At 47.6% G+C, this 141,109-nt stretch overlaps 7 protein-coding genes and 1 long non-coding RNA gene across 14 annotated transcripts in view; 5 read left to right on the top strand and 3 right to left on the bottom strand.

Annotated features, from left to right (window-relative positions):
• Positions 1-547, top strand: part of SOWAHA (sosondowah ankyrin repeat domain family member A) — a 3,425-nt gene extending 2,878 nt beyond the window's left edge. Inside the window, 1 exon segment of the mRNA XM_075441812.1 lies at positions 1-547. This exon segment is cut by the window's left edge and continues 1,910 nt beyond it. The gene's annotated coding sequence lies outside the window, so the exon portion shown is untranslated.
• Positions 548-10,492: 9,945 nt separating this feature from the next.
• Positions 10,493-49,141, bottom strand: SHROOM1 (shroom family member 1). 4 transcript variants are annotated; one of them, XM_075441700.1, is made up of 8 exons: positions 33,288-33,438; positions 33,071-33,197; positions 19,312-22,200; positions 18,058-18,128; positions 14,994-15,575; positions 14,457-14,607; positions 12,960-13,232; positions 10,493-11,259 (listed from the first exon to the last, which is right to left on the bottom strand). In XM_075441700.1, exons 3-8 carry the CDS (start codon positions 22,093-22,095, stop codon positions 11,005-11,007), a joined length of 4,116 nt encoding a protein of 1,371 aa, XP_075297815.1. In that variant the 5' UTR covers positions 22,096-22,200; positions 33,071-33,197; positions 33,288-33,438; the 3' UTR covers positions 10,493-11,004. The 4 variants fall into 4 exon arrangements, with proteins under 4 accessions (XP_075297815.1, XP_075297818.1, XP_075297817.1 ...); XM_075441703.1 differs by lacking the exons at positions 33,071-33,197; positions 33,288-33,438 and adding an exon at positions 49,079-49,141; XM_075441702.1 differs by lacking the exons at positions 33,071-33,197; positions 33,288-33,438 and adding an exon at positions 48,461-48,528.
• A 7,334-nt stretch (positions 49,142-56,475) lies between these two features.
• Positions 56,476-59,782, top strand: GDF9 (growth differentiation factor 9). Its single transcript, XM_009932426.2, has 2 exons — positions 56,476-56,905; positions 58,836-59,782. The coding sequence occupies exons 1-2, from the start codon at positions 56,476-56,478 to the stop codon at positions 59,780-59,782; spliced, it is 1,377 nt and encodes a 458-aa protein (XP_009930728.2).
• A 3,046-nt stretch (positions 59,783-62,828) lies between these two features.
• On the top strand, positions 62,829-63,412 carry UQCRQ (ubiquinol-cytochrome c reductase complex III subunit VII). Its single transcript, XM_075441655.1, has 2 exons — positions 62,829-63,043; positions 63,188-63,412. The coding sequence occupies exons 1-2, from the start codon at positions 62,890-62,892 to the stop codon at positions 63,280-63,282; spliced, it is 249 nt and encodes an 82-aa protein (XP_075297770.1). The 5' UTR covers positions 62,829-62,889; the 3' UTR covers positions 63,283-63,412.
• Positions 63,413-67,429: 4,017 nt separating this feature from the next.
• On the top strand, positions 67,430-69,662 carry LEAP2 (liver enriched antimicrobial peptide 2). Of its 2 annotated transcripts, none has more exons than XM_075441856.1 (3): positions 67,430-67,832; positions 68,259-68,398; positions 69,093-69,305. In XM_075441856.1, exons 1-3 carry the CDS (start codon positions 67,776-67,778, stop codon positions 69,223-69,225), a joined length of 330 nt encoding a protein of 109 aa, XP_075297971.1. In that variant the 5' UTR covers positions 67,430-67,775; the 3' UTR covers positions 69,226-69,305. The 2 variants fall into 2 exon arrangements, with proteins under 2 accessions (XP_075297971.1, XP_009930730.2); XM_009932428.2 differs by lacking the exon at positions 69,093-69,305 and adding an exon at positions 69,314-69,662 and having other exon boundaries at positions 67,538-67,832.
• A 322-nt stretch (positions 69,663-69,984) lies between these two features.
• Positions 69,985-123,841, bottom strand: AFF4 (ALF transcription elongation factor 4). 3 transcript variants are annotated; one of them, XM_075441855.1, is made up of 22 exons: positions 123,476-123,841; positions 104,102-104,228; positions 101,922-102,713; positions 100,546-100,590; positions 99,488-99,574; positions 94,719-94,755; positions 93,262-93,310; positions 91,909-91,929; positions 91,301-91,355; positions 90,325-90,362; positions 89,798-89,960; positions 88,345-89,262; positions 86,036-86,124; positions 84,171-84,408; positions 81,935-82,032; positions 80,221-80,284; positions 79,935-80,071; positions 79,450-79,521; positions 78,570-78,663; positions 77,353-77,396; positions 76,067-76,290; positions 69,985-75,533 (listed from the first exon to the last, which is right to left on the bottom strand). In XM_075441855.1, exons 2-22 carry the CDS (start codon positions 104,222-104,224, stop codon positions 75,415-75,417), a joined length of 3,507 nt encoding a protein of 1,168 aa, XP_075297970.1. In that variant the 5' UTR covers positions 104,225-104,228; positions 123,476-123,841; the 3' UTR covers positions 69,985-75,414. The 3 variants fall into 3 exon arrangements, with proteins under 3 accessions (XP_075297970.1, XP_075297968.1, XP_075297969.1); XM_075441853.1 differs by having other exon boundaries at positions 123,699-123,841; XM_075441854.1 differs by having other exon boundaries at positions 76,067-76,287; positions 123,699-123,841.
• Positions 80,066-83,496, top strand: LOC142363979 (uncharacterized). Its single transcript, XR_012766070.1, has 2 exons — positions 80,066-80,197; positions 81,316-83,496. It is a non-coding gene; the product is annotated as an uncharacterized LOC142363979 (long non-coding RNA).
• A 3,075-nt stretch (positions 123,842-126,916) lies between the features above and the next one.
• Positions 126,917-139,367, bottom strand: ZCCHC10 (zinc finger CCHC-type containing 10). Its single transcript, XM_075441558.1, has 4 exons — positions 138,954-139,367; positions 135,719-135,880; positions 132,261-132,302; positions 126,917-128,765 (listed from the first exon to the last, which is right to left on the bottom strand). The coding sequence occupies exons 1-4, from the start codon at positions 138,992-138,994 to the stop codon at positions 128,498-128,500; spliced, it is 513 nt and encodes a 170-aa protein (XP_075297673.1). The 5' UTR covers positions 138,995-139,367; the 3' UTR covers positions 126,917-128,497.
• Positions 139,368-141,109: the final 1,742 nt, after the last annotated feature.

The following is a 141,109-nucleotide window of genomic DNA, read 5'->3' as shown; positions in this document are numbered from 1 at the left end:
TACTGAAACTTGTTTGCATGCCTTGCCTTTCTTTCCAAGTCAGTGACTTCAGGAATGGGGTTTTTTTCAGCCTGGAATTCAGCCTGGTTCTTCTAATTGGCTGTAATTGGCTTCTCCCAGACGCTGGGCAGGGACTCTGCAGGTGGAGGCCCTGCCCTGGCTGACTTGACACCGCTCTCCCCAGGGTCCCTGGAGCTGGTGACATTCGCTGCGAGCGTAACCAGCGATGGCAGAGGGCTCTGCTCCACCTGCTCGCGGAAGAGACTGGATTATTGCACCGGTCTGCTTCCGTACTGAACTAATTAAGTTGTTAAGCAAATGTTAATGATCAAGCACCTTATGGCTTCTATATCTGGAGCAGGGTTAAAAAAAAAAAAAATCCTATTTGCTCCATAGCTGTTGGTGTGACCATTGACCGGCGTGGTCGTTTGAAACCATGATTTGTGCTGCACTCTTGTCAGCTTGCAGGGTTCCAGGCAAAAAATGACTGTCGCTCTGTTTTAAAAAGTTTATTGACATTAAACACTTCCTTTCTGTATTTCCTGAAACTGCAGAAGCACGTGTGTGTGTCTGTGTTACGTCCTGAGGCACTGGCAGGACCGGTGAAAGCGTTCTGTTTCTGTGTCAATGGAAACACTCTCCAGTCTGACTGGGCCTTATTGGGAACGTTTGTCAATTAGTTGTGGATATACACTTGATATCTGTTCGGATCACACAGCTGAATTTTTAGTGCTAATTGAGTAAACCCTGCTTGAGTCAGAGGCAGAGTTCCAGGATGGAGTGTTTTCTGTTAAAAAAAACACCCCACAACCAACCTGTGAGGGGTGGTTATGACTTGGCCGTAAGGAAGGGAGGGAGAACGTTTCGTTGCTCCTTGTATTTTGTGTCAAAGGGAAGGCAAGAAGTCACGGCTGAGATGAGGCTTCATTGCAACACGTATCCTCAGGGAAACTGCGCTCCTCCTTCCTCGGGGGCATCGCAGCGATGGGCTCCTGGGATGCAGAAAAGCTCAGCGGCACCAGGCGAGCCCTGGCCGTGCTCCCCGGGGAGGTGCTCGGTGGGAAGGCTGCGACGCGCAGGTGGGGAGCTCGGAGGCCGGGTGCCGTGGGTGGGGTGGGCCAGGCTCTGCCAACAAGTTTGCGCAGTGACTCAGCTGGTTCCTCCGCCTCGCTGAGCAGATTGAGGAAGAGATAGTATTGAGGCAGGCTGTGATTAGTGTACCCAGCGCCCTGCGACTTCCCGTGCAAACGAGTACTGAGAGGCACCGAGACTGCATGGCTGTAATCTTCCAAAAACGTATCCTGCCTTTAGCTGGCAGTAAAACCAGTCCGGGGGCCTTCCTGGGTTTTGGTTTCCAGCGTTGCCCCTCACGCCGTGGAAGGGAGGCTGTGGGACAATCAGGGGAGCGTTTTCCTGGCAGAGCCCAAGGCTGGGACGGTTTTAGGAACCCCCCGCTTGACGGAGTCCCCTTCATTTCACTGCGTCAAGCCCAGAGCTGGCCGAACGCGGCAGGATTTTCATGCAGACACGTGAGCCAGGGCTGTGGCTCCCGGCAGAGCCCGCGCAGCAGCGTGCGCCCCGGGCCCGGCACGCAGCCTTTTGACCCTCTGGCCCAGCCCAGAGCCGGGAGCTGCCTCCCGCGCCGTCAGCACTGATTGCAGGAGAGGATAAACCAAAAATCCCGAGCCCGCTGGGCTCTGTGCCTGCCGGGTGGAGACGGCTTGTGCGGTGGGGGAAGGCCGGCCGCGGGGCACGGCTGGAGGGGGAAGGTGCGGGGCAGGAGCGGGACTCGGCGGCTCGGGGTTGAATTTTGCCTTGGTTCCAGCCTGCCTGCTTGCCACGTCTCGGTTTTCCTGCTGTCAAATGGAGACACTCACCTCGGTCACTTCTTTAAGGCACACAGTTGTTAGTGATGTTTCAGTGGTGCCCAGTGACAGGACAAGGGGCAATGGGCACAAACTGAGGCACAGGAAGTTCCGTCTGAACATGAGGAAGAACTTCTTCCCTCTGAGGGTGACGGAGCCCTGGAACAGGCTGCCCAGGGAGGCTGTGGAGTCTCCTTCTCTGGAGATATTCAAGACCCGCCTGGACGCGGTCCTGTGCCGCCTGCTCTGGGTGACCCTGCTTCGGCAGGGGGGTTGGGCTGGGTGACCCACAGAGGGCCCTGCCAACCCCTACTATTCTGTGATTCTGTGATTTTATGTTCCAAAATGAAATCCAGATCATTTTTTTTCAGCCCTGTAGGCAGCACCAGCGGCGTCATCCACAACCTGCGAACGCTGCGCATTCATGGAGCGCCTGCGCAAAGAACACTGGCTCGGCTTTGAGTTCAGCAGCATCAGAGATCAGCAAAGCTGATGTTTGCCTGACCCTGGCGCAGCCCGGCTTTCTAAAGATAACTCGGTTCGCCCATTCCTCGGCACGCTCCGTTCTGAGGAATATCAGCTCAAAACCTCGCACCGAAGAGGTTTGCCGACGAGCTTCGCGCCGCGGTTCCGCACAGAGCGACAGACTCTGTCCTCCCGGCCGCGCGGTCAGGCTCAGGCAGAGTTCTGCTGTCTCCCTGCTGCACAGAAACTCCTCTCCGACGGGAAACACCGCTCCCGCGTCGCATCGCAGAGGAGTCTTTACGAGATTTCGGCCGGCGGAGGGGTCACCCAGCACGTCCAGCTGCGGCTGAAGGCAGAGGAGGCCTTCGAGCCGGTCCCGAACTCCCCGCTGCTCGTCCCGGCTTCCCGCTCTGCGCCCTTCACTGTGCCCTACATTCCTTGGACGCATTTGCCTCCTGATTTGCATATTAATCTGAGTAAAATGGCCACAAGGCAGTTTTTGCTCTTCCCAGTGATCCGTGCTAATGTGGGACCCCCCCCCAGATTCAGAGGGTGCCAGCAGGGACGCGGCCAGCACGCAGCACGGGCACCAACAGCCTGGTGGTTGCTTGGCAGGGGGAGAGCAGGGACAGGGCAGGACACACAGATCAAAAGCTCTGCATCGTAATGAGGGACATCCATTTTCTGTTCCAGTTCCAAGGTTGGTTTCACTAATTTGTACGACAAAGCAAACCGTTAAGCACATCTAGCCCTTACACTGGGCTCAGCTTCTGTCGCTGACCACAAGCAGGGTCTTCACGTTTGCCTACAGCCAGGGCAAGGCCACGTAACACCCGGGGGCTATTTTTTATCCCTGGAAAGGAAGAGCTATGGGCAAAGTGATGCTTCCCCCTTCCGACCACCCATCTCATCTTCCCCCTCCGGCCGTTGAAGCTAAAGAAGCCCACAGCCGGCGGGCAGAGCCACGTCGTGACGATGGGTGCAGCAGCTGAGCCGCAGCGGCCGCGCGTGCAGCCCTGGACCCGCCGACGGCCGGGCTTTCAGCGACGGCGGCTGCTCACCCGCCGGGCCTTGGGGGGGAACTGCCACAACACGCTTTCAGCTCAGCACGTTCAGGTTTGGGGCTTTTTTTCATTATTACTGTGGTGAAAAAAAACTCTGGTCTCAAAACAATCATCTGCCTCTGAGCCCTGGCAAAACAGATCCGTACTGTCAATATTAGCACAGCTGTAGTCGTCTTCCCTTTCTGTGAAGAAAAAACTACAGCCGTGCACAACAAAAGCAGATGCTGGCAGTGTTCAGCTTTCCCTTCCGAGGCAGGGCTGCTACTCTGTGGTTGCCCCAGGTAGAGCGTTACTCTTTTTGTTTTCATCTGGGAGCACAAGCTTCCAGCCAAAGCCAAACCACCATTTCCTGGCAGGAATTCCTTTCATCCCGTTTCCTTCCTCCGCCTCCGTCCCCATCACCTGGAGACTCTCCAGACGAGGTGAGAGACCCCAGCCGAGAAGCGCAGCAGGCACTGAGCTCGCTGCTGACGCCAACCAGATAATCTTCATTTTCACCAGAATAAAACACAATGCCCAAAGGCACAAGCCCTGGACACAGGGTCGCGGTGCCAGGGTGCCAGGCCCTCACTCCCCACCATGCCTACAGGCACCGCGGCTGCCCTCACCCACTGCCGAAAGCCCCCCAACGCCGGGTGCTCCGGGGAGCTTCTGCACCCCGGCTGCCAGAAACGCTACACCAGCAGGCTGTGCTGCCAACCAGTGAGACCTGGACAGGCTGGAGAGCTGGGCAGAGAGGAACCTGATGAGGTTCAACAAGGGCAAGGGCAGGGTCCTGCCCCTGGGGAGGAACAACCCCAGGCACCAGTACAGGCTGGGGCTGACCTGCTGGAGAGCAGCTCTGCGGAGAGGGACTGGGAGTGCTGGGGGACAACAAGGTGACCATGAGCCAGCAGCGTGCCCTGGCTGCCAAGAAGGCCACTGGGATCCTAGGGTGCATGAGGAGGAGTGTGGGCAGCAGGGCAAGGGAGGTTCTCCTCCCCATCTGCTCTGCCCTGGTGAGGCCCCGTCTGCAGTGCTGTGTCCAGTTCTGGGCTCCCCAGTTCAAGAAAGATGAGGAGCTACTGGAGAGAGTCCAGTGGAGGGCTACGAGGATGAGGAGGGGACTGGAGCATCTCTCCTACGAGGAGAGGCTGAGGGAGCTGGGCTTGTTCAGCCTGGAGAAGAGAAGGCTGAGAGGGGACCTTAGAAATGCCTACAAATATCTGCAGGGTGGGGGTCAGGAGGATGGGGCCAGACTCTGTTCAGTGGTGCCCAGCGACAGGACAAGGGGCAACGGGCACAAACTGAAGCAGAGGAAGCTCCAGCTGAAGATGAGGAAGAACTTCTTCCCTCTGAGGGTGCCGGAGCCCTGGCCCAGGCTGCCCAGGGAGGCTGTGGAGTCTCCTTCTCTGGAGATATTCCAGCCCCGCCTGGACGCGGTGCTGTGCAGCCTGCTCTGGGTGACCCTGCTTGGGCAGGAGGGTTGGACTGGGTGACCCACAGAGGGCCCTGCCAACCCTGAACATTCTGTGATTCTGTGAGACCTCAGCCCACGAGCTTTCGCCCCACCAACGGTGTTTGTAAAGAGCGCGCAGATGCAGAGGGGAACAGGTGGAAAACACCCCCCAGGGCACAGAAGTACCGAGGCGCTGAGGCTCCCGTGGGGCTCAGACGGGGCGTGGGGGGTAGCGTCCCTCGTGCCGTCGCTCTCTGTAACGGGCAGCGCTGCCGGCCAGGCTGTACCCTGCGAGCAGCAGACGGTCTCAGCACGGCCACACCAGTAAGGTTCACCAACACGGTCACGCCGACACGCTGCAGTGGTTCCAACAGACTTTCTCACCACCGTTTTTTGTCGTATTTTCTTCCACCACTCCCTGTGGTAGTTTCTCCCTCTGCGGCAAAGCATGGCAGCTCCGCTCCAGGCTCGGGGCAGCTCCAGGCTGGACCAGCTCGCTCCTCTCCAAGCAGCCGTCTGTCCACGCAGCCCTGTGCTCTGTTGGAGATTTCTGCCCACCAGCGAGAACCCCGTGGAGCTCTTCTCCACCTACCAGCAGCTCGTGCTTCCCGCGGGGACATCGGGTGACACTGACCTCACGCTCAGGAGGGAGCAGCCGGACCCCAGGAAGGGGTGCTGGAGCCACCAGCCATCCCCTCAGGAGCTGGCGCAGGGATCTCGGGAGGGACGGGTCCACCAGTGGCTCCTTCCTGAGGCAGCTGGGGATGGTCTTGTTCTGCCATCACGGGCTGAGGGCCGTTAGAAAGACACCTGCCTGTTTATGCACATTTTTAGAAGTGTCTCTTCTTCTCTAAACCACAACTATCAGATCAGCCCGTATTTTCTCTCTCGGGCTTCCTCTATGAGATGACTCAGCTCCAAGGCTCATGTGACATTTAAGAGTCTCTCTGATAACCTTTAATGCTTCTCTTCGTTCAGTAGTGAAATTCATGTGCTGCTTCTTGAGCGCGTTTTGTGAAACCCAGAGGCTGCGTGATTCCTACAGCCTGATTATTCTTTAATGTGTACGTGGGCTCCCTTCAGGCAGAGAAGATTAGCTTTGCAATGCTGCTCTCAGTTTATTTTTAAAATTTTTTTCAGATGGTTGCCATGAATTCCCAGAGCAGAGAGAACATCCTTCTACTTATTAAATGGAGCTCTCACAAATAGATCTTTTGCAGAGTACATTTACATTAACCCTGCACCCCTCCATTTCTTAATTAGCTCCACATGCAAAAGTCCCACAGCAAGTGCAGAAAGTCCCACGCCCCAGTGAAGAAAATGAGGCCTGTGTTTAAAAAAAAATAAATCTAAATCCTTCAATTTAGTGCCCGAGAGGCTGAAACAGCAGCTCCCGATCCAGCAGTGACTCCCACACGCTGCAGTGGGTGTTAAATCCAATTCTCAACGAGCTGCTCCTTCTGAAATCCCTGCAGCTGCTGCCAAGACGCTGTCGGACGGGCACCGGGCGCCGTCTGCTTCCAGGGACCGCTCGCTCTGCCCGACACCTGTAACACTTGCTCACCCCTCTGGCTCTAGCCAAGAAAAGGTATTTTTTTATCCTGAAATCAGGCCCGCCTGCTTTTGCTTACCACAGCATAAGCTACTGCAGTTTCTTCCCCCACGCTGCTTGCCCATGGATGGCCAAACCGGTTACGGAGATCGATCCCGGAATCCCAGCAGCCTCCCGCAGCCGGCACCCCACGGGGGAGAGCCCGGCTCCCGCATTTTGCCCGCTTCACCTTCTTCCTTCTCCTCCACACTGGTATTTTGCTTTGTCCTGGCTGCAGCTGCAATTAATTCAGACAGACGCCTGGCCGCAGGTCTCCGATGGCGGTTCTCGTGGTGGGGGGGTCCGGTTACCTCCTACCTGGGATGCCAAGACAGACTCAGGCTCGCAGGCTGCAACAGGAGCCTCCCAAGCGTCCCTGCTCCCGCTGCCTGCGGCTGGGCAGCAGCGGGGGTCTCGCGCCTGCTCTCCCAGAGGCTGCTCCTCCGTTCCTTACATTCCCCCGACTTTCTGTCTGCCCGAGAAGCGGCTCGGCAGGTCTTGGCACTGGTGAACTGCCAAGGCCCGGCACCCCTGGAAGCCACCTGCTCCCCCAGGCTCTGCTGGGAAGATCAGGGCGTCGAGGCTTCCCTGGTCCAACACGCGCTGGGCAGAGGCAACTCGGTGTCGCTGCTGGAGGACTCACAAACGGAAGGCTAGCGAGGTCTGATACCAGCAGTAGTAACGTACAAGCATCGCACAGGGTCTCAGTCCCACAGCCCTTACATCTGCAGGATTTGCTTCCCTAAGGACTCCCCACCAGTTGCTGCCACTTACGGCTCAGGTCTTAAATTTGTCTCCTGCCTGTACAGGGTCAGAAAAACCTGTCCGGAGCCGCGTGGGGTCACAGTGCTGTAAGCAGAAGGTGCTCTGCGTGCCTGGCCGTCCTGGCTTCCGCGCTCCAAGAGGGAGGAAAGGCAGGCAGAAGCCACGGGGAGCTGCGTGAGCTCAGCAGCAGCGGTGCCGGCCGAGCGACGGCAGACGCACGCAGGTCCTTGGGGTTTTGTTCTCACTGTTGCTGCAGAAACCCGCGGGAGGAGGCACCGTGGCTGGAGAAGGGAGAGCCGGGACGGCAGCAGGAAATCGGTTCACAGAGCTCTTCGGGCTGGAAGATGAAGTCTGCTCATGTTACTCCCCAGGATAAAGTTCAGGGAATTTCAGCTAAACTGCATGACTTGAAGTTGGCAAAAAGCTGCCACGTAAGCACTCGTTATTGGTATGGGGATGTAATTAGTGCTTCAAATACCAAATCTGCAGAAAAAGGCACATGCTCCCTTTTTTTTTCCCCAAACAGGATTCAAAAGCAGGTGCTTAAACCATTTCTTGACTTCAGTCTGTACTTCTGAAGACTACAGCTGCCCAGAGAGGAGAGGGACGCTTACCATACATAGAACTGGTGAGCTGCAGGATGATTCGAGGTCTCACCCGCTGGGACAGCGTCCTGCAAGCCCCACAGACCAGCTCAGCTTGCAAGCTCTGCTTTGTAGAAAGAATTTTAGGCAAATAACGTGAACTGATGTGAAGAGATCACCCAGAGGATGTGGACCTCTCTCCCAGCAGCGAAGTGAGTGGTCAGTGCTCTGCTGGAAGGAGCTCCCGGCCAGCACAGGCCACCCCAGTGCCACGCCACGCTGCCAAGGTGAGATGCGAGCCCACCTTGGAGAACAGAGCAGCTCTTCCTCCTGCAGGCAACGGCTGCCATTTTGAGCAACCAGACTCTTGCACCAGTCTCAGAGGTACCCAGGGCTGCTCCTTGCCGCTCATCTGTCATCACATTAAATCATTATCTGCATTCCCACATCAGATTGTGATTTTAAAAGTCCCTATCTTAGTACGCAGGTGTGCCAGGCATGCTGCACGTGACTTCGGTCCAGTGTGAACTACCACCGTGACCTTGGGCTTGGCCCCTGGTAATCAACCAGTAACAAATCCTCAGCACCAAAATCGAGACTACCTGACGGTCCCAACCTGCTGGTGCTTTGGGAAGGGGGTTTGCTTGCCAGCAAAGAGGTTTTGATGTGAGCACTATATCCGTTTTTCACTTTGCCTGAAATTCACAGTTCTACTAAAGCAACAAGGAACACAGATATGTGGCTTTTTGGAAAACAGAGTAAAAGTTATTTCTACTTGATGCTCTTTGAAGCGCGCCTGCGAATGCCAGTGTGGCAGGAGCAGCGATCATGCTCCCCATGACACACGAGACCAAAAAGATAAGAGAAACTAGAACAGGGCAGACCCATTCTGTCCCTTAGAGGCAAGCACTAGCTTCAATTATCCAACATTTCTTTGCAACCAGGTGGATCTTCCTCAGCTAGGAATAACAACAGAGTGCACATTTATGTCAGGCTTCTCGCAGAGTGCAAACAGCTCATTTAACGGAGCTCGTGTTTCTTCAATTCTCCATTGATTCCGTTAGCAACACTTCTGTTATTTTTTAACACAGTTTTCAAAAGGCAGCCTTCGGATTTACACATTAAAAGCCTGTATTTATGGCCTTTTGAGGACCACTGAGCAGATGTGCTCACAGGTTTTACGGTGTCTGGCCACTTTCCCCCACGGTTCAGGCCATAACCACAGCACACACGGCAGCGTGGTCACCGCACTCCTGGAGTTACCTGTGTTTTCAGCATTAAGCACAACCTATTTTGTTCAGATCACTGGAACAAAACAGTAGTATTCATGGAACTCCTCTTTGCTGTACACCACCCACTTGCACACTTTCTTTCAAATATATTCACTGGTAGTTGGTACACATCATAAAACTGACTGCTGACGCCAGGGCTTGGCAGCCTCACGCAGGGTACGTCGCACTGTGTTGTTTCTCTTGAAACGTGAGCAGGGCCATGGAGACGAGTCCTGCCTCAGTGTGCAAACCCGGGACAGAACAACGCTGCTTTGTTGGAGCCTGGGCAGCACCTGATGATGCATTCGTTTGTTCCAAGGACAAATACAGAGCAGCTGACAAGCTTGAAGTCTGGCAAGCTATTTGTGCTTTGCTGCACTGCCGTGCAACTCCTAAACCACTCCTCGACTTGCCTGTGGGCCAGTGCAGCGCGCTGTACCCTCGCTGGTGCCCTCTCAGCAGGCAGGAGCCTTGGCTAGTTATCCTTAGCAGACACAGAATGCAGACAGTGGTCTCCTTTTCGTACGCTGTCATTTCTCTATCAGCTTATTCATGTCGCCCTGTGGCTCAGTTCAGATGCAGAATGCGATCGGAGGTAAAACAAACCCGAACACCATCGCTTCGCACCCAGGCCGATGCCCCGTCCGGGGCGGCTGCGTGCTCACCGAAAGCTCGGGCAGTCCCACAGGAGGAGACGCCTCGGGAACAGGACAGTTTCTCTCCGCGGTGATGGTACTCACGGCAGTCAGGACACACACTTCTAGTAAAACATTTCCTTGTACAGTCTACCCTCACGGAACAACGAGCATCGATTTTGCCTGTGGAAGAAACCTGAGTTCGATTAGTAGCTGCCTTATTCATGGTCTAGGTATGTAGCTCAGATGGAATATTCCTCTCACCGAATACTTAACCAAAACACACTCGGATTTTAAATACAGCAACATCACTGGTTTGACTCAACACACATTAGTTCAAAAGATTTTTGCTGAGGGATTTATACAAAGCCTCATTGAAACCAGATCATTTCCCCCACTCATCCCCCGTACCTCACTCTGCAGCAGAGCTTTCCCCCACGTTCAGCACTTCTTCTGCAGGCTGACAATTGAAAGCTACCTGAAAACCAACCCCTGGAGGTGCTGCCTGAGAAACAACACTGATCAAAGCAAGACTTTGCAAATGACTGCGCAGGAAGAAGTTCAGAGTTTATCACCCCCAACAGTGCTCGTTTAAGCTGGCTTCATCGCCAGTCGGCTCTTTTTGATGCCAATGAGCACCTCCCCTTTTTCTGCCCCCGTAAACCCCGCTACTGAACAGCCTACCAGGATTACGCAGAGCCAGGGAAGACCCATGGATGGCAACTGCCAAGAAAGGAAATAATTATTTTGTTCCACTCCACTCCATTCGTGTATTTTTGCTGTGTCGTACATATAAACAGTCGAAACGGGTGCAGCAGTTTTACTGAAATGGTCCACAACACTTCCTATGGCTTTGTGCAATCTCCGATTCAAATTTGAACACCCACATCATTTTTCACCTCAAACATTCAGCCCACCCACAAGAGGAAAATATTTGTACCGTTCTTTTATTGAGATTATGTCAATCTGGAAACAGATGGACAGACAACAAGAAGGGGAAATACATGCCAAGTTAATAGGAGCAACACATCCTATCCGTCATCTCCAAAACGCAGCTTGCTCCTACCGTCAGCTGCGGTCAGTTGGCCCGTCCGACGGGGAAGGCACGGCCAGCGTCTGCCCGGAGCATCCCAGAGCATTTCAGCACTTGTCAACACCGTGGCACTAACAGGACTGCAAGAATTGTTGGACTAGATGACCCAGAGAGGTCCCTTCCAACCCCTACCATTCTGTGATGCGGTGAATTCACCACACCGAGCGCGTGGGGATTTCCAGGGAGACGTTGCAAATTACGACGTGTAGAAGCGGGTGGTCTGTCGGCGGGCGTTAGAGGGGGATGCTTTTCTCAAGATTTTCTAATTGTTCTTCAAAAAATTTAATCTGCTCTTCGATGTCCTTCTGTTCAATCAGCAAGGAGGTCTTGACCTGAACAAAGCGCCGGTAGTCCTGCAGCTGCTGATCACTCAGGTATTTGGCGAGGATGCCAGAGACCACTCTTTCCCTACGATCTAGATTCTCTTTCAGGTCTTTTGCATCTTCCCGCTGTCTAGACAAGAGCTTGTGCCGTTCGTTCAGCGATTGCTAATAGGATGAAAAAACAAAGCAGCACACTATGAAAACTCATCATTCCTGGCAGACTGCAGATCTTCATTTGGAAGCCACAGTCGGTTTAGTTTAATTACTTCCCCTTGTGGGCTTTGTGTTCCACATGAGTTTTTTCTCGATTGAATTACTCATTCTTGTGGCTTGTAAGGTAAAGACACCCAGTAAACCCCATCAAGGCTCACTTCTTCCATGTTGCCCTCAGGAAAAAAATCAATATACTTAACATTCTGGCTAATTTTAGAGTATCCTGTATCCATCTTCATTCAATTAGAAGCTCTTTAAGGCACACATCTTTGTATTTTGAGAGTTGCGTGTGGCCAGAGTGCCAACGTCTTATTAAAAAGACAGTGTGACCTCTATTAAAAGGTGCATGCGTAAAGTAACTTCGATGCAGATGGTAACTGTTCATCAAAGGCTTCTTTTTAACAAACCCACGAGAATCAAGCTTTGCCTGTTCTACAGGATTTTACTACCTTTCACGTTGTAGCTAATCCTCTTCCAGCTGTGAAGATTTTCACTGCTGGAAAATGTCCAGTTTCAGGACCGCGTCCATAAATAGACTACAGAGCAATGGTCACCATCGACACCCTCAGAACGGAGTCAAAGATCGAGCCTGCTGGCTTTGCTAACATCGGGGCAATTGCAGCGACTGGGAGATGGTTGTAAAAATGCTGGCACGTAGCCAAGTCTTTACTGAGCACGTTATTCAAATTCTTGAATAAATTATTTTCATATATTTACTACAAAGAGTATAAACATAACACCAGAGAAACAGCAGCCCCGCCGCCAACCACAAAGTCTGTTGGCCAAAGTCAACGTGAAATACTGCTCAGAACTAACAGGACGGACGTTTCGGAGGGGGCAGATCCGATTCTCCGCATCACGCTGCGTGGCAGGACTCTCTCAGGGCCCTCCTGCATGTGCACTGACAAACCCTGAGAGCTAGGGGTCGGCAGCAGCAGAGCTCCAGGAAATCCCAGCTGTGTTAACCCTGTGCTTTTCCGATTTCCAAACAAGAGAGAACAGCAGGTATTGTATTGACAAAAACAGGTCTAAAAGCAATAAGGACAGCAGGAAAGCATCATTCCTGCGATAAATTTGCCTTGTCTTCTCTAGCAAAAAAGCGTATTTCAGACTTGAAAAGATTTCCTGGTGACATGAGACAATACCTAATTTTCCAGCAAAACTGGCTAGTTGAGTTAAACTGCAGGGAATTTTATCTCAAGTTGTGACCACCTCTTCTTCCTGCTCTCTTACAGTTGAGACAAGCCCATCATGGGAAATACAATTTCAAAGGCACTAATTACCACATTGAAATTAGCAGTGGGGAAAAAAAAAACCCAAAGCCCTCTGAAGCATGGGTCTGGAGCTACGCCGCTGGGTGCAGCCCGAGGTCCTCAAGCCACCGCTCTGGCTCGGCACCTCGCTGCAGAGCTCCCTCAGCACTTCTGTTCTCCAGCTCCGAACCCGTGGTCCACACGCGAAGCCCACCCTGCTTCGGCCGTGGAGACACAGCCCGTCGCGTGGCACTGAGCAGTGCCCAAGCAATGGCTGGTGGGCATCCACGTATAATTTACAACTTCTGCTTAAAGCTGTCGGACAAATGAGGCAAACGCAGCCCCACCTGGAAAGGTGGGAGCAAACCAAATGAAACACCCTGCTCGCTTGTCGCTCACCTTCTCCTCGGCATCTGTATTGCCATCGATCCTCCTCATGGCGTTCTGGACTCGGGCAAGGCGGCTGGACAGGCAGAGCAGCAGGCTCACAACCTTCTCCAGGTCACCGATGAACATCATGTAGCGCTCAAACTCATTGGGCTTGCAGAGGTCCCGCACCATGGTCTCCAGCTCCTGGCCTCGCTCGGCGCAGTCTCTGGCTTCGGAGAGGACGAGCTCCCTGTCCTCACACAGCGTCTGCAGCTTTGACCGGAGGCTGCAGATGAGTTCCAGCTGCAAAGCGGAAAAAAATAATAGAAAGCTGTTACTGCCAAAGAGAATCTACATAATTTCTAGCAAATGGATTTTCCTCACATGGTCTTTGCCAGCTTTTGGACTTTCAAAGTAATTTTAAGCTCTGGGAAAGAAAAAAAGAAAAAAACCAAAGAATTATTTTCCAAGATGTACTTAATTCTCGAACTCTGAAAAGCAAATTACCAGTAACAGCCTTAACTGGTGATATAATCCCTAGCTCAGAGAGCTTCCAATCAGTCAGAAGTGAATGACGTTAAAGATTACAACATGATTACAGAGGGTTACGCTCTGAGACATGAGCACAAAGTCACAGCTCTATTACCAAGCTTTACAAGAGCTGACCGGAATCTCATTTATAACATGCACAGGAAAAGTCAGTTCCACGGGCGATTGAAGCAAGCTACAGAGCCTGGGTAGCAAAGCAAGCGGGGGAGGCTCTTTGATACGGAAATGTTGATATGGAAAAAGGCCCCGAGACCGGAGCGGGAGAGGAACCCTATCAATGTTTTTGGAAATCAGCCAATGCCACCGTGAAGGGGAGCAGCAGTCAGCCAGAGGGTACTGGAAAACATCACCACCTGCCCAGCCATCTGCGGGCAGAGTGTCAGTACCTGGGATGGAGCATGGCCAGGTTTCTACAGGAGAAAAAAAAAAAAAAATTATCTAATTCTTCAAAACTACACCTTGCCCTTCCAAGCTGCCATATTTCTTCTATCGTAGTCCACCAGTGTCCAAGCTACCTCTATTCCCTGCACCTACGGAAATTAATACGGCACCGCAGTGTGCAGAAACTGCTGCCAGTCCTCTCAGAGTAAAAAATATTTCTTATTACAGATTTTGAGACCAGGTTTGAGTGCTGAATTGTGAGTCAGCTGCTGCGCAGGAGCTGGCCTTGCCAGGCAATGTGTGACCAGCGCTGCGTGCTGGCTCCGGGCACAGCCCAGCCCCGACGACCCGCTGAAGGCAACCGAGTGGGAGGAGAGCGCCGAACCAAACCAGGCAGGATTTAAAGGCCACCATTTATCACCAACATGCCAATTTGCCAGGACTTTACCTACTGGAAAAAATGGGTTCAAAGTTATCTGTGAAACATTATTGCTGGGATAAAGTAATGAATGAAAAAATCCACAGTAATATGTGTGACATTAATAACGTCTTTGTCGCGTGCAGAAACGGCGGTTCCTCCGACGGTCATTTACCTACTTTCTTAGCCGTGATGTCATCTAGGTCGTTTGTGCTGTCTCTGCTGCTGTTTGGGACTCGGTTTCCCTTGGAGGTAGGCTCTTTGCTGCTTTGCTTGGCACTGTGTTCAGATTCAGGACATTCTTCTGCGGCATCTTTACTACTTTCCCTGCTATAGGAACAGAAAATCAATACCCATGGCAAACACTTAAGAGTTTTGTTCTCAAACATTGTGTTCAGAGTTTTATCCATCTTGACTTCAGAACTACTCTCTTCTCACAGCAATATTTTTTCTAATTCTTTGAAAGATACAGAGAAAAAGCTTTGCAGCCCAGGTCTGTCACAGTCCCTTTTAAGAAGGTATCATTGAACTACATTTCTTCTGTCACATACCCCTAGCCTCAGGTATTTCTTGATATGTAAATCAGACATCTAAAATATTTTGCTCATGAAACAAAAATAAAACAATATGCTCAAGTCATCTTACTACTAGTATATACATGATATTCATATACAAAAATAGCTTAAAATACAAGATAATTCATTTTGTCTACTTACTCATTCTCCTGCGCATGCCGTACGTCTCCCTTTTTTCTGTGGGATTTCTCCAGCATGGAAATGTCAACAGGAAAAAGACCCTCCATCAGGTCTAGAGCAGTTTTTCTAACAGGATGAGGCATGAGAATACCAACCAGAGAATTGTCTTTGGCAATGATCTCCATAGCAAGTTCTTCGTACCGCTGGTCTTCAGGAGACCGCAGTCTCCTTTCGGGCAGACCCGTCTCTCTCTCGGGGAGAACGTCATCTTGGCTGCTGTGCACGGACGCGGCCTTCGCAGCGACGCCGTGGGCTGTCTCTTGGTCTCCCGGGGGAGGCTGCGCTACCGTGGTGCAGCAGCACGTTGCCGGCTCCGGAGGAGATGCAGGCTGCTGCTCTGGACCCTTTACTAAAGCGTTGCCATTCAGAGACTCAGTTCTGCGTTCCTCCTCCGCCTGAGCATCTTCCTTGCTTCCACTTCTTGGGATAGGAACAGAGGTTTCAGGAGTCAGCTTCCTAGTATCCCAACAACACGCACGTCCAGTTACGTCATGGTCTTTATATTCATGATCCTCGCATCCATCTTTCTCAGGATCACGGAAACTATAAGAAAGAAGACACTTCCTTTTACTTCAGACACTTCCTCTACAACAGATATTTTTGCAGACCGGTTAAGCAGCCACAGCTAATTGTCATTATCTTTCCAGCTTCCTCTTTTTAATAAAGGTTTTTAAATTCAGATGTCAGAATACCTATTAATTTTGCCTGGGGAAAAAAAGGGAGTACGTAAAATGTCTACCTGCACTAGTCCACATTGTTTGCATCCCCATTAAATTTCTCATTTTCTGATTATGACCAACATGCATGTTTGCTGAAGTAAGCCTGCGGTACAAAGTGCCCCACAACGTCACACCGATGCTGTCTGACAAGCGGATGAAGAGCACGCAGCCGCCCCACCAGCCCTGGGGAGCCAACGGGAGGTGCTCGCAGGGACGGGGGCTTGTTGAGACCCTTCTTGGGCCACATCTGGGCCCCACCTGGCAGGAACAGGAGGATGATTTAGACCTTGTGTTTTCCTCCACCAGTCCTCTTGCAACACAAGATGAAGAGACTTCATGCCTAACAGCAGAGACCGCAGCACCCCCGTGAAGGGATGCGCACAGAGGAGTTTCTAGATCTAAGAAAACACCAGCAGATTTTGTTGTGCTACAAAAAGCTTCCGCAGGCTTGGACTACTGTGCCTAACCCCACGAGCCCCCCACCATCCCCAGCCGCTGCGTGTCTGGGCAGCTTTCCTGCTGCAGATGTGGGGCTCTGGTGAGCATGGGTGGTTTGCAGCCGAGCTGCGTTCGCCCGGCTCAAGCAGCCACCGGTGGGACACAAAGATTTTCATGGGGCCAGACCGAGCCGTGCTGCGGCTCAGCAATGAGTCCTGCTATTCCTGAAATTCCATCTTCTCCCACAGTTTCCCTTCTTCCAGGTCTGCAGACACTCTACGCATCAGCTTTAACACAGCCTTTTTAGCTTTTCACCAAAAAAATGAAGTCAGCTTGGCAAAGGAAAATGTAATCATAGTTCATACTAGATAATGACCAACAATGTCACTTAGAGATATCTTATTATGCACACATTTTCACTGTAATTAAAAAAAAAAAAAAAAACAACCAAAAAACCCCTCATTTGATCCTGACTTGAACCACTTGGTTCTGGCGATTTAGCGATGCCTTTCGTGCTGGGAAAGGCTTTCCATCGAAAAGGTGCTAAAAATACCCCCTGCAACACACCACAGCATGGCAATGCGACGCTGCACTGCGACACCGAAATTCATGTGACGATGACGCAGTATTGTGATCATGGACTGACATGATGTGTTTGTGGAGGGACAGAGAGAAGCAAGAGACACAGGGACACCCAAGAAAATCACTGCAAACACTGCCGGGCCTTATTCTTACTCCCAGGCCTCATTGCAGTGGCAGGGGGTAGGAGCAGCTTGTAGGCTAAACAAACTGCAGCAGCTATCACAGAAAATGGATAATATCAGTGTAAACTACCTCAAAATTATATTGTGTAATTGAATGAAGGCAAAATATGCATAATAATGTTCTCAAGCTTTTTTCCACTAAGTACAGACACGCTCGGTGCGGGTGATGATCATGGCTTGCTCTTCCTGCTGGTCCCAGCTGGAACATTTATTTGAGTAATTAACACTGCAAACGTGCCCGGTCCAGTCTGGATTTCCTACCACAGCACAACAGCACTTTCTTGTGGGGGAAAACACAGGGAAAAAACGAGACACTGCTGTAACAGAATGAAACGTGTACTTAGAGCTATTTCCCAAGATGATCATCTAAATTAATTACTAATGAAACCAATCCTGGATTTCTCATCTTTTCATTACTTTGTAGATATTATAGAGATACAGAGATAGATATTATTGTGATCAAACATGTGTCTGATGGTACTGTTCTATCCAGAAGTTCCAATGACATTCATGCTGACCTGCCAAGACTCTTAGCTAAATTAAGAAATTCCAGAAAAACTTCAAAATATTACTAAAAATACAATCTTCAATTTATCTAAGATAATCAAGCCTCCAGAAACCCTTTGGATCCTTCTGAATGACTGAAACAGTGGAGGTTCTATTACTACACAAGTGTTGGCGTCACTGCCTTCTTGAGACAGAGTTCAGATCTTTTCCTCCCCTGATGCTCCCCAAACAAGAAAAACAAATACAGAGAGTTAACATACAACTTTCTAGTTAGCTATGTGTAAAAGGCACGGTATTTTTTTTCCTTCAAAAACCCCACCAAACGCTGCTCTTGCCCCGCTCTGTGAGCACACATGGATTTCACATCCGAGCTGTTGCAGATGCCGTTTTTGCAGGAGCTCAGACGAGGGAGCTGCGATCTCAGCGATCCGAAGGAGAGCGGCTGCTACAGGGACACGCTGCTCCACACAGCAGAAATTATTTTAAAGACTGTCTCAAAATGAAACCAGCAGCTTAGCGGATGCATACTGGACAAGGAAGGATACCAAGAGAAAGGGGGTTGGAGCTCGCACACCTCGGAGACAGGCTCTGCCTTACCTGGGGGTGCCGAGACAGCTCTCGCAACGCCGAGATGGTGCCACCGCACCACTGGCACAGCTGGACACGTCCTGGAAAAGAAAACAGCACACTGGAACAACCCGCATGCTCAGACTGGGCAGCTGTTTAATTTTGCTCCCGTGTTTGCTAACCCCAGACACAGAAGCTAACGGCAAATCTCTGAGTAGGTACGCCAGGTTTTTATCTTTGAGCATGTCTACTTCCTTTTGCTAATGAAATTGCTGTTATGCTCTTCCGAGGCAGCATCCATCTCTTTTCCCTACAAAACCAAAGAACAGCTAGCAACAAAACACGTACTCCACTCTCACAACGATTCAGGGAGTGGGCACCATTTGTGGAAGTCTGTCAGCCTCTTCAGCTGGGTAATTTTAGGAGTGTATTAGATTATTTGTTTTCTGACCCTTTTATCTTCTTTGTTCTCCTTGACAACAATGACAGCTAAAATTCAGGAGCCAAAAAAAGTTGGTTATTTATAAAAACCTCTCTGTAATCACCTTTTCTGGGATAGTGCTCTCATGAAGTTGCCGTAGTTAACAGCAGCGGCTGCTGAAACACAAGCAGCGCCATCCTGCCCACGGCGCCCGTTTCTGCAAACGCGTCCCCCAAGCGCAGACCCCCGCAGACCCCTCTGCGGCTCTGGAAGGGCTCCCGATGTGCCCAGCGCTGCCCAGCCCTCGAGCAGAGCCTACAGCCCTGGCAAAGCGTGTCCCTCGGAGCAGACCCTCCTCTTCCTCCCTGCCTCTACCTCTGCACTCACTGAGCGGTAACAAATGACTCTGCCCAGCCCGAACACACGTCTGGATCAGTGATTACGAAGTTTCCATTCTCTTGCAATTCTCTTGCAGCTTTTCACATTAAAGAACACCTTGTTTGTCTGCAATACTTTCTTACAAAACACTTTAGAGAACAATGAATTCTCACCATTAACCAGAAATAAGTAACATGTTAAAATTGGTAGCACCTCTCTCGGGATCCCCCCGAACTATTTCTCCTGCATACTTCAAAGCAGAGCATGCATTTTGCTTTCAAACAGCTACACAGCATTTCCTATAGATTAAGGAAATGTGTCTTTTCCCCCCCTTCTATCATCTCCCTACTACACACTGAAAAAATACAGTCTTAATTCCTCATTCATAATGTTCAGCAGTTTTTCCTGTGAACAGTCGCACAGTTGTCTAAAACAGGCAGACCGTTGGACTCAAACAGTAATTACTATCTTAATATTTTTCTCACCTGTGTGGAGGGAGGAGCTCTCCCCGACGCAGGATCGCCCGCCTGCGGGAGGCTTTCAGCTGACGCACCCTCGCCGGCGCAGCTCCCGTCGGCTTCGCTGGGAGATGGCTCGGGCTCTGAGGTCGCCGTAGCGGCAGCGGCAGAGCTGGGATCGCACCTCCCGGTCATGTTCAGCGGGGGAACAAAAGCCAAAGGAGGAAAAACATCTGGCGATCTTTCTTTAGAGAAAACTTGGCAGAAAACCTCATTGTTTTGCGTCTTCCTGCTCCCGTTTGGATTGGAAGCCTTGCCAGGAGGCCATTTGGGATGCGACAGCCTCTTCTGCAGGGGCGGCTTATGCAGCGGGAGGTGTTGAGAACTGCCCAGTCTTTGATTAATCTTTCGTTCCATGTATTCGAGAAGTGCAGTGTGCTGGATTTGTTTCAGCTCTGTCCTGGAGATACTTGAACTGGAAAGAGCCCTCCCTCTGTTTTCCAGAGTCTTTCTCCTAGCTGCCACTGTATCTTGCTCAGTGATTTCATCCCTGCCTTGACTCCACGGTACTTCCTTCTCTGTCAGCCGATCGAGTTTCTCAGGTTCAGAATAACACAGCTTCTTTTGCTCCTTCGTCACCCTTTTCCTTCCCCCTATGCGACCTGTTTGCGGCCTCTTAATTTCTTCATCTCTACCAAAACTTTCCAAGGATTCTAGATGAGAAGGGGAACACGGAACAGGTTTGGCATCCTCGCTTGCACTGGACAATGAGAAAGACCTAAGGTGTTCAATTGACGGCCTCTTAGAGGGTTTCTGCCTCAGTCTAACAGGCAAACTCATCTGTAAGTCTTTTCTTTTAAAGGAGGTTTCTCTCAGAACCTTCTTCTGAGCCACTTTAAGTTTCTCTCTATAGTCATTCTTGAAACTCTCATCCGTGGATGAAGCAGGACTCCCAAGAATGAGATCTTCAGTCTCGAGCAGGAGATCATCAGCACTGTGCCGATCGTGGTGGTTGGTCCCTTGAAGCTGACCACTTTCCCTTTCTATCTCTAAACACCGCGCTGAGGCAGAGCAGCTGCTTGCTGGAAATTCCTTTGGCGAGCTCCTTGAGCCCTCCTGACACTGGGTGAGCTTGCTGTGGTGGAGGATATTGGTGTTTTTTCCCCCAGAAAGATAGTAAAGCATGGGAGTCGTCTGCCTGGTTATTTGTTCACCAGCAGGATCACCTGGAAGCTGTCTTAAGAGCTGTTTGTGAAATTCAGGTTGATATTTCTGATGAGGAACGGGAGGTTCATCTTGTTCTAGATGCATGCTAAGCTCAGGACTGCTGTTCTTAGCCTGGTTTTCTTTCTTGACTTCATGTGAAAACTGAGATGTGGAATCTTCCTTTGGTCTGCAGAAAGACATTTGGCGAGTATTCCCACAGCACTGCCCATTTCCCTGATCCGACTCCTCACAGCAAGGGCGCTCCGATTCTACAGTATCGTAGCTGCAGGACAGCGATGAGCTCTGCATTTTGGCTGGCTGATTCCGGAGTGGTTCCCTAACATCACTCCCAATTTCTCCTTCAGAGTCATAGCACTGATTTTCATCTGTACAACTGTTCAGCTTCCTGGAAGCATTTTTAATTAGAAGAGCATCATCCGTGTATTTTGAGTCGCAGCCGTCCTCAAACACGTCTCGATCCACATCTGACTGCAGCTCGGCACGGAGCGGGCACTGAGCACAGGGCAAGGATCCTCTTCGTTGGCTGGGTTCTGGCACCGCGCTTTGCAGATCCGCTTCCCTGGAAGCTGGCTTACGCACGCTGCAGGGACACTGTTTGTCTTCTTGTGGATCATTAACTGCGCTAGGGTTGGTATGCACTGGGCGACAGGGCTTGGAGTTCATCTCTTTAGAAATTTTATAAGCATGAACTGAATTGCCAGCAGAAAGCATTTTAGGGACATTAGCCACAGGGTCAGTCTTTAAATATTCTTGAAAAATGAATGAAGAAGGTCTGCTGAAAATGTGTGGATTGCTTCGCTTTATAGGTTGTTGGGATGGGCTCCACTCTCCATTTTCCTCCATTTTTAATCCCTGAATTTTTGACATAGATACCTCATTTGTAGAGTCAGAAGAAAGGCCCTTGTTTTCCAGAGTCTTTCTCCTAGCAGCCACTATATCTTGCTCAGGAATTTCATCCCCATGTTGACTCCATGGCACATCCCTGTCTGCTAGGCGATTGTCCTGCACGCAGGGAGCTGGCTGCAGACTACACTCACTGTGACTCCCAGAGTGACGTCTCCCTCTTGAGTTTTCAAGGTGTCTAGTGACTTTATAGCTATCGAGTCGCATGGGAGGAGAAGGTGGAGATGCAGCCAGAGGCAGCGGTTCCTGATTTAAAGTCCCTCGGGTAGGACAGTTTCCACAGCATTCAGCGAGACTGGTACTGGGAGAGTTATTATGGATGCTCAGGTCTGGTGCCTTGTATGGATGTGAGCATCTGAGGTCAGAGTTTGCCGCACTGCGATTATAAATACCTCTTACATATTCTGAGTCCATGTACGGTACCTGCTCTGGAGACAAACGGCAGTTTTCACCATAGCACGAGGGGGTAGGATACTCCGGAACACTTGATCCCCCTGAGAAAGAGCTGTAAGCAGAGTCTACTCTTCCAGGGAGGTGCAAGACACGATCTACACTGCCAATCGACTTCACTGGTGAAAGACAACTACCATTTTCAGGAGAGTTCACGGGCTCTACCAGCTCTCCAATTCCACCACCTTGCCTGTGAGTCCATCTTTCTGTCTTGTTCCCAGATGAAGCCATGTTGTAGCATCTCCAGAAATCAAAGTCTGATTAAATGTCCAAAACCGACTTGCTAGAAAAGCACATTTTTCTCTGCAGTCACATTCCAATAACATCTAGAGGATCCTAAAAAGAAAGAGAAACACGTGAAAAGGACTCAGTGACAGGATTCTGACTGCAGCTGGGGAGATCAGGCTGTGAGCATCGCACACTCGCTCAAAGTGAGAACTTGAACATAGCATTTAGAGTAGCCAGAAGTAAATTTCTGGCTTCAGTAATTATCAAGATCTTGGAATAATGATTTCCTCCATCACAAACAGAGCAACTAAGTCTTTAATAGCAAGAGTTCTCTAGATCTTCATTAAATCCAAAAGACTATACATACAATGAGAATATGCCCTCTCATTATGACTGCAAAATATGAGGGGCCAGAATCAAAACTAGTTTCTGAATCTACCTAGAAATCAATCTGAGAGGTTGAAAATCCCAGCTCAGGTGCTGCCTAATCGTGGAGGTGCTTAAATACACCATACCCCGGGCTGGCTGAAGTTTCAAAGGGGCTTAGAGTTGTGCTTCCAAAAATGCTCATAACCATGGCTCAGGGCTTCACTCTTATCTGGATGGATCTGAACAGCATGGGGCTTTGCAACTGCATGACTGCAATGCCATCACACAAAGCGTGCCCCAAACCCCACCAGTGCTTCCACATTTCCTTTCAGAAGGTCTCACACAGGAATACGAACACATGGACAGTTCGTTGGACACGTCAGTGCCCCATGAGTAACGGTACCGAACAAGCAGTGCACAGATTAACTCAGAAGAATTACAAAATAGGAAGAAATCATTCTTGTAATCAGTCTTATCAGCCTTCCCCCCCTCCTTAAAGGCTTCCGTTGTCTCTCAGAGAAGCGAGAACCAAATGAACCTTGATGAACATGATGAAAATGGTTTGTCGTTTAAGCAAGCTTCCGTGCCATTTCCATCCATGCTCAAAATATGCATCTTGGAAAATCTTTCCCAGAGGCTCACAGAAAGTGCCCTGATGAGAGATTGACAGAGTATCTCAGCGAGAGATTCTGCTGTCGGTAACAAATCAGGTTTTCAAAGACAGCCAGGTATTTTTACGGCTGATGCTGGGAACAAGCCTGCAAACATACCACGTGTACTAGAAAAAGCACCGGCTTAGAGTTAATGTACAACAAATACACCATTTTTACAGAGTCTAGAAAACAGCCTGTGTTTGTTAGCAGCACTTGACATTTACTCTCCGACTGTTACACATGATGCGTGCAGGTGTAGTTTAACCAACGAGGTCTCTGCAAGCAGCCCGCTGACGAGGCCAGCAGCAGACACGCAGGAGGTGGTCACGCTCTACCAGTATGACCCCCCCACCTGCCTCTGCCAGCTCCAAACCCCGCAGACACACACACAGGCAACACAAACCCTTAATAAAAGACTGAACCTGACAAGCCAGACAGGTACTAGCTAGCGACCTTGTTTAGTAATTCTCATTTAAATCAGTTCTAAAGACTCATTAGTTATTAAAAGAAAGCAAACGAACAGTCTTGAAGACCTTTGGTGCCAAGCTGCTCCATGTGACACACCTTCTCAGGAGATGCAAACTGTTTCAAAGCCTACCAGAATATTACATGCCTGTTTTCTTCAAAAAGACTGATCTCACCAGACCTTAATCTGCCATTCTCCATACCATACTCCTGCAGTGGGGCCTCATAGTGCTGGCAGAAAGAGAGGTTTCAGGGGTGATGTTGCTGTTTAATCAAAAAACTTCACATTCCTGCCCTGTTTCAAAGACAGTCCTGGTATCATTCATCTTGGGCCAAAGGAAGAGAGGGATAGGAGCCAAAATACACAAGTTAATCTATAAAGGGAGCTCAAGACTGGTGGGGCACAGTAAATAAATTAACCAGTTTCTGAGAAATGAAAACAGTGTAACACCCCACAGTGGGAATTTATGTTGGGCTTCTTTTGAAATTTCAGTACGAAACCAACTCAAGCACACCCAGAGAAGTTCCCTCACTCCTTAGAGATGATCTAAAATGCAGCTGTGAAATTTAATTGCCTATTCCTGAATAACAGGGTCACATAGGAAACACGAAGTGTCAATGGCTGATGACGACATTGCCCATCCTTCTCACCACGGTGTATGCAAGAATTTAAAGAACTAAACCCCTTCTATATCTAGTGAAAGGAAAACCTTGCATCTCCTGAAGCCACAGAGAAAGCAAAGCAGCTGAGAGAATGACTGCGCTGACACTAAATGCAGAATCAGACTGCATCACAGTCGCTATCACGCCGCTGTTATGTTCTCTAAACGAACAGACCACACCGGGAACCCTGGACCACGGCAGTGACTGCTGGGTCTCGCTGAGCTGTGCAGGCTTGGTGGCCTCTGGAGGTGCTGGGAGGTGCACAGGGTCAAACCCCATGGGAGCCACATTCCACGAGAGAACCAGAAGGCAGATTCCTCTGTCATTCTTATCGCCGTTCTTTTAATCAAAATGGTGTTCCAGTGGAACTTCTCCAAGCAGCTCTATTACTCGACAGTTACTATTAATAGAGCGAGTCAAGTCTTTGTCTGGGATGTGCTGGCGCTGTTCCACTGAAGTTAATGGAGCCACCTTGATTTACAACCAGAATTTGGCTCTAACTTTTCACAGCTATGCACAGAATTTAAATAACAGTTGTGCTTTGGTTCCTGTGTATCCATGAAAGTACTCCCTCGGTTTCCTGTACCGTTGTTTCCCAAGATCTCTTCCCCCCCCACTCTCCCCCCCATTCTTTCAAGCTACCTGTTCATGTTTTACGGTGAAGCCAGCAACATAGTGAAGAATTTTTGTCTCAAGTTTTTATGATGATACCAGAAATAATAGGAACTGTAATTTCAATATTTTAGGAGACCGATGTCAGAACATCTGACTTGGAAACAGCAGCAGCAAACACCGAGTCCCTGTTTGCAGCAGGCGCAGGAGGACATTGCAGCTCGTAGGACGTTCCCTCCTCCGTCTGCTCCTCCTGTGCAGTCTCTCCCATGGCCCCTCTGAAGCTGCCTGCAGCCTTTCCTCCTGCTCCATGGAGAAGTGCCAGACAAGCAAGAGGGCTTTTCCCCACCCTCACTGGGTGCCCTCTGGCCCCACTCTTGCGTTTTGAATATCGTTTTGCTCAAGACCAGGTTTGCAGTTTCACATGCTTGAAGTGACAGAACACCACTAAGAACTGAAGTAATACACTTTAGAACAGTACCACACTCTTCTCCAGAAATCTCTGCTAAAATTTAAATCATATACCAAGATACATTTTAGGGAAAACCTATCATATTTCTTCTGGGGAAGATGTTTCCCAAACCCTGGAAGCAGAATCCTTGCTCTCAATGTGCTTAATGAACTATGCAAAAACTGCCTTCTGTTTTGCAGGGAGGAGAAAACCATGAAGGTACTAACAGCTCAACCAACGTGAACAATGACGTTGTTGTTCTCCTCAGCTGGTAGACGGTAACGCACCTTCACCGACTACACTGCCTCGGGGTCTTAGAAATGCCCTGGCAAGGCTGTCACACAACGTGCACATTCCAGGCAGGCTCGCAATATTTTCATTGTAAACCTCTGAAAGCAAAAAGAAAAATGTTAAATTATAGTGTATCAGAACCAAGAACACTGGAAAGTGAAGGGAAGTGTATTAACAGCGTGTCACTCCATGCCCGAGGAAGGAATAAAGCCACTAGCAACCTGTTAAGATCCAAAGTTTTGTTGTTTGTTTGCTTTTTCAGGAAAAAGGCTAATGTGACTTTCATCCACTGTTTTATTATATTTACTCCAGCACGACCTAGGAAACCCTACGCAGAGCACAGCCCTCTATGCAAAGCAGTTTGCAAATACAAAGCACACGCTCTTTGCTTCACAGGTCTGACAAACCAGAGAGCTGAGGTGAACAAAAGCGTGGCAGATAAACAGGGTCACGGCAGGGAACGGGACTTGTCTGAAGCTTCCCAGCAGGCTGATGCCGGGGAAGAACAAAACCCAGATGACACAGGACGCTGTGTACACGAAGCTGGGCTGTCTCTGGGCTAAGATAATGATGTCTTCCGTCTCAAAAAATGATTTGTTCCAAGTTTCCACCATAATAATAACAGGGGAAAAAAACCCAGTAGTGGCAAGGCAGTGCCCGGAAAGGCGCGTTGTTACTGCCCGTGCTGTCGACGCTCTCAGCTCAGGTACCAGAGCTTGCATTACAACCCCTTGTTCACCAAACACTGACCCAACCCAGTTCCCGAGCGCTCAGCACAGCTTCAAGTCCTGCTGATGTCTCCAGCCCCTCACCGACTGCTGCTAAAATACCAGTCCCCACCTCACCCTCTTGGTTCCAGGGCACGGTGGTTTGTATTGCACAACCTTGAATTCCTTGCAACCAACGTAGTAGGTCAAAGCCTCACGTCTCTGGCAAATTAACTCTGTGCAGAGAAAAATCAGCGACTCCAGACCGCAGGCAGTTGAGTTACCCGTTTTTAAGGACAAGCTTTCTTCTACTTACAGCTGGTTCTTGTTTGACCTCATTTAGATTGTATTAGGTGCTGCTAATTAATCCATAACTCACATGCAGTGATACAATGCTCGCACAAACAAAGTGTCACCCATCTGAAACACAGGTATTTTCTTCACCAAGTCTCTGATTTATCCTCAACAATCAGAGAAAAACAGCCCCCGGCACTGAACACAGCCACGCAGCACAGTTGCATACTCGAGCAGTTCCCTTCAAGTTTACCAACACAATCTTTCCATCAGAGAAACAAGAGTGAGCATTTTCCTTAATAAATCACAACCGGAGTTCAAACCTTCTTTTGAGACTGGGCTATTAATGCTTATGGGTGAGCAACTGTCACTTTGGAAATCCAAGCAGGATTTCTCCTCCTAAACACTCGGGAGACGAAGGCAACATCCTGTTAATGGGTTGGGATGCGCAAAACTTCATAGGTCTATCTCTCTAAAACTGCCCTTTTTAAACAAATGGCTCCGTGGAAATCAAGGGGGAAAGCACAGCCACTGATCTGTACCAAGCTACAATATGCAACTGCTCTCCAAGCAACGAGAACGACAGGCGTATGAAACACAAAGCAAACCGCAACCAACCTACCAACATCATGTCACATACATGTTTGTGAACGACCTGTTTCTTATCAAAGGGTAAACACCTGGTGTAAATATTAGCTGAAATTCTTCAGATTCCAATCAGTTGCACAGTCTGCAGCACCTGACCCATCTGCTTCACCGACCACAAGATCCAACTGCTACCAAAACACCATCTGGGAGACTCCTGCTTTAGCAGGCAACCTTACCGGCTGTCCCAGGGCAGCCTGGAGGGTCTGGAACCCCCTGGGAAGGCGAGTGCAGAGTCTCTGGTATCACCCCCGCCTCGGCAGGTCATCGGTGGCTGATCTCACACACATTCCCAGATCTCCATCCAGGCCTTCCTGGACAGACGTCGACGTGCATGGACAGCATGGATGCATTCCCAGTGCCTGTATCTCTGAGACATGACATGTCTGGAAATAGGAGCTGCTCCTTTGACCAGACTGTGAAATATTCAGAAATTCCAGACAAATGTCTGAACTCTCCAAATTCCACCACTTTCACATGAGTGTTGAAAGGGTGAGAGAAATGGAAGGATATGATATCCAGGAAAGTGTGGCCGTCTGACCTTCTTTGTGCCCAGCATCTATGAAAGTCACTGTTTCTCTCATAGCTGCTGCTTTTTTTTTTTCCCCCAAATAGATACCTTCCCTTTGATATTATTTTTTCTAGCCTATAATCGACAATTTTATCCCCTAGGACTTTCAGCTTCAGGTTTCAAACAGGAGGGCAAACACATCAGGTGACGTCCCCTTTGATGACTGGAAAATACACACTCTGCTAATCTGTATTTTTCTTGCAAATATTTCCGAAGACTCTAAAAAATGGGTTTCTCATTTAACGCAATTTCCAGAACTATTCTGCAGGTAGCTAACGGCTGCCAAGGCTATCATATATCAAAACCCAAGGACAAGCTTTCAAGTTCAGTTTACACAGGCCCAGTGGGAAACTCGCCCTGCTACCGGGAGCCAGGGAAAGTCAAAGTGTCAGACATTCTCAAAACAGAGCCTAAATGGGATTTAGATGAGGTTTCTGCCTTGTGTGCACAGGAATAAATTTCACCATAGTTTGAGGAATGTAAACATTTCCAGTAAAAACCACAGCTACAGACTTACGGCTTTCTGGAGCTATGAAAGTGTCTCGAGTAATTTAGAAGAGGATGAAAATAATAACAATGCATCTCAATATCACCTTTTTTGGAGGGGTGGGAGGGTGGAGTGGGGTGTGGGGGGAGAGAAATCTTCCCAAACCTCCTTACTTGGCTATGCCTAGCTCTCTAGAGGAGGAGATTCCTGCTGACTGGCGTGGGAGCTTGGCTTGAGCCATGATGCCGGAACTGGTCCAGCCTACACCTTCCCTGGAGTCACTTCCCATGCAGCGATGACACCTCGCTGCTGCACGAGAACGTTTGGCATTTCAACAACATGCATACTTGGCTGATGAAAAGCGGTGGCCCAAATAACATGTTTTTGGACCCAAGAACCATGGTCCGATCTCTGGCCAAGGATTTAATGAGGAAGATCAGGTTTGGCAACTCTTCAGGGCCCTGTGAGAGACCTTTTCTGAGCACCCAACAGAGTCTGACCTTTTAATTAGAGCAGTCACCCGCCACATACTTCTCCATTGTCCTTGAATTCCGTGACTTTCCTTATTCAACCTCAAAAATTTCTCTTGGCTTCCATCATCATTACTCCCTAATCTGCTAAACACCAAACACTCATTCTTGTTTCTGCTTCTGAAAGCTCTTCTCAAAAAAGCGCTTTTGCCCGGAATCACAGCTCCATCCCAAACGTATGCATCGTTTCCATTTCGTCCCTTCTTACTTCATCACAATTTTCCTTCTTTCCTTTTTTTTTTTTTATAAATCTTATCAAGTTCATATGAGACCATAAATCTATCAGACTCAAAAATATTCAAGACCATTAAAGAATTACACTCTAAAGAACTCAAAATTTCAGAAAGAGAAAAAAACCTAAGGATACTGTTGATTTTTAGACATATGCCTTTAGAATTAGTACGTTATCCAGTATCCTAGAGAACACAGAAGAAAATTCAAAGCAAAAAGCCTTCATTAGTCTGCTTCCTCTCCAGAAGTTTAGGAAGAAGGCTGCTTTTCAAGGGCAGAAAACTACCTTCCGCCCCCGCCTGGACTCAGTACAAATAGAGAGGCAAGAACTCTCACAGGGACTGAGGACTGCTTTCTCCCCAACGGAAAAGCCATCGTATTTTAACAGATAGCAAGGAAAAAGAGATTAGATTTGCAGGAACAGGGGAAGCTGCAACATGAGCATGTGCTCACAAATCCGTGGTCAGAGCAGTCTCAGAAGACGTTTTCTCATATCTACCTTGTTGACTGCTTGCCAGTCCCAAACCAAATGTATTCACAGTGTCATAGGGATCAGAATTTGCCTTTCCCGGGCTTTATTAGAGCTCTCTGGGAGAGCTAACTCTCACTCAAACTTACGAGTGAGAGCTGGCTGCCTGGGAAATGCCATAAAGTCATCTTATCTTTTGAAGAACAGTGGGTTTCTGGCAGCTCTACATGCTCTCTTCTGTTATAATATAAAACTATTCCCAGAAGCTTAATGGATGGCTCTGTCATTACAGTCCAAGAGGCCCAGACAGAAACAGACCGCCGATTCCAGTTTCCCTCTGCTGTAATTATGTTTTCCACAGACAAAACTGCCATGAGAACAGACACTGCTGCCGCAGCTCCAGCTTTAGACCAGATCGATCCGAGGCACTGCGCTGGGTAAGGGGCAGTGTCCAGCTACCACCTAATCAAGTGGGATTACAGATACTGCTTATGTATATAAATATACACATATGTGTGTGTATATATTTAAATTATGGCCTTTAGATATAATAAAGATGGATTAAACTATTCATTCTCTGCTCCTTAAATGTAATGGGAAGCTTTCTGCTGAACTTGGCGAGCTGTGAACTTCATGAACGACACAGACCACTCGCACTCCCTTCGCTACATTCCCCAAGTCATTCCCATCTAAGGATCACCCACACGTAAAACCCCGGGCAGAGAATCCCACCAGCTCTTCCCAGAGCGGAGGAATGGCACGGCGAAGCTGGCTCGCCCCAATTCTCCCAGACAACAGAAGCGCACAGTAATCAGCTTGTGCTAATTGGAAAACTTCCTAACCCTGAACACAGGTGAGGAGGAGACCGAGCATGTGGAAAAACCAGGCAGAGAAAGCAAGCAGAGCTGTGGCAAAGGAGCTTCATCTAACGAAGCCACCTCCTTGTGCCTCACAGACTTTATCTTGCAAACCTTAGCCATATACTGACACTACCAGCAGGACTATTTGCCTTACCATAAAATCATTTTACAGTCCTACACCGGGAACAGAACCCAGCACTCTTGCCTCCTAAGCACTTCTCCTAACTACAAACTATTTTTTTAAAATGACTTGCTGCCCTCCATAAAGCTTGTAACTTTTCCATTCTTTCATCACATTGCCAGTCTAAATTGTAATTAGCAAACAATAGTAGCACCTACACTTTCTTATATACAAATTAAGGATTATTAATGCATTTTAATTAATTCCATATTTTAAAAGCCGTTAGCTCTTTAACTCTCTTATTTTGACACAAGAAACAGAAACTATTCCCTTCCAGAGGATGTCTGTTTTCAGTCTAATTCATCCAGATGTTCAACATAATTGTGCCTGCCTTTGGGCCGAGGGAGACAGTAATGTAATATCCAGTTACTACAGAACATTCCACTGGAATAAGAGAAAACCACCAAATATCTACAAGACATTAATATATTGGGCTGGTCCATTCCTTTGGCAAGCATCGCATTCCAATATTTTCCCATATCTTTCATTTGGGCAGAATTCATAAGCGCTTAATCTCACTAAACATTATTATCACTGGTTTCCGTAACAAACAATAAGAAGCCGTATTAGTAGTTAAACTCATCTGGAAATATCTATTAGTTATATCAGTACAGGTTTAACGGTTGCTTGGAATCACGGACAGAAATTCAACACCTGGTCTGCAAACGGTATTCAGATATCCTGCAAACCTGACAGGCGACGTCAGAAGAAAAAGACTGGGAAAGCACAAATTTACTTAATTCTGGGAAAAGGCAGCACCTAGAGTAGTAACTAGAGAGACTTTCATGAAGCAGCTAACTCCAGGACGGTTATTCCACCTCTGACAACAGGCGAGTAATTCAGCGGCGAGAAGTGGAAGTGTCATTTAGAGGATCGCCCGGTCAGCACAGCAAGGCGTGCGCTTTTTCAGACAGGGCTTTCTACATCTAATCTGCTCCACAGAAACTTCCCCTTCAGGTTCCCAAATCGGTCATCTACAACCTGCACTGCACCATCAGCATCGCCACGCCAGCACTGCCTAGGCTGGAGGATCGTGGAGTGCATTTGCACCGAGGTGTTTGCTGTGTAAAAACGTCTATCTCCAGACCTCTTACCTCTTCTGTTTAAAGTGGACCTAGATTTTATTTATTCTGAAAAAAAATACATAATCTGCATGCCCAAGGGTAGAGCAGAGCTCCTGTGTCTGTATCGGCCGGCCGGCCATGCCAGAGGTGCCACACTGTCCATGTCCACAACAGGTGTGAGACTGGCCCCTTACGTGTTAGAACACACCAATAATTTTGGCATTTTAAAACTAAATTTTCTGGTATAAACTCAGTTCTGCCCTTGTTCACTTATTTGGCTACATTCACACATTTCCCTATGAAAAATGTCATCTTTGACACGCAGAGATACAGAGGATAAGCCCTGAAGTTCGGGCAGCCTTGTGTAATCACATGTACCTAGGGCCGCGTTCAACCCTAAGTTAAACATTTCAAAATGTGGTTTTAATGTTTTCCAAGACAGATCCTGCTCCTTCATCCGTTTTCCTGCTGACTGTTACAGAACGGTGCCTCTGGATGGGAGCAGATGGACTTTGGCAGCAGACGCTCTGGAAGGAACCTGAGAGTCGAGTTCATCCTTGGTGGGGAGAAAGGATCAGCAGAAAACACACCACTGCGACGCTTCGTCTTCCAACACCACAATTCCTTCTGCTGCCACCTCCACCAGCTCACGCCTGCGCCTGGGCGCCCGCTTGCCATCCACAGTAATGGTTTTAAACCAAAAAGACGATAGAGTTAGACTGGATAGAAGGAAGAAATTCTTTATGATGAGGGTGGCGGAACCCTGGCACAGGTTGCCCAGAGAAGTGGTCGATGCCGCATCCCTGGAAACATTCCAGGTCAGGTTAGATGGGGCTCTGAGCAACCTGGTCTGGTTGAAGATGTCCCTGCTCACTGCAGGGGGTTGGACTAGATGGCCTCTGAAGGTTCCTTCCAGCGTTCTGTGATTTCATGATCCTCCCCACGTGCGACCAGCAGCTCTGCCGGCCCTGCTCCGCAGAGGCGAGGGCTGAGTGCACCCTCCGCAGACACCTTCCAAACCGCCTGTGATCTGCTGCCACAATGCCCACAAGCACCCACGGGCATGGCCGGGGGCATCTGGAGACCCTCAAACCATTTAACATCATATAAACTCTGCCTTAAACCCGGTGAGGTCCGAGGACCCTCAAAGGTCCGCGCTCCGGATTTCACTGAACCTCCCCAAACACGCGCATTTATCCAGAGGTTAATGAGCAGTTACTTCGACCACGGATCAGCAGAATCACTGCTCCTACCAGATTCACAGCAAACAAGATAGGAGCAACACAGCATCACCACAGTGTTATTTTCATTCTTTGCTTGCATAAAGCACATACACAGATAGGCATCACAGCAACTGCTGAATTACAGAGACAATATATACCAGGTACAGCCACCTAAAATACACACACGCACACCGAGTGTTTGGTTTAGTTACCTCTAGAGATCTGAAGGCACATTCACAGTAAGCGTAGCTAGCTCAGATTTTCTGCCTCCAGTTTTCTCTTTACAAAACAGGAGCTAGTGCTTGGGGTCCACATCCCAGCTATGTCTGCAGAAAAGCTCTGAAAGTCAGCGGAGAAGAAATCGTAAACATCAGAACGTGTTTTCAATGCAACTCGTTCTGCGTGGAGGCGATTTCCCCAAGCTCTCACCTGGCCCCGCCACGCGACCGGGATGCCTCGGAGGCAGCGGGCAGCTGCACGCACATCAAAGCTGCACAAGCGACTCTCAGACACAAACCCTCTGCCTCAGCGGTGGAAACTGCCCCTTGGTTCCTCACATTCCGCCGTGCGCAGCGTTACAGTGGCGGTGGAAAAGGAAGAAAAGCAAACAGCGGGCTCGGCTATTTCATTATCTCACCAGTCAATTATTAACGACGGTGCTTTTGCTGCCCAGTCGCTGGGCAGCAGCCACGACTCCCGCGTGGGCACAACTGAAAAATTCCATGAAGATGCTGCCGAGGCCGCAGCGGAGGGAGCAGGGGAGGCCCTCGGCCCCCGAACCCAGCGCTCCCCTCCTGCGCATCCTACCGGGACAGCACCTCCAGCAGAGCACCCGTCCCTCCGCCCCACCTCGACACTTGCTGTCCCCAGCCCAGGGTCACAGCGCTCTGGCCAAAAGCCCCTGCTCTGTGCAGCCGAGCAGCAATCCTAGACAAAAGCAAATTAAATCCAACTGAAAGTAGTTAGGTTTAATCCAACAAAGCAGTTGGATTTGATTTTCTTAAAAAATTACGTACTGCTTTCAGAGGGGGAGAGAAAAAGGGTTGTACAATAAAAGTCAATGCAGTTCAAGGAAACACTGAAGCTATGTTTTATATGCTGCAGGTTTTAAAAAAAATAAAACTATTTTGTTCACAAACCAGCACAGAAGGCACACAGAATGAGGCTTTCATCTATTTTGTGCAACTCTGAATCAACTCTAGCCTCTGCAATAAACTCCTTCCTGCCTCCAAATATACACGATGGAGCCTGATACTACATTTTATAACATCCTCATCTGGTAAGATGAATTCCCACTAGTTTCCAGCTGGGCTTAAAAAATAAGCCGATTTTATGCCACTATTTTTTCCCCTCAAACTAGGCTGCCAGCTGGATAATTCCACGCAGGCAACAGCTCTCCAATTTGTTCTTATGTATCATCTCTCAAGGGAAAGCTGGCGATTCCTTCCACGTTTCCTACAAAAACAAGCCGCTCGCTTGTGGCCACGTTCTGTTTTCACCCGGTGCAAGGAGCAGACTACTCTTGGTGGGATGCAGACTCAGCCCTTGACCTTGCCTGGCTCCACCACCCTCTCCAGCCTGGCAGTGCCGAAGCCACCGCAGAGAGTTCAGCATCCGTCCCTGGTTTGCTGCCCAGCAGAAGCGGACAGGGATCGTTTTGTTGGGAAAATCTCAATTCCATATCTCCTGTGTGTGAGGAGCCCCTGGAATACAGCTCACTGATGAGTCCTTTAACCCTTGTTTGAGGTTTTTCTGCAAGCAACCATCCAGGCTCCTCTTCAAAATCCTCTAGACAAACAGGCCACCTCTAAGCCAAATTCTTTTTCCCCACCAGCACGTAATGTGCTCAGTAAGGCTCAGCGTACAGAGAAAGGCTCCCAGGAAGTTACTCAGTAACTAACTCGGTGTTTAGTCATTGCATTAAATGCTGTTTTCACAAAGCAGTGACTTGGTATCTGATCAAGCGTTCTGCAACGGGAGGCGAGGGGACCGCTTCCAATGGTCCGAGAAATGAGAAGGAAAAAGAAAAAATCTTGCACTGCGTGATGCCAGCTTGGAAGGACAAAGACAAACCTGAGCAACTCCTCCTGCCAGGCCACGGGCAGAGCTCTCGTCCGGGGACGGAGCTGGCGGCGCGGGCCGTGCCTCCTCTGCGCAGGAGGTTCTGTGCCTCTCTTGTCACCAAGTTCCGTGCAGTCTGGACGACTGGTGTGTTGAAGCGTGGCAGACAGAAATCTGACCTTAGTCCTGCATGAATAATAAGGTTCAAACACACCACAGGGAAAAAGAAAAAAAGCCACAGAAAGCCAAGGCGGTCGTTCCCCCACCCCACGCCTCCGAGGGCTAACGCAGGAACTCCTGCCTCTCCCGGGCACAGCCGAACCCAGCAGCGAGGCTGTCCACTGCGGAGCGCTCGGTTCGGCTCCGGGATCTGCCACAGATCTCTGTCACCTTTGGCCCTTATTTAGAATGCGATTTTTTAAGACATTTGAACACATCAAAACTGAAGTAGTGTCCGGACACAGCACAGCGCCCCACTTCTGCCTCCTGACCGCTCTGGACAAGAGCTGTGCAGACACCCAAGTTCCAGGGCCCGTAAATGAAGCGCCTCTCGTATGTAAACGAGGGATAAACAACGCTCCTCTTGCCCCGCTGCTGTGAGGATAAATCCACTAAAAACCGCGAGACTCTCAGAAACAGACACGACTTGCCTCTCAGCCTGAGGGTGCTGAAAGCTTCTGGGGGCTGGAAAGTGTCAGCAGCAGCTCGGAGAAATGACTCCCAAGTTTGCAAAGCCTCAGAAGACAGCGCTGTCAGCACAGCATCCCGCAGCCTGGAGCTCTGAACCAGCGGCAGTTCTACCGGTAGCTTACTACACACAGTGCTATGTCCACAATAATAGCATTCACTAATTATAAAATTATTTCAAAATATAAATCACTTGCCTCCATATGCTCCTCTTAAGTTATAAACCAGTTGCCTTGGAAAGAAGTTATTAAATCTTATGGTCTGCAGCTGTAATGATTTGTATCTCACAGTTGCAAATTGCTCCGAGGTGGATTCAGCTGCATTACCACCGAGGAGGGCTGTGCGGCCACGCTCGCCTGCAGAAACCACAAGCACACGAGACAGGGCTAGAGCTCCCTTAGGGCCCCAACTGCCACAGTAAATCCATGTCTTACAAGTATTCACAATTAAACCTTGCCCCCACCACTGCACAAAGTGCTGCAGATCTGGGCTGGACAACTGCTCTCCACTCTGCCCTCAGACTCCGCCATGGAGCAGGAGAGCTGCTCGGGAGGGACAGCAAGGGGAACGCTCCCGAGGGATGGGGCTTAACCACAGCCCTGCCCCGACTTCAAGGCGATCATATGTTTAATGATGAATAATGATTGCATGAGACGTGATTGAGGGATCCCAGAAGAGAGAATTTACAGCTGCCCCTGGCAGTTAAAAACACTCCAATACACTAGAATCAGGGAATACGACAGAACCAAGGCAGAAACCTTACTCTGGTGTCAGACACAGGCACACTGGGCAGTCATTCATCACCATTAGGAAGCAATCAATGTATTCTCAGGAGATCTACACGCCATGAAATAGCATCCCTAGGTTTGTTATCTATAAACTTACCTGGTAACAATAATAAACAGGGCCAAGAATAAAAACAATCCAAGGATTTTGGAAAAACAACAGAGTTGAGGTTCATTTTATCTGTCCCTGGGTTCCTAAATGTTTACAGTCCATTTACATTGTTTTCAAACTTCTCTTCACAACCAGAAATACCAATATACATGGTAGATTTCTTAATTGAAAGCTAAGGCTTTCAGGGAATCTTTGCATTTTTGCAGCCAATGCTTTCAGAGATGCATAAAAGCTCGTAATATTCATGATGAAGATGTCAGTGGTTGCCATCAGTATGCCCTTCAGTTCTGAGTGTCGCCACGGTCGCTACACGAAACTGCTTGGAAGTAGAAAAGCAATAATTAGAATTGTGGGCCAAAACTTGCCTCTTAACGCTGCTTTATGGGTCTTCTGCTTAACCTGCACATCGCTAGGATGTGTTCCACACTTGTGTGCGGCTCCGGAAGGCAAGGACCTACCACGCTGGATGAAACACAGAGAACACCAGCGATCAACAGCAACCAAGGGAGATGCCTGCTCGCCGTTCACCGGCATCTCGCGTCCTGCCACTGCACTTCCAGTAACAGCTGTACAGTACCAACGTCACGAAAACATCTACAGACTGTAGGGATATCAGATAAACACAACATTAAAATAATTTCTCATGCCTAGGACGGTCGTGTTTCAGGCAGCCCCAAATACACTGAATTGGTCACTGGTTGCCAAGAGAAGCCCCTTCAAGCAGCAAGATAAAATAAAAATAAAAACCACAGCTACCTGGTGCTACCTCGGCCGTCTCACACAGGTAAAGAGCCATGGGCAGGGCTGACCACAGCCCCCCACACCCCACAGCACTGCTCCCCGCACATCTGCCTTCCCAGCCTTTTTTACTGCGTGTTGGCAAGTGAAAGCACCACAAACAGTAAATGCTACCCATAAACCCCTCCCAGCGCCCCGTGGGCTACTGCCTTTCAGTGTTATTCTCATTACTTGGCATCAGCTGGGGTGCAGATGGCTGCTCGGAGTCTTTGGCTTCAAAAACTAGGTCATTGGGGGCGCAGATATAAAGTGAAAATAAAAATCCTGGGTTTTAGCCACCAAACTCATCCACGTAACAGCAGCCTAACAGATAAAACAATATCCCTGAGAGATCTCCTCAGTCCCAGACTTCACAGACGCGGCTGCCCTACCTAGTAACCAAACTAGTTAGCAGGGCAGAGGACTCACACAGTGTTATTGCAGACACACATCCATTACTTTTTCACTAGAATCCAATAATTCCTACAGGAATTAACCCTTCTGCATGACAAGACAGCAAACATAATCAGTATTTTTTAGCATTTCCTATTATTAATTGTTTGGTAATAGTTTATAGAAGAAAGGTAACACAAAGCCCCTACCATTGCTCTAAATCATACAGATGTATGGCAGATCAAAGACAGGTCCCCGCGTTCCTTCAGTCCCCGACACGACACAAAACATCCTACAGCCAAGGCAACTCACCAGCGCTTCCTCTGCCCGTGCCCCTTTCGAGGCTGGCGTGCCAAGGCACAGCAGTAACAGCAGCTGCAGGGAGCAGGGTTTTCTGCTGCGGTGCGGAGCAGAAACAGGCAGCGGTGCGCTGGGGAAAGCCCAGCTGATGAGAATTACCTGAAACGGGTATTGCTGCCAAATAGCACAGCCACGCCTTTACTCACCTAAATCTTCAGCGGGAGCTTGGAACCAGTAAGGTTACAGGATTTCTCACTGGTACAATATATACTGGTAGATCATTAGGTGAGAACAACTGAGTCATATCTGGAAGCCTCATTAGAAAAGTAAAACAGTATTTAGCCAAACAAGGTTTCCAGCTGAAGCCATGCTGTAAGCACATTTAAATGCTATACCACCAGCGTCAGAGCTCTTTGAACCCACCAAAAAATCTTTAGAGAATACCATCTCACACAACACTGGGACATTTTCATGTCTGAATCGAGGGGCTGTACCAGCCTGGATAAGTGGTTTTAATTTTACTGTTTAATAGAGTTTCTCAAGCCAGCTGAACTTCTTTTTGTGTGGCTCACAGATTCCCAGTGACCCCTGGGCCCCAGAGTGAAATGGGCTCAAACCATTTAAATGGAAAAACAGCTGAGCCAATGCTGCTGCTGACGGGGGAGAGATTGCCTTCCCCCCTTCTCCTCCCATTCCTTTCTTCCCTGTCCCCGACACTGGCCTGTCCCCACCTCACTGCAGCTCTAGTGCTTGCTGCACTCTTTGTTGGTTGATTCAGTTTGCTAATCTGGCAGAAGCCGTTTAGGGTTTGTACTTCGTTTTCTTCTGCTGGTTTATTGAGCTGAAGAGGAACTGGGCAAACCTTGAGCCAGTGCCAGGGGAGGGGAAAGGAGCACGCTACTGGGCAGGACGGAGCCATCCCAGCAGCTCAGGCTGTGACACAGAAACTCATCCCCCGTCCCCTCACAGCGCTAGTGCTGTGCCGAGCTTCCCTCGGTATAAAAAGGAGTCTGGGAGCAAAATACAAAAAGCACTGGGGCCTGTCCTGCCACTCTGTGGTCCCCGGAGCTAAGCACAGAGGGGTGACCTCGGCCGTGCAGTACCTGAGACACAAATGTGTATCCAGAACTCTGCCAGGAGAGACTTACCGCAAATCCGCTCTAAGCCTGACACTGATTCCACTCAAACCAAAGGGAAAACTCTTTCTTTCTACTGATTAAATGAAAGGGCATTCAAAAAACAGGGCGTTCTGTTTCAGCAATGTGTCACTCGTCAGAAGTCGTAGGCTTTCTTTTTCCACAGATAACTATAAAACTAGAATTTAAATGACACTTGTCACTACACTTTAAAAAATCGTTCAGGAATCACACTTGTAGCTAAGTATTAAAGAGCAGTGCAGGATGCGAATACACAGCTCCCAAGGAAATGGTGATCTCGTTGTTTATCTTTCAAGCGTTGTAAAGTGTGAGAGAAGTAAGAGGAGAGGGACATTATGGCTCCCCTGGGACACGGGTCTGGCCGAGAGCAGAACCGCCAGCTGCTGCCTGCCACCGTCACCAGGCGTGTGCTCCGCTCCTCCCGCACTTAGACAAATAAATAAATAACGAGGGCTTCTGGTGGTATGTCGATCCAGTTACACGGCAAGGCAGCGGCAGGCTCTCTGCTTTCTCTCACAGCTCTCAAATACAACGGTGCCTTTGTTACGGGGAGGCTAAATAAATAACGTCGCCATCAGATGCCATAAAGCAAAGGAGCATTACGCGATGACGTTCCAGATACGGAGTGGGCCAGCTCTGCCACGCTCCCAGATACACCGACACACAGCGATGGAAGGCACGGGCCCTGCCAGCAGCTTGCTCCAGCAGTGTGCGGTGTTTTGAAGGGAAAAATGACACAGGGTCCGCAGCGATACCGAACACGAAGGTCTGGGCATTACGCACAGTTCCGAGTAATGACTGATGATGGGTATTTCTTTCTCGTACGCTTTTGTTTACTGCAGTGGAGCTTATAAATGGATAAAACCAGGAGGATCTGAACTCATGTCTCTTCAATGTAGCTTTTGAAAATCCCAGTCTGTCTCACAACGCAACCTGAGCGCACATATTTTCACAAGTAAAGGCAGTATTCTTCTAATAATCAAACACTAAAAAGAGTGTCAGAGGTCTCCAAGCAAACCTGGCTCATTAATCACAGAACTTCACATTCGGTACGCTTTCATTTGGCCAGCAGTCTGGAAACGCCAGTTCATCATCTAAATTCTGGAGTCTCCCTGAACTTCAGAAGGCATTGGGATGACAGGATAATATATAAAGCCATTTTACATGCAAGATTAATATTTTAGGAAGCATACATTTTCTTTTCTAGGAAGCTTTTCTGCTAATAAGGACCTTACTCTGCAAGCTATGCACAATGGAAATCGCACAACAGCTTTAGTGAGAGTTTGCACCACGGAACAAGCTCAGGAACAAGTCTGCAGATGGTTTTCATGTGAAGTTGTAAGAAGCTATTAACAGAAACCAGGAAGCACAGAAGGTGTCTGTTGTGGAAATTCCCGTAAGTGGATACACAAGATGCTACAACTGATCTCTGCTTTTTTTAACCTGATTTTATGCATTAAAAGAAGCAATTTTCCTAGGTACACAACATGGAATTCTGTTAGTCTCATCTAATGACTGACAGCTGGCTAATACACCCTACTGACTTGGAAAGGGTTTCCTTTTTATTTAATATGAGCAAATCCTTCTTGTTTTACTGGTCTGTTTTACATAATTAGGGCAAAATTACTTGCAATATATACATAAATATATATCAAGGTGCTTTGAACTCAACACTTCTCAGCTGTAGAGCTGGCAGAAGCTACTCCATGGACAGATTTGGGCTGTACGGTGATTTAGCCACATTCAGTACAGTTACATTGCAGTAAGGTAATGGCAAAAGTGGAAAGAGAACAAGTCTTCGCCTCTCCAGTTCCCTGCTCTGTTGACTAGACCAGATTTCCTGCGTTAGATAATGACACACAGGCAAGCTTGGGGGTGCATTTTCAGAGGTCAGATCAGGTTGCAGTCTCTGATCCTTAAGCCCAAGAGCCCCAAGAATACACGTGCAAGCTCATATTCCACTAGTACGCTAGCAGAGGATCTACTGACCCTCCTGAAACGCCATCCTGGACACCTCTGAAATATCACAGAAGCAATTCTAAAAACCACGCCACTTACCATGGGCCTTACTACGGATTTAAGCGTCTCCTCCACATTAGTGCATGAGGTCTGCCATGGGGAAAAGGAGAGCAGCTGGTGCGAAAGGAAGGGCAAAGCAGGACTGGCACGTCCCAGAGTTGCTCTCACCCGTGTAATTCTAAGCTTGGTTATGGTTCTGCATCTGTCTGATGCGTGGGGCTCCTCAGCCCTCGCTGGAAAACGCCACATGGCAGAAGCAGTAGCTGAGCTTCCTGAGGAACGTGTGCTGCTTATGGAGAAAGTCAGATTCCCCAGTTAAACACCTTACTTCAGTCAAAGGTTTGCAGGGAATTCATATGAGATTGGGACTGGGAACTCAAAATTTCACATCGGTAGAAGCATTAGAGACGTGAAGCTTGCCAGCTAAGATCTGCCAGGAACAGCTTTCTGGCATTGTCCCATCACAGATATTTTCAGTTTGACAGCTGAATCGGTTAAGTAAGAATTGCTTCAGTTCATATCAAAATCACTTTTTCAGCTTGTCTATAAAAAACTTTAAAGTACAAGCTTTTGTTTTGTGCCAAAACCAGCGTTCTAATGCTACCTGAAATTAAACAAGGTATTCAGGACATGCAAAACCATCAAAGAACCACCAAGCTGTGGATATGGTCAGCAGCATAACTGGACAGCCTGTAACCCGGCAAGGGCTGCAAAACGCACCCAAAAGCAGGACACTTTCTTGTGTGGTTAACACCTGCTGAGGCCTGCTAGCAGCGCTGGAGGTAGCTAAAGCAGCAGACACACTCTTACCCCTACAATCTCACAATTAAAGCATCTTAGAGCTTCTTCTACAAATGGCCTTCAGCAGCTGGGATGGGCGAAGGAATAAAAGGAGGGAGGCAGGGACAGGTGCAAAGCCCACACTTGCCGCAAGCAGAAAGACCACGCTACGCTGGGATTAGACAAAAATACAAATGGTATGAGCTCCTTGGATCTTAGCTGGAAGGACCCTTGGATGCATAAATCCCTCAGCAATGCAGAATCTGTGCGTACGGCCGTCATGAGGCATCAGCACAGATGACCTCCTTCCAGCCTCGACGAACCAAACATTCCTGACGCAAGCCACGCCGCTTCTGCTCGAGATTCATGGTCAGCATTCGAGGGAGCAGCGAGTTTCAGCTCTCCGAGATGCCAGGGCATCGCATCGCTGCTGTTCGGAGCGTGCCAAAGCTGGGTGGGCACCACATTCTAGGACTTGCATAAATCTCCTCAATCAGACCTTGGGGTACTGGGAATATCGTTCCCTTAAAAGGTTTGACTGGGTGAAGAGCTGAACAGGGCAGTCTGGAGAACAGAGACACTGGGCAGTCCTCGGGACGATTTCGATAGCGCCAGTAACACACCAGCAGCATTACTTTGCTAACACTTGGATTTCTCAATACACGATATGAAGTCAAGTCATTCTTGACTCTTCCACAAATGGTCCTGTAAAAATGGCTTGTGATATTTTAGATACCAGAAAATTCAGCTTCAGCAAGAACTATGCAACATGATGTGACCATATCAAAGACAGAACAGTAAAAACCCAGAGATGAGCTTTACAGTGATTAGTTAGAGAAGTACGACAAGCCTTTGGGGCAAACCTTTACATTTTACAGGCTCTCAGATTATCACAAAACTCAGCTCAACGAGTATATTTACTATATAAACCATTTGTTTTACAGCTCATGGAAAGTTTCTAGACAATTTTAAATACTTCTTTGTAACTTTTTTTTTTTACTTCTTAGTTTTTTAACTTATTAGTAACTTTTTTCAGCAAAACAAAAAAAAACACCCTTGCTGATTATTTATTATCATGAAAAATAACTAACAAGAGACATTTACTTCAAGCCAGGACTGAAATCTTATTAGATACAGGCTCAGTGGACAGCCCAATGCATAATTACTCCTGGACAGATGAACAGCAAAAATCTATTATTTTCAAATTCTGATCATATCCCTTCCTTGTTCTTGAAGCCAGAAGCCTGTATAGCAACAGCGACAGGTGCAGAAAAGGCCATGATACAAGAAATAATCTTATACAGCTCCACGCATGGAATGCTGCCCCAAGAACAAACTCCCAAAGAGGAGAGGTGTCATTTCTTATTGGGGATGACAGACAGACAGGTTTGTGTATTCTAGAAAGGTCCTGTGCACATCAGCACTGCTTCAGTTTCCTGCTACAGGCGCTCATTCTGACAAATGTTTATCCATTTGACTGGAATATTCCAGCTGGAGATATGTTCCTGGGGTTTGCGTGTTCCTTTTTTTAAATTGCCAGGTGAAGTGTTCCAGCTGCTTAAGAACAAATCTCAGGATAATACATTGTCTTCTCAAGGTTAAAAAAAATTCTGACAATCCTTTATGAAACACTAGCACCCGTCCTTCAGAGCGCAGGCTACAAACCTGGCAAGCAACAGCCATTGCACCAAGTACTTGGTTTTGATTTATCCGTGAAATCTAAGTAATCTACATTTGGGACTGAATTTAAATCCCTGAACAACCACTTTGCATGAATTCAGTAGAGAGCTGATGTATTAAAGCTTCCATGCAGTCAATCCACTGCTTACAAGGCTATTCCTGGAATTTCTTTTGTCAGCCCAGCATCATCCGCAGCTCGTGAAACCAGAGCACCTTTCAGCTGTGCTCCCATTTCTCTCTGCTTGGATCACAGTCGGGTGGAGCAAAGGCATCACCAGCTTCAGAGAAGAGTTAGAATCAGGAGGAACACAGTAGAGTAAAAGTGTGTTGAGGGTGGGCTGGTAGGCCAGAGGGAAAATGATGGCTAAGGCTGCCCTAGCAAGGAGGTTTGAAATAGGAGCCAGTAAAGGACATTAACTTGGGGGCACCGAAAACCCTCCCAAAACAGAAATGCTGATTTGGAGGAGGATGAAGAGGAAGACAAAGATCAGATGGGAAACTAGATGAGTTTGGACTTGTTTGGCAAAAGACTGGGGCTCGGCAGTGAGAGAGTGACAAGGAAGAGTTGCAGCCCAGGCAGGCAGAGGCAGCAAGAGCCGGCAGGAGAACAGGGGCTGTTCAGGCAAAAAGAGAAACAGACAAAATCTCAAAGCCCAAGATACAAAATAAAACCAAGCTAAGAAAAACAAGGGAATATTAAGTATTCTTGGCTCAGTGAGAAGGAAGAGCATGCTTGCTCAGTAGGCTCGAGTTTTAGTTCAAAAAGCCGAAACCAAGCTGGTCATCGTGGTCATTAACGAAAATACCGCCACAGCGCAAGGGCTCACCCAGAACAGCGCAAGCACGGCTTAGAAAGCAGAGTCAATGACAGGGCCTCGGACTGTCCGAGGCCTTAAAGGGCTGGTTAAAGCAGCCTTAGAACCGTTTCTGTTCTAAGCTGATGGAAGCTGGTCACGTCACAGAAGACAGGAAAAAAGGCAAATAAAACGCCTTACCAAAGAGGGTGAGCTGGAAAGCACAGAGAGGAAGGAGAACGCATCTGGCTGGCTTAACTTCGATGTGACCTTGCCTGTCGTTGACAAGTCCATGTTTTGAAGGAGTCAACCTACAGTTGCTCACGATCAGTTCATTTGATCATTTACATTCATTCACTTTGCACATTTTACGCACTCCATTCATTGTACGCAGATTTGCCAAGTTTCAAAGATTTCATTCTTGGACCACCTTCTGTCACCCCTCATTGTTCGGTGAGTTCTCTCAGTGTCAGCTGCGAGCAGCATTTGGGGACAGCAAAAGGGTCCCGGGAGATCCCCAAGCTAGCAGGCAGGTCACCTGAACAGGCGCGAGGCACAAGGAGCACTTGTTCTACCCCGCACCCAGCACCTCCCCGAACCAGCCCTGCCCGGGCAGGAAGGCAGGCTGCGCTTGTACTTACAGAGCGATGCATATCTATGAGAGCAAGTACAGGCACTCTGTTAATTTCCATATGAAATGATCACAAATCTCCTTCCGAGACATTTAGTCTGCACCCATCCATGCACACAGAGCAAAAAATGTAAATTCCGTGTCACTGGTGATGATGCACAGGACCGTATCTGGGCATCATTTTCTAAACGCCTGGTTCCCGTTCTGGCTTGACGGGCACTGTTCAGCGACAGGAACAGGAACCCCCTGAACCGGCGGGAGCATCGTCCTCAGCGCTGCTGTAACCGACTGCGCTTCCAGGTCACGCTGTCAGACATTCATCCTCACGCCATGTATTCAGTGCCAAAAACTAAAAACACTTTGAGCCATGAAATCATCACCCTCCTGACAGTGAAGGATCTTGTAGGCCACCAGAAACTGCACTTGTCAGATTACTCATGGAACACTTCAATACATTTATTCACTCTTAAAGATCTATATAATTTGACATAATAATGCAAAGTTCTGTTGCTATCCTTTAATACGCTGGGTTTTTTTCAAGGCCGACCAAAGTAAATAGCACCTTTACATCGATTTTACCGTTTTGCATCAGACCTAAATTAGACCCAAAGAAACGGGCAGGAAATACCCGAAGCAATTAATCTCTTTCATACCCTTGTGATAAATATATCCCTTATTTAAAGCAAGCTTACATTTGCCCTCTCCTGTTTGAGTGTGCCAGTGGCACCCTGACAAAAAGGGCCCGAAGCGCTGCGGGGAGGCAGCAGGGTGGTGGCGGGGACGCGGAGCGCCTTGGCTGGGAGCACACGGCTCTGCCACCAGCACAGGGCACTGAGATCCGCTCTGCCCTGCGCCCGGGCAACACTTCCAGCACTGCGCAGTGGGAACTCGGCTCTCCGGAGTGTTCTGCATGACACCTGCAGAGACAGCGAGCTGATACCACACTACCAAAAAGCTGAAAACCCAGGTAACAGAAATTAGAGGGAATTTTTCAAAGCATAGAGTTTATGAGATATATTCAAATTTGACATCGATGGTATTTCTAAGATGGTTTTTCCTTTGCGAATAACTTCTAAAGAAATTAAAGCTTCATTTAAATAACTAAGATTAGAAAAACATTATAAACAAAGGAAACTAACCATGATTAGTTCTTTTTCCCCCCTCTCTCCTTTGCTTTTTGTTCACTCTGTATTAAAATTCCATACATACACAATATGTTAAAAGAACACTCACACAACTCCTACTCCACTTCTGTGTCTGCCCCACCCTTCAATTAATTTACAAATCCATTTTCACTGTTTTATGCCAGCAAGTCTCCCGCCAAGTCAGCACAGCCGGCTCAGCCAGCGCCAGCTCTCAGCCCCAGACTGGCCCACTGGAACCAGCCATGCTGGGGACAATCTGGCTTCATCACCTGAAGCCACAGGTCAAAGGCAGCATCTTCATTCACAGTTTGGGACTGGCACAGTCAGCCCAGCCATGGCTGGAAGCTCTTGGAGATTCCAGTATGCTGAGGACAGAAACTCCAGACTTTTAACTTACTAAACAAACAAACAAAAAAATCAAAGCATGTGCATTTTTCAGAAACTTCTTAGCTGGCCAGACTTGGGCAGGTCTTTGGAGAGAACAACAAAAAGCACAACCCTGATGTAAATTCATGCAAAACAAAATTGAGTTCCCCTCTCCAAAGCGTGGGAAACAAAAGTTGTTCAGTGACAAGTCATAAGTATTGGAAATAGGCAAGACATCCTTTCCCCCTACCCCTCAGCTTCTCCTTAGAAATACAGGATTCATTTTGTCCACGTTTTCCCAAAATTCTGGGCGAAGCAAACAACCAGAATGCAAATTCTCAGCTGAAAAACACTGGCAAAGTCAGAATGAGGACGTGAGTGCGTTAGGATTGAGCGCACTGAGCACCTGGCAGCGCGTAGAGCTACCGTCCCTCATCCTTCGGCTCCGCGCCAGAGCCGGAGACCCCGAGGCTGGGTCCGGGGACAGGCGACGCTGGCGGGGCCCCCCCGTCACCCTGCCCAGCCCCTCGCAGCCCACGCGCCCAAGTTGCTTTCCCTGGATGCTGGGACGTGGTTTGCAGTTTCCACAGCTCGCCCGGCACCGCAGAGGCAGCCAGCGGGACCCCGGCCGGCGTGAACAGCCCCGCCAGCACGAACCCGGCCCCTGGCGCGTTTGGACTCGCACCTTCACGCTAAGTACGGCCAAACAAGAGACAGCATCAGAGCGTACAAAAACTCTCTCAGGCAAATTCATAAATACATACATTTGCATATTCTCTCACCATTATTTGGAAATGGCTGGAAAATCGTACGTGATTCCCCCCCGCCCCAAGCGGGAAAATACTTTTCTTTCTGTCAGCTCCCCTGTTTATTCAACCTGGATTTCTATTTTGTAAATGCACACTCAAATCATTTTTCAAGTTTCAACTTTAATATTGTCTCATTAATTTTCACACTGAAGTGCATACCATTTGGGGATGTTTCTACTTTTTAAATACATCACTCCATGAATACTTTGCAAAACACTGAACACTCCAGAGTTAAGCTCCGAGTTCTTTAGAACACACTTCTTCACTGAAATACATCCCGTTTCTACCTGACAGCGCTTCATTCTCGACATTAAATGCTGCTAAGGAGACCTTTCTTTCCGAGAGAAGAATCCTATTAACAGCTCCCTGCACAACAGGAAAAGAAGGGTCCAGGCAATTACTGCCCCTGTGATTTTTGCAGGAAATAATTATGTAGCTCAGGTCTTTCACAGAAAGATTTCAAACCCTCCCGCTGAAGACAGCATAAATAAGCCACATTGTTACACATCAAAACCGCTTTCCTGCTGTAATTCCACATGTTCTGAACTATGCAGGAATGCTTTTTACCACTGAAATAGTGCCGGGTCAGATAAAATAAACTTTAAAGAAACTCCTCTGCTCTTAGCAGACGGCGGCACGTTACCGGGCAGCGACCCCCCCCCCCCCCCCCCGCCAGCCCACCCCCCGCTCCGGCCCCCGCAGCCCCTCGGCCGGGGCGAACCAGCAGCCTCGGGGCCCTCGGGACTTGCAACGGCTGTGCTGGAGCACCCCCGCCCCGCTACCCCCGCCCCCGGCGAACACCCCCCCCCCCCGGCATCCCCGTCCCCGATCTCGGTGAACCCCCGACCCTGGCGAACACCCCCGGCATCCCCGACCCCATCCGACCCCATCATCCACCCCGGCCAAACCTCCCTCCCCCCCGACATTCCCGACCCCGGCGAACCCCCCCCTCCGACATTCCCGACCCCATCCACCCCGGTGAACTCCCCCCCCCCCCCCCCCCCCATCTCTGACCCCTTCCCCCCGCCCCGGAGTCGAACCCTTCCCGACGGGCGCGCCCGGCTGCGCTCATTAGCCCCAATCAGTGTAATTTCCACGGCACGGACCGTCACGGCGAGCACCCGCACACGGGGCCGCTCCGCACCGCTCCCGCCCCGCCCCGTCCCGCTCCCGGGTGGCGGGGGCAGGCAGCGGGCAGGGCCCTGCCCAGGGGCAGGCAGGGAGGTGGGGTCAGGGTAACGCACCGGGAGCTGCGGGGCCGGGGAGCAGCGTGCCTGCGAGGGACGGGAACCCCGCAGCCCCGCTCCCTGCAGCCCCCCCGGAGTCCCCCGGGCTGGAAGAGACCCCGCACGTCACCGAGCCCACCCGCAGACCCACCGGGCAGCCGCGCACCGGGAGCGTGGCCCTGTGCGGAGCGTGGGAGTGGAGAGACTGGGAAGGAACAGAATTCCGGGACTGGCTTCCCTGCGATTTTCAGAAGCTAAATTAGAATTTAGCGTTTTTGTCACTGAGGGTGCCATCAGGACCCGCATCATAACCATATCTGAGAGTAACATAAAATAAGACCCCAGCAAAATGAAGAAGTTTCCCAGCTCCTGACAGCCCCAGCTGAACCCGACGGCAGAGATGCTCCAAGGATGGCCAGAACTGCTGTTTTATTTAGGAGCAATAAAAACATTTCTGGGGGGAAAAAACCAAATCACTTGGGGTATACAGCAGCTTACCTGCCCGGTCTGCGGTCTGCGGTGAGCCTTGAGGTGACAGCAGCAGGCTCGCCATTTCTTCAGGGCTTTCTCTGCTCTCCAGCTTGTGAACAGGAGCTTGCCAGGCAGGAAAACACACCGGGAAAGCTGCAAGTGTTAACGACAAGCTTAGCAAACAAAAACCCAACCAAGTCCCACCTACCCATTTACATGTTTTCACTGAATATTTCCAGAAACCTACGGCCTAAACCGTACCTGACTCTCGGGTTGTAGAGCTATCGCGTTACGCATAAATTAAGCGAACAGCAAGAAGCCCTCGAAAGCAGCAGGTCGCTACCTCCAACCTCCTGCCTCCACCAAAGAGCACCTCCCGGGCTGCCCCACGGCTTCGCGTGGGGCGTGGGGCTGGGAAGGGGTCACTCAGCGACCGACCAACGGACGGGGTGACAGCCACCCCGGCAGACCGATAGACGGGGTGACAGCCACCCCAGCAGACTGACCGACGGGGTGACAGCCACCCCAGCAGACCCACCCCAGACAGCAGCATCCCTCAGGCTGGACGGAGAGTCCAGCGGAGGGCTACGAGGATGGTGAGGGGACTGGAGCATCTCCCCTACGAGGAGAGGTTGAGGGAACTGGGCTTGTTCAGCCTGGAGAAGAGAAGGCTGCGAGGGGACCTTATAAATGCTTACAAATATCTGAAGGGTGGGTGTCAGGAGGATGGGGCCAAGCTCTTTCCAGTGGTGCCCAGTGACAGGACAAGGGGCAATGGGCATAAACTGAGGCACAGGAAGTTCCGTCTGAACATGAGGAAGAACTTCTTCCCTCTGAGGGTGACGGAGCCCTGGCCCAGGCTGCCCAGGGAGGCTGTGGAGTCTCCTTCTCTGCCTGGACAAGGTCCTCTACAGCCTACTGTAGGCGACCCTGCTTCGGCAGGAGGGTTGGACTAGATGACCCACAGAGGTCCCTTCCAACCCCTACTATTCTGTGATTCTGTGATTCTGTGTGAAACTGGGCCTCAACGCCACGTTAATGGGTAGGTGTACAGCACCGCCCAGCAGCAGAAACCGCACGAGCAAACAAAGGGCAGCTCTGATCATTAACTTCAGGAGTCTGATTTTCATAAAAACTAAACTATATTAAAAAACTATCTTGTCCAAGTTCCACGCGGGCAGTCATATTTGTAACCGTGCACAAAACTCCCTATAAAGGCTTTTCAAAGACCTGTGTGAAATAAAGTCAGGGTCACCGATTGTGCTCTTTGCAGGTGGTGCATACCAAACCTTAGCTTCTGTATTTTTGCTACACGCCTACCAGATGAAATACCACAAATGGAGGGGTCCCTCTGCTGAAGGGCCCCCCGGGAGCCTTGCTCTGCCACCGACAGCAGCTCTTTTCTGCAGCTGTTGTCTCTTTTCAGAGAAGGCACTCTCATTATTTTTTTAAAGAATATCTGATTACAATGAGGAGAAACCTACTAGTTTTTCACATGATATTTGCTTAGCAGGTGAAATTGTGAGCACCACACTTTGGCAGTGAATATCTACATTCTTCCCCAACCATCGCACGTAAGATGAAAAGTAAGGTGTGAGGGAGCTGTGAAGCAAGCCCTCGAGACAGAAGAGCTCTAAGGAAGCCCTCCAGCAGCACGTACCCTCACGCCAGTGAAGCTGGGGGGGTTTGCCGGAGGCACCACCCCAGCATCCAGCCAGCCACCAGCAGCGGAGGACGAGCGGGGCTCACGCTCAGCGGCTGAGCGAGGCCGTCACGCTGCTCCCTGCTAATCTTTCGTTTTCACAACAGGATGAAGTAAAACTTTTCTCACACTGCCGCCTATTAAGCCACTAAACTCGTGTACTAAACAAACCAGCTAACTGATTACCCTGCCAAGAACATGTATTAATTCCAGCCATACACCGCGTCCGCAAGGTCACTTCTGCCCCGTGCTGCCACGCCGCCAGCTGCCAGCAGTGCCCGGTGACAGCAGGCAGGTAACACGCCTCGGGGACCCGCAGCAGGGCCTCCGCACTGCACCCCGAGGCCAGCTCAGCACCACCTTCCTCGGCTTCCCCTGAGAAGTCAGGATACTCACCTTTATCGCTTTGTGAACTCCATACTCAGACCAAGCTGTTTCATCCCTCAGCTAATATTTTGTAACACTCGAAAGAGTTACTTATTTTTATTGACATATAAACAGTACAATAAACCAGAGATGAGTTTCACTTTTGGTCAGAATACCCTAATCCAACACAGAATGCATGAGATATTAAAATGTTTAGTAACATGATACTTCCATAAATCTAGAATTTATTTTCATAAATCTGGAAACTCTATATAGCAGAACTAAAATGACTGCTGGATCATCTATAGCTAAGTCTTTTAGCATCAAAGCATAGATACCTGCTGTGAACAAGGGAAGCGTATGATATACATTAACTTTAGGCACCATTATATTTTTTGTGAAGCGGAAATCCAGTACTTTAGACACAGATGCCTTAGTGAAGCAGTCAGAGGCAGAGGCAATGTTTTTTTTCTTTTTGGTTGACTCTCTACTGTGCCCTAGGCAGGAGAATAAGACATCATATTATTATGCCACTGGACAGACGTACAGCATACGCCTGGTCCCCTGAGCTCTGCGAGGATATGGCAGAAGGCAGTCTTTTATAGCTAAGGCAGAAAGAGGTCACAGATTACGAAAACAAAGGGGTAGGTGGCCTGTCCTACCCCAGCGCCCAGGCCAGCCGGCCGCTGCCTCTGCAGCCGCCGACACCAGCACCCGGGGTGCGGTTCCGAGTCCAGCTGCCTCCAGTACAGAGCCAGGGGCAGACACGCCCGGAGGAGGGGTATTTCTCTTCTGAGCTGCCAGGTTCACCACAAAGCTCAGCTCCTTCCCCTTCTCACCTTCCTCACTGGCGTCAACCACCGGGGAATGATCTTTCCTCACCCTGGTGCTTTGGGGACCTCGGTGGGCATGTAAACAAAGAAAAAGGCCCTCTTGGGAACATCTTCCTCATGCAGGTGTTTCCCTTGCCTGAGGGACCGAGACAATTGTAACTTGTAAGTTTTGCATTATTTTAGGTTCTAAAACCTGATTACTGTGGAAAAAACACAAGTGTTTCCCCATCTCTCTCAAGTACATCAGCACTGCTGCTGGCTTCTTGCCTTCCTATTACAGCAATATCCTGCAGACACCAACCAATACTTGAGAAGCGGTCACGATCGTGGCTCTGTGCCTAGCTGTGTGCATCTGTTTCAGGACCTCACAAAACTATCACTGTCCTAGTGCCCAAATAGTTCATAACAGTTTGTACACTCATCCTCTGAGCACCCCTGTGAGGTAAGGGACACACCACTGCACTCTGCCGATCCCTCGCACTGGGCCGGCTGCCGTTGTTCACCTATTACATTTTCCAACAAATCCTCACACTGCCCCTGATGCAAACAACAGCAATGCTCTCTTACAGCCTTCTTAAAATCCCTAAAACTCTACTCTTCCATGATGCCAGCAGATACAAGATAACTGTTTGTACGCCAAGTCCCTTCTCTTGTCCTATGTTTAGATCACAAACGCTCTGGGCAGTTTAGCCTGTGCTTATGCAGCACACAGGAAAATGGGCTCACGGTCCGTTAGGGAAATTTCTAGGTTCTATAAACAATGATAATGAAATGATGGTAAATTAAAACGTAAAGCAAACAAATCATACATGCAAAGCTCTATAGGTAGTAGGAGAAGTGGTCTGTGAGAAAAAAGGAATTCATAAACTATCCACCAGTGCCACAGCTTATGTCTAGGTCTAGGATGTTTCAGTTCTTTTCCAAGCATTTCAAGAAAGCGACCTTTCAGCTAGGAAAAGAAGTGTTCTGTGGGACAATTACAAACGTGATAAAGAATGGGAAAAATCTCACCCACTGTGTGTGTGGAAAACAGCTCGAATGGCAGGTACGACTACACAGAACAGGAACAGAGAGGCGAATGGAGCCCAGTCTTCTGGCTATCATCAGTTTAAGGGATGGCTGATGCTATCGTTAGGGAGACAAAAATGGGCTGACTTGAGCACAGGCTGCTGTCATCAGTGATTAAACAAAAAATCTGTTTTAGACCATAGTCATAAAATCAGTGGTACGTAGTTTTTTAGCTCTGATTCTGTCTACTCAAACAATGACATATGTATATATGCATTGTTCCTTACAACAATTTGTTTGATCTTTTTGGTTTATGGCAGGAAGAAACTATTAGAAGCCACAGGAAACATTTCTTCCTTTTAAATGGTTAGAAATCGCTACAGCTCACATCTGCATAGCAGACACGTAACTCAGCTGTTACTCTGCGCGGGCAGTTAGCTCAGTTTCTGTAACGTTATTAACGGACCCTGCAGAGAGCACCTGACATATTTCAAAGCCCACTGCATCAACTCAGTGAGCCAAAATGAAAACACTTTGTTTATCGGGGCATAACAGCCACACCTGTAATGAATTCTTTGGCTCCCTTGTGGAAACAAACAAACGTCATCACCTAGCTACACAGCAAAGCTACACATTCTTCAGCTCTGTTTTCCAGGAATTTAAAAATTATTATTAGTTTGTGGTAGTACAGACTAGGTATTCGCTCAGTGTTCCCAGAGGAAAAAAGGAAAACACCATTTCTGCTGCAACAATCTAATGATCAATAATAGACTATATATTTAAGATATATAAAACAGGAGACTATCAAACAATCTAATAATGGTCTGGATTTTAAAGAGATATGATGAAACTAATCTCCTTGGACACTATGTGTTACTAAACGAGTCTTCAATATCTTAAATGCTTTTGCACGTGTTTGCAACTACCTACAAGTGTAGGCATGCCAGAACCTTCACCCAGCTATAAGTGCAATTTATAACTCTTCAGCAAATGTGCCCAAACGTTGAGAAACCTGAAGTCCGGTAAAAAGCCACAGCTTGGACAATAAACTGGCTTTGGCAGCGAGTGTGGCTTACAGGGCGCTCTCCTTCCTCCTTCGTTCCCTCCCCCAGCTCCTGACTCCCCGGCGGGTCACCGGGCTTCAGTTCTGCCTTGGGTATGGTTGTGGCTGTGCTGGATCAGTAATCCGTTCGGGGACACTGGGTTTCAGAGGAAAAAAATCTTTTTTTTCCTCTTTATTATAGGCTATTGCAGAGCAAAGGAAGTCTAGTTTATCAGAAGCTGCTCAAGAACTGCCTAAAGTTACGACTACATTCATGGGAAGACTCTCAGGCTTCAGTAATGTTAAGAATCCCAGCATTCCTATAGCCAGTCTCAGAGCACTTCAGCCCCTCTTTATGCACTGACAACGATCACATTTTCTAAAGCATCGAGTAGTCAACAAGCCACAGTCAAACCAACTGGCCTGTTCAACATTTCCACAGGTCTGGACCAACCAATTACTAAAAATGTGCAGACTTCTCCCTAAGATCCTTGGAAAGCCTCCAGAGCATCTGGCCAGTCCGACACCAGGATGGAGGACAATAAACAAGCTCCACCCTTCTTTGGCCCCAAGGCATTGCAGGATGCCGATCAGCACTAGCAGAAGCGGTGGTGTTGGTGGCCCTCCAGCCACCACCACAGCAGCTCCCAGCCTTGGCTGATGGAGCATGAGGCAGTTCGCGTTCGGTTTCTCCCCGTCATTGCAGTCAGCGAAGGCGCCTCTTCCATGATGTGTTTGTTCAAGTTGGATGTACTTGGACTTTGACTTCTCTGGCTAGATTTCCAACAGACAGCTAATAAATGTGGATGAATTTTATGATCTAGAAGACGCAGAAGAGCAGGAGATAGCTGGCCAGGGCTAGGTTTAAATCTACAGTTAAAAATCTCCAAATCCTGTCACCTGTTTCATGAACTTTTCAGTCTACCTAAGGGGAATTTTCAAAAGCTACATGTTCAAGAATACCCTCTTCAATGCAGTGTATATATAAAGATATGTGAGACCGGCACTCACCATACAGCATAATAGTTAAGGATTTGCTATGTCCTTAGCATCCAGAAGTACCACTCCAGTCCAGTTGAGCCCTGGATTATTCAAGATAGGCCTGATTGTTCTCAGCTTGTCCAGTGGTTGCAGTAAGATAAAGCAAATAGTCACTTTTTGTTGGATTATTTTCCTACCATTTCAGCCCCCTGACTGGGCCCACCACAAGATCTGATAACATCAACATTCCGTGCAAAGCAGAGAGCAGGAACGCACATTTGCTTTGTGGAAGAGGGTAGGGTTAGAGGGCAGCTTGAATTGCCCTGGAACAGCAGAAACTGCAGTTACAGGTGTTTGAAACCAATGCCAAGTGGGACCAATTCACACCCACCAGGGAGGGAGCAGATGAGCTCGTTTGGTGCAAGCATGCCTGACTGAAGGGTGTATTTTTAAAACGAATCAAAGTACAGATCACCTTGTCCAGAACAGTTCAAACATAGCTGATCTCAGACAGTATCCCCCTCTTACCATAATCAAATCAGCTTCAAGAAATCTAGCAGAAATGGTTATATTGCTTAATATTATAGGTTATCTGAATTAACCTTCCACTCCAAATCAAAGAATGCCAGACTGACATTTCTGTAGGTTAATTAAACACTTTTCAAACAAGCAATCCTTACTCAGAAGCCTTAAGATGTGAAAGTTAGATTATGGGTGACATTTCACTATTGATAGCATAGCTCTAAAAAACAACTGTCATGAAAACTGATTTTTCGCCCTGTCTTTTCCTAATTAAATAAAACTAAACCCCATCCCTTGGGTTATGTTCAGGTACAAGAGCTTCTGAGTATTTCTGATGCAATCAATACTACTCCATTTGGAGACTTCTGGAGCTGGCTGATACCGGCTGAAAAAGCCCTCTGCTTTTTGGCTGCCTTACCTCCGACTGGAGGTGAGCACGTGCTGTGGGCTGGAATGAAACCCAGTCTGATGGTGCTGCAGTCACAGCTCTCACGTGAGAGATTACTGTCTGAAGTGAAGTGAAATGTGAGAAATACGTTAACAGAAAATGAAAAACAGTTTCCTTCTTTCTTATTAGCTTATTATCGCTAAGAGCAATAATATTTAGGTTTACAAGTATTTCCGCAGCCAAACACGGATTTAGTCAGACCAGCTAATACTGAGCTGTCACCCCAGCTCCCTCTGGAGGGTGGCACACACTCCTGTTTTGTAATCGACCATGTGAAAAAGGTTAACTCTGAGAATCAAGATGTTGTTTATAATGTGCTTTCACGGGCAAAGGGTCTAGCCCGAATGCAAGCAGGCATGTGGGTTCAGTAGGCACCTGCAGATCCTTCTCTCTGGCTTCTAATCAGAAAGCAACCTCCCTCCTATTCCACAGCTGCAACATATATAAGGGATCGGGCTCAGGCACTCTTTTTTTACTGAATATTTTAGGGGAGGCATTTGTTTAGCTGCTACCCTAAAGAGAATGGAGACTACATGGAGGATTTGTGTTTGCTTCTATTGCTGTCTCCACTGGCTTTCCTCTAGCATCCAGTGCTCCCCCCACCCCCGGGGTCGTGTAGTCTCTGACGGGACCTCTGGGTTCTCGGTGGCTCCTGAGGATGCCGGCAGTGAGCTAAACCCATTGCTGCGGCTGCCGAAAGGTGTGAGACGTGGCTATGCCCTCCTGCCTCCCCTTCTCAAGGTGCTGTCTGACCGGGGACGCCAGAGCTGGGAAAGCGAGGCTCCCAGGCTACGGCCAGACTCCAGAGCCCTTCGGTACATGAAGAGGCTATATAAGATGTCTGCTAGCAAGGAGGGAATCCCAAAGGCTAGCAAAAGCCACCTCTATAACACTGTTCGACTTTTCACTCCGTGTTCTGAATGCAAGCACCGCCACAGGGACCTGATGAAAGGTAGGTGTGTGCAAAGGTTAAGCGGGGGGTTTTCCATCTGTTCTGTGCTTGCAGCATAGTGTAAAAATATCTAAAGAAATAAGAGCTGTTGCTATTTTAATCCTGATAGCTCTTCTCTTAAACTGTAGGAGTTTTTCATAAGCTACTTCTCCCTGAATGGCATTAGGCAGAGACTTGCCCACGGTTTGGGAACTGCCACACAAATGGTACTATGTTTGAGATGATACTGATGGTGCAGGCTGACTCATCTTCTTCTGAGTCAGAGAAAACTCTACAACCAATTCTAGGTAAAGTAAGAAAAGTGGAAGAAATGGTTGGGCATAAGGGGCATTGTGTTTCCTTCCACTGCCCATCTCGGTTTTGCTTTTTTCAAGGCCATAAAGGCACAGCACTGCAACAAGACTTGTAACAAACTGCCAGAATCCCATTGCAAGGCGACTTTGCTCCTCGCCTTGTTTGTTAGCTAGGGAAGAATCACAACCCAAAAGTGTGAAGATCCTGAAGGGAAGAGTAGAGCTACGTGTAAACCAGGCTCAGGACTGAAAACCTAGCATGGCAGGGCACTTTGCCACTTTCCATGCTTTCACGGATTTCTCAGATGCCGGCTGGTCACTGCAACGGCTGCGGGAAATCCTTGGCCTTTCGCTCTACTTAAGTGACTGCTGAGAAGTGACCCGAGTTCCCCTGACTTGGATTTTTTCCCTTAGAAAGACAGACAGCCTTAAACACAAACTTCATACCTGTGCAGAGTAACAGCACTTTGAGACTGAGGTTCAGTTAAGAAATATTCACTATGGAAAAATAAAACAAAACAAAACAAAGTGTTTCTGACTAAAATTTCCTGGTATATGAGAATCTGCAGATTCAGAAATACACTGACAATTGACAGTTAATCTTGTTATTATAGATCCTAAATGTAGTAATAATTAAAGTAGCAGCCTGAATCTGAACCAACTTCCTACAATTATTGAGGCTGTTCAAATTAATGATTCTGGAAAAATTCATTAATATAGGAACTATCAGTTTATCAAGGTCTACAGAGCCCTCATCTGATTTCTTATTACTTGGCCTGTGTAAGTGTGAACAGATCACTTAATGCACTTGTGTGGCTCAAAAGGAACAATTTCTAATGTACAGAAAAAAAATACAGCGGTGAGTAGTAAAAAAGGCAATATATTAAACGTATGCTATGTCCACATCTGGAACACAGGCCAGGAAATGGGTTTATCAGTCTCAGAATAAGATGGAAATTGGAGCAAATTCAAAGAATGCCAGGAAATTCTTAGCATCAGGGGAACAGTGCCTCTTACAGTAGGGGTGAATGAGGCAGAAACGTGCATTCAGAATAACTTGGAAGCTCTGGTTCTGTTTCATAAAACAGAAGCGAAATGACACTCATGAAAGAACGGTAATTTTTTTAAGCAGTGTTACTAAATAAATTTCTGCCTTTCTATTACTCGGACTTGCTGGCAGCCACTGGTCAAGAGATTTAAATAGGAAAAAATATAGCAATAGGAAGAATAAATAGAGTTAATGCTAAAAAGCTCTGAAAGGATTCGCTTTCAGACTTCAGCTATTTCATTTCATGGCTCATAGAATCTGGAGTGTCTTGTTGCTGTTTCCCCATATTGACACTGGAGAGACATCTACTAACTTCTTCCTGTACTGTTTTGTTGGGGTTTTTTTTAATGAAATGAATCCTAAAACCTCTTACAAGTTTGGGTTTTCTTGGTTTTGTTGTCTCTTCTTTACCTTCAAATCTTACGCCCTGACCAGAGTAGAAATTCCATATAATAAAAATGAGGAAGGGCATCTAAATTGGATCATTCTGCTGCTGAATGATTTTTACCTATCTGCTACATGATAGTATTTATGTCTGGGAGGCAAATTAAGATGCACTGACTCTACAAGGTTTTGTTTCGCTTCTCAGGAGACGTTCACTCGGTGGATTTACTCTTCAACCTGGATCGTGTTACTGCTCTGGAGCACTTACTCAAGTCTGTCTTGCTCTATTCCTTTGACACATCAGTTCCCATTTCTTCTTCCATGACATGCACGTGCCATTTATCTGCCAAGGAGCATGACTTTTCTAGCCAAGTGTGCCCCAGCGTTTCGCACTCCATAGCTTTTAGCCTGCACTTTGAAGTCAGAAAACGCAAGTGGGTCGAGATTGATGTGACTTCTTTCCTCCAGCCCCTAATTGCTACTAACAGGAGGAACATTCATATGGCTGTGAACTTCACTTGTCTGATGGGTGATCCACAACAGAACACTAAACTGGAAAATCCCATTAATGTGGCACTGGTTCCCCCTTCTCTTCTTCTTTATCTGAACGATACCAGTGAGCAAGCTTATCACAGGTGGAACTCACTTCGACACAGACGGAAAAACCCAGTGCGGCCCCGGCAAAGGAGCAGTCCACGTGTTGATCCTATGGGTGGCAAAGAGAATTCACAGGGTAAAAGGGCCTCTCGACGTCGACGAGAAGAGAATCTGAAGGAAGCACCAGCAACCCCACCTTATAATCTGAGTGAATATTTCAAACAATTTCTGTTCCCTCAAAACGAGTGTGAGCTGCACAACTTCCGTCTAAGCTTTAGCCAGCTGAAATGGGACAGATGGATAATCGCACCACACAGGTACAGCCCTCAGTACTGCAAAGGCGACTGCCCAAGGGTGGTCGGGCATCGTTACGGCTCCCCGGTGCACACCATGGTGCAGAACATAATATACGAGAAACTGGACTCCTCTGTTCCAAAGCCCTCCTGCGTTCCTGCTGAATACAGCCCGCTGAGCGTCCTCACCATAGAGCCCGACGGCTCCATCGTCTACAAAGAGTACGAAGACATGATAGCTACCAAGTGCACTTGTCGGTAGTGGGTGACTCCCACTTGGTTTTACTCTGGGTTTGGGTATTTTTGCATTCTCAAAGTGTCTGTGGGTATAATCGGCTGAGTAGCGCCTGTGTGATTCTAACAGCTCCATTAAAATCGGTTAGGATTTAGCATGGAGTTAGTAGAAGGTGTTGACATCCTAGCACTTATTTTTGTAGCCACTCAGCCTTTCTAGAATGTGTAATTAAATGTAAATAATATCTTTTTATTGGAATAATCTTGCATTTAAAATGTGGAAAAGGTTTCAACTACCAGATGTCTATTTTAAGCTGTTTTGTTATAGATTTACAAAAAGAAATAAATGTCTAACATGCATCCCACTAACATGCAGTGCCTTCCTCGTTAGTCAGAAGTTCAGCCTTTATATATAGAAATCTTTTGTGTGACATCTGCAGCAGGAAGGGAGGGAAGTCTTTAATGTTAAAATTACTTTTTCAGTTTTTCATTCTCTTTCCCTACCACATTTCCAGTTCCCCCAAGCAAAAAGACAACTCTTCCTTATGGTACTGTAAAAAGGTTCAAGGTTGTTCCTTGCTTTTCTTCTGTTGCACTCTCTGGGCTTTCTCAACAACAGGTGGTAAGAATTTACAGACAGCTGTGTGGTAATTGTTGTACAAATTTAAATTGCTAAACTATTTGAGTAAGAACTGGCAGCAGCTTACCGGTGAGCTGTCAAAAGCAGAAAGGCTTGATCTAGTTCAAGAACAAATCACAAGCTGTTCACGGGGCGAGGGCACAGGATCCTGCACGTGGAACCGCACTGCCACTGGCTTCTGAACTACAAAGAAATGTTCAATGCTCTCTGCTTTAAAAAAAAAAAAAAAAAAAGGCTTTTCAAAGCCTCTTAAATTAATGTGAATGCTGTTAAGTTGGTTCAGTAGCCTGAAAAGGTGGGGCCATAGCCTCATTTCCTCTCACAATAAAATTGTAGGTAACAGTGCCTCAATTCTATATGCTTTCAAGCCATATTTTTGCTGTAATTGATTTATTTTCTCCTAGATTTTTCTAGTTTTAAGAATTTTGTCAGAAATGCTGGTTTCGGGTTGGGGACCCAAGCTGAGAGGGCTTTAGACGGAGCTCACGCACAAAAAAACCAGCTTTGGTAGGGTGGGGTGTTTTAATAAAAGGATGTGTAGCAGCACTGTTTCTCAAAACTCACTAAGAATAGTCTTTAAAAAGATGACTTGCTAATGCATCATTACATAAATGCCACAACTTTCTGCAATAAAGCCACCTAACCAGACCCTAACCTTAGATCCTGACCTGCGCCATTCCCCAGGGCTGGAAGCTCAGCCTGGCAGGCGAAGGACTGACCGTGAGGGGACTGCGTGTGACTCAGTGTCCCCCTGACAGCGGTTCCCCTCCTCACTGTGAAGCAGTCGATGTTGGTGTGATGCTTCTCCAAGTTGGAAGTACTGTGTGGAGGTGCAGTGGGATCTGGAGAACAGTCACATAACTTCTATCAAAATGAAGTTCCTAAGATTGCGTTAGCCTGGAGCCGCTGAACTAAAAATACCACTCGCTTTGGCTCTCATTCAAGGTATGTTTGAAAAAACTATCGAAAGCTCAAGGCAAATATCTCGATGTCAAACAAAAAAACCTCAGCCCACAGTCAAGGCTGCATTTGATCGGTTAAATTCAAATTGCCTCATACAGCGTCACTCCCACGAATCCCTTTCAAACACTGAGAATTCAGCTTCTCTGAGCTGCCAAGGAGGAAAATCAAGTTAATTTTCTCTTTGACACAAATGGAGAAGTCTGTGTAAGGCAAAGTGCTGGAGTCAAGCTTAAGGAAAGCATGTTTCTGGGTCAGCTACAAGCAGCTTCAGAAGTATTTAACCTCAGTAACGGATTAAAGGTCGAAACCACGTTCTCTAGGGCAGAGGGATGGGATGCCATCCAGAGGGACCCTGACAGGCTGGAGAGGTGAGCCTGTGCAAACCTCAGGGAGTTCAGCAAGGCCAAGTGCAAGGTCCTGCACGTGGATCGGGGCAATCCCAAGCACAAAGACAGGCTGGGTGGGGAATGGATTGAGAGCAGCCCTGAGGAGCAGGACCTGGAGGTGCTGGGGGGTGAAAAGCTGGACATGACCCAGCAGTGTGCACTGGCAGCCCTGAAGGCCAACCGTGCCCTGGGCTGCATCCCAAGCAGCGTGGGCACAGGGCAAGGGAAGGGATTCTGCCCCTCTGCCCCGCTCTGCTGAGACCCCCTGGGAGTCCTGTGTCCAGCTCTGGAGCCCTCAGCACAGGACAGAGCTGGAGCTGTGGGAGCGGGGCCAGAGGAGGCCCCAGCAATGATCTGAGGGCTGGGAGGAAAGGCTGGGAGAGCTGAGGCTGGTCAGCCTGGGAAAGAGAAGGCTGCGAGGAGACCTTAGAGCAGCTGCCAGTGCTCGGAAGGGTCCACAAGAGAGCTGGAGAGGGGCTGGGAAAAGGGCCTGGAGTGATGGGACAAGGGGTGACGGCTTTAAACTGAAAGAGGGTGGGTTTAGGTTAGATATGAGGAAGAAATTTTTTGCTGTGAGGGTGGTGAGGCCCTGGCCCAGGCTGCCCAGAGGAGCTGTGGCTGCCCCCTCCCTGGCAGGGCTCAAGGCCAGGCTGGACGGGGCTGGGAGCACCCTGGGCTGGTGGAGAGGGTCCCTGCCCGTGGCAGGGGGGTGGAACTGGGTGATCTACAGATCCCTTCCAACCCCCAACCATCCCGTGATTTACAGCCACACCCCTTCCAGCCTGCAGCGACGCTCATTCCAACGCCCTTGCCGCAGAGCCGGGTGACCACCGCCTCCACAAAACGGGCGGCCTCCACTACCACGACATCAAATTTAGGCTTCGTGAGAGGATTTTTAGCGCGCCAACCCCCCAAAAATAAAAAAGAAAGCGCTACCGACTTGCCTTTACCCCCCGCTCTCACTCGGGGTTGAATTATTACTGTTGTGGTAGGTATAAAGTGGGATTTTAGAGGGAGAGCGGGTAGAGAGCGGCCTGAGGGATGCGCCGCCGCCGCCCGCCCCGGAAGCGGAAGCGGCACCGCCGCTTCCGCTTCCGGGGCGGGCGGCGACGGCGGCTCCGTGAGGGAAGGTGACATCTCGGCGCCATGGGCATTCACTTCGGGAACCTGGCGCGGGTTCGCCATGTCATCACCTACAGCCTTTCCCCCTTCGAGCAGCGCGCCTTGCCCAACCTCTTCTCTCACGGCTTGCCCAACGTCTGGCGGCGCTTCAGCTCCCAGGTCTTCAAGGTGGCTCCCCGTGAGTACGGCCGTGAGGGGGGGGGGGAGGCCCTGGGCTGGCGTCTGTGGGGCGATGCGCTGGGGGAGGGGGTTTTCTGAGGGGATTTTGGGGTTTTTTGGTTTTTTTTTCGCAGCGTTGTGAGCGTCCCTTTTCCTTTCTCAGCCTTTCTGGGAGCTTACCTCCTTTATTCCTGGGGGACGCAAGAGTTTGAGAGGCTGAAGAGGAAGAACCCCGCCGACTACGAGAACGACCAGTAATCCAATTAATAAAAAGAGGTGGTGACCTCCCGGTGTTATCGCCCTCGTGTCGCTGAGCTCGTCCGCGTGGCTGGAAGGGCAGTGAGAGGGCGATGGGTCTTGTCTAATAAACTTTAACTTTAGCCCCGTGGCTCGGTGTGAAGTCGGTGTCTCGTGATGCTGAAGGCGGGGAGCAGCAAATCCCAGAATTCCAGCATGGCAGGGGTTGGAAGGGACCTCTGGGGGTCACCCAGCCCAACCCCCTGCCCAAGCAGGGTCACCCAGAGCAGGCTGCACAGCACCGCAGCCAGCCGGGGCTGGAATATCTCCAGAGAAGGAGACTCCACAGCCTCCCTGGGCAGCCTGGGCCAGGGCTCCGTCACCCTGAGAGGGAAGAAATTCTTTCTCACGTTCAGCTGGAGCTTCCTCTGCTTCAGTTTGTGCCTGTTGCCCCTTGTCCTGTCGCTGTCTGGTTCCCTCTGTCTGGGGCGATAATCAGGCAAAGTTCTGTCTGCACACACTCTTCTATGTTAGGGCATTTCCAGCCTTTGTGGACTCCCGTTTCTTCCCAGCATTTCTCAGGATAACCAGCGCAGGGAGGGCTGCCGTCAGCTGGAGACGGTGCGAAATAATGACTCCCTTTATTATTCTATCACCAGCCACTTCTCTTCCCTCTCACCTTGAGATCTGTGAAGAGCAAACAGGCCGCCTGGTTTGGTACTGACCAAAACTGCATGAGCTGGCTGGTGGCTTCAGGCTTGAGCGTGGGCTTTGAGCTCTGCACAGAGGCTCTCCTTCCCCTGCGAGGAGCCACACGCGGAGGGCGCGGGGCAGCCGGTGCGGTTTGCACCCATAGAGGCTTCATCTCGATGTAAGAAAGGAATTTTTTTTACCCTGAGAACAAAGGATCATGGGAACAGGCTCCCCAGCGGGAGGGTTTTTGGGGTGCGACTGGGCCGGGTGCTGGTGAGCTCCCCTGGGCTCCCTTCCCATGACAGGCTGCACCAGACAGTCTTCCCAGGTCCCTTCCAACCTGGGCTGCTCCATGATTCTCTGATACTAGTTACCTTGTTATCCTATTTGTTAGTGTTAACCAGACGCTTAACTGCAATTCTGATACCTGATTAGTGTTACCAGGCTGGATGAGAAGTTTCTTCCTGGAAACTACCAGGAGAAAGAGGACTGCAGGTGATGTAAAAACAAATGCTAGGAGTAAAGTTACTTCAGTATGTGCGAAGGAAATTCACCCTGTGGCTCCGAGCGTATAAACAAGCTTCACCGTTCAAAGTCCCGACCATCTCACTGGCTCCTTTGTCCTTTTTTCCCCTTTCAGCAGACCGTCTCACCGTCTCAAGCTCGTGCCCCACGCAAGGCAACGCCGTTATCTCCCTGTCACGCTGCTGCTGTGGCTGGTACCGAGGGTTTATCTTATCCACAGCGTGGGAGTGACGTCTCCCCGCATTCGCTTCTCGGTGCGCTCGGCTGTCTGGAAGACAGAGGTGCTCAGCCTCTCACCTCGGGAAGCTGGGTGCCATGCAGGTTTCGTAGCCGAGTGCTTTATTCTTTCGGGGCTCTTGGTGTAGGTTTAAAAAGCATGCGACGCTAAGCTCAGTCTTGGGGCTGCTCCTACGGCTCCTGTGTTTGCTCCAAATACAGCCCGAGGCTGGCACGAACAGGAGTCATACCAGTCATCCCCTGCTGCAAGTTGTGCTAAAAATAATTCTGTGCTTAAATTTAACCCTGCCTTTCAGTTCGTTGGTATTTTCGAGGCAGCGTAAGCAAGCAGGGAGCAACGAACTGGCTGCTGCGATGGTGAGAGCCAGCACAGATGCCTAGAGGCAGACTTTACTCAAAACTTGACGCGAGTCCCGCTTACTCCGCGTCCCAGAGCGCCCGCGGCAGCTGCTGGGTAGCCGAAACGACGGCACGTGTGAACTCTTCCCGGCAGCTTCAGCAGATACTTGTTTCTCAATGAATTTCGTCTCAGCAACGCTGCTGTCTCGGTCTCCGGCGAGGTCTCTGCCCCGGTTCGCAGACAGCTGAACTGTGAACCAGCTGACAGCCGGCTGTAAACAGCGCGGCACCGTCACCCCAGCCGGTGACCCGCAGCCCAGCGAGCGCTCGGGCAGCCATTCCGCCCTGCCGGCAGCGCGTCCGCAGGCAGGCTGGGCCTCCTCGCCCTTTGCTCCGCCGCCGTCCGTCTGTCCGCCCGTCCTCCGGTGCCCCTGCGCCGAGCCAGGGCCCGGCCCACCGGGCAGGGAGCCGGGTGCCGAACCAGTCTGCAGCAGGGCTGCGTCCCGCTGGGCGCGCGGGAGCTGGGCCGGCGGGTGTTTCGGAGTCTGAGCAAGGCGCTTGAAAAGTCCTCGGTCGTCTCACAAATTCCTGTTGCCCTTTTGCTAAATGTTAGAACTAGCAATGCTCTGTGGTTTGTTTTAATTTGCATTTTCTGTTTGTTAAAGCTGCGTCTTTGCCGCGGCGTCTGCTGGCGCGCTGGCCTTGCTTACATGGAACCCATTGGCTCAATTTCTTTTTCTCCCCCCCCCGCCCCCAGTTTCTCGCACAGGGTAAACAGATTGCTGCCTGTAAGGGCCATGCTGACGCTGCTAGCAGCCCAGGAGGACACCCAGCAGTTCCGAGGCAGCGTCACAAAGTACTGGTCTCCCCTAGCCAAAAAGGCCGGGAAACAGCGGCTTGCAGAGGGCACTGCTGTCGGAGCTGGGGTCCAGCCGACGGCTGCCGCCGCCCGTTTTCCAGTCTCTGCTCTCTACCAGTGCCGAGCGGAGAGGGCAGAAGTTAGAACTTGGATGCATGGAAGGAAAGGACTTCATGGCAAAAACAGGGGACAATTTCACGGCCAAACGTAAAAGAAACTTTGCAGTTTGGCCATTTGATGTGCCGTGCCTGACCGTCCCCTTGCCTTCGTCAGACCCAGGAAGGTGAAATGATGAAGAGTTTCCATTCCTCCTCCCAGGGAAGCAAGACAGACAGGGCAGAGGAAAGTGTCAGAAGAGCCCTAGGAAAGGAGCAGAGTTTCCAGCAGTTGCAGACAGTGTGCTGGGCAGGGTTTTTACTTCAGCGCAGTGAAGTCTGGGCTGAGGGGTAATCGTCCGTAGACAGGAACCTGACAACGCGCCAATATCTCAATCTCCCTCACTCGCCTTCCACGCTGGCATTTACGCCTCCGTGTTAAGCAATCACAGAAAATGGTAGCCTGTTACATCCAGATTTGTATTTACAATTTCACTAAAACATCGTTCATTTTTTTACACGGTATCTTCCTACCTGGAGTAACTCAAAACAGGGCGCGCTCCAGCCCTGCACACGCTCAACATGAGTAAGTTGTTATCCTCTCTCTGTTACTCTGCGGTCTCAGAAATGTTGCACCCGACGGATCTGGTGTACGGGGGACAGATGTGGGAGCCAGAGGCACAAGATCTCACAGATGAGGAGGAGGAGGGGGAGGAAGAGGGGCGAGTACCAGCAAGGTCCATTACAGACTGGCGATCTCAGACGCATGCTTCTCCCGCTTGTCTCAGTGTGGGTAAGCGGGGAGGATTATAAAGAAGATGAGCGGTGATGGATAGCTCTTCTTCAGCATTCTTGTCTCTAGGCTGTTACAATGTCACTTCACAATGGAAAAAATTAAGATTCCTCCTAATTAGAAAGCGCCCATCCACACCCATGGGAGCTGCTGGCACCCCTGGAAGGCTTAACTGTGAGTTACGCTGCGAGGCAGCCGATCGCAGAGGGCTTGCCTAAAGACCGCAGCCTGGCCGCCTGCAGCAGCTCGGCCCCCGAAGCCCTGACAGCGGCCTTGGGCTCAGCGAGCGAGAGGCCACTGTCTCTCACTGCACGCTGGGATCCTCGGGAGGTTCTTTTATCGTGCACAACGTGCTTTCCACACTGCAAAACGCACCCGGAAAGTAGGACGTCTGCTTTTTGAGCACTGTGTGTGCGGCAAGGAAGGTTAAGCAGCTTCCTCACGGTTCTTTCACGTACCAAGAAGGAGCAGCAGAATCCAAGGTGTGATTCCCTGCTCCAGATAAGCTTGGTGAGGTGACACTTGGCCCAGCTGACGAAGCTGCACGCACTGTGCATGTCACAGAAGTTAAATAAGGTTATGGCTTTTGATCTTTACCATAATACTTCGGGCCAACCATGCTTTTGCTTGCAGATGCGCCATGGAGTTCTGGTAAGGTGTTAGGTAGGCTTTAAAAAAAGGAACGGCTGGCCCAGCCGGTAAGCCGACCAGACAAAGTACAAGTGGAAGGGGAGTAAATCATTAGCTAGGCAGACAGGCCTTGAACCAGACCACTTCGGGAGATGCTAACTTAGTAATTCCCTCTTGCTCCGAAACGAACTTTGTTCCTGCAGTGACTGACAGCTGATGCAAAGATAAGAGAATGTAGTCTATAAAAATCTCGCCGAGGCTCGGGAAGGTCTATTTGGGGCTTTTCCTGCTTCCTGTGCCCTCGGCTGGTCCTGCGGTCCAAGTGACAGCTCGCGCCGTGAGGATGCTCCGCTGGAAAGCGATGGCAGTCTTTCTGCTCTGCTCACTGCTGCTCAGCCAGGTAAATAGAGATAACGATTTAAAGTGCTAATTCAAGTGGTCAGGTAGGGAGTTAATGGAAAGTGTTAGGATTTGCATGAGTAAGAGCAACTGGCAGGAGTCAGAGGTGCCAGCAGAGCGCTCTCAGAGGATTCAACATCATAAAAATGGGAGTGACTGCTTAGCGAATACCGGGTTACTCTGAGACATAACTGAGCGACTCCTTCTGCCTTCCCTCCCAAGAAGATTAAACACCATAATTCATTTTTACACTTCTTACTCCTTTGGGGTTAGGATACAAGCAATTATACTTCAACAGAGCGTTCTATCGCCTGAAAACGAGAAAGACCTCAAGCTCCTCGCTCCGGACTGCTGAGCTCAGCATCCGAGCGAGGAGTGCCTGCGGCTGCTGCGTGCTCCTGACGGCCGCGCTCCGGCTCTGTTTCAGACGCACTGTGCCTCCCCGCACCACCGCCAGCCCCGGCTAACGCGGGCGCGGAGGATGACGCCCTTCTGGAGAGGAGTCTCGCTGAGACCCATCGGCGCCGCGTGCAGGGACAACAGCGAGTGCATTACCATGCTGTGCAGGTAACTCCTCCTGCGCGGGGTCCAGGCTCGGCGACGCTCGGCGGTGTGTTATGGGGAGGAAGCTCCCACTTACTGTCATCCAGACGAGACACGGAGTTAATCCTGTGCACAAAAAAGACACCAGGAACAGGGATGGGGCAATAGATTCAGACATCTTTTGTAAGTAAGGCAAACAGAGCAGAGTCCAGGTGCTCTGGGTGACAAGCCCGAGTCCCTTCCTTGCAACCCCAAATAACCTGTCTTCTCACAAAAGAAGGCAGGATTCCAGACAGCCTTTAGATAATTGCTGAGACACCTTAAAATTAATCCTTCTTAAAGCCAATACTGTTCGCTCTAAAGCATATATTAATTAAAAGCAGTGCCTTACCCTAAATTAATCACTTTACGGTGATCACTGAAGCTCAGAGTTTAAAAGACAACTAAAATACCTAAAGCCATCAAGTTCTCATGAACACCAGACATGAGCAAATTGCCCAACTACATATAGTTAGATTGATTAACTAAAATTACTGCCTAGTGGCTGGCTGTGCGTGGCAGAACTGTGCACACAGCAGAAAGCAGAGACAGGGCAGAAGGCACCCACTTCCCGCTATCCCTGGATACAGCAGGACGCGGCAGTCGGGCTGCTGTCCTGCACGCGTTTGAAACGCATCGTTTGGGTCTACCGATTAACGGAGGTGAACTGTGACGGCAGCGACGTGCAGATACAGAGAGGGACTCCTACGGCGTGTCACTTCTGCACCGCAGCCCGACCAGAGAGCCCTGGGCCACGAGCGCTGTGGGGTTGTTCCGCAGAGCAAGGAGCAGAGAGCGATGAATCAAGATGAGCTGCAGAGAGGTGAACACGGCGCGCGCGGCTCCGTGAGCTGAGCCCGCGCCCTGCCGGGCAGCGCCTGAGCAGGTTTTGTTTTCCAGGAAGAACCGCTGCTTCCTCAGAACGGCCTTGGAGTGACCCGGCGGGACGAAGAACACCCATCGCTGTTACTGCTAACAGCGCTCCGCTCTGCTTCCCAAGTATTTATGGACCGTCCAAAAGCCAGGACAGTGAACGGAGCGCTAGGTGTGCGCAACACCTCTGTGACACGAACTGACCAACGGACTTCACAGAGCGCACGAGCGTTTGCTACCCAGGGCACGCGCGTCAGGACGGCTCTCTGGCCACGCTCAATAAAAGGACTCTGCCTCTCGTGTTCCTTTTGGGTTTTCTGTAATGGTTCATTTTGGTTTTTTTTAAGGTGTAAATTAAAAATTTATCTTGGGCGAACCACCTTGGTTTTCCTTGTATCCTGTGGGCAGAGCGTGTGGGGAGCGTGCAGCAGGCGGTCTGAGGAGGAGTGCTTGTTTCAAGCTGGACTCGAGACCTTCATCCTTCAGCCGGGTGAGGGCATCGAGCAGATCGCGCTTCCACCTCATCTCGGTCGCAGCCGCCGGACTCGTGCCAGGGCCTCAGGTAAAGGCCGGGCAGGACGAGGGAGCAAACACACCGACCGTGCTGACGGCATTTTCAATATCTCAGACGTATCCAGCGATAACCAAAAGTATTTCATTACTAGTCAGATTTACTTATATCATGTATTTATTCAGATTTACTTATATCATGTATTACGTATTTCATTCTAGTCAGATTTACTTATAAAAGTCCTAGACTTTTGCCACTGAGGCATCTGCTGTTTTAAAATAATCTGATCAAAACAGCAGGAGCACGTTAACAGGGAGGGCTGAGAGAAACGAAGCCGCTCTTCAAACGCCAGCCAGCCCAGGCCACGAAGACCGAAGGCGATCTGCCTCCCCGCGGCACAGAGCGCTCGCATCACCGGAGAAAACTGGGCTGGAAAAGGCAACAGCAGGGAGGAGAGCGCCCGCGCGACAGATACGAGCACAGGGGGCTGAAGTTTAATACAGAAAATCTATTTGATATTTATTAAACTTAGTTTCTCCAGTTACAGTTCTGCATTGTACAAAGCATTTTAATGACACAGTAGTTAAAAAGATCTTTACAAATTGAAATGTGATACCCTTTTCTCCAAATATTTTAATTGCCATAAATTTGTTTAAAAATACACATTAAACGCATGTTTCGGACACTAAACTTTCTATAATCTCAATACCACAAAATACATAGAATATACTATACAGATGTGGAAAAAATCTAGTTAGTATATAATACTTTGCTCACCATTAACAGCTTTATTACGTGAAATGCACATACTGACTTAGAAATCCTAATTTTGAGCCCCAAAGTACCCTTTGAAATTTCAAATGTATTGCAACAAATAAAATCACAGTTTGGTTTTTTTTTTTTTTTAGGTTTTGGTCGAAGACAGATGCCTAAATATTTTGATAGAAACAAAAATGTAACACATGGACTTGTCGTGTACACAGCATAAAACAGAGACATCCCGTCGGTTACGAGCAGTACCTTCCTGTGTGGGTCCTAAGGGCTGCACTGATAAGTGACAGGTTAAAAGTTACCTTCCCCCACCCGCCAGCCCTCCCCCAAAAGAAAAACCCTTCTTCACCAAATAATAATTTCAAATAAGATAAAGGATTTTTAATAAATATATAAGCACTTTATCCTCCATATACAAAATTTCTTAAAACAATTTAAAAGGGGGACCAGATACAAATGTCAGGAACTGTGCTTGCAAGAGTCGTGCCTGGTCCTTAGAGCTCGGTTTTCCGGCGCCTAACGCCGACGCGGCCGCACGCCCGCTGCGGGAGCGCCGCGCACCCAACCGCACCGCCGCCGAGGGCTGCGGGTCCAAACCGCAGGCGGGGAACGCAGCGTCGCATTCCCGCCTGCCGCCGTCAGCTCCGCAGAGTTCTGCCGGGAACGGACACGCTTCCGCGAAGCGCCCGGATGAGATGACCACGGGTGAAGCGCTTACACCCAGGCAGCCTACGCAAGCTCGGCGCAGCACCGCGGCATTCCGCATCGCGTGGCGCAGCGTTTGGGGCAGGGAGCAGCGCGCCGAGGCTGCCCGCGTAGCTGACCCGCACGGCGCAGAGCTGCTGCCCGGTGAGGGATTTACGGACCGTGCAGCGGACCCGTCCCTGCCCGCCCCAGCCCCGCGGGCCCCCGACGGCATCACGGCAGCAGAGACCGGGGCCTGGGGAAGCGTCACGAGCCGCTGACGGCGCGGGCTCACCTCACCTGCCTGCTTAGGGGCTCTGTCTGCTGGGACAGCTCTGGATTCGCCCAAGTTGGCTACGAAAAGCTCCGGGTGCCCTGCGGAGCTGAAGACGTCTGCGTGAACTCTGTCGCTCGGAAGCACAGGGTTTTCTGTACCACCGGTTCATCGAGATGGAGTCACTTCAACCCTGACCAAAGTGTTTGTCAGAAATCCAAGAATCTGGAAGTTGTTTCCTCCCCAATGGGTAATTCAAACTTGACTTGCTCAGGCCCTTTTGTATCTGCCTTATTACAAACACTGCAGTGACCGCAGACAGCTGCTAGGTAAATGGAAGATGAAATACAGCAAAGGGAGTCTCTCTTGCCAGCAGCTGCCATTTGGGCAAACTACAGAACCATCTGCCGACGGCTTTGCTTTACTTGCCCCGGGCAAGCGCTACGTTATTTCCCTAACGTACTGACTCTCTGTATGTTGGGGCCGTTCATAAATACATTTCAGGGCTTTTTTTTTTTTTTTGATATCACAGCAATTGAGCCTCAGCAATCTAAAGGAATATACATTGCACTCCTGTATAATATGCAAGATTTATCACCAATAAGATGGCGATTCAGCACTCAATAAATAATATATCACTATAGTCAGTTGCACCATAATCTAAAAACAAGTATAACATATACTTTGGACAGACTGAGTTCATATATATACACATATATATTAAAAGACACATACAATACAAATTGCATACTGCCATCAAAAGCCAAGAAGAGCCACCCATGTGCTCTGCTTTATGGCTAATAGTTTCAAATCAAAAGAAACGTCTCGGGCTGTGTTACTCCTGAAGATTTGTTTATAATTATATAAATGGTCGCACCTTACCACCTAGGAACCTGCAAGTCTAAAAAGCAAATTCAAACAGCACTGATATCTGAGCAAGCCTAGTCTGATTAAGCCATTTTTAAGATTCACCAACTGGGACCGCGTTCAGCGAGGGAACTGGAGTTACGGCGTTGATACGCATTCACCAGACCATCGTCGAGGGACTCGCCGGGGACGCCAGGAGCTGGGGATGCCCCCGCCGCCCTGCGTCGGCACGGCCGGGCCACGCGCTCCCGCTGCGGGAGGATGGGACCAGCCCCTTCGCCCGCGCTCTGACAGAGCCTGTCGTGTACTTGCAGGGTTTTTAGCTATGGAACCTGACAAAGTACGTAACTCTTCTCTCGGCAACAACGGTAAATCCCAAATTCAGATCTGCTTTTGGAATTGTGAGGGTTAAATGTAGCTGTCCGAAACAGCCACCGATGCGCGAGGCATTACGAGACCCCCACACACCTCTGTACGGACAGAGGACCCGCGACGGCACACGAGAGGGTGGGTTACTATGAAGTCGACCGCTGAGGGGGAACACTCTCAACCAGCTCAGGTCCACGTTTCGACACGATGTAAAGTGTCTTCTGGTCATCTGAAGACAATTTTTTTAAGATCCACTGGCCTAGGGATAAGCGATACATTTTTAAGAGACCAATTCAGCGTGACTCCAAAAGGTATTTGTGGGACTCTAGTTAAGGAAAAAAAATTCCCAGAGATGAGACCATTCCTGCTAGCAGTAATGGTGACTGTGCACGAAGGAGCAAGCCAAAAAACAGCCATGCTGGCTAGTGCAGCGCTACGCACAAAATAAAACTACGAATGCAACTTCTACGAAGGTATTTTTTTATATAGCGTCAAAAGTGTGCTAGGCACTTTAGAGTATTAAGGGAAAAACAGGTGACAGTGTCCCATCAACCGAGATGCGGAGTTTGAGGGTAGGGAGCTCCGTCTCCAACAGCAAACACGAACAGAAACGTGACCTCGCACAGTGATTCAATAAAAAGGATGCTCCGACAGACCTGACGGGTAAACTCGGCTACCGCGGAAAACGTCACCGGTCTGTTCACCAATTCGTACGTAGCAAAGCTTTTCTGGAAGTACAAAACACGCTGGAACGGAAAGGAAGCTCTACGAATATGCAGCTACCTTTTAGTAGGTTACTAATTTGCAAAATTTCTAAACTCTTAAAGCCCATAGGACATACTGCAGTACTAAGGAGCGTAGAATTCTATTCCTTCTCTCGAGGTTGCCGTGATTTTGGCACTTCACTACAACTACACAAAAAATTTAGTGCAATCATTTTCCTGAACATGCACGTTCATATCTGGTACAGAATAAAGGGTTAAACGGGAGAGAAAACGAAGCAGCATTCCACAATCTCACTCCAAAGGATTCAGAGTCTGACTCTTCAAAAGGAGACCAGCGCAATGAGAAGTCGGCTTGTGTGACAGACACTAGGGCTCTGAAAAAGGAAATGGAATTTTACCCAAGTACTGCAGAAGACCACTGCATACAGTATACCTGGTCCTGCTGTAGAACATCTTGTAAACAGTTCATAAAATCTTCATCTAAAAGTAAGGCATAAGGCACACCAGACATGTTCGGGGCACTAAGCAATACTGAAAGCAGTAGCATTTGAAACCTCTTCCTCAGACAAGCACCTTACGTGGAAAGGTACTTTGGTTTGCACTTTGGGAGAGCAGCCAACCGCAACGCCACGCACCGCTCCCGTTGCACCGAGTCGCTCCCTCGCGAGCGAGTCTTACGCTCCGGCCACCACGAACGGGACCTTCGTTACCACGGGGTAGGTACGAGCGCCGAAGCCGCTCCGCGTGGAAACCGTCGGCAGCTCTCCCTGCGGCCGCAGGCGCGCTCCCCCCCGACGGCTGCCGCGCTGTCGTCCTGTAGTGTCCATCACCCACCTGACCCGAACGGAGAAGGCCGACCTCCGCTGCTGCTGAAGATTCCTGGTTTCTCAGTCAATGGAAAAGATGCAAATGACAGTCCTGGCAGGAATTGAACTACTGTTGGGTTCTGAACCACAAAGTTCACCGATTTCGTACGTGTCAACAAATGACAAGCAAGGAAACAAAACGTATTTTACATGAGGAGATACAAAAAAAGCACAAGATTGTCCATTTCAGAAACCTTTCCTGTACGCATCGCATCTATCCGACTGAAGGTCATTCCCACACCATCACTTCGGTATTACATTAAATGCAAATTACTGTAATGTTTTGTGATTGTTATAGTGTTAATCGATGCTTTGAAACTGCCTTGGAAACAATCCAAGCCAGATCCAGCTAAATACTTTTCCATATAAATTTCTTTATAATTCATTTAAATGAAGCATCTTAATACGTAGAAGAATATCTGGAACTTTTCTATTTAGTACAAATTCTGCAATAATAAATCTGTAGTTGCCATTTATTAGTCGACTCATAGGCATTAGGCATGAAAAGTATGGTGTCCCTACACGTTAGAACCTATCAACCCTAGTTCCTTTTACAGGCTCTACCACCACAAGACATTACAGAGTAACAAAGCTCACAAAGTACTTAAATAAAGTGTCTATGTTTAATTTCTGCTAAGTACTCGAAAGGGTAAATTTCGGGAAGAAATAGCTAAAAACTGCCCCAAACTGGGCTTTTCAAAATTAAAAATAAAAAATTAAAATAAATAGGATTTAAACTGACTGTTTATGCATTATGACTGGAATTCCAATGATCTATCCGTGACAGATCAGCAAAACTACACCTTTATATGTAGCAAATTTTAAAATATTTAAATAACTTAAATCGGGAATACTGAACAAGTCCATTAACCAGATGATTTGGGGTTAAAACACAAAAGACAAAGGAGGATGGGAGACACGTGAAAGCACTCCTTGCTCTTAGTGTCAACTAAGCAATGTGTTATGGCAGTCTTCCTTATTGACATGACACAGTGTTGTGGAGATAAATCAGAGGCAGCGAGAAAAATGTGTTCGACTTTCCATTCCTTCAGTTCAAAGAATCACTTGGCGTCCAGGCGCAACCAGTGCAGTCCCTGCCGGGTGTAACGCACTAGGTCTGTCATGATGCTCGAATTAAAAACCAGAGGGCCCATAACTTTATCCAGTTCAGCAAAGAACTCTAAAACAACAGAAACACGAGTTAAACTACACCCAAACTCCCCAGCTTTTCCGCACGAATCTTTCAGATTAAGAGAAGACGGCTGAACGATGGCAGAACGAAAATAAATGAAAAAGGTCCTTTCTCATCAATTTCTCTACTCTTTTGCAGAAGACTGGTGCATAATTAGAGCATGGTTAAACAACTGCAAAACTTCCTTGGTTTCCTCCTCAAATGTGTATTTCACATAAGAAATTCAGAAATGGAGATGTACCAAGTTCCTCTTCCTACACCTAACATTTTACAGGAAACACAACGTAGATTTTTGTTTTGCTTTAAGACACACAGGTGGTGGGAAGCACCCGGCCTCCAGCACCACTAGGACAGCCAGCCCGGGGCCTCACTGCCAGGTGTAACTCTCTGCCTTATTTCTGCAGAGGACCTGGTTAAGCATCCTGCGCACCATTAACCGCATCTCCACAACCCAAAGCCTGGCAAGGTTTCAGCGCACCCTGGTAGATCTGCTGTTAGAATCCAGCTGCGCCAGCCCTTACCTTTCTGTTCTTTAGACAGCTGCTCGGCTTGGTCCCAAATTTCAGTGGCATAGAGGAAGTTGGACGTAACCTGGACGTAGCTGGCTGCCATCTGATGGATCCTCTGGGGGATCGTCACCGAAGACCCGCTCCCTGAAGGGTTGGCTGCCCCGGAAGAGTAATTTCCTGAATTCCCCGGAGACAGCTTTGGAGAGACTGGAGACGGCATACCGACAGGCTTGCTGCTGGTCCAGAGAAAAATATTCAATGTAAGATGCGTATACGTATGTACGTCAGGCACATCACGCTGTAACACAGCCTCTGAGGCCTCTCCTCCCACACCTCGGGGTGTGAGACGCCAACGCTCTCCTGCTGTACACGTCAAGCAGCCATGAAATTCCTGAGCTGGTAACAACGGCTGAGGATCCTCCAGCTCTGACATAGAATCACAGAATCCCAGCATGGCAGGGGTTGGCAGGGCCCTCTGGGGGTCACCCAGCACAACCCCCTGCCCAAGCAGGGTCACCCAGAGCAGGCTGCACAGCACCGCGGCCAGGCGGGGCTGGAACATCTCCAGAGAAGGAGACTCCACAGCCTCCCTGGGCAGCCTGGGCCAGGGCTCCGTCACCCTCAGAGGGAAGAAGTTCTTCCTCAAGCTGACATTTTAGCTTCACAGCCGAAACCCAACCACCAAACCTCACCACCTTTCAATTCCATAAAATCTTGAATTCACCGTTGAGATCAGCTGAACCTTAAAGAGCAATACTGAAAACACCACAGCTACACGGTGACTCTCCCGCCACGGTCCTACGCTTGCAGCTAACACGACGCACGTCTGAAGGACCCTCCTCAGCCTCGCAGAGTCACCTGCCCCAGGCCCCCTGCCAGCTTTTAAAGCACAGAACCAAACTGCTGTACTATGGAACAGACAACCTTGAGAGCACTTGCAGCCGTCTGGGCTTGCAGCATTAATAAAGCCATTGTTTTTGGGGAAAAAGCATTAAATAAAAGCATTAAACAACAAAACTCAGCAGCGGCTTGGGTGTCGGTGGCACGCTGACCCTTTCCTTGCGGCAAGGAGCTGCCAGCCACACTCCCCGCAGAGCACTGCCACCAGCAGCAGCCTTCCAGCCACAGCTTCCATCAGAACAGTTGTGCCAGCAGCCGAATCAAAACCTGCACCCTCAGAACAACCACCCCAGCACTCCGCAGAGTGAAAAGCTACGCCCCGAGCACCCCAGGCGCTCCGTTCAGGGAGAAAACTGCCTGTAAGCTGAGAAATACAGGTGAGAGCTGTCACTACTTACCTTCCCATACCAGGTGACGGTGCTTGAGAGTTGTTATAGGAATTCTGTTTGGGGAAAAATAAATTTGTCACCCGATTCGTGTTTATACTTGAACGAGTTATACTTTACCTGGTTATTTCATTGGTTATTTTTGAACAAAGGAATTTTTGTAGTTTTTCTTTTAAGCAATAACCAAAATTCTGAATAAGATCACAGTAAATTCAAATTTGGAAAATATCATTTTTTACTGGTGACTATGACACAAATTAAGGGATTATTTTAGCAACACAAAGAAGACCACTAAATATATACAGCATTGGAGCAGTCCTCTGCTGTAACCATCAGATGCCATTGCCTCTACGAGAACATTTTTGTTTTTTCAGCCCATTAATAGGAAGGAATCTGTTGTTACTGGCACTGAACAATGAAAGATGTCTCCAGAAATCTGAGCAGCCAGGCACGCCACAAGCCTGCCTCCGCTCAGCACTGACAGCTGGAAGTTTCAGAGAAAGCCACTGACATCAGTTACCTGTCCCCAAGTGTCCTTTGCAAAATCTCAGTCGAGATTTAGGACTGAGCGACGTTACAGAAGTATCATAACTGTTTTTCTCATCTGCACCACCCCGATTCAAATAAATTCATCCACAGGACGTGTCCCGATCTCTTTTCCCTGACAGCACTTTTAAATCAGTGGCATGGGAATTTAGAGAAATTCGTGGGGGGTGGGGTGGGTTCATGAAAAGAAAATACCAAACACCCCACTGCAAACAACAACGATCCAGAAAGCACAGCTTGGGTTCGGATCAGACGCTGGCTCTGCTGCCAGCCATGGCGCAGGCTGAAGCGCTGCCGCCCCTGTGAGACACCAGTACACCCCTAGATCCGGAACTCCCCTCCGCTGAAACACCAAAGAGCAGTTTCAGCTTGCTGTATCTGCAGCAAGAAAAACGTTTTTGAATTCTCCTTGAAGCCCACTAGATTTATTACAGAAGACAAGGGCGAGATTTTGTTATTCACAGAGAGCTCCCACGCTAGGCCCAGCAGGGTTATGGCAGCCGTGCTGGCTCTTCCCAGCTTTAACCCACTCAACTTCAAAGCACTTCCAAGGCCCAGTTTTAGGCAGCGTATATTCCACGCTCACGTGTAGCAGTCTGAAAACTGGATTCAGGAAGTTTAAGTGATGCAGAGCTTCAATTTAATTAGCTTTTAATATTCTACGAAAATACAAATGCACTTACCTTCAGGTGTTCAGTCAGAGTTTTGGAGTATTTCAATGCACTTTCCTTTTTCAGTTTGAAGAGCCTTAGGTACAGGAGAGATTGACACCGCAGGCTGAGCAAGGACAGAACAACAAAACATTTACAGTTAAAGTCAAGTTCATCGCAACTGAGCAAAGTTCCAAAATCTAGTCACTATGCTCTTCAAGTTTTCTCTGCTGATTCTCGAGTTGCAGGTTGACCAAAAAAAACTTCCATAAGCACCTTTAAATTCTCAAGGCAGTGAAAACACAGCTTTGTGTGCCTTGAGCCGAGCCTGTAACCTTTGGTGATCCTGCTGATAGAATCAGCTTCCAGTTCCGAGCTCAGGAGCCAACAGCAAGTCACTCCCTAGATCAGGGTTTACTTCATGCCTCGCTCGTCTCAGGACACCGAGTCCAACACAGCCTGCCACGGCCTCCCCTTCCTTCTCCACCTGACCCCAACTGGGTCTGGTCCTCTGCGCGTGCTGCACCGCTTCGTTAATCCAGGAGACTAACGACAATTCTCTACAGCCGGCCCAAACGTGGACTCACCGCTGGGTGACCCTGCTTCCGCAGGGGGTTGGACTAGATGACCCACAGAGGTCCCTGCCAACCCCCACCACGCTGGGATTCTGTGCAGGACGCCCCTCCTTTCTGCTGCCACTCCTTCATATTCCAAAGGCTTGGCCCTCCTCAACACCCCCTCTGCCCCAGTTTACAGCAACCAGACACACAGCGTTAACCTTTACGTACAGCCAAGTGGAAACCTCCTCTGTTTGGTTCAGAAACACCTGACAACTCAGTGCGACACAGCATTTCACGCAGAGCAAACATCTGAAATTCATCAGGGCACTGCATTAAGCTCCCACCACACGTACCACAGCACTGCGAGCCTTTTATCTGCAGCCGTCGCATCCGGTGCCAAGTAATTCTTCAGCTTCATAGTGTATCTACAAACGAAGACACCAAGCAAACAACAAAATAAAGATTACAGCATCATTTATCAGCCACAAGACACCGACATCCTTACAAATTTCTAGTTTCAACTGTCTTCACCATTTCAGAAACCTCTCTCCGACCCTACACAAAACGCGTCATGACTACGCAGCAATTGGAATAATTTTGCTTCCTGTTTGTTACGCGTTGTAGGGAGACTTCAAGGGCCTGAGCAGAAAGGACCTCAACCTTCACAAAAACACTTGCAGCCTCAGCAACTGGAACAAACTGGCAAGTGATTCAGTTCTACTAGAGAACGAGAAGAGATTTCAAAAGCTGGTGGCAAACCTCCAGTGAATCTAGGAGCTCTGATTTCCAGCCCCCTTTCCCACCCACTTAGCTTCTGTGCACGCCTTGCAATGCTTACTTGATTAATTCCACAGTTTCTGAATACATAGGGAACGGGGACTTGGATTCCTGAGCGTTTTTCTCCAATGCATTCCCACACTCAATGAAGGACACCACAGCATCTAGGTAGTACACAGCCTTCTCAAACCTGTCGGACTGAGGAGAGCGGAAAAACTTGTCAGGACGAAAAACCAGCGAGGAAACGCAAGCAAGCTGCAGCGCAGCGGGGCAGCAGAACGGCCACGGGAGGAAACAAAGCCCAGCAGAACGTGCAAACACGGGGTGAGTGTTGGAGACTGACTTACCAATGCATCTGCATTATGTTTTAATTTCTTTGCTTCCTGTAAATAATGATCAGCTGAGTAAGTCCTGCAACAGAGGACACAAGGTTATGGACTCGGCCTCACCCACACTGCATCTCCTTTTACGACTGAAGTTTCTTAATCCTGCCAAATTCCGTATTTTTTTTTTTCTAACTCAAGTTATAGGAGCTACACTATGATAAAACTGTTAAAAAAGTTAACTAGTATGATTAGTCACAGTATGATAAAATCGCTAAAAATAGTTTAAAGTTAATCCTCCAGTTTCGGGTAATTCAAAGCCGTATTTCAAGCAAGCTGATCAGTACACGTGACTCGGCTGAACTCATTGCGTTTGACAGCCAAGCAAACCAAACACCTGACCAACAACAGGGGCAGGGGAAGGAAAAAACCCGCAGAATTTGAGGACAAATCAATCCCGTGCCTCTGGGACTGGCATTACTGAGGGTGTGAAATATTTAAAAAGTATGATAATAACACAAAATAAATCAAGATGCCTTCAGGTGTTCATTGCTTTTGCTTAGCCACCCAAGACAATCAATGCCAAATGCCTTCCATGACTAGACGAGCAGAAGGTATTCACAAAAGTGTAATTATATATTTCAGTATATTAACATATTACCTATGAGTTGATTAAAGTTTGAAATAATTTCTCCCATCCATCCTAGCTTACTTGGCTAAGAATTAAACATATTTGAAATCAACATTTTTAACAGTCCACTTACAGGAAACTGGCGTCATTACAAAGCAACAGTTAACTTTAAAAAATATTCTATACCTACAAAATTAGTTCAATCAGTTCTAGGCCCAAAAAATCCTGTAATGTCTCAGTCATAACCATAAGGTTATAACGTGTTGCCATTCCAAGGCATAATCACTGTTCCTTGGAGGGTGCTCTCATTCTTCCTATAAGTCAATACACGTTCACATTTTATTTTTGTAGACATTTGATCTTATCTCAATTTCTTAGCCCTGTTTTGTCTTGAAATAATTACAAAATCCCCATAAACTATTTTGTCTTTAGTGTAGTCTAATGATGTAATTCACTTGACTTTTATCTTCTTTTTTTCTTTCTTTAAGGAGTAACTACCAGGAGCAGAACACTGCCCAGCCAGCTTGTCCACCTCCAAAGAGTTCTCAACCAGGAAGTTAGTTTTACTTTTAGTATAAACACAATTTTATCTGCAAAGTGAATTTAAAGAACAACAAAAAGCAAGCGTTGTGCTGAGACGTGACTTGGTACGAGTGAAACCTAAAATCTGCACGAGATGATAAAATATTTGTTGTACTTTCTTTTCAAGATATTTTCTTTGACCCCACGGGATTAAATCCCGATCCTGCTCTTGTGGATCTGGAACCTGAATAAGAAAGGCTCCTCCCCACTACCAAGGACCACAGCGCCGGACCCCCGGGCTCTGAACAGAACAGGCGGACAGGGAGCAGCAGCATCCTGCTGTGGTGCAAGGGACCCACCAGCCATTAAAGCCAGCAGCCCCCGGAGCCACCCAGGCCCACCGTGTGGCCCTCGCCAAGGGTGCTGTCAGACAAGCACGTCGCTGCAGGTGCGATGCACGGCTCTCCGGTGTGAGCTTGGCTTCACAGCTCTCGTGAAGCAAAGGGACAACTCTTCTCCGCAGGGAGCTGGCGATGCTCCCAGTCACGGCCCCACCGAGGGAAAGGCACCTTTTTCTGTTCTTACCTATCGTCAAAAACAAGTTTTGCTCTTCTTGACTTTGAGCTTTCCGTAGACGGAGCAGACGCAGGAGGGCAGTTTGATGAATTGTTCAGAATCTTCTCCTGAAAGGAAAATAATAAAGAACTGTTACATCTTCTCTGTCTTCAAGAAAAGCATTTGTTATATAAATTTCTCCCCTGACTTCACACATTCTATGCACTAAGGTCAGTCTGGCAGCTGCTTTAGCTGCCATTCACCACAGACAGTAACCCAGCTTCCATGAGGCTTTCACCTAACGCTGGCGCAGAGGAAGACACTGAGTCTGTAATCAAGCTCCTCGCTCTCGCACACCCGGAGATCTCCATCAGCGGCAGGAATGCAGCCGAGGCTTTCTGGACACACCTGGGTCCAGCAAATCCCGCCCTGAACCTCCCATCCCACCATTTCTTAGTCCTGTTTTTCCACCCTAACAAACAGGTGATGAATATTATTACGATTTCTCATTTCTGTCAACAATACGCTCTGCCGAACATCTTTGCCTTGGGGAAAAAAAAAATGGAAGGATAAGCATCATCTTCAGGGAGAAAAGTCAGCTGTCTTCACAACACACTGTGCTTGCTCCCCTACACTATACTTGGCTCAACGTGACAGGCTGGGATAAAGACTGGACAGCAGAAATATTCTGTGAATAGTGAGTGAATCGATTTTTAGCAGCTAAACAGTATAAAACAACTCCCCAGCTTCATATGTGCTTTCCGCCCTCCTGATGTATCGCGACCATCGGCCACCTACACAGACGCATTCCATAACCTACATTTATCAGATTATTGCTAATCAGAAGGATCCTGGAGTCGCAAGGCCCCAGATTTGCACAGCAGTGTACTACCTCCCATTGTAACGTGGGCACAGCAAAACACGGAGTGGAACACAGGACGAGTTTACACTACTTCAAGAAAGGCATGACTAAGCTTATCTGAAGCATAAAACAATAAACATCTCATAAATTGACAACTGGCTTAGGGACGTTTCTACGCTGACAAACAACAGGGCAGAACGTCAGCCTGCATGGTAAATTCACTGTCTACAGCTCCTGAAAGCGCCTTACGCAGCCACCAACGCGCAACCCTGCCAGGCCTCCAGACTGGCACGGTGCTGGCATCCGACGTGACACCGCGCGGCTCCCAGCGCAGATACGCACGAGCTCCACCCTGGTGACTAACGACTTTCTGCCACTGCTGAGCTCTGCGGGCTGCTTTACTCCTCCCCAAATCAATTCTCCTTCCCGAACACTTTTAGACTTTGCTTTGAAGCTTTTCAGAGGCTGCAAACCCAACCACGGAGGTTCAGCAGTGGCTTGAGCTCCTGGAGCTCCCAGAGCCCGTCGGAGGCTTCGGGGCTGCGCTGCAGAGCGCTCGGAGCCGGCCGCTCCGGCACCCGCAGCACGCGTTGGAACCGCAGGCAAAGGTGGAATCCCTCCCAGTTAAACACACTGTGCTCAACAACTGCCTGTACAATAGAGGCTGCTCATTTCTGTCCAGTAACACACATTTATATATCGATTAAAAAGCACATTACAATTTAGTGACCTAACAGTGTCATCTTCCTACAATATCTTTAAATTCAACCATCTAAGTATCTTCCTAACCTAAATCTCTTAAAAAACATTTTCTGCACCATCATTATAACCTTTTTTCCTCCACTCGACCACGAAGAGCACTGTACATTCCTGAGCTGGAGTTAAAATACTCTTTCGGGGGTCCCACAATGCCACCAAACGAGAGCTACAGCTCCACATTCTAGCACCAGGCGTGGACTGAGCTCCTGCTCTCCTTAAAAAATCAGGGCAAGATCTGTATCTGCTCCGATGACACAAGTAACCTCACTGTTCCATTTACTGTTGTGTAAACAGCTTTCTAGTGATGTTTCCTATTAACCAACTGAACGATAAATAAGCAGCATCAGTAATCAGAAGATGACTAAACACATTTCACTAATTAACATAAGAATTTGGTAGGAATAAGCATTAGTATTTAACATAAGAATCTGGTAGGAATAAACATCAGTATTCCACAATCTCTCCCAAGTTATTTTCCGATTTACACACTTCCAAGGCGCTCAAGCACCACGACATGAAACAACGCGTATCTGAAACTCATTACATTTTAACTTGAACTGCAGATTCTTGTTTCGATCCCACTGAGCACGACAAACGGCAAAGCAAAGGACCGGGCCTAAGGCATTTACAGAGTAAGCCCTTTACCTTGGTTTCTTTAGCACTGCTAGAACCCTTCCCCTCCGTTTTCTTCTGCTTGGAGGATGAGCTGCTTTTACTGCCACTGCTGCTCTCCTTGCCAAGGTTGCTGCTGGACTTCAAGGACGACGACTGACTGACCGTCCTCTTCCGGGAGCCGTGCTCTTGCTTGGAATCTTTGGGCAGGGCTGGGGCAGCAGGCGACGGCAGCAAGTCCTTCTCTTTAACAGCATTTGGCTTTGAAGACCTGGACAAAATGAACAAGTTCAGGGTTTGAGGGTTTTTCTTAAAAAAACAAACAAAAAACCCCAAACAAAGCAAAAAAACCCCAGCATCTCAAAGCATTATTTTTTACTTTTAAATAAACTATTTTTTTTTTTTAAACCAGCAGTTTTGTTGTTAGACCTAGCAAGCCAGACACGGAGGAAAAGAAAGAGAACAATCACCTCGGTGACTGGGTTTCTACGAAGCCAGACTGAACTCGTTTTCACCATCTTATTTGTTCTGACCTGAAAACACCGTAGACAAGTTCTAACCATAAAACCACATCCCTACAACAGTTCTCGAAAAAACACCCGCAACACTTACAACGTGAGAAATGAATGCCAAGGTCAGCGCCAGCCTGTCTGCTGCAGGCTCGTCAGCCTAAGAGCTCGGAAAAGAGATGGTCCAGATAAACGCTCTCTGGAACCCAGGACACTGGAAGGCTTCCACAGCCTCCCAGGACGCTCTCACCTTGGCTGCTGAGGGCTACTGTTGGCTATTCTTGGCTTCCCATAATAGTTATTTCTACACCTTATTTTTTAAAAATCATACCGTTTCATTTAATTAAATGTCCTCCAGATAACTGCACTGGCAATCAAGCAAATATCAGAAATAAAAGGTAAAAAAGCGTAATCATGATAGAAATACATCTGTTCCTTCTACCTCTGTCTCCTAACAGAGTAAAACAGTCTTTAATTCCGAATGGGCAACCAAGAGTTCTAGCATCTGATGTGCTGCAGCTTCGCACTTATTTGTAATTTGGCAATTACTCACTACGCAGAAATATTTTCCATGACATAATTATATCAGTTTTCAGTTGCTTGATCTGAAATAGCAGAGTTTTAACAGGCAGTGGAAAAAAATTTAACTCTTTCCTGCGGATTAACACTAAGAAATAAATCAAAGCATACTATCTATTAAAAAAAGCATGGAAAATTACTGAAATAACACACAAGAGTATTAATAATGTTATTGATTTGCTAATTCTGCATTACTTTGTCTTGGCGTCACTCACACTTTTCTTTAGCTAAACTATCAAGCAAATGTGAGGCCAAATCCATGGATCCAAATCTCAGTGCCATCAGCTTCCCAGACAATTCCAGTTAAGTAACTTATTCTCAGTTCACGAACTTGCTGAATGGAGAATCACCAGATTGCGTTCACTTAAAAGCACAGATTTTGCAAGATCAAAAAGCCAGATGCACAGCTGACTCCCAAAAGAAAACCAAACCCCGCTGCGTATTAGAGAAAACCCAGGAAGCATATATCCCATAATACACCAACCCTTCGCGTGAGGGTTTACGTTCCTTCTGCTAAGTAAAACAATCACCCTTGGCCAACGTTTTTGTTTTTGGAAATTAATTTCCACCAACTACTCGCAGAACCTCTAAAGTAAATCTGTCTGAAGGGTAAGAAGCAACGACATTTCACCCGTTGATGAGTAATGAGGAGACACTTGATTGGAGTGGGGGGAATATGGGCACCCATGATGAGTAATGAGGAGACACTTTGTTGGAGTGGGGGAGGAGGAGAAGAGCGGGGAACATAGGCACCCATCTTCTCCTTGCTCACCCTGAGCCTTCAATGTTGAAAGCAGCCAAGATACTCACTCCCTACTGCTCGAAGTCTTGTGTCCTGATGGAGCTTTTTCTTCCAGCTTCGTTTTCTTGCTTTCAGTGGCTCTGTTTTCATCCTCATTCTGAAGAAAGCAAACAAGAAATACATCCAGACAAAGGTCCACATTTACATCTGCACTGAGAGGGGCAACGTTTCACATCAGGAGACTTCATTTAGCGGGCGTTTTGCAGCGTACAGAGTAAGACAGGAACACACCACAAAAACATGCCCTCCAGCACCAAGTCCACACCAAATACTTGACTGGACTCTGACACTGGAACATAATGAAAAACAAAGTTTGGCTTCTAAATTACCAACCTGCATGAAAGTAAATTGTTCCTTTTAGCACAAGCATATTGTCACCATGAAATACCACAAAAACCTCCAAAGGCTTCAGCAAGAAACCAGGAGACAGATTTTGTGTTGTGGAGACTTAACGGAGGCATCTTAGGAATGCTCGAAAAATGTAAAATTCTTTGCAGTCTGTTAAAGTAAACTTAGAGATTTTTATATAAATTTAATCCCAAAGTCAAAGGGTCTTGAAGACACATTTCTAAGCTGTCTTCGGCAAGCACTGGAAGCATCGATACAGGGAATAAAGCAGAAAATAGGGCCTCACGGAGGAAGTCATCTGGTAACACAGCCCAGAATCAAACCCTAAAGGTTTCATTTTTGTCACGCCAACGCTGCAACCCTGAGCCCGAAGGAAACTCACGAGCACGTAAGGGTTAGAAACCAAGCGGTCACAGTCGCGTACAGAGCGCTCACAAAGCTAAGAGCTGGAGGGGTGGGGGAGCGGGGGGGCTTTTCCTTAGCTGCCTCAAACAGGCTTGCGTCTCCTCCAGTATGCACCAGTAGGCACCAGAGCACTCTGAGCATTCGGAACAATTAACAGCCAGACTATTTGCTGGGGTAAAGCCTGAATTTAATTGGTCTTGCCAAGCGTTCTGGTACAGGTGTGAGAGCGCAGATCTTTCACGCTGTAACTCCAAATGCGGACTGAGGAAGAGAAGCCGGCCTGTTCCGAGCCACGGGAGCACGTGAGCGCAGTCCCACAAACAGCAGGGACTATACAGCAACACTTGCAAAAAATAATTATTCACCGTACTGGTCAGTTATTCCCATTTCACAAAAAAAGCTCACACTTTCTCACTCGATTCCCTTATCCAGAGAAAATAGGACCCTTAGTTAGGAACAGTACACGAGCAACCCCTGCTCACAGCTACACGTCAGGTCTCCTAACCGACACTAATTTCAGTAAGTGATCAAGTTTACTTGGGTTGCTCAGCAGGAAAACTGGTTTCACTGAAATCACCTCTCTCCTCTGGAGAGTCAGATGACTCTCTGGATGGTACCATCTAATCCTTTCATTCCACGTGTCAACAAAGCCCTACAACCACTGCCAAATCCCTGTCAACATGAAAATCTCAGAACGAAATCCAGAGTAGCATGGCAATTTTTGCATCCCTGAAGCAGGGCTTTACAGTCCCAACTTCACGGAAACCAAAAACTTATAAAAACTCCTTGGATCCCCGAGTCCACCTGCCAGCCCCGGGTTTGCTCTTCCTACAGACTGTCCATGTCCTGAGGTTTCTGCGAGCAGACTCAAATGACACCGCCAACCACTTCTTACCATTCCCCCTCCAGCTGTGTTACTTCTGTCCGGCTCCCCCACTGATTCCTATCCTTTTCACTGCCACCAGGCACCCCTGCTTTTTATTTGTAGTTGAAAAGATTAAATACTTTTTTAGTAAAGATTAAATATTATGGAGAGACATCCCTGCTCCCAGTAAAGCAGCACCCTTGCGATTAGGGTTTCTCCTGCTGCCTTGCCTCAGGCCCATTTCTGCCCCATCCCTCGTCTCGGCAACACGCCGCTGCGTGATTCAGGGGCCCAAGGCAGCTGACCCAGCTGAGAACTGCCTTCTTTTTTGGCCAGGTGATTTTTCCATTGGATCAGCTGCCTGAGCTGGCCTGCAGTGCCAGATGGAGTGGAGACATGAGCGGGCTGGACGCAGTGCTCAGAGGTGCAGATGCTGTGCTACCTCCACGAGCTCCAGCTGCAGTGCCAACGCTCCTACCAGGGCCACCTTCCCCTCTTCACTCCGAAGGAAAACCCCAACAGTCTCTACCATAACAGCACAGGGATGATCAACGTGTTCTGCACAAAAGCCATCTCCTGAAGGGCTCGGAGTCGCTACAGCGAGGTGCGATCCGGGTTGCTGGGCCACATGCTCGACACCAGCAGCAATCCACTAAGGGGCTGGGAGAAGAGCTAAACCTCTGTCTACAAAATGATCACCTGCTTATGTTTCCTTTTGCCTTTTGTAGAACTTTTGTCAGATGGTTGCTTCTGGGATTCTCTCGCGTGCTTCTCGGGCACGTTCTTCTTTTCCGCTTTGGGTGCGTCAGCATCCTTGTAAGGCTTCCCTGGTATTCTTGATAAGAGGCTCAGGTCAATCTTCACAATGAGTGGGTACCTTTCGTCAGGATCACTGAGTGGTGAAAGAAGCTCTTTCTCTTCCATAGGAGAGAACATTCTTTGCCGAAAAAAGCTGTCATCCTCCTCCATGGAAGATTTAACAGGAGTCCTATTGCTCTCAGAGTATTTGGGTGTTTGCGATGAAGGAGGCAGGCTCTCGTTTTCATCTGAATCAGAGGATGAGGTATCTGTTTCTATGAATTCCCTGGATTTCTGGGCAGATTTGCTTGAAGCCTTATATTTCTTCTTCTCTGTTGTCGGCCGAGGGGAAGATTTGGGCTCTTTCTTTATATTGGGTTTTCTGGAGCCTTTTGTAGCTGCCTTGTGCCTGTTTGAAGGTATATTTGTTGCCATGTCTACTGGGGTTTCACTTTCTATTTTAAGACCTCCTCTAGGCTCTTCAACAGATGTCTTTTCTGCTTTCTTGGGCTGCTTTTTACCTACAGTCCTCCTCTGTGTGGAGCTGTCACTCTGGGCAGGTGATTTCTGCCTGCCGCGACTGCTCTCTGAGCCCTTTTGGGTGGGTTTGGAATCCCGCCCCGGTGTAGAAGAAATGGAATCCTTGGATCCACTTTGATCAGTGTACCCGCTCCCTGTCCCCTGATCCCGTCCCTCTTTTTTGTAGCCTTGGGAGGATGGGATATTGCTGTCCACGGAAGAAGCTGGTGACACTTTATGTGAATTAACCTTGTTCAACCAGTTATCCAGTTGCCACTTGTTTGTGGGTGGTGGCTCTGGCTACAAAACAAATGAAAAAACAGCGTTAGATAAAGTATTTCACATTTCTTCCATCTGTTCCACAGCACAGCTGTAGTAGGCTACACGCCAAAGCAAGAGGCACACAAAAAAAACCTTGAGGTAACTAACAAATGAAAACCAGGTTGATTAATATAGGTACAAATAACAGCTCTCATTTTTCCTGCATCTGGAGCAGCTGCTGTCAACAGGCAACAGTGGCTGCCACAGCTTTCCAGACCAAAAGCCCAGTTTAAGCGACTGCTGCTGTATATAATCTCTGCACCCCAACAGATAACTGGTCATAAAAATCACCCTCAAAGTCAAACATCAAATGTGTGCTTATATAAACAATTGTTACCACATCCAGTTATGGGTACTTCAGCAAAAGAATATTCCAGCTTGAAAGTGATCCCACGCTTTAAAGTCTAATTTTTTTTTAAAACAGTTTGGGGATTTATTAATTTTTTTTCTGCTTTTAAACCTCCGGATCAATGCCAAGCTAATGAAGACAGCCCAAATGCACGTCAAATCCTACCTCGGGGGATGCACTCTGTGACGGTTCATTAGCTTCACTATCACTGGAACTGCTTTCGCTTTCCGAGTCGGAGCCGGAACTGCTTTCAGATCCACTGTGGCTGCTCGAGTCATCCCGTGAATTATCTGCTCCTTCGCTGTTATGCTGCGAAGGTTCAGAATTACTGAAAACAAAAATGAGGAAAAATAAACAAACACTGCCCAAGGCACGCATATATCCTACAAGTCCTTTCATTAGAAATAAATTGTAACATTTTAATTAACATTTACTAGAAAATTCAGCATAGCTGAACACAGTTCACCCTGGAAACAAACAGCCACCTTTGTTTTCACCCCCCTTCTCAAAGTGGTTACTCTAATTTGCAGCATATACGCTATTTAATCACTGATTAAATTCTAATCACCTCTTGCTTTAAAACAAGAAAAAAGACCAACATGAATTTTAGAAATGAGATCAAGTCAAGAGCGCTGACTGGACTGAATATCACCGCTCCACTTGCTATGTCGCAATCTACCAGGAATGCCTACCTTCCAGGTGTGCTCCTTGGCACTGTCTTATCGCAGTCCTGCAATTAAGAAAAAGAGCATGAGGCTTCTAGAAGTTGCTTTAGGATTGTATATGCAATTAAATTTCAAAGCACCAACTTACAGCCTTTAAATTTTTTAAAAATTATTTAGCCTGAGTAGCATCTTAATTCAGCACTTGCAGCAGCGTAAATTCATCTGCATTTTCCTTGTAAAGAAAATTAATCAGAGTTTTCTCCAAGCCTTCACGACAAACCTATTATCTCAGAGCCCTGTATATTCTGACTACAGTTCTAAGCGTTCCTGCTTCCACTGCTCACTAACACCACGCTCCTAACGCTGTTCCTGAGATGCCCACTGTACTAGGAGTTAACCAACTTAACGTACCGTCTCCAGGTTTTCCACATGAAGAAAATAAAGTACTAGAACTGAGAACAGGAATAAAAGAAACAGCAGAGGAGCGTGGGTTACTGCCGGGTAGCACAGACCCCACCGTTTTTTTGAATTTAGCAGGCTGAATGCCATTTCTGGCAGAACCTGCACAAAGTTAATATCGACAAAGAGGAAAAAAGAGACTTTTCAATAAAAATACAGGTGCTGCTATCCTCCTGGTTACAGATACAGTATCCTTATCATCGCACACACAGTCCCAAGGTACTAAACAGCAGAATATGCAGGGCTCTGTCTTTGAATGGTGGGCCCTTACATAGGTGTGCAAGTACACTACTGCCTTTTTGTGTTCAGCAAAACCCCATCTGAAATCAGTAAAAGCAGATTTTCTAGACAAAAGTGTACCACTTCCACAAAACACGTAATTTTCCCCAAGTTTACATTTCGAATACCTGAGGTTTGTCTAAAAACATGCTGTTTGATCTTTGTTTCTTAATCGTAAACCGCTCGGAATACTGAACACTGCTGGAGTACTGAACTAGGAACGCATTCGCTCTGTTCTTCTGCAGCTCTGACTGAATGAACATACCTGCTCTCCATCGCTGTCTTCACTACTGCTAAGCTTTAAGTCATCTTTCAACATACTAAGTAAAAGGGAGAAAGTGAGACAAGTTATTCCACGTACTTTAATTACTTTCAAAGCATTCTTCCACATTTCACCATGCTACTGTTTATCCTACGGAGCAGGCTGCGTGGGCGAAACCCACGAGACAGCATTCTAACGTTCACTGTTAGAGAATGGTGAGCTAAGTCATTCTAAGGATTCCAGCACTTTGACTCTGTAGTCCATTCTGTTAAATTAAGAAGGAAATTTGACACAATTTACTAACGCGGGAGGAGTTAACAGGTATGTTCAACTTCTTACTCGCAATGGCCAAGAACACTGTTTTAAACAGAATCACGCAATGTAACATTAGTGGCTGTTTCCTGTCTCATGGCAACAGTGCAACTGTTCTAAGCCATAATTTTTCTACGATTATTCAAAGCCATAATTACTCTATCATTTATGGTAGTCATACACACACACACTATTTCACAATACTGAAACTATGTGAACATGCTGCAATCATATAGCAGGGTACAGGGCTTTTGTGCTTATTGAAAAACACCTTTGATTACAAAAAGAAAACATCTTACTCTGTCTGGTTCGATTCACATCTGGGGAAAGAAAAGGAGAAAGGATTAAAAGTCTAATACTTCTGAGGTTCACAGTATAGCTGTCCTACTTACAATCTGAAAAGAAACACTAACCTCTAGGCTCTAGTTCCCAAAGCAATTTTCATTGCTATCCTTTTCCAAAACATGCATTTATCTCCTTTTTAAAGTTTTTTGACCAGATCACAATCACTTTTTTTTTTTAATTTAAGACTGTACTGTCACAGTAAACATCTCAGCTGTCTTCCTATGCATCCCAGCTCAACAAATGCCCAATGTTATCTCTTGTTCTTAGCTGTTCTCCAGCTCTGGAAAGAGCACAGTTCCTTCTTAAAGGTCTCTCTACTGCTATGGCGAAAGCAAAGCCAAACGCTGAGCTTCGACTCCCACCGCTTGGTGAACTGGCTGCATATGAGCATCTTCTTAAACTACAGGTTTCAGGCAACTGACTGTAAGTCAGTCATAACTGAGAGAGGTTTCTTTTTGGTTTATTCCCTTCCCATAGGTCAAGTGCTTTTTGATCTTGCTAATACTGTAACGTGCACAGACAAGCAGAAGAACTAGACTCCATTTTGTGATTGCATCACAACAAATGTTAACTTAGAAGAACAAGTTTTCAGAATCTACAACCACTTTCATCAAACATGTAACCACCTGGTAAACCTTTATTTTCATGGACACATTTGTTGGGAAATAGTCTTTCAACAGTATATAACTGATTTTCAGGTCTGAGAAAGGTGGGCTACAGCCATCAAGAATATTCCAGTTGCTTTTTATTTTTTCCTCCAGTTGCACGACTGACAAAGTAAAATGTTGGGTCTGTGTGCACAGCTAACAGAAACATTTGCCAGTCAGGGAACAGATTGGGTAGACCAAATTTAACCAGATCCCATACATAGTTTGCTATCTCCTCCAGCACAAAATAGTTCCCCACCCTGCCTGTTTACGCAGTCCCTACGAGCTGCTTCCAGCTGACAGCTCTGCAGTGCACACGTTTGGGAAGTCCCATCCCACCCTGCCCATTCTTACACGCTGATGCCTTTCTGGTTCACCAGCCAGTTCCGAGGTCCAAACTCTACACACCCATCCTGACAAGGAAACAGGGGAATGGCAGGGCAGCACGGTGTATCTGTTACTCACTCCAGCGTGCCACGTTTGGTCTACTGTCCCAGAGAACGGCTGCTTAAAACTGCTCCCCCTTTCCTGCCAGCCAAGGACAAGCGTGCTGCCGAGGCTGTGCAAGAACTGACACCGTCGAGTCAAAGGAACAGCTGTTTTCCCAGTCTCTTAACATTGGACTATCGTTTGAGGAACGTTTTCTCAACAGCCACTTACGATTTGGACTGATGACCATTGGATGTTTTTGATGAAGGATTGTATCGTTCTAGAAGAAAAAAGAAATGCACACTTGAGAACTCAGCCGGCAAACTCCGTCATTCCCAAGCTGCCAGAAGTACACAGTCTTAGATCAACCGAGAACGGCGGAGCAGACAGGAGAAAGTAAGAACTAGCCAGGTACGATCTCCCACAGACTGAAGAAGCAATTGGATGTCAAGACAAAATACTAAATACAGCAAATAATTTAAGCAAGAAAATCTAGAAAATTATTTAAGTCATTGCTGTCTAAACCAGTACATTCTTATTTGTTATTAATGATGTGAAAAACTATTTTGCTTCTATCAAGACTACTCTCTGCCTCCTACACGCAGGATACAGGATATAAATCAGACTGTCAAGCTCCAACTTGTTTCAGCGTCCCCACTTAGCTTTGTAGCAGATGAGCAATCCAGAAATCAAACCCAGAAACCAATTCTTACAATGGGAACACATACTGATATAATCTGCTTTTCAGTTTGGGAGGGTTTTCCTTCCCTTTTCTTTAATTCTGGCCAATTGCATAGTTCTACAGAAACAAGAACTGAGGCCGTTAAAACGTAAGTCTATTGCTTTAGCATTATGGAATTAAGTTTTAATTTGTTTCCTTAATTCCCCACTGTATCAGGTGTTTAGATTAAGCTGCTTGTGAATATCAAAGAATAAATCCTTCTCCTTTTACTATTTAATCTCTTTAATCATTTCAAGAGGGAGTGGAAAGACTTTTGGAAGGTAACAGCACAAATCTAACTCCATTTTACCTCGTATGTTACCTGTGTTAAATTATTAATTTCATTCAATAATCAAAAAAATCATACTGATAAGAGAAATAAAAGCTGCTTTTGTCTAAAATCTGAAAACACATTCTAGGACAAGGAATTCAAGGATATTGCTGAGCACATTACTATGCAAGTTCTTGACCTGTTCTCTCTCTTGATTTCAAAATGACAAAGTGAAACCGAACAGTGAACCTGTGCTGTGCTGCTTCTACTGAAATAGAACCATACGCACTCTTTGGGTTTCTAACGTGTTCCCAGCAGGCATCTGGGCTTTTCAAAGGCTGTTTTGGTTTAGTACTCAGCTATTTTCAATTAGATCAACCAAGCAGGCCTTTTTTCAAGAATCAGAAAACATGACAAATTAAAAATAAGATCTTTTTTTTTTCTTTCTACAAGACAGTAAGAACCTTGGCAACTCAGTCATGACCTTCTAGATCTCAACAAGAAATGCAAAAGTAAATCAAGCCGTTGCTTTACAGGTTAAAACTCGAGAAAGTACAGAAATCTTAACTTAGACTCCATCCTCTGACCAGTCTGGAAAATCTCATTCTCTAAAACGCACGGCAGTTTAAAAGATATGAAGAATACTGAACCACAACAAAAGCGTTAAACGTATTACAGGAAGTTTAATATACTTACTCTGCTCTCCAGTGCCAAAACTGGACTGCTGAGACTCCTAAAGGAATAAAAAAAATCACAAGAGTTTTGTTCACTGGGAATTTTAACTTATCAAAAACCATGCTGTAATCAAGATATTCTTTCCACTTAAAGGATGGCACCTAACCTCTAAAAATGGAACGAAATCTAACAAAACAGAAGGAGCGATTCATTATCCAGGCCCCAACCATACTGGCACAGCCAGCACAGGGAAGGAGTCCTTCACGCTCCTCTTCCTCGGCTCGGCTCTCCTACCGGCTTGGGTTTAAGCAGGGCCCTGTGCAGTTGGTACTACGCGATAGCTGAAACTCCAAAATCCCTGTGCAACTTCTGCAAAAAACATCTTCATCTATGTTTAGCATGGAGAGGAACTGCTCTGTGTTTTTCTTTGTCTTCCTTACATACAGAACAGCTTTGCTGCTAGCTTTACATATTTTCATACAAATTCTTTTCTCTGCATTTTTCTTTTTTGGATACGTACAGCATCGTGGTGGACAAGCAACGACTGCGGCAACGACTTATCACCAACAAAAACATCTGCAGTATTCCCATCCCAGAAAACTCAATTCTGTCTCCCAACACCTAGTAGATTGTAATTTGTTTTAAAACACTAAAATATTGCTTTAACAAACAAATATGCAGAGGCTGCTGCGTTACTGAAAACCTGCTTCCAGGCTGGAGTGCCATTTTAAAATAGGACCTTCCCGACCTCATTTTAAAATGAGGACAAATGCTGGCTCCATTAAAAAAAAAAAAAAAGAAAATATTTGACTCGATCCCTGAAGTTATACACACACATTTACACATTTCACTTCTGTGCTCTGGCAGCAGCAAACCAGACTCACAGTCCAGCAATGGAGCCCAGGCTTTTGGGTACACTTATGACCCAGGCTTCCCAAACAGCCAAGTCAGTGACGGGCAGCAGCTGCATACACAATATAGAAAACTTAATTATTTAAACACAGCAAAGCACACAGGTATTTCTCATTTCCCTTAAGTTTTTATTTCAAAAGTGAAAGCAGTTGCAATAACGCACTGAACGAGTATTTTGTTGATAAGGAACTTGATAGGGAACTTTTCTTGCAGGGTGTTTCAAATGCCTCTGATCATTCGGAGCTGAAAGGAGGGGCAATAAAAGTAAAATTAACTTATGTTTAAAGTGCAAAGTGAAGATGAAGTTGCCAAGAAGTCTTGTGACTTCAGCAAAAAGCAATAGCTACACTTCCTTCCAAATAAAAACTAATTTTTATCTTTCACAGAGGTATGAGAAGTGCGATTCCCGGATTGCCTTTTTCCACTGTCAGCTTACGCCAGCTGACAAACTCTAAGTGAAAAAAGAAGTAAAGTCCACACAGTAATCAAACACCACATCCACAGAGCAGCTGCGCTGGGGGGGAGCGCAAGACAAGGAGCTGGCACCCCTTCTCACCGACACACGCCTCCCAGCCTCCGCAGCAGGCACCTGCCCAACGGCTCACCTCCGGCTGCTTCCCGTTGCTCAGGCACAGCACGGTCTTTCACTGAGGTGCACTTTAACGAGGTGTTACGTTTAAATGTGCAACCTTTTCCAGCTCTCTTGCCATCTATTTTGGCTTTCAATATGTATTTCTTTAAGAAACTCACAGATTGAAAAGAAAGTGCTATACTTTCAACTCCAAAGTTATTTATAGCAGTGTCTTCTAAAGGTCTACTTCAGAAAGAAGAAATTAAAAACAACTTGAAGGAAGGAAACCCTTTTAACCAAAGTATCATAGACTGCCGAGGTGAGCTAGTGAAGGCACTTAAGCAGGAAACACAACGGCAGCTTGCGCTCCAGAGCTGTGGAGAGAAAAACCCTGGCCCGCCGGATGGAGCGGCAGGCGGGTCCCGAATGCGCAGCCGTAGGTTACCAGCTCAGCCGCAGTCCCAGTCGTGGCAAATGGGACCCATTTCCATTTAATGTTCGAAATCTCGGGTCAGATCTCAATTTTGTTTCTCGGAAGAAAGTTTCGGTATCAGAGCGGCTCGAGGGAGCCGAGTGCTGGCCTTCCCGGTAACGCCAGCGCAGGGCAGACGCCGCACAAACCCGGAGACGGGACCCCCCTCGTCCGCGATGCCGCCGGGCCACTGCACCGGTACGCAGGTACAAGAACGGCCAACACTCACATGCTGCTCTGAAATGAAAAACTTCCACCCTCAAAGAAACAGCTGGGGTTTTAATACATTTTATAAACATGCCAGTGTTTTTGGCGTTTTCGACCATGAGCTCATGGCTTAAAAAAAGTTACACAGGATAAAATTCTGGAGTGTTAGGTCACTGGATAACATTTTTTATCAAGACTTGGGAATCTACATTTTTTTCATAGCATCCATAAAACTTTCCCTGACCTATTTTCATGAAGTTTATCTTCTGATTCAAAGACTTCCTGATAATTATTAGATATATTTATAGTGAATGCCGAGAGGTCGTGATCAGGAGTCTGGGTCCCTTCAAGCTACTCACTACCTACACATAGGGAAAATCATCTTATCCCAACAGTCTTACAAAGAAAATCGACTGGTCCACCAAAGGGAGCTTCATTTTATGTGCACCAGCAAAGCACACCAAACTTCTGTACACCAGAGGAATGCTGTGAAACACTGCAGCATATTATTTGTAAATAAATTGAGCACAGTATTAAAGAGAACAAGCTTTCCTCAAACAGTACTGCTTGATTAAAGTAAACCACTGTTTTGTTTTGTTTTCTGAATTCTGCTCTGGGTCCAGACTGCACAAGCCTATGGCTCGCTAACTCACTGGAATTCTGAGAAGATCCTGCTGCCAAGAATGACAGAGGGGAGAAGGCAGAGGAAATTACAGGCTTTGGATGTGGAGAGAGAAGCTGACAAAGTTCCATGCCTAAGATGTGCAGCCACAAAATAAAAAGGCTGGCAAGAAGTCAAAAGACTCAGAGGAGCCATAAATGGAATTTTTTGCAAACCGGGTGAAGAAACACAATCCAGGTCGATAGGTTCAAAAAACCACAACCTACCTCTTTTGTTCAAACACCAACAAGACTGTGCAACCTTACGCAGTCTCTCTCTGCACACCTTTCTTCCCAAACCGAGTCAAATATCAGAGAAACACAGAAACCAGCAGTTCTAGCAACCCCACAATCAAGTGTGCTCAGAAGTGTGCGGAGGGAAAACACGTTCCGAAAGGTTCAGGAATAACTACTCAAAGCAGTGGAGCAAGTACGTTTCTAGATATGCCTTCAAAAGTAGAGAACTGCATAGTACGTTCTGCCTTTCCAGCTGACTGGAGAGAAGCAAGCAAGACACAGCGAGACAGGAACACGCAACGCAGAGGCCGATGGCAAGAGGACTGCCCACAGCTCCGGGATCTGCAGCCCGTATGAGAACCTGAAGCGCTCGACTTCACTCTGCAGGGGTTTTGTGGATGTGCCCTTACAACACAGGACCTGGAAACTTCGGCCAAAGAAAGGTGATGTCAAAGCATCAACCTAAGACAATCTGTTTAGATGACATTAGAGACCTCAACGAGAAAACCTCCTTAATCACTGTTCTGTTCTGGGGAGCAATTTGGGTGAAACAGGAAACTGATGGCAGCCAGCGGTGCTCTAGAACAGCAGCCTGATCAGAACAAGTGTCGTCTTCATTATTGTGACAGGAGCTTTTAAAAGAGAACAGCGTAATTTCTTCACTCTGAAGTTACGCCAAATTATGGGTGGAGTACCCCAATCCCTTTGAGAGATATGTTGAGTCTGGAGAAAAACCATATTGTCGAGTTGGACCTTTTACTGGTAATCAGCAGATACAGGAAACAAAACACGAACCCCTGAATGAGTCAGCTATCGCAAGCTGACTGTACTCGCTGAAGCTGCTACCCACCGCTATCTGCCCTGCCTATCTCTACCCTGCCTACCCATCAGCTTCCACGACACCGCAGATGGCAGAGCTGTATTTCAAGGCAAACCACGCCAGAGCCAGTCTGCCTTGAAACCCTGCAGCTGGGGCTGCCGCGTCCAGCCTCAGGGGAGGGAGCAAGCAGCTGAGAGCAAGAGAGCTCCTTCCTCAGAGGTGTCAGCTCAAGCAGGTCTCCTAGAAACATGCCCTGCGACTGATTTCTCTTTAGAATTAACAGGTTAAACACTTCAGTAGCTATTAAGTATATGAGAGGCTAGGAAGAGGTCTTTTGGAACAAGTAATCTGAAAATTTCTTCAGCAAAACATCTGATTTTAAAACTTTTAATTTTTTTGTAATTGAAAATATAAGATCTAATAGAACTACTAATGGACTTCAAAATAATGAGGAAAACTCTGTGTATGCAGAAAATGACATTTAAATTTCTTAGCATTTATCAGCCTACCAGCCAGTCTCCACTGCTTTGCTAGATGGAGGTAAACGTAATGCTTGCTTCTACACCAAACAGTGCAAAGCATTTTCCTAAGAGGGAAAAAGGCTCAATGGCATTTTGAAGCTTCAGAAGTATCCTGAAGAAGATTTGACTTTCTGAAACAGAAGTTAAACAGTAAATGGAAAGCCATATTACAGACATTTTTTCACACTGCTCTGTGTGTGTAAACCAGAGGAAAAACAATGACATTTTTTATAAGGCTACTGCTGACAAATGTTGTTGTGAAGCCAGAAAAGAGCTACAAAGCACTGAAACAGACCCAGAACTATACAGAAGTGAAGAGAGCTCCAAAATCCCAATGTTTAACATGAGCTACTCTTTCAACAGCGTTCAGTATATGACTACAGGACTGACCTTTGTTGGAAAAGGAAATTTTGATGGTTCAGTTTTGCACGGTGTATGGATAGCAGTCAGTGGAGGAGGCCAAGAATGGGTCATCTCCTATAACCAGAACAAAAAAGAAAAGCTATTAACAAAACTACAGCAAATATTTCAAGTTGCAATCTTGATTCAAATGGTAACCCTCTCAATTTTCAGTTCATTGTCCACGCTTCGCTAAGCTTTATACTCAAATCTTAATTTCCCAAAAGCGTAACAAAGATTTTACATATAAACTAAATCTTCAGTCGTTACCCACAAGAACGGATAGTTAAGACATGTTAACAACCAGAAAGGCATAAATCAATAAAACTGATCAGCCTGAACATAAACTGCAGTAGAAGTCCGAGTCTGATCATCCCAGCCTGTGAAGAGCGCATGCAGGATACAGGGGTAGAAAGAAGAATCCTAGGAAAGGGAAGCCTGTAAAGTTTGTGGAAAAAGGGGAAAATCAAATGCTCAACGCTGGGAACAAAGTGCCTCGCATTCTCTCACAGCACCTCCAAGGACCATGGACTACTGAAGGCCAGAGCAAAAGGTAAGCCATGGAAATGCTCCAGGGGGATGGAATGATTCTTTTGTGACAGCAGACATACGACCAGGGGATCACACGAGGGGTAAAAAGACTTGAGAAAATAACCTAGGTAGAAAAGAAGGGAAAGCTCTGCCATGGGGTAGCAATAAGATTACTATAATCTAAAAAGCTACCAGAATGTAGGGACTGCATTTCGGTGGAAGCAATGGGCAGTTCTGGTCAGGTTAACAGGGAGGTGGCCCAGAAGAGCAGGAATGCAGTGAGGATATCCAGCAGACGGTGCGCGCACCCAGCAACGCCCAGGGCCCAGCTCGCACACAGCCCTGCTTCCAGTGTTCCCCGGTCTACCTGTGCTGGAGGACCAACTGAAGAGCCCTCCTGTAACAACTTGCAGCCAAGTCAATTTAAAAGGCACTAATCATGCAGAGTACTTTCCACCTTCTTAGTAATGTTTGTATTTTCAACAAATACGTTACGAACAAAAGCACAGAGAACTCACTTTTAGAATTTCATCCACGCAGCTCACATCACCCGATGCTGATGCCTACAAATCAAAACTCAAGATTAACATCTCCTAAAGCAAATTTTCCTTAAAAGATCCCAGGGGCTAGAAACAGTTAAAAATAAACTTCGATCCTGATCACGATGCATATGGACTCTATACAGACACAAACAGACCTTGCTAATTCTTTTCAGCAACACTAATTTTAATATACGATAGATTGATGTTTTTGTGGTATGAGTCACATCCAATTATGAAAAGCAAACACATGAGATCTATAAAACTGCCACCATAATTTCTTACTTTTCACTCGACAGTTAAAGTGATCACAGGCAGTCAGGGATATTAAAAACTTCTTGAGAGAGAGGAAAGAGAATCGCAGCTTTCAACCATTACCTGGAACAAGCCACTGGATAATACCTGCATTCAAATGCATGACCATGAATACACAGTAACGACAAACTGCTCGATGAAGTAAAACACACATTACAGCATGAATCAAGAAACAGCAATAATTATGAAACTATGAATCTTCTGCAGCCCTGCCTGCTACAATCAGAAAGGAAGCACAGCTCCTGTATGATTCACTGCATCAGCATTAGCACGTCAAGTCTTCACGAATAAGAAAATTTCTTTTCAGATTTCCTTACCTGTGCCCTGGATCTTCTTTTGTTATTTGTTGAAATCCCAGGAACAAACGCTTTTCTCTAGCTACCACAATTCAACCAGTTCAACAGGAGATGCACTGACATTTTATTATTAAGAAAGGCACTCTCCTTCTCCAAACTACTACAATTTGTTAACCCAAGAGTATTTTGTACCCAGCATACCTGACACAGTTTCTGAACCCTGTTCAATTTGGTGTGCTTTAGGGTTAGCTTATTTTCCCTAGGTGAAGGTATAATAATCACATCTAGTAACTGCTACACACTTCAGAAGAAAGTCTGCTAGATGCAGATAGTATCGCTAGTCTAAGACAACACGGCTCCTAGTAGTGACAATACACGTACCTAGCTTGTCAAAATCTTTGTGAATATCCTGTTTCACTAACTTCTGACTACAGAAATACTCTATGAAAATTAGCCTCCTGGGTTAAGTTAGCCCTTCTGAATGTCTCACAGCCCTTTTTTAATAAAAATCACAGTATCCACAGGTAAGAAGCAGAAGGAAAAAATAACTACTTTTGTACATTACCCATTTAAAATCCAGGTCTTCGCTGCATAAATTTAAGATGCTTTGTGTAGCAAAAAACACCCACCAGTGTTTACTAAAAACTAAATTTTGGTTATGTCGATGGGGATTTTAAAGCAGCTGGAAAATCCCAGCCCAAAGTGCCTTACATTTACGAAGCCAGGAATCAGACAGCAACTTACATCTAGCGGCTGAGAAGGTATTTTCAGCTTGGTGAGATGCGCTTTGCTGCTAGACTTCAGCTCATTCACGCCGCTGCTGTGAGTCTGACTGCTGTAGTGTTCGGAAGGTAACTTTGGTTCCATGGATTCCTGTCCATCCATTGGCCTGACGTACGCAGTGGGTTTCTGTAACATTGAACTGGACTTGGACATTAGTGAGGGTGGAAAAGACTGATTCGAGTGCTGTCCACCGGAAAATGAGGGTACACGGGAGGGAGAGTCCCAGTTGGCATCAGGATCCCGGGGAGATTTTGAACGTTGGTGTTCTTTGCTGTGGTGATCATTTCCATGAGACCTCGAATGGCTGGAGCTCAACGATGAAACAGTAGATGGTTTTCCAGGGCTGGAAGAACGGGGTTTGGAGTGCTCGGACCCATGCTGGCTTTTTTTGCGGCTGCTGCTGCTACTGTACGAGTCACGGTCATGCCTCTGGCCACTACTGCTAGTGTTATTGCCACTGCCACGCTGACCACTGTGTCCGCTCTGTAAGCCCGAGGACCGTTTCTGAGATTGCGAGGAAGTGCTAGGTGCTGGTCCTACAGGAGTCCATTTGCTGCTCTGATGTGAGCTGGTATTATGTCTCTGGTCACCAAAGAAACTTTGGTTTGATTTTTCATCTGGTGTTGATGGTACCGTTGGTTTGGGAATTCCAACAAGCTTTTGTAGCGATCTATCTCCTATAAGATCCTTCATTTCATCATAATTACCAAACATACTCTGAATCCGACTAGATAATTTGTCTTCTTTGCTGGTCTGTGAAAATAATTTTAAACAATAACGCTTTAAAAAAATCACGACTTCACTTTCAGTTCAGTGATTTGACGACTACCGCAACTAATCTACATTTCAGGGCTAAGCTCATGGCTAGCATCCATGTCTTTTTTGCCATTGTTTCCAATTCCAATTTTAGTTCTTAAAGCAGTAATGCCACCCCCTAAAACATAAGGAAAAGCTGTACTTCAGCAGCAGGAACAGCTGAAACAGCACTAACCAGCGCTTCAAATAATGCATTGATGAGCTGGCTGCAAGTTTAAAAATTGTAGATGCCTACTGTCACCTTAAAGACTATTTCTCTAATACAGAATGCATTTGTCCTAGAAAGTTTTAATTAACGGTAAAATAAAATCAGCTTAACCTCACCACTGTATGTGATTTTTAATTGGTATTTATACTGGCCCAATTCTTGTTGCCAACAGTTCTAAGGGTTATTTCTTATGTAACCAGTTTGTTTGCCAGCTCAGGTATACGGTATCACTACCCATGCAGCCCAACCAGTGTTAGTTAACGTCATACCTGTGGGATTTGGTTATGAAGCACAGTAAAGTGATGGGAGGATGGGAATTAAATAAGAAAAACAAAACCACAAAATCCCAAACATTTCTCAACTTTCCTCCTGCAGGAAGACAGTTTTCAGTCACAATGTTTTACTCCCTGCAAACCAGTTGAAACTGTGATAAGGAATGGGTTTGCTTTCAAAGTGAGTTCTGAGCAACATAGCTTAAAAAGTACCACTGAAGATTTTAGTTATCCCAGAATTAGGTTATTTTTTCCAGTTCTGTTCAGCAGTGATCCTGGAAGGAAACCCAGCACAGGCTTAAAGACGTACAAGATCACAGAGCCAACTCCTTCAAAACAAACTAAAAAATCAGATACAAACTATTGGCCTACTAGCTAAAGCTGATAATTCTACCCTATCAGGCATTTCAGCACTTAAAATTAACCTCCTATTTACACACTCTCTTTCTGAACATACCCAGGTCTGGATCACACTGACTGCAGGTTTGAAAGTTTAGCAACAAGCTAAAGCACCCCAAAAAAAGCACTTTGGCAAGACACAATGGACAGTTTAAATGTTTTGAGTCACTGTAGCAAAAGCTGAAGAAAGCAAAAAAAATGTTATGGTTTTATCATCCCTTTTCTCCCTCCCTACACAGCAGCCCCCCCCTTTGGAAGCATTATGATCAATCTCCAAGTAGAGCTGCCCAGTAACTTTCTGTCCTTATTTTCAAGCCCTGCTTAAATACTTGGTTGACAGAAGAGTTGTGGATCAAATGGAACACAGACAAAAATAAATATAAAATACAAACTTGCATATGACTTCTGCTATAAAAACTGCATTTGTAAGAACTGCATAAACTCACAACTTTGTATGGTTCAGCAAAGAGAGGAGAGTTAGGTGGAAAGGCTTCTTCACCCTGCTGAATTTCTTGATTTCGCCTTTCCCTTTCTTTCATACGCAGCACATTCCGGTCTTCACGGTTCATGTTGCTACAAACAAAAACATAATTTCTGATCACCGAAGGCAGCGAGGAGGGATGCACGCGCCCAGTCAGCCCCTCCACCTGGTCTGCCAAAGGAACGACCTCAGGGAGGAACCCCCCCCGAGCGCAACTCCGCCAAACCGAAAGGACGTTTGTCCAGCTGAAGACACCTCGCACTTGGAAGGGCTACAAGCCAACCTACAGCTAGCTTCTAACAGGGAAAGTTTATCCAGTCATAAAAAAAAATGAAAAACATCCACAAAGTCCTCCGGCACGCAACCATTTCAAACCATTTCACCTGCTTGAATCGCTCAGCTATTTCACATCTCCCATTCGCTGCTAAAATGCTTTTTCTCCTCCACATCCCCCAAATGTTCTGTGATTTTACTCTCTTATCCCCCCACCCATTTAGTGCCTGACTTTGCTGTAGATCTCGTTTTATTTTTGCTGCTGACATACCTTTCTTGGCACCCGTTCTCCAACATACTCTAACCTCCAGCTCTGATGTTGTTTCCAGGTCTCCCTCCCTGCCTCCCAAAAGACATCTCTACTCAAAGCAGGAATTTCAGTGAAGTTTGGGCCATTTTGCACCTTTTGCCTTAGACCATACATACTGTGCTCTATTGCAAAAATGGAGATTAAACACCTGCCAGTCTCCTCTCTTACAAATTCTACTTTGCAGTTTGGTTTTGCTGCTTGAGCTAACAGAAATACGTCAAACTGTTGCAACACACACACAAAAAAACAAGTTGGAAAAGATTCCCTTTGAGCTTGCTCTTGAGCTGAGATTTAAATGAGTAAACAAAGTAAGACGATAAATCAGGTGGCGCAGACTCTTTTACCATGTGCTATACTTCATATCAAGAGAGTTCTAAATGTGCCTTACTGATCTGCAAAAAGTACGGGTGGGTGCTTCCAGGAAAGAAATAGATGTTCTTCCACATAATTTGCAGTCTAAAATGAAAATGTCCTCTGCTTAGAAAATCGTTATTTCATGGTTTTAGACAGCGGCCTGATTATTTAAAAAAAAAAAAAAATTTGCTACGGCATGACTTTGACAGCTACGCAGAACCATTCTACACAAGACAACTTCAACCCATCCCTTTTTTAAAATTTTTTTTCACCTTAATAACATTTTAGCATCTTGCTGTAATTGCTCACTCCTTTGGCTTTATTTTGTCTACTGCTCTGAATACTGTAAAATCTAAGAGGATGCCAAAACCAGAATAAACCCACAGTATATATTTAAATCTCTGACGCTTTTTAAGGCGACGGGTTTGTTTCATTTCCCTGCAGTGCAAACATTTGCATTGTAAAGCAGGTAAAAGCACTGGCATCATCCAACTTGCTGCTGATATCGAGCCTACGAATACGATTTTTAAATTCTATGTGAAAAATCCCTTTTTTCTCCAGTTATCCCGTAACCAGCTGAACTCAGGTAACTGCCAGAGAACATCACGGCTGCCCGCTGAGAGGGGGACCCGGGCACTGGCATGTGCCAACCACACCACCGGGACCATTTTGCCATTAATGGCAAACTTGTTTTAAAAGTGTGAGGCTGAAAAACCTTGTTCTTCAGCCTGCAGCCCAACTTCCTACACATGTAGGATTTAAACAGAGCCAAACATCAGATTTAATTATAGATACTGATCCGTTAAAGCCAACTGGAACAGTTTGAATCTATGCCATTTTACTATTAAAGGCAAACTGTGAGGCAAGGAATAGAAGCACCCTAGCTTTGAGGAGCTCGCTCCCATCAGTACTGTGAGACTGGGAATTATATACAGCTACACAGCTCGAAGATCAGAATCTTAACTAAGAATTTTACATCTACATTTTACAAATGGAGGGTTAAACATTAAGAAAGACCTTTACTATTTTTTACAGAGACAAGCATCATCTTTCAAAATTGCATCAACATTTATTAGAAATCTCGGGACTCAGGAAAAAAACCAACATTTGTCCCAACGCTGCCACAAGACAGGAACATTACGGCAAAGATCCACTCAAGCTGGAGCAAAACCAGAGCGGGTCTGGCTGTACCTCCCAGGTCAACGTAAAATCGGCCATGGGAAATACTCCAGCTACTCACGCTTCTTACCACCCCTCCCCAGCCTTCTGTAGTACAGTAAATGCTAAACATCTCCACGAGCAGTCGTTCTGACCGTAGCAGGATTGGGATTAGTTTTGCGGGGTTTTTTTTAGTTCTTTTAAATTTTTTATGAGCCGATAGTTTGAATGTGATTCAAGTTAGACTTGTTTATATCTGACCACCTAAATCTCTGCACAGAGATACTTTCAATGCCTACAATGGGTACTAAGCTATTAAAATCACGCTAGCGTTAAACGTGTAAACAAATGAAGTTAGTGGGGCTTCCTTAACTCTAGTTCAGACAACTTCCCAGCCAAACCCGCATCTTCCGCAGCCACGCCACACAACAGCAGCCACACGTGCCCGTGTTCCGGCAACGCGAGCAGCAGAGGGGCTTTCGAGAGCAGCAGACTAACGTTAAATCAACACTGCTAGCAAATACCTTCGGCATAAAGGAAATTGCAAACCCGACTTTTCAGACCACTCGTCATTCTAAACAACCTTCAAAATCCACTGTCTAAAGATTACTACTGTGATCCAAGCGAGGTGCTATCTGCTGGCCCTCAGGTGTTTGCCCAAGCCAGAGCGGCCACCAGCCCCGTCTCCCGCTGGCACGAGCGGCTCCGCTCTCCGTTTCGCTGCTGACCGGCGGGCAGGAGCTCTGCCCCATCGCCGCTCCCAGACCGCTGCAGACGGAGTCGGAGCTGCGCGGAGGCAGAACTGCTTCTCCCCCTCCCACACCCACACCCCAGCTTTAAACCTTCTCCCACAAGATGAAAGCGCCCGGAGCAGTTTGGTGGGGCCGAACTCCCGCCACCCCGACCCCACCCTGGGGCAAGAGGACAGCATCTCTGCTCCTCCTCCCTGCACAGCAGGCCTGCAAGTGGAAGACGAAGAACTTGGTGACTTGTACCTGCTGCTATCAAGAGGACCCTGCTATCATCTCCCTCTCCGTCTCCCCGGGAGGCCTGAGCGAGAGAGTGAACTCCTACGGGGAGCAGAGCCAGGCTAAGGGAGACAAAACTAACGTCCCTGCGGCAAGGAGCAACGTCACCTTAACTTCCACATCTGGAGAAAGAGAAGTTTGAAAATTATAAGAAATTCGAAAACAGGCCTAAAGCACAGCATAGTAATTCCATTTTTAGAAAGTCCCATTCTACACGGTTTGAGTCATTCCCTGCGCACGGGGAGCCGTGCTGTGCTCCCCCTACGCCATTTCACTACACAGCTCTCTCCAAACCTCACGCCTCTTCTCCAGCTCAACACCAAGAGTTTAAAGAAGGAAACACAGCAGGAAGCTCACAGAAACTTCCGACACAAAATTCACTTGCGCGTATTCTTCGAGCAGTGTTACCTGCTGGTCCAGACGGAGCGAGCACGTGAACCAGCTGAGCGTCACCCGAACCACCCACACCAGAAACCCGCTGGTCATTGCTCGTCCCAGCTCTTACCAAATCCTGTTTGGTACTCCTGTGCATCCCTGACCCAAAAGGGACACAGCTTTGGCTGGAGTTCACTCAAGCAATCATCATGGACTTCATGCCTCGCGTTCGGAAACCGCAGCGGTGCTGCCGCCCTGCCCGCCGGCTGCACCCCCCGCTCCCCACCTCCCACCCCGCAGCGCTGGGGCAGCGGGACCGAGCCCAGGCAGGGGACTTCTACACCACATTTTTGCTTTCAAAATAAAACCCACCACCGCACCCACGTTACCTTAGTTCTACTGGCAACGCTGTTAAAGGCAGGAGGACCTGGGCCAACCCCTGGGTACAGGCGCAGGACCAACAGCCTACTTCTCGCCCGTCCCGAGCCACGTCAGGCACCCAAGGACCTTGTGCAGGTTCACCAGCACCACTCCATCCTCCCAGGGACCACAAGGCACAACCATCACGGGCGAAGGTCCGCCCGAGGAACCCTCCGCACGCAACCCGTCCAAAAGTGACCCAAAGCCACCGCTTTTCTACCAGGCATCAGTGGATCTTCAAAGCATGGTGACAACACCTCGGCTTCCTTCAAGACACCCTCAATTAACTCCAGGGCTTTCTGCTATCTGAACCGGTTTCAGAAGCAAGGGAAATCAAACAGTTCATTTATCCCGCGCCGGTTAACTGGCTGTGATGAAACACAAATTTGGTTTGACAACACTTGGCCACGAGCGACAAACAGCCTTCAGAGGGAACACACAGCACCGAGCGCTTCGTGCGGGCACACCCAGCTGCGCGCAGCACAGGCAACTCAAACGCCTTTTATTATTTTATTTTTTTAAAAAAAGGGAGGGGAAAAAAAAAAGCTGGAAATCCTGCCAGTAATAAGCAACGAAATGTTTTCAGAAGGCCTTTAAAAATACCAGAAACTGCCTTAATGCTGCATCCAACTCCCTCCCAAAGATACCTGTTACTTATTTCAAATATTTTTCTTGCTTCTACCATGAACAGCTAGCAGCCTCTAAAGAGCTGGCACAGCATCCGTCTCCCAACTCGCACATTGCGTGTGGCATTGCTGCTAACCCTGTCACGAAAACCACGTACACAATCCTAACACGCTCCTCTGTCAGTCTTTAATACAACACACTCCTAAGAGCTGTTAAATAAGGGAGAAATTAAAAAAACAACTGCCCCACAAAAACAAAACCACCAACACGCAAAACTATTTAATGCTTATCACATGAAAGTGAATGCGTAGCCTTAACTTCTAGTTTTCTATGTTAGGGTAAAGAAAAATAAAGGGGGGGGGGAGGGAACCCAAACCATTTCCTACTAAAATGCTCCGGCTTTGCACAAAGGAGTACAAACAGCGCGCTCCTCCAGGTGGAGTTTAAAGGATAATCACTGGGTTGCAAACACAGAGGCACTGCAATCATCAGCCATCTATAGAGTTTTACAACACTCAAATAAGGAGCAAAACCAAGAACTAGTATGTACAGGGAATGCAGATAATCTTCGCACGTGCCAAGAAACAGGAGAACGCAGCTCTTCCAGAGGACGAAGTATTCTCCTTCTCTCCTCCTCCTCGCGCCTCTGGACGCGGAGGCTGCGGCTCTCCCTCCGCCCCGGGTACCAGGGGTGCTCGGCTTGGGGTGGCTCCCACCGCCAGCGGGCTCTGCTCCAGCGGGATTCTCCAGCGGGACGGCGGCACGCGCACACGGGAAGGCCGCGTCCGTAAGCAAGCTCGCGCCGTCATCGCGTTTCGGTGTCTGGGCGAGAGGCGGCTCTTACACAGCTCCGTCTCCAGAAGAGAGCTACCCCCCCTCCCAGGGTTTCACCAGCAGGTCTGGCCTACTGGGAACACCATCCAAACACAAACCGGTGATTCACCATTCATATAAATGTTTGTCGTTTCTGCAACAGAACCATAAATGTTTGTTGTTTCTATTATATAAACATAAAAGTTTCCAGGCTTCATGGCAGGGATTCCTTCTGCACTTTCACCAGGGAGATCCCAAGTACCATACGAGCTGGATGTGGACACCTTCGCACGTACTGTGAGGGTGGGAGAGCTTTAAAAAAAAAATAAAGTCATTTGGCCTAGGTCAGGTTAATGTTTGATGAGAACTACCAGGGAGGGCAGAGCTCGCAGCCTGCTCTGGGCACTTCTTCCTGCTCAGCTCCGGAACACGGCAGATATCACAGCATGGCAGGGGTTGGCAGGGCCCTCTGGGGGTCACCCAGCCCAACCCCCTGCCCAAGCAGGGTCACCCAGAGCAGGCTGCACAGCACCACGTCCGGGGTGGCTGGAATATCTCCAGAGAAGGAGACTCCACAGCCTCCCTGGGCAGCCTGGGCCAGGGCTCCGTCACCCTCAGAGGGAAGAAGTTCTTCCTCATGTTCAGCTGGAGCTTCCTCTGCTCCAGTTTGTGCCCGTTGCCCCTTGTCCTGTCGCTGGGCACCACTGCAAAGAGTCTGGCCCCATCCTCCTGACCCCCACTCTGCAGATATTTAGAGGCATTTCGAAGGTCCCCTCTCAGCCTTCTCTTCTCCAGGCTGAACAAGCCCAGCTCCCTCAGCCTCTCCTCGCAGGAGAGATGCTCCAGTGCCCTCCTCATCCTCGTAGCCCTCCACTGGACTCTCTCCAGCAGCTCCTCATCTTTCTTGAACTGGGGAGCCCATAACTGGACACAGCACTGCAGATGGGGCCTCCCCAGGGCAGAGTAGAGGGAGAGGAGAACCTCCCTCGACCAGCTGGCCACGCTCCTCCTAATGCACCCCAGAAATCCCCAGGAAAGCACTGTACACCTGGACTTGCCGCTGCTTCTCAGACAAACGAGCACAAATCCCTCAGCACCGCTAGTCAAGAAAAATTTCACAGCGCTTTCTGTAAGAGTGCGTCGTTAATCCCAGTGTCTCAGCCAAGCGACGGTACAAGTAACCGCATCCTGCTCTTTGGTTTTATCCACCAGACTCCCCCCACTTCATTCCCAAAGCTGCACCGGGTCACCCAAGAATCAGTCAGCATCATCTGCTTGAGAAGCCACCACAGCGCAATGATGGATTTCAGAATTCCCGTGATGGTTTGTAACCCCACGCTAACCTGCAAAGGACGTGGGGGTCTTTCAGAGCTAAAGAGGCTCTCTAAGAGCCATGTCTCATTAAGCAAGTTCAGATGAGAAACGGGTGTATTCTCCACCGCTCAGGGGATGCGGCACGCAGAAGCAGGGAATGCACTAAGGTAAGTTAACACACAGCAACTGGATTCAAGAAGCCAAATTAAGGAGGAAGCTTCTAACTTCAGCTCCAATCCAGCTCTTTTAAACCCAAGTTTTTAGCAGCTTGTTTTAGAAATTGACTTGAACAGCTTAAACTTGTTTACACCCAGGAAGAAATCACAAGAGTGTTTTGATGTAATTTACTCAAGGGATCTTAAGAAGTCCAAAAACTACCCGTTGTTTAGAACATCCCATCTTTGTGCAGAAGCACGAGAGGGCAGTGAAGATATCTGCTGGCGCCTTCTCCCCGATTAACCTTGCACAGGCGCCAGTCTTGGTCTGTGTCCCTACCAAGGACGAGCTCTGACGACGCGGCCATGACTGCAGGTCATTCTTGGCTCCGCACAGAAAGCCACCGAGGGACCCCACCGCAGCTCCCAGGCTCTTCTGCGAGGCTGGTAGCTCCCACCCGAAGAGCTGTTCCAAAGACACCGTCCCTATCTACTCTGAAAATAAGCAGAGCTGAGGCTATCGACTCTGCCTGGCTGGGTTTTTTTTCTGTCCCATTTATGGACAGGAAGGGGCAACGGCTGCCTGGCTCTCAGAAACAAAGCTCCCAGCTCCTTTTCTTCATCGAGAGCAGAGCTGCTCACAGGACATCACCCTCAGTCGCTCCTTTTTGTCCTGTCTCTTCAGAAATGGTAGTGAAAAAGGGAAGTCTAGGAAGAGACAGCACAACTGCCTACTCTCTCCTCCTCTCTTGGTGGCTGCAAAGAGCAGAGGAAGGTTCGTTCCTCCATCAGCTGTCCCTCCACCTGCCACAAAGCCAAGGCACATGCGGACAGCACAGCTCCCACAGAGGAATGACCCAGCAGCGGCGTTACTGACTCTCCAAAGGAAAAGAATACCTTGACGTTCGAAAGCTGGGATACAACAAAGCCATAATCTACTAAAACTCATTTTCTGCACCTACCACAAGGCCAAGCCAGGTAAGACGGAGGAGCCTCAGCGCACTCTCACCACCAGGCCCCGAGCCGGAGCCAGCAGAGGGAAGTAAAGCTCAGTTCCGCTGTTCAGCGAAGCAGCATTTCAACGTTGCCTTCCCAAGTTTTTGCATTTCTAATCTGCTTCATCTGGCAATTCCAAAACTACTTCCAGGGATACGAGGCTTTCTTACGCAAGCAATGATACTGTTCTTAACATCACCTGAAGCTCGAGCCCTGACGTCCTACAGCTCAGAAGCTGACAGACGCAAAAGCACCGCCGTGCAGACTGGACCCAGCAGGGCTCTGCCAGCCACTGGGAACACAAAGTTGTTTCTCATGCAAACTTCAACCCGGTTCAGTCTCACACTCAGAAGCCATTCTCCTCATCCTTCCAGTTCTCCACTGCTGGTAGATTCTGTGATGTGCACAGTGCAAAGATGGAGCATCATGCACACAGAATTTTACATGCAATCTTTTCATGTCCACACAGGCTAACCCAAGCATATTCTAATACTGTTTCCCAACAATATTCTGCAGTTTAATTGGTCAGAAACTTAATAACTGAATTCCTGTGCCTACATGCTCTTCTGTTTAAACTTTGAAGCCAAGACAATTGGTGCTTAAATTTTATTAAGCAATAGTTATTCAGACATCCAACGTTAATCTTGCTATTATAGTTCTGACTTCCTCACATTAATTTACTTTCATAAAAGGCATCATCACATTTGAGTGTTACGAACTCTATGGCATTAGGATCAAGACAGGATTCACTTCACAATAATTCTCTGATAAATATGCTCTAAATAAGATTTGAAACCGCAAACAATGTTTTCATGAGATGCCATCTAAACTACAAGAGAGAACGCAAAAGGAAAAGTCACGCTCATTTCAAGGTGCACATCCTTCTGCCACCTGAACAGAACTACAGAAAAAGCAAGGAGAGATAAAGTTTATCACAGACATTACCCAGGTTTAACCGCTGTTTCCCCAGCCCCACTGCAAGCTCATCTGGCTGCACTGTCTCACAAGACACTTCTCTCAGCCTTCCCCGTGTAGCCAAGGTTCGGGTGCTCCGCTGCGTAACCCACTAAACTGAACATCAGGGTCTGAGATAACAAACTGCCACTGTGTAAAGCGCTTAGGTCTCTTGTGACTGCTCCTAGTAGTAAGGTCTCGTCCACGTGACAACGCTGTATAAACACCGACAGCATCTCTGCCTCTTCCCCTTGCTCTTTCAAGCACAGGTTATTTTCTAAACACAGCTTTTATGTGATGCATCTTCACAACACAAGCATCAGTAATAAAATATTTTGGGGCTATTAATAAATCCTGTGCCCAGCTCCACTTGGTACTTGAAGCAAAAGGCAAATTTTAAAATTTGAGAGTATCGCAGGAGTGTGGGTCCAAGTCCCTGGTTGAAGGCAGACGCCCGAAGGAGCCCCCTCCCCGTGTCGTGCCCCTGCCCCACACCGCTCTCCTGGCTGTGCCGACACAGCCACTGACGGAGTCGGTTACGCTGAACCACGGAAATCTGTGCAGGTTCAAAACAGGTATTCTGGGGCAGGGCTCTCTTTAAACACAGGCAAATCTGAACACTCCAAGACCCCCAAAACAGTCACATCAGCATTAGAGAGCAGGAATAAGCAACCTGTTCAAAACAGCAAAACTTAATAAACAAAAAAACACCCCAAACCCCACAAAAGTCCCCTTGAAGTACTGCCTAGGTTTTTTGCATCGCAGCGTCACAGGCGGACTTTGTCTGCAACACTTGACGAGCAGCGTGGTTACGACTGATGAAACGAGCAGCAGGATGCCGAGAGCGTGTCGGCAGACCAGCAAGGGCTGAGGAACCTCACCATTTTGTGACTTCCCTCTCTTCAGAAACACAGGAACGCACTTGAGGTATGCTACAGACACTCGAGGCGTGCCACAGAAAGACTGAATAGCAGAGCAAAGCGAATTACATTTCCAGACTGTCACCAGAAGAACCAAAGGGGGGGTGGAGGGGAAGCATCAAAAAGCCAACTGAGTTCACGCATGTTGGCATGTAAATGTCTTTTCAGAAGTGAAGGTCTGAACTCACATATCACCAGTGGTCTCTGCTAGCAGTTCTGGGATCTCCAGACTTGCTTTGCATTTTGACCACTGGAAGGGTTCATAGACTTCTTAAAATCCACAATTCTGTGTACCAGAAGAGAGAGAATAAGAATTTGAACTTCGGTGTGGAGGTTTGGTTGAAATGGAGTAAATTTTCTTCATGCAGTGAGAAACTTCTCTCTCTCACCACTAGCATGGTCACTGTTTGGGCTCAGTTCAAGAAGGAATGTAAGAACGTACTGACATCGAAGCTGTTGCCAGGGAAATCAAGGTCCTTCCAGGCTTCCCACCCGCGGGGCGTGGGGCAGCTGGGAAGGGGCATGGCCGGACAGACCTCAGCGGATGCCCAGGTTGAGCGGTGAGAGCACTCCGTGCTTTGGAGGTACCTGGAGTCGGCTCTTCCGCCTCGCCAGAACAGTCCCTTTCAGGAGAACCGTTCCCGTTGAGTTCTGCTGGGTTCAGTGTTGTTCATTCAGCCTTTCGCCGTTTCGCAGCCGGCCTCTGGGCCCTCCCGTGGGATGAGCTGTTCCGGACCAGCTTGCTCTCTTCCCAGGACTGGCTGCTTGACGTGGACAGAGTTTGTGACAAATTGCATTTTATTTTATATATTATTAGTAGTACGATAGTGTTATTGTGTTATTTCTATTAAACTTTGTCTCGGCCACGAGCTCTCCCTGGTGTCCCTCTCTCCTCCCCATCCCGCTGAGGGGAAGGGGTGAGCGAGCGGCTGTCCGGTACCGAGTTGCCAGCTGCTGGGTTAAACCACAACACTTTGATTCCCCTGGTTGTCAACCCATGCAAAACGTTTACCAAATTCATCACCATTTCATACCTGTCTAAAAGCTGCTATTAGTATGTGAATGACATGACAGCTCTACAGCCTGGGATACTTTTTAAATCTATCAGAAAGTTAAGTTTTAAGTTAAGCACACTAAGATGATGAGAGTGCATATTAGTTAAACTCTGGAAAAACCCACTGGAGGAATATTTAAGATCTGCAGATAAAGGAAAAAAAAAAAAGCTTGCAGAGAGAGGAAGGGACCAGCACAGAGGTACGCTGAAATTCGGCAGGAAAGCCACAGCTTTGATGTGCCGTGCTTCCAAACAAACAAACACTGGTTTAAAAAGCTGAACGCTTTTAACTCTTCATCCCACCTATTAAATGCCACCTGTATTTCATAATCCCTATAAGCAGACTGAGAAAAACATTTCAGCAGCCACCAAGTATGGAGACATTTAGTGCAGTATCAATTACTCCAGGAAAACAGTTGATAAATGTTCATTTAGTTATATAAATCATTTAAATAAAATGACATTACCTTTTTCCCCCCCCAGTGATGTTAAGTTTTTGAGGGTGGGGATTTTTTTTCCCCAAAACTTCTTACAGCTTTTTCCTCACTTTTCTGCCTGTGGCCTTAACACAAAAGCCGTGCTGCCCACACCTCTATCCGACCGAAGCCCCGCAACGAGACGGAGCCACCAAAGACAGCCCGGACAGAGCCAGGCGTGCGCAGCTCCCTGCTTCCAGGGATCCCAGGTCCCGGGCAGGGCAGCGGGATCAAGCGGAGCCTTCGTGGTCGTCCCCGCAGAGCAGGAGCACGGCTCGCACGCAGCCTGCCGTCACCCGGGCACCGCGCAGTTACGCCAGAGATGGGCTCATTATGAACAATCAGAATTATGAAGTATCTTACGCAGAAGATATGTAAACAGGTTTTGGTCTACCCAGACCATAAACTTCACTTCTGCATTTGATAAACTGCTAAAGGCGTTGTGCAAGCTGGGCTTGAGCCGCTGCTCCTAACGTATTTTTAACTATAAGCGAAAAGACAGACATGAAACTGCACAACACCGAATCATAACAACATCTATAACTAACAAAGTCAGTGAGACTCCATGAATCTCGCCACTAGAAAAAAAAAAGTCGCTTCTTCTTGTCTGAAGTTAAAGAAAACAGAAGCAACCTTGCAAAAGTCAAAATTCAGTTGAATTTCAAAACACTTCACGCAACAGGCCAGTTCAGTCCACACGCTGACTCTCAGGGCATCAGTCCGTTACAGAGCTCAAACCCGGTAACATCCCTGTGAACAGGTAAATCTGCTGTCAGGTACTGCAGAAATCACAGGGCCAGGAACGCTTCTCACTGCTCAGGCTTCCAGGGATACGGTGGACAAGCCAGCTTCCCTGAAACGGTTTTGTTGCCTTTCTTAGGCACCTGGCACAGACAGCAACTCCTCCCTGCTGGCTGAATTAACTGAATTCTAAGAAATGCAAGCTAAGATAAATTTTTTTAAGGTACGATTCACTATTTACTTACACATAATAATTTTTAAAATATTGAACTGTATAATGGATTAAAATAAATTGTATAAATACAAAGTACACCCCTGCTAGCAAGAAATCCACTCCATTACACCAGCCCATGAGATCCAAATTTTGTACTCATCTTCTCTTACACAGAAACCAAGATCAAACCACACCCATTTGTCACCATCTTTACTTTTCGAGTCTGTCAGTAAACCATGACTGAATGTATTTTAACGTTCCTGTGAGTAAATACACGCCGGCGCGTGCCAGGTACCGAGGGCAGGAGCACCCGGCAGCACACGTGTGTCCCTGCAGTCACCCGTGCCCCCCCCCCCCCCGTGCTGCTGCTCTGCGAGGTAGAGTAAATGGGCAACAGATTTATCAGAAAAACACCCACAAACAAAAAAATCAACACAAGCTATTCGGACCGATTAGGTACGTGAAGAAGACAGCGTGAAAACACCTTTATATGTCAATTCAGCAAGGATCTTGCTTCATGTGGCCATAAGAGAATCCAACGTTTTTCTTAAAAAAAGAGGAAACTGGAGAAAAGAAATGAAGGGGAAAAAAAGTCTTTTTTAGGTGGTTATTAGTGCTCAACAAATTTAAGCTGAAGACTACTTCTTAAAATGCTCTCCTAGCAAAATCTATTTCTGATAACTACTGGCTAAGAAGGTGACACCGTACGAACTCCCTTCTTGTATTTTTTCCTCATTAAATACAATTTGCGCAGATATTTCAGCAGAAGCAATCCTTGCTCCAGGAGAAGCCTTTTCACCCTTCATCTTTTAAAGGCTACCTACACCATCGTTTTCACCGTGTCAGATCAACGTTTTAATGCGATGCTAATTTATCCTCTCAGCATCATACGGACAAAAGTAAACACAGTGGTTCCAACACTTCCCCCGTCCACCTACACCAGCACCTCCAGCAGGCACCGTGGCCAGCCCCCTTGCCACCCGCAGCCGGCGCGGGTCGCGGCAGCTCCACACCAGCGCGAGGCACCGGCATCCAAACCACAGGCGGACTGGCAGGTTTCATGGTAAATCTCACACAAACAAACAGAAAACCCCACCGCCAGCAGCCCCCCACCCACCCAAATATACAAAAACCTACTCAAAATATGCAACCAAAACCTTCTGTAAGCTCTTGTCCCTACAGGGCCACCCAGCTCATCAGAAAAAGAGATGAGATCGGAAAAAATCTCAGTCCATTTTATCTCATCCTGGCCAATCTTTATGCTTCAAGGCTTTTGAAGGTACAAGAAGAAAATAATATTGAGCCATCTTTGTAAAATCAAGCATTTTTCAGTCACAGCAGCTTCCACTAGGTAACTGTTCTTATGCCAAAACACAGTACAACTTGAGGAATCAACATTACAGCGTGTTCCTCCATCAAGTCCTTTAAGCCATTTCTCCATATTTGACATTTTCATCTTAACAGCTCAATTTTTCAGAAAACTTTGACCAAGCAATTTTTTAATTATCTTTAAACACGGAAATGCTTATGCTAACAGCAATGGAACACTTGAAAGATTGGCACATTTCTGATTTTTTTTCCAGAAACTCTGGTTACTCCTCTGCCCACAAAATGCGTAACACCACACAAAAACTAAATTCCCATTTTGATGTGGCTTTTTTTGGTTTGATTTTACCCTCCCCTATAGGAAAAATACTCCCTTAGTTGCTCTGCAGCTAAACCATACAAAGAGAATCGCGGCCTCTTATCTCCTCATCCTACTTGCTTTAATGATTTGGGCACATCAAAGCCTAATTAAAACCATTTAAACACTTCCATCACTGAAATCTCTTTGTCTTCTGGAAATTAAATTAAAACCAAACAACAACAAAAAAATAACATGTGAATGTATCAAGGTGCACAATTACGATCAGCTCTCGAGCTTTTGTAGTAACGTTGGCATAGATGGTGGCACACATGGAAGCACACGTTCAGTATTTAGAAGCCTAAATTGCAGAAAAGTGTTGCAGACGACCGGTACAGACGTTAAATATTCATTTAAACACAGACACTTGCAAGAGGATCAGACTAAGGCAAGTGTATTCTGCGTTTCCGAGTGTTCTACACAACCCCAAAGCACAGGAGGAAAAAAGCACCCAACGTCACCGCCTGCTCGGGTAAATAAAGCCATCACAACTTGTGTCCAGATTTTCTGCTCCTGGAGGACCAGCTACACTAACATTGCCTTATATGGCTTCAGGGCAGTCGTACATTGATCTCCCTGTATGTGTCTGTCCACGGGTAGGTGCCTCCACCTCGGTACCTACACGCTACCCGCAGCCCAGAGGGCCACAACACATCCACTCCGTTCTCCTCCCGTGGATTTGGTTTCTGTATTTGAAGCACGGCTCCGTTTCTCGCATCGCCGCCTGATGACAGACCACGATGCAACTCGGGAAGCAAAGCTGCAGACGTACCTTCGCTTCAGTGGAAAGGCAGGAAAGGGAGACTGCTCCGTGGCGGGCAACCTCAGCAGGGCCCAAGGCTGCTGCGGGAAGTATCTAACGGGGAGCAACTTACCTCGGTGAAATCTTAGGATCTGAGCTAAAGACAAGTTTAAACAATTATTCCTGTCTGAAGAGTACTTTTTAACTGGTCACTGGTTAGAAACACTATTTTCCCATTGCTTGGTTCCAAAAATTAAACATGCTATTTATTTTTTCCTTAAAACTGGAAATCTATGTAATAACATGATTTGTGATCCAACTATAGCGAGATCCTAAGTACCCGCCTCTGTTCCCTGCTTCAGCAGGAGGGCTGGACTAGATGACCCACAGAGGCCCCTTCCAACCCCGACCATTCTGCGATTCTGTAACTGCAAAGCCGAGGAGTCCTGAGCCCAGCCCAGAAGACACCCATCTTAAAGCTGCTCTTGGAAACCTCAGACAACGGGGGAAACACCAACTCTTTGCAGGAAAATAAACCGAGTGCTGACACTGAAGGGAAGCGCACCGCTGTCCTGGCCTGTTGTCTGCTGCGTCTGATCTTTATGCCCCCAGTGTAGTACTGGGAATAAACAGCAAGAGACTGCTGTGAGGCTGCGGGAGTACATCTGTCCACAGGGAGAGGTCTGGAATGAGAGAGCACTCTGTGCCGCAAAACGTGGTCATTACAGGTTTGCAGTACTAGTAAAAGTACATTTTGCTTAATTATAAAACATGGAGAGCAACACGTCCAAGTAGATTATCAATAAATGTTCTGACATGAATAAAAACTAAGATGAACCGTAATAAGGAGCGATCAATAAAAGGGGGCTGTGAGCTGTCTAGTGGGGCGTTGCTGGGACTGGGGACCACAGCTCAACAGAAAGAAGCGCAGGAAAACTTCTCTTAATGAGCTGTTAACACAAGAAAATTAGTTCAAGACTTCAGGGCAAGAACTTGAAGAATGTTGGTACAGTACTGAGCACAAGGAGGTATTTTTTTTTCTTTTTTTCCTGTTGGTACCTGGCGCTACTGCCAGTTAATAAACCAGGTTTTACGTTCATCAGCAAGAATTAACGAATCAAGTAAGAACAAGACACATGACAACCTGAAGAACTACAAGCTCATGCACTTGGGGAGAACATATAGTTCGCTACATTACGGAAAAAAGAGGTCTGAAACAAAGTTTTAGCAAGAAACTTGGAAATCAGTAAGAACTGAGAGCCTGGGGAGACGGCAGACACCAAACCAGACACGAATGCACGAGGCAAACAATATCACAGCTACAGGGGAAAATGGAATTTTGGACGGCACGTACGAAGCTGGCACAGGCCCAGGCAAGGAGGCAAGCCGCGCTCCGCTGCAGCGATGTGCTGCGCTAGGCACCTCCACAAAAGCCTTCGACAACATCGGATTTCCATTTCAGACAGCACCGGTATTATTCAAAATGGGAAACCTTAATTCAACAGGAATATGTACATCTAGTTCAAGCATCTAAAATGAGAATAAACCTGGATTCCCACATGAGAAAGAGAGACAGTAACAGAACTGTACTTCTTTAAAATTCAGGCTGACTAAACTTGCGAGAAAAGCTTTACGACAGGAAGGAGCACGAGCCCGTGCAGTTGTACTTCCTAGCAGTGACAGAACCCCTATCATTTCACAAGCTGGAGAGCACCTCGTTAGTCATTAGTAACTGCAGAGAAGGAACAATCCTGCAGGAGAAGAATAATTGCCAGATAAGTTCTTTCATCTTTAGCTTTGCAATTCTATGAACCTGGTTTCTTATTTTGACACATTTAGCAATATACTTCACATGCAGCTAACCCTCCTCTGTCTCATCTGCTGAAGTTTCCCGACTCGTTTCCAGACAGTCCCTCTCCAACTCCCCACCATTCAGGGCATTCTCTTCTCACTGCTTAGCAAAGATGACACCAACGTCGCTTCTTTTTTGATACAAACTCCAGGACAGACGTTAAAATTGAAGGTGGGCTCAAGTTTAGTTATTCCTTCGCCTCTGTCGAAGGTAACTGTGAGACTACAGTAACACAAGCGAGAGGAAACACGCCTGCACAACAAACCACACGTGAGTAACAACCTGACATTACGCAGCCAAGAACAATTACTGCAGCGGAGAAGAAACCCCAAAGTCACTAAAATCTCCAGACTGTTCTTACAACCCCAGACAAGCAGACCCCAAACACGACGCTGTGCGACTGACGTTCCTCCCAGCTCGGCACACACGTTGCTGCTGGTAGAGGCGGCCTCCTGGAAGATGCTCGTGCTCTTCCCATACGCCCAACCAAGGCCAAAATCCGCCCTCAGGACGGCTGCTGATCTCACGTCTCAACTCCCAAGATCCAGCCCCAGACATGGGCATCACTGTTTAACATTTCTACCCTCAACATTGTAGATTTCTGTTGATCTGGAGCAAAGAGTGAGAGCATTTTGTGAGTTTTTAAACCATTACCAGGAGGATGAGTAGTGGGAGGGAAAGGAAGCGAGGCACCAGGAGCAGATATGAGCAGTTCCAGCAACTCTCACCAGCACTGAAAATACCGGTGGGGAGGAGGGCAGCTTCACCACCCCTCGGTCACAGAGTCCCCTGTCTGCCTCAAAAGCAGCTGTGAACTGCGCTCTCGGCCAGTAACGCACAAGTGACGTACGTCGTTAGTCACACCCGACATCCAGGAGCCACCGTGGTGGGAAACACAGGGCAGCAGAACATCCTCGCCAGCAGCTGCGAGCGAGAACAGGACGGAGGAACCCCAACAGCGCCAAGCGTATGGCGTTTGCAGATAAAAACATGTCGCTGCTCCTCATGAAACAGCTGGGGCGGAACCACGCAAACGCACGTTCCAGCTTACTAAAAAGACAACCTGGATATCCAAGTAACATCTCACTGAAGTTTTACCGTGCTGTATCGAGTTCAGATCGTTGTAACTGGGAAGACTGCAAAACACAGGAACAGGAGTTACTTTCTGTTGTTGTTGTTGCTGTGTGCCTTCTTGCACACAAACCTACCCCAGGGGCTCAGTCTCGCTTTCTCAATGTTTGAAAGAGAGGAGAAAAGTCATAAAATGAGAGGTGCAGAGATGTGTAAATGAAATATAAGGGACCTGAAACCATTTTTGAGACTAGATTTGAAATTTACGGTTTTCTTTCACGACTGTTAAAACTGCGCAAGAGCAAGCTGTCCTCTGTTGAACCAACCTGCAAATACACTGTGGAGCAGTTAGGAAATCATAAAATTTAATATTGATACCTTAATAAAGCGAAGATATTAACAATGCCAAAGGGTAAGAGTTTCTCTCTCGTAGTTGGCCAAAAAGAACTGCGTGCTGCCCATCAGGGGCCGCTGCACAACTCCCGTGGCACAGCCCCACACGGCACCTGAGTGACTAAGAGCACCCGCATCACGCCCTGCTGAGGCAGAGGACAACCGCAGCTGCCAGTTCAGTAACGCTCCTCTCCTTAGAGCAGATAACGACATGACAAATCAAGGCTACAAACACCCCTGCAGAGCACTTGGCCAGACCCCATTTCTCAACAACGCCCCGGGGCTGCGAAGCACTCCGTCCCAGAGACTACTCAGGAGTTTTAAAGCAATGTGAGGAGCTAGACATATCGCCACGAGGAGAAGTTCCGTAACTAGCAAGGAGCTGGCCACAAGGCGACAAATAAAAGCACAGACTTGAGCAGAACAAGTTGATTTCAAAGGCTGCTGCTGCTGAGTAAGTGCCTGGTCGGCTCACACCGCGGCGAGTGGGAGGTCTGACTGACATCAGTGGAAACATGTGAACATTCAACACCGTCAGAGCCCTCGTAAGTAAACGATCGGACCAGGCCGTAACAAGCCGAGGAGACGGGCTTGTGAAATAGAGGGGCCCACACCTGCGGAGCGGAGCTCTCTTTTCAGCAGCACATCACCTTTTCAGGTCGTATTTGAGAGACAGCTATAGATGCTCCGTTCTCCCCCAAAATAAAGTTGCCCACTTTCTCATTTCAAGAAGCGAATGAGAGACACAGCAACAGCGAGCACTGACATTCGCGTTACCCCTCTCCACACTTTCTTGCTTTGCTTTGTTCATGGAAAAAAAGGAAGGGGGGGCAAAAAAAGCACTCGCCAGCCCAGCTTCCAGCAACGCTCAGCGATCGCCCTTCCGATTACGAAGTCCCAGGCAGCCTCACCGGGGAGGATGCTTTACGTAACACCCGTCCCATCACCGGCCCAGAGGATGCGACCGCGGGTCACAACCCCCCGCGTCCCCCTTCTCCTGACCTCCCCGAAGCCGTCCCCTGCGCCCAGCATCGCCCGCTCCATCCCCGGGACAGCTCAGGGCCCACAACGCGGGGAGCAAAGGGGAAGGCACAGAGCCCTGACCTCAATTACCGGGAAAGGATTAAACCCAACGGCCGAGAGCGCGGAGCGCCCCGGCCCCCGCCACACCCGGAGCTGTCACCGGGGCCCTGCTCCCCGGGGTGGGGGTGCGGGGCCGGGCAGACACCCGCCGGGCGTGGGGCTCCCCCCCCCCGGAGCCGGGCGGGGAAGCCCCGCGGTGGGAACGGGCGATGCCAGCGGCCGGGGCCCGCGGGGGTGAGGGGGGGGCCGGGGCCCGCGCAGGTAAGGCCGCGGCCGCTCCCCGAGGAGCGAAGCGGGGGCCGGGGCCTGCCCCGCGCCCGGCCGCGTCTCACCTCCGTTCGCCGCTCCGCTAGGCCCGGACCATTTCCTGGCTGCCGCCACCGGCCCGCCGGGCGGGGAGGGGGGGGGGCGAAGAGGCCCGGGGGAGCGGGGCCGCCGCCGCCGAGTCACCGACCGCCCGGGGAGCGCGGGGGCAGGCCCGGTCCCGGCGGGGAGGAGGGGGGGGGGGGGAAGGGGGGGACACGGAGGAGGCCCGGGGGAGGGGGAGCGGCTCACTGGCGGGAGGCGGCGACGGCGGCTCCCCACGGGTCCCGCCGCTCCATCGCGGGACGGGGCCGGGCCGGCGGCGAGGCGAGGGTCGGGGAGGGCCGGCGACGCGGGCCTGGGCTCCGGCCTCCCTCCCTGCCGCCCGCCCTCCGCCCGTCCTGCCGGGCCGCGGCTCCTCCCGGCAGCCCCCGCGCCGCCGCAGCCCCGCCGCCGCTCACGTGACTCGCCGACGGGGGAGCGGGGGGAGCTCCGCGAACACGTGACCCCGATGAGCGGGGAAGGGCCGTGCTGTGGCCCCGCCCCCGCGGCGGGCGTCACGTGGAAGGGCGCCCGAGCGCTCCGCCCCCTGGCGGCGGGCGGGGTGAGGGCCGGCGGGCTCGGTGGCGGCCCCGCCCGCTCGGAGCCGGTTAAAATCGGTGACAAACAGCGTTTGCCGTTGCATATCGCGCTCCCGAGGAACGACCCTCGCTCTCGCCGCCAGTCGCGATTCCCGCTGCGCTTCGCGACAGCGATCAGTCAATTCCCGGGGCGCGAGGCCCCCCCCAGCAGCCGCCCAGGCCTCGCCCCGCGCCCAGGCCGCGCCAGGCCCGCTCAGACCCGCAGAAATTCAGTTTTCCGAGCAATGATTTGGGAGCAGTGCCCGGAGCCCCGAACCCCCTGGGGCCGGCAGAGCCGGGCAGCTCGCCGCCTGGGGCTTTTAATCCGGTTTCTCACCTCAGCGGAGCGTCGTGCGGCCTGTTCTGGGCCTGAACCGGCCGACGGAGCGCAGCGCGGCAGCACTCGCGGCTCCACGGACCCCGGGGAGCTTCACGGGACAGACCCGCCACGCACAGCGGTACCCACGCTTCCAACAGGGGCTGTAAAATCATCTCCAAGGGAGGCTATTTTTAAAAAACCCTACAACTATATCAACATTTTCAATTTAAACACAGACTACTACTTCCATATAAACTGACTTTGAAACGTACTAGAATATGGTTCCACTTTCTGTTCATATCTTAAAAATACTCTGTTACTTGCTCAAAATACACCCAAAGTGCAGCAGAACAGTGCAAAAAACCAAACCCCCACCCATTATTTTTTTTTGCGTAAGCGTAGCAAACTCCAGAATCTAAATCTTTTAAAAGAATACTATGACATGGTCTACCAGGTGCCACGCTGTGGTTGCAGAGGCCCTTCATATGAAAACGCTGCACAAAGACACAGTTCTGGGTCCAGAGCCCATCTAGACAGCCCGTAACTATTTCAACTGGCGCTCAATCTGACGTTTGTTGCGGCACTGAAGTGTGACCAACACTACAGCAAAACACGATCGAACTGGGGTGGAATGCCAACCTACCTGAAAATTAGAGGTAGCAACAATTCCCTACTTCATGTGGGCGGGGAAGGCACAGGCAGCTTCTCTGGGAAAGTAAGACTGTCCTGTACGGAACGGAAAGAAACAGGAAAACATAAAAATACCGTGTTCCTGTCACGTTTCCATGATGTTTCTAAAATTACGGTTCTGCCAGTGACATTTTTGATATATCTAATCTCAGAAGTCAAACTTATATTTTGGTATTATATTTTGTGTTGCTCCTCCCCCCCCCCTTACACGTCTTGATAACACAATTCGGCTGCGAAGATCTGCCTCAGACACAACTGGTGTCCCAGGGCCTGGATAAAGGCAGAGCTCGGATAAATACAATTCCATAAAGCAAATTAAGCCCATGGAGTTAAGGCATGTTGAATCATTTCCTTATAAAGCAAATCCATTTGATAGCAAAAGTCCTATTTATTAAGGACTCCTCCCTAAAAAAAAACAGTCAATCCACAAAAGACTGTATAATGCAATTCCATTGCGGGCACCCAAAAACCTTTCTGACTGACAGATGTTGCATCTCATACAGGCCTGGACTGGAAGATGAGGCTGGCTCTCCCTGCTGCTGCTCTCCCACCAGGTCCCGGTGTTTCTCCTTGAAATGGGATGCCTTTTCCCGAGGCCATTTTTCTACCAGACTGCATCAATCGCTTCCCTTCAATTAGCAATCGCGGCTTTACTTGTAATTGGAAGGATTAAACTGCGGCAGTTCAGAGCTACACAGGTCTCACGCTAGGTACAATTTCTAGTTAATGACTTTTTTTTTTTAAATAATGATCTTTTGTACTAACCTAGAGTTTTGGAAGACAACAATTAAAGAAATACCTTTCCTGTTGGAAAAACGTTTGAATCAAAGCATCCAGTAAGAAATGAGCATGTGATCTAGTGAAATATGAACAGGTAAGGCTCTTGGCAGGCTCATGGGTTTTACTCTGTAAATTAAGAATACATAGAAACAAATTAAACAGAAAGGGCAATTAAAAAGATTGTCTTTGAAATTAAACTTTTTTTTTTTTAAATCTGAGTACGGAGGGACTGATGATTGGTCTCGGACTTAATCAGCGGTTGGCAACATCAGATACCCAGTAAAAGCAGTAAGCCATCTCCTTGAATCTCCACTCAGGAGCCAACAGCGGACCAGAAGTTACATTAAGGCCCCCTGCGTATCATCTGTCATCATGTCACCTTACCCTAGCTCCTGCTGACAGAACCTAACGTACGCGAGCGTTTCCTTCTGTCTGTCTGAACGGACCAGTCTCCCTCACTGCAGCCACCAAACATTAACAGATGTGTGAAGGGAGCAGCCCTCCGAACGCAACGACGAGCCTTGGTGCTCAGCAGCTAACAAGCTTCTCTTTCCTTGGCAGAGATTGGGAGAAGCAATACACTTGTGTGCAGCAGCACACTTGTGATGAAACCATCTACACACAAACACCAGCAGCATTAAAGAAGCGAATGTACAAAACGTTCTTTACGGGATGGTCAAGGCAGCTGAGCCTCCATCACCATCCCCTCCCCTCTGAACACCCGCCTGTTCTCACGGCAGCCCTCCGGCACAGCCACACCGCCGCTGCCGCCCAGCCACAGCAAAGGGACTCCACACGCCCCTTCCAGCGTCCCCCTCCAAGGCAGAGGTCACCGACAGCAAGCTGACCACCACACCTGCTTCAGTCCTGGCGCGTGGCTCGCTGCGACCGCCGAGATGGCCCTGAACCCCCCTAGAGTCCTGTATTCCAAAGCACTTCCACACACATGCGTAACCATTACTGTATCACTCATCTGGATTTGCAGTAAGCATGAACTTTGCAACTACCGTTTAATAATTTATTAACTCTTCCCATTAAATGGTACATTCACTCAAGAAGACTTAAACAATTTTCTGGTAATTTTATTTACAGTCTGCAGAGTGTTCTGTAAAACACAGTACTGATTACAGACCAAAACACACAACATACATATTTTCAAAACATTTAAATAAGCACAGTTTATTCAAAAGTAATTCTGCACACTACTTTTTCCATAAAAATATAAAAAATAGTTTAGTTACTATATTTTACCTAAACCGAGATATTTAAGAATTCTTTCACATGTGATGCCCCCTCCCCAAAAAAGGGCACTCCAACGATAAGAAATTTAGGAGACTGCATCACAAATTAAAGTACTAATGCCAACTGCTTCAATCCACCAAAAGAACAAGTAACTTCCAATTTGCAACCAGCAATATTTGTTCTGCAGTACGTTTGGATTTTGCTTTTGTTGGGGTTTTTTCTTTTTTGCACTAACTTGCTTCTCCCATGCCAGATTTTCACAGACATGTACACACTATTACATAAAAATAATGGACTGATTATAGTGCAGACCATAATGCCAGTCACCATGTGCCCAACAACACGGAGTGATCATCTTGCATTACACAACAATTTTTTGCAAAAATATCAAATGGGAAACACCTTCCTTTGGGACCTCTATTTAAAGGCGACTCCTTTTCTTACCGAGCATCCAGTGAAAACAGCCTTTTTCCTGTCTCCTTGACAATAGTGCCCATTTTTGTTTGTTACTACTATTTCTCTGGTTTTACTGACCATACTCTGTATGGCAAGCTAATGGAAATGTTCTGAAAAACACCCAGTCAAGCCCTTCTCTCACTAGGATACGTTTAGTTTACAAAAAAAGGCACAAAGATGAAACCCCTAAGCAGCATCAGCCACAATTCTTCCACTGTGCAGTGCTCCTCTTTCTCTCACAGACACTGCTGCCAGAGACATTCCGTGTCTCCGAAAACCCTACAAACACATGAGCTAAGGAAACAGGGAGTTGAAAAGACTAAAGCCTCTGTACAGTACAAGTCGTATATCGACCATTAACAAATGAACACTATTGAGAGTTCTATGTTGCAGTTAAGACTCGACCTGGAAGCACCAGGAAAAGCCATCAGAAGAAGAGCTCAGCAGCACATAATACACCTGTCAACAGTGAGATGGAAGGCCCTCTGTGTGCAACATTGTGCATTCAACTTCAACGACAGCGCTCTACAGCCAGCAGCGTAAAACTTTTGCTTCTAACAGTTTAGAGGGTTTTCCCAATCTAAGTGAAGCTGTCATAGAGTAGTAGCATATGATGCACAGCATGATCTGCAATAAAAAGCTTTTGCTTTCCAGCATGTAAACATCCAGGTTACTGGACCTTAGCTCATATAAACAAATCTGATGATAGATTTTTGAACTAAAAAAGTAAAGTTTTCCATAAAAGGATAAACCACAAAAATACTCTTTCAGTAAGCCTCACGTGCCATTTAATACCTTTCACGTCCTATGAACAACTATGCAAAACATTTAGAAAGTTTTAGCAGTAGAAATGCTGACCAGTTAAACTGTTTGGCAACCATGTGCTCAAAACATCTTCGAAGAATGTTATCATTCACTAAACAACAGTTCTACAATGTACCACGCTATTTCTTCTTCTTTTTCTTTGGTGGCTCATCATCAGAACTACTGTCTGTGCTGCTGCTGCTACTGCTGGAGGAACTGGAATCTGACTCGAACTCTGAAGAGGAGGAAGTACTACTCGAAGATGGAGAAGAGGAGGAAGTAGAGGAGCTCTCATCACTGTCGCTATCATCTGAAGAAGAAGAGGTAGAAGAATCTTCACTGTCAGATGAGGAATCACTAGCCGAACTGGCACTGCTACTGCTGCTGGAACTGGTCACACTTTTAGATCTGAAAGAAAACAAATACACAGATGAGGACAGGCCTGCTAGAGACAGCATTCATTACCCAGTGTTCTTTGTACTGTGTTGTCACCCAAAGATCAATTATTTGGTCTGAAAATTTCCAGGCCTGACAATCTATGACAAATTCCCATTTCCCCCCCCAGTTCTGAACAAATGCATTTTGGCCATTTGCGCAACCGCAGAGTGACACCACACACATGAAGGAAGCCAAAACAGGACTACAGAACATCGGTGAAGTTTGGAAGCTGGCGAGGATCTTGTTCATAGTAATGACGAGTGTCTCTACTGACTTGGCTAAACAGAAGAACGAGGCTGCAGGAGAAGTATGAAATGTCCTCTATTGCTAAAGCCTCGGGGAAAAATCAACACAGATCAGTTCCCTAGCACACCACTGTAATAAGGAGTGGAATTTTGGCAATGTAAAGGTTGGTGGAAGTTTCATCAGTGATTTCACAAATGTCAGAATTGCACTCAATGGAAACTGTTCTAAGATTACTCCTGGCAAAAGAACCCAAATTACTTGCCACTACAGGATGCTTATGTTTTCAAGGTGGAGGAGAAGAGGTTGAAACAGTCCAAGATAAAGACAGAATTATGAACATAGCAAAGCGGATTTCTGTATCCTCTGCAATTATTTTTTCTTCCTGTTTAGCCCTTACTGAGGCTGAGTTGTTCTCCAGACCAAGGTCTCTGATTATGTAAGGCAATATTAACTCCAAGAAAGTACAACTAAATTCTCCCATAGATCTTTCTCCAGATGAAGTGCAAAGGTACTAATTCACCTCCCCTCCCACCAAGTCAACCAAACAGCATGCAAAAAGATATAATGCAGAATCTTCTTTCCATTAGAAAATTAAGGTAGTAGTTTTTATCAGAGGGTTTGGTTAAATAGAGCAACTCAGGTATCGCCTATGTTAAGGCTATTAGAGTAATGTTTTTTCATTATATCAGCCATGGTCATGTCAGCTGACAAATCTGGGTGCATGTGTTAAGCTATGAACCACTGAAGCTTTTATAATCCATCTGTAATCTGTTATCTCTGTGCGTGCAGACACAATGGCTGTTTATTAAAGATAAATCCATAAGGGCTGGTTAAATACAGACTTACTGTTTGTGAGAAAGTAGTCTTAAGATGAGGAAAAAAAAACCCAATAGGACTAGTAGTTTCAATCTAAACAGTTTCATTAGATGTGCAGACCCATTTCTATGGAGGAGAATCAGTCAGAGGATCCCCTGATTCATAAGGGTGACTGAACTTTCTTTGCCTAATCACCTTTCACAGAAGCCATCCACGGACCTCCAACATTTAGGTTCTAATCCGAAACCCACTCACAGAAACATCAGAATAGAACACTTCATACTGCTGCTCCTAGAGCAAAGCAGTAGCCAGATCTACAAGAGAAGAAACAAGCAGATACTTGTTTTCAGGTGATGCAATATGTGGCTGTTGGTGGTTACAGAAGGGGGATGGAGATGGGAGCAAGTAAAATTCACCTACTTCACCTTTTCCTAATTAGCTAACGTGACAATCCAGATGCTATAGCTTGGTAGATTTTTGGGTCTGCTACACCACTGTAAAAGTACAAAATTCCTCCAGCAGAGAAGCATTAATTCTCTCAAAACAAGCTCAGAAATGTTAGTACCTTGCATGATTCCACACACCAATCGTGAAACAATTGCTGCATTTTGTAACACACACTGTCACCCTCCTCTGAGACTTTTTGTCTCTCTGTCACAATCACCTGGCCACCCCAGGTGCTTTTAAACATGCTACTCAAATCAAATCTAACATTTTGGGCACAATCACAGCTAAGTGCCTGAAGAAACAAGTGAATTAAGACATGATTCCACCCTTCAGACAGACAGATCTATATGCAATCCGAGCACAGAGTCAGCTTTCAATTAATAACCAAAGTGTGCTGTATGGGAACACTGAAACCAACATGCACCCAGAAGACAGCTCTGTGTCACTTGAGGTCACAAGACTGTACAATAGCTGTTTTGCCTGTTCCTGTTTTACTGGTTAAGCCTGTAGCTTAGTTACTACTGTTTATATCAAAACAAACATACACTATGTAAAAGGTTAGAGCTCACTACTGCCAGAACCCTAACTTTTGCATATTTTTTTTAACCTGAATTTGTATATTTGATGGTAACCCTTTGATGAACTTTCCACATTTAGTTCTTCCTGTATCATAATAAAAACCTAAGTGGCAAATACTTGGAAAGGAACTTATTTTGATGGATTTGGTGCCTGCATAGAAACAGGATAGTAATTCAAACCTGGAAGAGTTTTAAAATGTTAAGGAAAAACTGACCAGACCACCCCCTCCCTCATAAATCCTTTTGCTCTTCATTTTTGCATTCGTTTAGAGCTCAAATACTCTGAAAATCATTATGCCGAGTAGAAGACTGCAGCATAGGAGAAAGGTGAGGCAGGAAGAGGTCTGAACTACATCGTTTAGAAATCAGTTAATTTATGATCTCACTAGTCCTACACAACTCCAGCAATACATGAACACTACTGAGAAAGGAGTCTTTGATAAAACATATTCCGATAGTAGAACCAAGACACTCACCAACAGGCACAGCAATAAAGCCACATTCCACGTGACAGCCTAAAATAAAGGTGCATTTTTAAAAACTGCTGTGGCTTATTTAACAACTGCCACACAAAGCAAAAGGCCTAGTCTTCAAAAATCTTCCAAGAACTGTTTTTACAAGATAAGATTTAGAGACAGAGAACAGACAACTAAATCCAAAGAGACAGTGAGGCTGTTACTGCAGAGACATCCCCCGTAAGTAAAACTCACGACACGATCAGCAGGAGTATTTATAGCCAGGGTTCCAGCTGTTCCTGAAAGGGTTTTGCCAATACAGACAGAAGCGGATTCCCAAGCAAACATTAACGCAAAGTGAAGTAGAAATAAGAGTCAAAAGAGAAAGAGTTCTTGGCTCACATTAGTACTTAGGCACGGGGAGGATGACTTCCTGGATTTTGGGTTGGTCTGGGACTGGGGATTTTGTTTGCTTTTGGGGTTGGGTTTTTTCTAAACACTCGATTTCACTCTCTATGCAAAGCTTCAGAGAGACAGCTGCTACCAGAAGCGAATGAAAACAACAAAAAGAAGAGCAAGGTAGGTAGGTGGAGCGATTACAGACTAGAAAACAGGGTGCCGTTCTTGCACGATTGTTTAAAATGCACTGGACGAACTCTGAGACAGAAGATCATGTAGAAATAGGACCATCAGCAGGGAGAAAAGCAGAGCACAAAGAATTTAGAGTTTTTGGACAGAGAGGAGTAGAAACTCTCCAAATGCCCGCTATACAAATGCCCATAACAGGCTAAAAGCAGTAAAGTCAAAACCGTATTTGCAAGGTTGACTTTCCCCCCACACCCCTTCCGAACTGCCTGCCGCAACACCCAGTGCAAGATCACACACTGGAACAGCCGCACAGTTTGTCATCGTTCCCCACGTACCTTTTTTTCTTGGTCTTCCTTTCTGCAGTACTCTCTCCAGTGCTAATTAAGGGGGGGAAAAACAACGGCTTTGATTAATGCAGTAGGAAAAAAATAAATAAATAGCAGCACAGTGGAGCTGAGTTTAATATTAGAACACTGGTATCCCACCGGCAGAGAACCGCACTGCCCAAAGTTCATTTGGCATCTACTGTCAGTCACTATTCAAACCAGAACAACAACAATACCTACAAATAAATAAAGAAAAAAATTCAGCAATTCACCTCTAATTTTCTGCGTGAAGTTTGCTTTACTCTTCTTTCTCTTTCCTCCATACTCTACAGACAACATTTTGGGAGGGGAAAAGCAGAGGAGATAAGGATGCAAAAAAAGCTCTGTGTTCCCATATTTAGTAATAACTGAATTGACTGAAATAAAGGGTAAAATACTGAAGCATTCTGTAGCTTTCACCACGCATTTCTTTCAAGTACAAAAAGACACAGAACAATCTATTTATATTAATACTTTCCAGCTATTTGTCTTTCAGATTCCTATGTATTCATATACTCACAAAGTTTTAGGGGTAGATGACACAGAAAAAAGTTTATTTTAACAAAACACTAGGGGATTTGAAGCTATCTTAAATACACAGAAATAAAAGTAAAAACTGCAAATACACTTCATTTGGAAATTAGACAGCAGTATGTGTTAAGGCTCCAGAAAAGGGTAGAACAAGGAAAGCGTTAAGTGTAAACTAGACTGTATTTCCATCAAAGTGTTCAATGCCATTTGTATGCCAGAAAAATTAGATTATTCAATTTTTTATTTTCACACATACAATATGAAAATATTATCATGACACAGAAGAGTTTTCCACACTCCCCACAAGCTCCTGTAGGCAAGAGGATGATTCGCTGATCTTCAAATTTCAAACGAAATTATAATCGCTCCTGTAGTGCTGAATGCCCTTGATATTTACATTATTAAGGCCTTGTGCCCCTGCCATAGGTAACCAGGTGTTTCACAGGTAAAAGACGTCGCTGTGAGGAAACAGAATCAGATCCCAAAGCACCTGTAGCAGACGGGACTGAACTCAGCGTGTGAGGATGGCACAGGTCTGTGCCTCCCTCTAGTGTCTAACGTATGGATGAGCATAGGAGCTCACTGCTCTCTAGTGTAAACTACACAGCTGAGGGGGGTCAGCCCCCTGCAGATCACACAGATCTCATCCGTGACACTTGGTCGTTTTCCCTGAGGCACTACACTGTCTTCAGAACCATACACAAGGCTCAGGCATCCTGGGTTTGGTTCAGTGCAGTAAGATCGCTCAGGAAGAAGCGTTTTCTCACCTTTCCTCCCCTCCCAGCTCCTACTCTAGGATGGGCAAGCAGTGGGCTTTACTGACACCAGTAAGCGAAACCTCCATAACGTCCATCAGAACCGTGGGGTCAACACTGGGCAAACAGAAGGATCCTGGAACAACTGCTGGAATTAATTCATGGAACAACTGCTGGAATTAATTAATGCTGAAAAATCTTGTATGTGGTTGTCAGAAAGTAAATATTAACCTTATTAGACTACGTTTGCTTTCTGGTTAATGATTATTAGATCTTTACAGATGATGCTACAAATACTCTGAAGCAGACCTGTAGGGACCCAACTTCGCTGCAGACAAGAAATAACCTCCCAAATCAAGCTACACAAAAAGGAAAAGTGTGACCTAGCAAGATCTTCTTCCCATGAAAAATAAGCTCCATCCTGAAAGCGTAACACTGGCATCTAAGGAACTGGATGATTCATGGCAGGGAAGGAGCTTCAGCGAGGTTATGATTGCAACACCACCATGAATCCAGCCTTGGGTTAATTAACCAGGACTGAAACCCGTTCCCATCTAAGGATTACTTAGTCTTCCTTTTATGAGCTGACTTTTCACACCACATACCCCTCGTGCTGTGGACTGTTCAACTTACAGCTCAAAAACCTCCCTTTGTGACAGACACTGTACAGTCCTATAACTCCTCTATAAAATTATCCCATAAACAGACTCAGGCACAATGGCTAGGCAACAAGCAACTTCACCCTGAATTCACTGTCCTCCAATGTTAACCTGCAAATTCAGCAGAAACAGGCAGGAGAGGAACAAGAAAACAATCTCAGTCTTAAACTCAATCTTTGTCTTAAAAAGTCTTGAGTCTCTGAAGAACTCTTCCAAACTCTGTCTCCAATGGGAGCAAGTTGGTTTTTTTTTTTTTTTTAAATTGCTTCAGAATTACTCATTGGATTGAAATTAACTTCAAAATCAAACTTCTTATGTCACTCTTAACACAAGCTAATGAGCTTCCACTGAAGTCAGTATTTCAGCACTGATTCATACTGCTGCCTCAGCTGAAGAAGTCAAACCAGACCTCTCTCCCAGCGGTTACCACCTATTTTCTTTCCCCATTAAGATAAGAGAGCAAAAGGTGTGAGCACTCTTCTGTAACTCACATCCTGGCAGCACTAATGACCTACAGCCAACACACTGAGCTGCAAGAGGCAGCAGCAGGGGGTATGTCTTTTGGGAGCGATGGCTGTAAATGATACCGTCCCTCAGTGGGGCTGAGGCAGGAACTCTCCAGCTACCGTAACTAAACTTGAGTTGCAACGGCAGAACGGAGTACACAGGAATTTCGTGGGAAACTCCTGTGCTACATCATTCTTCTCTTTGTCATCTGGAGTTGGTTACTAAAACAACTGTTAAACTTGGGAGAAGCTCTGACATCTACTCACAGAGCAAAGTGGAAAGGAAATCACATTACACAAATGCAGAATTTTGCTTATTCTGTTTAGCTGCATGTATCTTTCTCAAATGTCAGAAAGGGGATTAACTATGCAATTCAGCAAGGTAGTTTTACTTTATGCTTGAGAGTTAGAAACACCTGATAATCCAACTCTCCTTCACCTGTTTAACCATTATAGCTCGTAATGAGCAATATACAGGAGCTGTGCTGGCACAGATCCTCTGTCAGATCATACCCAGAAGACCAGGGATCCACTGCACAGTCTAACAGCAGACCTGAACAGAGGTGAAAAAATCGCTTCTTTGCTATAAATACAGTTACTGTCTTCACACCCAGCTGCTTGCACTAGCACAAACAATATGAAACCAAGTAACCAAGGAATTCAGGAAAGAGTATTCCATTACAAAAAAGGCTCCAGGTATTTTAACTTTAGCTTAGTGCACTTTTTTTGTTTCACACAGACCAAAAAAGTTTTAAGTGTATTTCAGAAGAGCACGTGTTAATGAACAACATTTTAATTTTGTGGGACCGAAGTGTGCATATTCCACCTAGCATACAAAATGGCTCTGATATTAAGCAAGTATCACACAGTCTGGAAGAAGAGAGGACAGAAAATGGTCCAGGACACCATATTTCCCACCCACATACAAAATTACCTTTTCATTAATAAACTACACATTTTCATTCTGCCAGTCTTACCTTTGTTGCAGCAACAGTTGCTTCTCTTTTTCTTTAAGAATTTTTGCTAATTGCGCTGTCCTCGAAGGTCTGTGCAGGTATTTTCTCTTCCCTGTACATTCATACGTCCAATGTCCAAACTCTAAACATTTCTGACATCTTACATGCTGCTTGTTTGCCTCCCTACAAAAATGCAGAATTGCTTAAGTCACTGATTCCAAGTCTGTTCTGCTCATTGAAAAAGCATTAAGGGTTGGGTGGTTTTTTTGTCATACAGATTCTTAACAGCATACGTAGTTATGATTACACCAGACATTCACGGGGGCTCGGCTATTGTACATCTTAACTCAGGACAAGAACAGTAACATCAGACACATACAGAATTCAGGCAAACACATCTCCATCTATCAAAACATTCCTGCATCAACTATTTATGGAAGAGAACAAAGAGACACTTTTCCTCTATTCCAGAGCTTAAGTGGCAAGTGCTGAACTACCAACATCAGCTGTCACCACACTCACCAACAGCACCTGAATCTCACTTCCAGCTTTCCGCCAGCTGCTGGTTAGCCTACCTTGCAGTCCTACCCCACTCTTCAGATTCCATAATTTCCCATCCCCTTTAGATACTGTAAACAGCTTAAACATTTTGAAAAACGCTACTAGGACCATTCTCTGTTGGTAAAAAAAAAAGATTAATCCTGTCACCACAATCACAATCAACCTCACTGGCACAGCTTTTATCATTACAGGATATAACTGTACAACAGTTACTGGGTATGATTACAATTTGTAACTATACAATAATTGCACATGGTTCTAGCTGGGTTCAGATAAAACAACTGAAATTATGTTTTACAACACAGCTTGCCAAATTCTCACAGACAGCGTAGGATTCTGAGCAAGTAAAACAGAGACGATCTTAGTTGCAGCTTATTTCAATTAACTATGATTCATTAAAAGCTAGCAGGAGGTTTGTCATAGGAACGATCAAATTCTTGCTCACTTTGTGCAACGCAAGTCAATCAAGACTTCACTTACTACTCTGTACCATCCAAGTGCCTGAAGTATTTAGCAAGCATTTTAAACCCACGTTTCTGTTGTCACACTATGGTAAAACTCTTTAATCACATTTAGAAGCCAGTTAAGGGACAAAACTCGTGTTTTCATACTCTAGCTCTTACTCCGCTATGCTGAAGCTTTGCAAAAGCTGTTTTGCTATCTCCTCACAGGCACCCTCCTTCACAAATAAGGAAACTCATACAGCGGGCAACGGACTTGCTCAAGGCCAGAATCAAACACTAGATTACAGCCAGGACTGAAATCAGGACTTTGTAGCTCCCGCGCAGTCCACTGCAACTGCTGTAACTTACTTCCACTTTCCATCACTTCTTCCAAACACCAAAACACTAATTTTTCAAGGCCAGCCCATGTAAACGATCTGAAGTTAACAGTCCTGGCTTAACTAGGAGGAGGCTCCTCGACTGTTCATTCAGTATTTAAGAGAGCATAAAGTGACAGGCCAGTAGTGAGCATTTTTCCCTTGAAAGCAGTGTTGCTTTTCAGGGCAAAGTGTGAACTGCTTCTCCTTCAACTCCAGCCATCACCTTTTGCAACAGCTCTGCTGCATCTTGAAGGGAATCTTGTTCTGAACATCCATCACTTTTTCAATGCAAAGAGTATTTGGCTTCATAATCTAACCTTAGAAACGCTAATCTAAATCAGCACTAGAAAACTAATTAATCTTGCAGCCTACACTGCACAATTAACTCGGACTTGAACATCAAGCAGTAAGTCCAATAATAAACAGAAAAGCCCCAGCATCTTTGAATGGTTTGCTTTGTCTTGCCTTGGACTTCTGGCTCTGCCACAAGTTCCACATAAGCAGAATGATGATATTCCTTCCTCTTCACCAACATAAAAACCCCCAAAATTCACTGTTTTTCTGTATCAAACTAGTCTGCACTTGTCTCCACAGGAACAGAATGGAAGTGTAAAGCAACAATAATATAACTCAGTATTGCCAGGGTTTTAGTACAACCCACATGACCAGGGCAGACAATTCTACGCAAGCTAAAACAATACAATCAAGCCCTAAAAGCAATCTAAGTAAATTACCAGAAACCCTGACCAAAACAGCTCAACAACTACAGACCTATAAACACGGCATCAGCGCCAACAGGTTTGAACACTGATGAAAAGCGCGAGACTGCAGCGACCTTTCAACAGCGATCGGTGACCACAACCTAGGAGCAGCGGCTGGCAGATGCGCAGCTCAGCACACAGAGACACAATGAGAAGTGGAAGAAATCATTCCTTGGGTCATAATAATACAGCAACTTAAAAGACCAAGTACTCCACGAGTACTTTGAAATTCCAGGTTACTTTCCACTGGAAAATAGGAAGGAGATCATACTGAACAATGAAAAAGGAAAGAGAACACAGAAGTTATCCGTATTCTGTCCAACTCTTAGGATCAGACAAAAAATCACCACACACACTCCAAAACTCGAGAAATAAATTATCCTAAGGAAGCAAAAAAAATCCAAACCAACAACCAAATGACAAGCCAACGCAAGTAATACATGAGAGCGGAACACAGGCATTTGCTGTACTGAAGCACAAACGCTGGCTTTTCCTCGCTTCAGTGTTTGCCAACCAGATCCCTTCGGGACTGAGAGGATTACTGGAATGCAACATCCGTATCTGAATAAAAGTCGCTTGTTTGGGGTTTTTTTTTCCACCCCCTTCTTTTATAGCTCTATAAATAGATCATAACGTGAACCTAAAACTTATTTTTTAACCTGACGATGAAGATGGGTAACCGCCCGCATCGCCAGGTCTGCCCCGCTCCACCGAGGACCGCGGCCGCGCCGAAACTCAGCGCCAAACCCCGAAATCTAGGGGCTTCGCCCCCTTCTCCACCGCCCCGCTCCCCCCCGCCGCCACCCGCGTCCCGGTCTCCTCACGGCCGAGCAGCGCTCCCCTCGGACGCGGGGCACCCGGCAGGAGGAGGAGGAGGAGGAGAAGGAGGAAAGCGGGGGGGAAGGCTCCGTGCTCCCACCCCAGGCCCCATTGGGGGGGGACGCCCCGGCCCCGCTCCCCCCAGGGCCCGCGGCCGCCCCTCCGCAGCCCCCTCCCCGCCAGCGGCTGCCTCGGGGCGCTGCCCGGCGGGCACCGCCTCGCCGGTGGAACCCCCCCCCCCCCCGCCCCGCTCCTCCCCGCCCGGGCCGGGCCGGCCGCCCGCCGCACTCACGCCTGTCTCCGAGCGATGAGGCGGTGCATGGGAGTCGCCATCTTAGCGGCCAGGCCGGGAAGTGAGGCGCGGGCCGCGCTGCATGCCGGGCCACGCCGCCCGCCGCCCCCTCCCGCCGGGGGCCGGAGCGCCCACCACGGAGAGCCGCTCCTCCTGCGGCCAGAGAGGACGCGCCCCGAGGGCCGCGCTTTCCGCGTCGCCTCGCCTCCTCCCGCGTTGTCATGGCAGCGGCGGGGCCGCGCCGCGGGTCTGTCAGGGCCGCGGACGGGAGGCCCGGGGCGGCCCGCGGTCCCGGTCCTGGTCCCTGTCCCGGTCCCTGCCGCCTCGTCCAGCCGCGTCCCCGATGTCCCCTCCGGCGGCCCCGCAGCGCTCGGTCGCCATGGCTCGGGCCCGGCCCCTCGCGTCAGCCCGGCCGCGGGCTCCCGCCCTGTCAGTGCCCGACCGCCGCTTCTCTCCCTGCAGGCAGCCTGCCTCTCGCTTCAGAACGCGTCGTTTTGCTCAGAAAGGAGCCGGTGTGTTAAGCACCGGCAGCAGAACAGACTGTAAGTGGGACAACCCGTCTCCGGCTGTGTGGCTGGGGGAAGCCGAGGGCTGAAGGCTTTGTGGCTGACGTCCGCCAGCAGAAGGGAGCAGGAGAGGTGAGGAAGAGGGGGGTGCCTGAGCCAGGAGGGAGGTTATGGAGAAGAAGAGAAGGCTGAGAGGGGACCTTAGAAATGCCTCTAAATATCTGCAGGGTGGGGGTCAGGAGGACGGGGCCAGACTCTTTCCAGTGGTGCCCAGCGACAGGACAAGGAGCAACGGGCACAAACTGGAGCAGAGGAAGCTCCAGCTGAAGGTGAGGAAGAAATTCTTTCCTCTGAGGGTGATGGAGCCCTGGCCCAGGCTGCCCAGGGAGGCTGTGGAGTCTCCTTCTCTGGAGATATTCCAGCCCCGCCTGGCCGCGGTGCTGTGCAGCCTGCTGTGGGTGACCCTGCTTGGGCAGGGGGTTGGGCTGGGTGACCCACAGAGGGCCCTGCCAACCCCTGCCATGCTGGGAATCTGTGAGCCAGGTCTCTGCTGCCGTGGGGCACCACCTCTGAGCTGCTTCAGCCAGCCAGCAGGCCTGACCACAGGGTGACAGTTTCACCATCGTTAGTCCACGTGAATAATTCAACAGAGCTGCAGGCAGCCTGCGACAGCTTCTCAAGAGGTTTTAGCTGTGCGACAAGTTGGAAAGCATAATAGCTCTCTGGTCATAACGTGAGGGCTCCAAAAAATTGTTAGGAAGAGCTGGATTTCAGAAGGGAATAATTTAACTCGTTATCACTCCTGAAACTTGGCAAGCATTTATTAACACATTAATTTTTAGCAGGTCAGATTTTTACATCCCACACTGACAGAAAAATAAATACCAGTATAATTGAGAAGATTAATTCTGCTAACTGGTATGGGTGCATAACCATGGCTCAGTAATCCAGTAAACAAACTTGGGGCCTGAGGATACTGATAAGTCATGTTTACGTTAACCCAGTGTGTTCTATGTTTGATTGTAAGGAAATACACTTCAGATATATCTAGGAATTGGAAGGCAAACTCTTTCTTCCACTCCATTCAGCCCAAGAGACTGTAGTCCCCCAGCAATGCCAACAGCGGCTTGTATTTTTGGCTCCTGCATCATCTCCTTATAGTTGCTGGCATGGGAGGAGAGGTCTAGGGACAGAAAAAAGAAGAGTAGCAGCGGCTGGAGCTGTCTGATGGCACATACCTGGCAGGCAGCCCCGTGGGAAGCTTTGCCAGCTGGCACAAGGAGAGCAGCCCCTATCCTGGATTCACGGATATTGGCCTTATCAAAACTCACTGTTATCTCATGGGATCAGGTTTAAAACTGTATCTTAAATTCCACTACAAAAAATCCTCAAGAAAACATGTATTCTAATGCTGAATTATGATTACTCCTGCTCTTAATATCCTGGAAATACTTTACACCCAACCATTTTCAATATTCATTCACAACTATCCTATTGTAAGGACAACTGGTAGGCAATAAGTGGGCATTCCACTGGGCATTTACATTTAGTGAAACAGAAGAACTGTTACGGATTTTCAGTAGTTTAGTATCAGCTATGTAGCTCTTCAAAATGTGCCTCCTGTGAGTCGGTGGTGTTCATTTTTTATAT

The sequence above is a fragment of the Opisthocomus hoazin genome, chromosome 22, assembly GCF_030867145.1.
Source record: "Opisthocomus hoazin isolate bOpiHoa1 chromosome 22, bOpiHoa1.hap1, whole genome shotgun sequence".
Taxonomy (NCBI): Eukaryota; Metazoa; Chordata; class Aves; order Opisthocomiformes; family Opisthocomidae; genus Opisthocomus; species Opisthocomus hoazin.
This window is presented reverse-complemented; position numbering and strand designations above follow the sequence as displayed.

Excerpts from the sequence above, each read along its gene's own strand:
- SHROOM1 (XM_075441703.1), bottom strand. The coding sequence starts at position 22,095 with ATGGCTTCATCTGGGAACAAGACAGAAAGATGGACTCACAGGCAAGGT. Across the intron at positions 13,233-14,456 it reads ATGACATCACGGCTAAGAAA|CTGGAACTCATCTGCAGCCT; the intron begins GTAGGTAAATGA and ends TCCGCTTTGCAG. Across the intron at positions 11,260-12,959 it reads ATACAGATGCCGAGGAGAAG|CAATCGCTGAACGAACGGCA; the intron begins GTGAGCGACAAG and ends TCATCCTATTAG.
- UQCRQ (XM_075441655.1), top strand. The coding sequence starts at position 62,890 with ATGGGCATTCACTTCGGGAACCTGGCGCGGGTTCGCCATGTCATCACC. Across the intron at positions 63,044-63,187 it reads GGTCTTCAAGGTGGCTCCCC|CCTTTCTGGGAGCTTACCTC; the intron begins GTGAGTACGGCC and ends TTCCTTTCTCAG.
- ZCCHC10 (XM_075441558.1), bottom strand. The coding sequence starts at position 138,994 with ATGGCGACTCCCATGCACCGCCTCATCGCTCGGAGACAGGC. Across the intron at positions 135,881-138,953 it reads CTCATCGCTCGGAGACAGGC|GGAGGCAAACAAGCAGCATG; the intron begins GTGAGTGCGGCG and ends GCATTTTTGTAG. Across the intron at positions 128,766-132,260 it reads AGGAAGACCAAGAAAAAAAG|ATCTAAAAGTGTGACCAGTT; the intron begins GTACGTGGGGAA and ends GTTTTCTTTCAG.
- LEAP2 (XM_075441856.1), top strand. The coding sequence starts at position 67,776 with ATGCTCCGCTGGAAAGCGATGGCAGTCTTTCTGCTCTGCTCACTGCTG. Across the intron at positions 67,833-68,258 it reads GCTCACTGCTGCTCAGCCAG|ACGCACTGTGCCTCCCCGCA; the intron begins GTAAATAGAGAT and ends GCTCTGTTTCAG. Across the intron at positions 68,399-69,092 it reads TGCATTACCATGCTGTGCAG|CGACGTGCAGATACAGAGAG; the intron begins GTAACTCCTCCT and ends CTGTGACGGCAG.
- GDF9 (XM_009932426.2), top strand. The coding sequence starts at position 56,476 with ATGGAGACTACATGGAGGATTTGTGTTTGCTTCTATTGCTGTCTCCAC. Across the intron at positions 56,906-58,835 it reads CCACAGGGACCTGATGAAAG|GAGACGTTCACTCGGTGGAT; the intron begins GTAGGTGTGTGC and ends TTCGCTTCTCAG.
- AFF4 (XM_075441853.1), bottom strand. The coding sequence starts at position 123,745 with ATGGAGCGGCGGGACCCGTGGGGAGCCGCCGTCGCCGCCTCCCGCCA. Across the intron at positions 100,591-101,921 it reads TACCTTCTCAGCCGCTAGAT|GCATCAGCATCGGGTGATGT; the intron begins GTAAGTTGCTGT and ends TTTGATTTGTAG. Across the intron at positions 90,363-91,300 it reads AAGACAGCGATGGAGAGCAG|GACTGCGATAAGACAGTGCC; the intron begins GTATGTTCATTC and ends TCTTAATTGCAG.